Here is a 144,179-nt window from a genome sequence, read left to right on the forward strand (position 1 = left end):
CACAATGTTGGAGATCCATTCTGCATAATCAATTGGTCTAATGAAACCAACATCCAGGAGTTTCTTGAGTTCTATTTTGACTAGCACTGCAATCTGGGGATGCATCTTACGAAGTTTCTGCTTGACAGGTTTGGCTCCTTCTGCTACTGTGAGATGATGCATAAGTAAATCAGGATCAAGTCCAGGCATGTCTGCATATGACCATGCAAAGTTGATCTGACGCTGCTGGAAGAACTCTATAAATTGAGGTTGTTCCTCTGGAGTGAGAAGAGATGCCAAATGTATGATATGAGGTTTTCAGGAGTCCCCACATTGTATTCCTTGGTCTCCTCAATGAGGATCGTTGATCGTTCCTGTTGTGCATTAGCCGGGAGAATGTCAAACCCTTCATCCTCAGGCGCCTCAGAGAGGTTTTCACCGTTGGATACGCTCTTTCTTTTTACTTTTGTCAGATCAAACAGTGCCACAGTGTGGTTTTCACTGGAAGATCCATGTTTTAACGTTATATTTTTGCAGCTGAAGGGTTTGGCATTCGCCCCGAAGTATGTTGTGCTATTAAGTTCAATGGCGAATCTAGCTTTGTGATCCCCGCTTGGTAGATTATCCCTTAATTCCAAAAAGTCAATGATAGCCTCATCATTTTGGAAGAGGTCAAGACATGGGGGATTTGGTTGGTTCCATTCGATGAGTTCAGGGTAGATAATGGGCATTACTTCATCGATTAGGTTACGTGCGGGAGATGTATCAGTGAGGGTTAAGACAGTGTGGTGAAGGTCGTTGATGGTACTCTCCCTGTCAGAATCTGGCGTAGGATGAGACGTAGGGTCTGTGGAAGATATTTCCAGCTTAGGTACCCAAGTGGTCTTTATCTGTGCTTCTCCGTAAACAGGGATGTCTTTGCGTGGCAGAGGTGGTGATATGTCTTCCTCATCTGAAGTGTTAAGCTGTACAGAATCAAATTCCCACTCATGTGAGTCGGTCTCTGAATCACTTTCCAGCATCCGATTGCTATACCATACTGGGATGTCGCTGGAGTTGAATACTGCAGGCGTGATTGGTTTATGTACCTTTGTAGTGATCGGTGCTGTAGGAATTTTGATGGGGATTAAAGGATTTGTTACTGGAAGTATCGGTAGTGTTGACTTAGTGGCTTCTATTGGAATGGCTGGTGCCATAGATGCTGCTGTGGGTTCTGATACAGTTGTTGCTACAAATGGTGTTGCTGATGGGATTATTGGCTTGATTGGTGGGATGTTTGGCATTGGTGATGGTTGCGGTGGAGTTGTGAGCCTTGATGGGGCAATGGGGATAGTGCTTGATGGTGCTTTGATTATAAAAGGTGTCCTCTTGGTCGTAGGTGGGCAAAATGGTTTGCTGGGTTTTCCTTTGAATCTGAGTTTAGGAAGGATCTCTTTTTCAAAGCCTAGGCCGGTATTACCTTTGGGCTTGAATTCTGGTAACAGAGGTTCATGTCGTCCTTGTTTGCAGTATCCCAAAGCACTCTGACCGTCATACCCCATTCTTTGCATAATGAGGAGGCCTTTGCCATACTGTTCCGTAGGAAGTGTAACTCGCGGTATATCAGTGGTGATGGGATCTTTATAGATCCAGTCCGCTAGGTCCTCATCTTGTGTTTCTTCCTCTTGACTCTTTCCAAGGATGAAAGGCGTTAAGGCACATGCTGGCGTGATTAGTGGATGCTGGAGTAACTGTTGTGGTTTACCATGTGTTCTAGGAGAAGTGGGCATTTGTCCCACACAAAAGAGCTGACTTAAGTTGTATTCTCCAGGACCTTCCTCTGCTACTTTCATCTTAAGCTTTTCTTGCTTGGGTATAGTGGTGTTTGAACTGGCAAGAGATGTTGGACTTATATATGATGTGGAGGAAATGGCTTCTCTATTATTAGGAACAGTAATCTCCGGTTGATGGCTGATATTATGGCAAAATGCAAAGGGATTTGCATCGCCCAGGATTGTGATCTCTGCACCATTATGTGGGAACTTGATACATTGATGGTAGGTAGATGGAACGGCTTGCATGGCATGTATCCAAGGTCTCCCTAATAATAGATTATATGGCAGAGGAAGGTCCAGAACCTGACAAATTATGTGCTTTACCACAGGGCCAACCCGAATTGGTAGTACCACAGCTCCTTTGGATGAACGCTCTGCATCATCATAGGCTTTGATGGTGATCTTCTTGCGAGGATCCACTGATTCTATTGCATATCCCAATGCTGTGACCAACTGTAGTGTATAAATGTTTAGGCCTGCTCCATTATCTATCAAGACTCGCTTGATCCTGTGTTGGTTGATAAAGCCTTCAATGTGTAGCGAAGCATTATGAGGTTGTTGGAAAGAAGAGTTCTCACTTTTGGAAAAAGTGAGACAAGGTGATGACTTGAGACTTCCAACCATGGCTTGAAACTGGTCCGTATTAAGGTTTGCAGGGACTGACGCCTCTTGGAGTGCTTGATCCAAGATTATTTTATGAGACGGCGATAGGCGCAATAGTTCTAAAATGGATATGAGCGCAGGCGTTTTATCTAATTGTTCCACAAGGTTATATTGCTTCGGGACGGAGGTGGTGCCCTGTGGAGCTGCCTTGATGGTGACTTCGCCGCGACACGTAACAACATTGCAATTTGAGGTGGGGTTTTTGAAGGTTATAGTTGCAATTTGTTCACTGGCATCATACATGTGATTTACAGTATAGTTATACGCAGCCTGTGTATAATCAGTGGTATCAGTGCCTCGCCGAGAAGTGGAAGGACCCCTTTGATCTTGTGATGGAAGTGGATTCTTGAACATCTGATGATCATTATTTGTCATTTTTGGGTCATGTCCTTCAATCTCAATTTCTCCTCGATCAATAAGATCTTGAATGAGATCTTTCAATCGGTGACAATTACTTGTCTTGTGTCCTCTTCCTTGATGGAACTCACAGTGTTCAGTATCTCTCCACCATGCCGGTTTGACCTGAGGCTCATAGTTGGATAGTTTAGGTAGAGTGATCAAATTCTGAGAAATGAGTTGTCGCATCACTGTTTCAATGGGTTCCCCTAAGGGAGTGTATGTGCGTTTTTGTTTTTGTGGACGAGGGCTTGGTTCATCATGAGATGTGATGCGACCTTGATTAGGAGGAACATTTGTGTTATTTTGAGGTGGAGGATTTTGTCCTGCAAATCGAACCACAGGTTGTGCATTTTGGATAGTTCGAGCATCCACAACCCTATTGTTGACGATATTCTTATTCTTGTTCCAGAAGTTTGGTTTATCACTATTGAAGCGCGAGCAATGACCATCTTTTGGTTCATTAAAGATTTTGATGAGTCCTTTCTTGATGAGTGCCCTTTCACATTTTATACCTTTTGTGATCATATCGTTAAAGGAGTCTGTGTCTTTGACATCCAGGTGAAATTCCATTTCTTCGTTTAAGTTGGAAATGAAAATTTCCACTAGTTCTCATTCAGGTAACTGAAGAGAACGTCTGCTAGACATTTGGCGCCATCGTTGTAGGAATACTGAGAATAGTTCACCTGGTTTTTGTTTGGTATTGCACAGATCAGCCATGGTGATGTCGCGTTCAATGTTATAAGAGTAATGAGATAGGAACTTCTGGATGAGTTCCTCAAATGTTCTAATGCCACCTGGTAGTTGGGAAAACCATGATGTGGTGGTTCCTCCCAAGCTTTGGGGAAAGAGGCGCATTAGGTATGTGTCCTCATAAGCCACTTCAAGACAAGCAGAATGAAATTCTCGGACATGATCACGGGGATCCCCCTTTCCTCTATATTTTTCAAATTTGGGTGTTTCGAACCCGCGTGGAAAGGGTGGCATATAAAGATTCCTATCAAAAGGATAGGGACAGATGTCGTTAAGTGAGAATTGATTGGTCTTAACACCACTATGAAGTTGTTGGGCGAGATTCTCGACTTGTTGCCGCAACATCTCCATTTCATTTGGAGGAGGAGGTGGTGGGTTACCTCAAGGAATGTTATATCTGATGTGATTGCTACCTCTTTCCTCCTCATGGCGACTTTGTTTTTCTGATGCTTGTCTTAATTGGGCAAGATCAAAGTCAGAGGGGAGTTTGGCTCCTTCTTGAGCGAGTTTTAAGAAGTGAGCATCCGCATTGCTCCTAAGTATTTCATCAAACAATCTGTTAAAGTGAGGGTTATGCTGAACCCTTTCGATTGTTGAAGGAGTGGGAGTACTTGGGTTTTCATCATTTACATTTCCTCCAAGTGCTTCTTGAAATTCATTGAGGTTGTCCTCTTCTTCCTCAATTTCTATTTCTCGTTGCCTTGATCGTGATCGGGTTTGAGCCATTTTGTTTGCAAGTTTGTGTTGAAGTTGATTGAAGATGATGATGAGTTGTTTGATGAAAGATTGATGATTAGTGGATTGTTTTGTATGGGGATCTCTAGCACTTTAAGGTAGATGTAACCGAAATTCCTTCTTTGAATTGCTTGTTTGTTTTGAGGAGTTTGGATGTGATAAGGTGTAGAGAAATCTGAGATGTGTTACAGATTTTGACTACCTAGTAATGAGAGGATTCACTCATGAACTAGTTTTACCCTGCGTAGATGTGTCTCTTAGGATGAGCTTATCCTAGATGTAGAAACAATCTAAAAAGTGATGTGATGTGTTTGATTTCAAGCAATATCTAAAAAAGGAATCTTGGGACAAGAACCTCTTAATATTTTGAGAGTTTTGGGATGGATTGATGATGGAATAATGATGTATGAATGAGATGATGGATGTTTTTGTTTTCAACTTCAATAAAAACTTTGTGTTACAAATGGAACAAACTCTACTTCTTCCCTTTCAGGCATTGGTGGCACTTCTTGAGCTGTGTTGTAGGTGATACAGATGTTTGGAAAGAAGTTGGGATTAATCTTTCTTCCTTGATTTTTGTGATAACTCAGAGCTCTATATTGCATAAAAGCTCTATGATTCAATGATTCTGAATCAAACTCGTTTGTTTTACCTTGAAGGTAGAGACGCATGCGATGTAGAAAGACTCTGTGTGAGACAAAAATTTGTCTATTGAGATAGAAGAATTTCCTCCTTTTGATTAAAGCCTTTGAGCTTAGTGGTCTCCTTTTCAAGGTGATATTCTGATGACACTTCTTCTTTCGCAAGATGTGAAGAATGGTCATAAATTTTGACTCTTTGTTTGTTTGCACTTTGTTTTTGGTATTTTTTTTTTTTTTTTTTTTGAGAAATGTTGGATGAATACTTTGTTTTTGAGATTGATTTTCTGATTTTTCCTTGACAAGAAAACAAAGCAAGCACACAAACACAAGAATGTTGCCTCAAAGGCACAAATGAGTATGGGTCTAGATCAACCCAATTCTTGGACTTGTTTTTGACCCTTCCTTTAGATTTATTTTAAGGTGTAGTTCCAAAGCCTGAAGTCGGCTCAATTTGTACTAGGTCTATAAAATGAACACACTTCAAACACTTTTTATCCCTAAGGTCAAATGGCCAGTTGTGATAAATTTAGCCCACATCTTGATATTTCTTCGACTTTGGTACTACATACCTTATGAATCCCGCCGTGGCAGGTAAGGATGTGATATACTAAGTCTTGCACGAGCATAACAAATAGATGATCCCTATGATGGGGGAGTCACCACTTTTATCAAGCCACAAGTGACTTTTCAAAAAGCTATGTTTCTACTCAAGGAAATATGTATGGTGAGTATATTGGGAGCAAAACCTTCTATGCTCTTGCACTAAATTATACCTCAAATATCCTCAATCAATAGAACGGGTGGGTTACTACTTAAAGGTGTTTAGTCATGTTCGATGGCTTTGGACATAAGTTCATTCTGCAGTGACTCACTTAAGAGCCTTGTAACTGGTGGTGGGGCCCATTTGTCCTTTCGGCCAGTTACACTGTAGGAACAACTATACCCAAGGCTACAACTTTCTCTCTCACCTGATTTCTATAGCGGCTCGAAGGATTTACCGCTTGAGGTCGTTCCCAAGAGTATCGATCCCTTGGCAGGCCTCTCTTAAAAAGATAAAATTTGGAGTGTTACTAACACTTTTCTCTTGCACCTAGGACCACGAGAGCCAAGGGAGAGGATAGTGTGTGTTAGAAGTAGGTCCACTCGACTAACTTTTTGCACAAGCGTGCCAAATACGTAAAACACTTGTTCTTTTTAATCCAACATTTGCAAAGATGATTTAACTATTTGGAGATGTTGCTCCAACAGTCATGGTGTTTGTTTTAACTTCAATGGCAAAATGTGTTGTAATCTAAAAATTTGGAAATCCTGGTCAACTTAATGAAAAACACGTTTTGTTTGAAGTAAAATTTGTTTGCAAAAAAGATGAAAACAAGGGGATTGTGTATTTTATTTGCACCAAATTTTTGAAGTGTGGATTGTAAATTTTAGGTCCCATTTGATGCAAATGAAATCAAACTTGTGTTGTTAATTTTAAGCACCAAAAGAAAATGAGGCCTAACTAGAAAACAATGAATTTTTTTATTTTTTTTGTTGTTGTGTTTTTAAGTTCTTTTTAAGCACTAAATGAAAATTTTGTGATTTTTATGTTGGGTTGTTAACCTGCACGAACAAAAAAAAACAAAAAAACAAGTTAGTAAAACCAATGTTCAAGGGGGGCTTCCACAAGCCTAAGATACTCAATTTTTTGGTTACAAAGTGACTTGGACAACACTCTGTCGCAATAGCGCTAGTCTGCTTTTTAGATAGAAGCGCTAATTTATACAATAGCGCTAGTCTGCACTCTCAGAAGCGCTAATTTACACCGTAGCGCTGAAAGAATAGACAAATCCGAGAGGTCAAAAGCGCCAGAAGTGTTTCAATAGCACCAAAAAGATGACAGAAGCGCCAGAATAGAATCAGTAGCGCTAAAACGTTTTCAATAGCAATATTTTATGGACAATAGCGCTAAAAGGAATTGTTTCGATAGCGCTAAAACGTGTTCATTAGCGCCGAAGCGCGACCTGTGTGGCAGTTTCAACAAGCAAAAATGTTAGTTGTCAAAAAAAATATCAGAAGGTTGCGTGTTCGATTCACGTCGGGTTCACCAAATGATGCCCTCCTAAATGGCACAAGGTTAGTCTAAGATCAAAGAACACAAAAACACACAAAACATTAGTGTTAATCAATCGAAAACTAATCTAAAAAGGCATACCAAAAGAGAGACTACAAGCATGCAAGCATATTTAACTATCAAAACAAACATGATGAGGCATCTCCAAATACCTCCTAACATACTCCTAGTTCCTTCTCCCTTGTTCCTCTCCTCTCCAAGTTCCAAAATAGTGTAGCTCTCAACAGCTTTTTGCACTATGGATGCTTATGGAGGATTGAGATTTGTAGTATAGCTCCAAATATGAAATGAAAAGCTAATTTTATGCTAAAATGATGTATTTTAACCAAAAAGACAAGATTTAGTTATGCTATGCTAAATGCTCTCTAAAATGTCTATAGTCTAAATGCTTACAAGTTTTCAGGATCTGGTTTATGAAGGAATGGGCTCTATTTATAGAAAAAATGGAGCAATGGATGGCCAGGATTGAAAGGTTTAATCAAGGGTCAAGCTTGAAAGTTGGGGATCCATGTGCACAAATGGCACCAATGAAATGGTGACAAGTGTCAACATAGGGTTGGGTTGAAAGAAGAGGTTGGAGGCATTAAAGGCCTAAGAAGACCTCATGGTTATCTAAAGGCTAAGGGTCAAGCCTAAATTAAGATTATCCACTGGATTAAGAGTTAATCCAAGGATAAACCTTTGTGCAAATGTTTAAGAGATAATCATGGTCAAAGCATTAAAGGCTTGATGAGACCCTTGGGTTGGGTAGAGGTTGAGTCAAAACAAATGTTTTAACCATGTGGAAGGGTTTGGGTTAACCATTAATGGTTTTTGGAGACTTTGGGGATTAAGTGGTTGAAGGTTGAAAGCCTTTAATGGTTATCAAAGACTTTTAGACTTTGAGAAGTGACTCCATTTTGCTTAGGAATGTGACAATAATTAGGGAATGGATTAGGCTAATTAGAAATGATTAGAAGAATCTAGAAGGGGTTTAGGTATGCAAGTGAATTTGGTGGGTGAGGGAAAATAGGATTTTATTTAAAATAAAAATTCATTTATTTCAATAAATGTGTGCAAGTTGCATTTGTAGGAAAATGCAAGTGGGGTGGGGATAATGATTTAAATAAATGTTTTATTTAATTTATTAAAAGAGGAAAAGAGGATTTTAATTAAATAAATAGATTTTATTTATTTAATTGATTGGAATTGGATTTAATGAATTAATTAAAATAAATTGAATAATTTATTTAATTAATAGAAGAATGTTTGGAGATGAATTAATTAAATCTTAATTTAATTAATTGATGGCTAGTGGATTTTTAATCAAATAAATACGAAATATTCATTTAATTAAAATAGACAGATTTATGTGACTACAACTACGTCTATGGAAAACTATAAAATTTTGTAGGCTAGAGAAAGTGTAGATTATGTTATTGAAAGACTCATTCAAAAGAAATAATATTGAAGCTTGGGGGGCACAAATTAGTGTGTCCAATTGTGATCAAAGATAAGAAATGATTTTGTGTGTGTGTGTGTGCGTGTGTGTGATAGATTCCATTAGTTTTGATGTTAAACCATTTGTGCATATTTAGGATTAAGACTATATATGCTATATACACAAAAATGTGACTATACATAGACAATTAATGCATGAAGTTAACCAATATAGCTCACATAGACACACAATGAAGTCTCTCCTTGTCATCCTCTCTATCTCACTCTCCCCTTCTCTCGGGTGTATATCTCTCTTATTCTCTCTCTCTCTCTCTCCTCCCCCTCCCTCTCATATGGTGTCTTGGGACAACATAAGACACATAATGACACCATATGGTGTCCTAAGGGGTCATAGGACACCATATGACCCTTAGGACACAATATGACCCCTAACGACATCTAAGGGGTCATAGGGTGTCCTAAGGGGTCATAGGACACTATATGATCCCTTAGCACACCATAGGACCTATATGATCACTAGGCATGTGAAGATATTGCCTCAAAACTATGAGTTTCTCAAGCTACGAGTGACCTAAAATAAGGATGAACCTCCATATTATGGGATAGTTCCCTTGGAAAACCTCCTAAAATTATTGCACTTGATAAGAGAAAATGATAGAAAGATTGCTTTTGAATTGAAAACTACTAGCCCTAGGAGGTGATGCACTAAAATCATATTCTAACCCAAACCCTAACCCTCAATTACATATAATCCTTATTTAACCTTAACCCTAATGTAATTGAATCATAACCCTAATTTTAATGTTGATTGAACTCCAATACTAACCTCGACTATAGTTAAACACTTACCAGAACAAAATGCTAGCCTTGATAGTATCCCTAATCTAAATTAAATTGAATCCTAACCCTAATTGAACCTTTGGGTTAACATAACTAAACCGTATCTCTAACCTTAAAATCAACCTTTATTGAAGGAGCCTAATCCAAACATCATGCTTCATACTTAAACTCTGACTACATTTGAATCCTAACACTTACTCGAAGGGTAATAAAACCCTAATTAATTGAACCCTAACCATAAATGAAAAATTATGTGTATAACCTTATTGAATACTAATCCTAATCTTAACATTGATTCTAACTGATCACCCACCCTAACCCCACACATTAACCTAGAATATTAACCTTAATCATAACCTAACCTTAACACTAACCTCAATATAGCCTTATCTCTGGCCCTAATATAACCCTAATTGAACCCTAACCATAACTCAACCCTAAACTTATCCCTAATCTTAACCCTAACACTAATCATGATGTAAACCTAACCCTAAACACAATCATAACAATGACAATATCCCTAATCCTAATCCTAACCCTGACCTAATAGTAACCTTGAACCCTAGCCATAGAAACAATCCTCTGTCCTAACCCTAAAGATTAACCCTAACCCTAGCAATAATCCTTTGTCCAAAACCAAAAGCCTAACCCTAACCATAGCCCTAACCATAACCCAAAACCTATCCCTATCCCTAACCCTAAACCTATATCTTAACTCTAAACTAATATCTTAGCCCTAAACCCTAACCCGAACCCTGACAATAAAGTAAACCTAAGCCAACCATATACCTAAGCATAATCCTTAGCCTCAACCCTAGATGTTAACCCTAACCCTAACTACTATATTAAATCCTATCCTTAACCATAACCAAAATGCTAAATGTAACCCTAACCCCAACCATGATGTAAATGGTAACCATAACCCTAACTACTATGTAAACTATAAGCCTAAAATTAACTCTAACCCATACCCTAAACCATAATTCTAACCCTAAATGTGAGTGTAACCCAAACACTAAACATAACCCTAATCCTAACCATGATGTAAACCCTAACCATAATCCTAATCCTTGACCCTAAACATAATCCATAATCCATAAACCATAACCATAACCATAACCCTAAACCCTAACCCTCATCATAATCCTAACAATGACCGAAACCAACCAAAACCTAACTTTAACTCTTAAATTATTGCTAAATATGACATAAACCCTAACCCTAATCAAAACCATATTTCTAACTATGATCCTACCATGATCCTAACCTTGACCCCAACCCTAACCATGATGTAAATCCTGACCCTACCCATTATTTAAATCCTAACCATGACTTATCCCTAACCCTAACCTTTATCCTAACCATAATCATAACCCTAACCCTTAACCCTATCCCTATCCCTAACCCTATTATAATCCTAACCCTAAACTTCATCTTACTATAATTGAAACCTAACTATAACCTAACCTTAAATTCCACTCTAATCCTAGAATTAAACCCTATTAAACTATATTCCTAAACTTAACCCTAACCCTAATTGAAATGTAATTTTAATTAAACTCTAATCCTTGGCTAATATTAACCCTAATCTAGCCAAAAACCTAACTATAAACTTAACCCCAACCATAACCCTAACCATAATCCTAAACCTAAAGCAAAAGCGAACCTTGATGCTAACCCTACCCATTATCTTAACCCTAACCCTAGCCCTAATAATGATGTAAACCTTAACCCTAGCCATAATACTAACCTTAACCCTAACACTAAACCCTAACTCTACATTAAATAATCATAAATCAAGTCGTAATCCTAACCCAACCCTAGTTATAATCATAACTCTAACCCTAAATTTGATATAAACTCAAAACATAATCGAAACACTAACAATAAACCCTAACCCTAACCATAAAATTAACCCTAACATGGAAACATAACCATAACCATAACCATAACCATAACCATAACCATAATTGAAATCCTTAACTCTAACTCTAACCATAATCTGAAAGCTAAACAAAACCTTAACCTTCATCCCAACCCTAACCATTATCATCACCTTGACCTTGAAACCTAACCTTCATCACAACCCTAACCCTAACCCTAACCCTAACCGTAACAATGATGTAAACCATATCCTTGACCATAATAGTAACCTTAACCCTAACCCTGACCATAAACTTAACCCTAACACTAAGCCTAACCCTAATCCTAACCCTAAACACAATTATAAACCTACACCAAACCCTAGCCTCGATGTGAACCCTAACCACAACCCTAACAATTATGTAATCCTTAACTCTAACCACAATACTAACCTTAACCCTAACCCTATCTGTAACCATAATAGTGAGCATTAAATAATGTTTTAAACTATCATTAAATAAAAGTCTAATAAATATCTTACAATTTTGTATATCAGAGATATCAATTTTGTATATGCTTTAATCTTGTAACACATAAATATTTATTAAAAATAGTCTAAATGGATATATACAATTTCATATACCTCCACATAATAATATAATGATATAACAATATAATAATATTATAATACTATAATATAATTCAATTCAAGATGGTAAGTGATCGGTTCGAGTGGGAATTTGTTTGAATTGCAATGTTAATGACATAACTGTTTGGATGGGAACAACGACATCTGCGAACGGGAGCAGTGAGCCAAAAGGTTGACAGATTTCAGGGGGACCCACACCACCAACAGTACTGTCCTTTCCTGCCTTTCGGGTCCTAACCAAGCCCCTACCCGATGCAGTTTGCGGTCATCACTTTCCGACATCTGTCACCTCCATGCTATCCTAGAAATGGGCATGGGAGGGATGTATGCACATAGGGATCCAGATGCATGTCGTTCGTATGCCAGGTCCGTTTTGGAGCAAGAATAGCTGCGTCCGTCAAAGATCACCCACCCATCATTGTGTTTCTTATTACCATCCATATCAACTAGCTCTACACATGGGTTTGTTGGGCTAGAGAAATTAAACTCTTTGACATACTTGTTTAGACTCGAAGGTGGATTAGGTGGGGCATTATTTTCTTCCTTATTTTTCTTACACTCCATAGTGTTATGCAACGTATTTTGTATCTTGCTGAGCTATTCTCCACTTCCACTTTTTGTCTCCATATATTGATTTTGAATCTAATCTTTATTTCCTTCGAAAGAGGAGATCATAGGTTAATGCAAATGCATATTATTTCATACGTTCCAAAGTCTCCATCTTCCATTTGATTGTCCACCTCAATGAGAACCAATTATGCCACTAATCAATTTTAGAGTCTTTGAGCCCTAATATTTGAATGAAAGATTGTACACTTTGATTCATTGATGCTTTCTCAATTTATGATATATAATGTTGAATTTTGTGTTGGAGTAATTAAGACATTTTATCTAATTATTTATTAATTAGGTCTTTTAATTGGGTTTTCACTTAAGCTAAATTTAGGTGTTTTTTTCTTTTATTTAATTAAGCTAATAATAGCTTAACTTGTCTTATTCATTATGATTGTGACACTCAGTGCTACGTGATTCAATATTACATTAGGGTTTTGCATATAGAGTTTCATTCATCCTTTTATAAGGATTCATTTATTAATTGCAATCATATTCTTATGTGCAATCAATACAAAATTCTCAAGTGGTGTTGATCATATTAAGATCATTCTTGGCTCTTGTGGTTGTATCATCAACTTTTACAGTTTGGAACTTAGTTGGTCATGTAAAACCCTATCCCATCTATCATTAAAGGGCCCTAGTTTAGGACTTCCTATTTTCTTTCTCTTGAAGTTCACTCAACCAAAAAGAAGCCTCTAAGGAAAGATTTGATTTTGACCCCTTGACCCTAATTTTGTTCTTACCATTTTTGTATGTTTGCCCTCAACGACCATTATGCTGCCCACTTTATGAAAAGATGTAATTCCAGGGTTGATCACATAGTTAGTGAGATCAATAGAAAAGCACTTGAGGGCAATGCATTTGGTTAAGCACTTGAGGCCCACTAATATTTGGTTGGTTCGTGTTGTTGGGTTCATTCCTTCCTGTCTCCATACCTTCTAGTTTTTCTTCTACCTCCTTTATGCCAAAAATTTGGTCTTTTTCATCTTTGAGATCTCCATGCTCCCACTCTTCCCTTCTCTCTTTCCTCAATGGCATCTGAAGAGGTGTCATTCTACCATCTCTTCCCATTTCTTTGAGTGAACACCTCTCTATGGTTCTGCTTGTTCGAAGGAAGGGTCTTCTTCTATAAACCTTCAATTTTCCAATCTCTTTGAGCACCCCAATTAGATGAATGACAAAAATTCTATCGTTTTCCACTACCACTTTTTTAGTTGCGAGCCATTTTTTTAGTGACCAACTCATAATATTACGATATCTATAATAGTAATCATTATCATTCGAGACATTAATAGAATTGAAAATCTAACCAAAAAAAACAATGCATTGAAAATTTCTAAAGTAAAAATAAACAACAATTTTTATTTTACATTGTTTGAAGAATCAATCAATCTAAAAATACAAAAAAAATATTTTTGAAAATTATTAAATAAAAAAATAATTAAAAAACAGAGAATTCTTAACCCTTTTTAAAAATTCTATATGATGATTTCCATACCATTTTAAAAAATTCTATATGATGATTTCCATACCATTTTAAAAAATTCTATATGATGATTTCCATACCAATTAAGTAGTTGCATCCAACATATGCATCATATTCCTCCTTAACTAAAAGTTTAAAAGTAAAATATTTATATAAAAAATAAATCTATAATAGTTAATTAATAAATAAAAAAAGTCTAATCTAGATATCACAAAAAGTCTGCAGATTGCCACCTGCTTTTCCAATGACGAACCATTTTTTTAACGACCACTCGTAACATTATGATTTCTATAATAGTTAATTAATAATTAATAACAATATATATAATGAAGGTGTCCTTTGAGATTTCTTATTTGTCCTTATCCATTTTACAGCATATGACGAGGCAAACAGATATTTTTTTTTTGGGTTTGTGCTGCGTTGGCAGTGGACAAATCCTAATGACATATAAGTAAAACAGCCCGATCTTTCGACTTCATTAGCATGCTGCCACGTCTTCTGTGAGCTGTAAATACTCAACTAAACGTTTCATAGACGACAACTATATCCCATATGGAAATATCATAACGATGTGCTGTTATCTGCAGTGTGACTCATCAATGATGGAAACCCTTCTTGGATTCTATCCTCGAGAATAATTATAAACTTGGTTTTCGTTATAATCAGTCAAGGTGTGAAGGATCCACAGAAACATGGGGAAATTTGGCTATTTAGCAATGAAAACAGATGATGCAAGTACTGATGAGATCAAGTCCGATTTCAAGGAAATTGGGCTGGCTGTGAAAAAGCTTGGAACGCACACTGTGGGCTTACTAGGTGCAGGCCTTCTTACAAGCTTACTACAATGGCTGGCAACTATAGCTGCCATGTAAGTATAGGCATCTCCTTATTGACTAGTCTTATTTTCCGTTTCAGGAATTGTACAATGTGACCATAAATCGTGTAATATTCAATGTCCGATCAGCCATGTTTGTGTAGGGAATGAAACCTGAATTTTGTTGATTCTTTATAAAGTTATTTTTGCATTTGTACAGAGTTAAATGCTGAAAGCAGGAGGCATCAAAATAATTTGGGTTCAATTGTGGTTGTTTGAACCTTGTATAATGTTTGCAATGCGTTTTTTGATTTTGATGTTTTTGCTTTTTAAATTTGTCGGTTGTAATAGTCACTCCATGGTCAACTGAACAGGGGGAATGCACCCCGATTCTAAGAATGACCTTAAGCTCAGAAGTTAGATGGGAAATATAGGATGGATTTCGATTCCACCTAAATTTACCTGGAACTTGCACCTATTCTTTTTGAGGTTTGCTATTTTGGCACAGCAATTTTTAACACGGCGAAAGTGCCTAGCAGGCAGAACTGGAGTTATCATCAAATGATTGTAGATTATGAGTTGCTTCACTCATATGTGCAAAGCCAATATCGAGGAGAGCTATTTCATAATGGAAATATAAAATTTAATTCCGTTCTCTTGAGAATTCTTAGTTTGATCCCCAGCAGTTGCCTGTTTTTATTACGAGTACAATTAGCAATTGTAATGGAATACGAGAACCGACAAGCATGAAATAATCTTTTCTTATGCGAGATCACAAAAAGCACAAGCACTAAGATTGAGATATTAAAAAGAATGGGCGAGGGTTTCTGTCAAAGATGCAAGCTAGAGCCATGAGCTGTAGTCAAACAGCACAACGCAGAGAGGAGTTGGTAGCAGAGAATGCAACCTAGAGCCAAATGGTTGCTATCAGGAGTTAGGATATATACCAATCCAAATACAGATCTGTAACAGGCAAGTTGAATTGTAAAGTGCATCTGAATGGTACGATAAAGTACAATGAGAGATAAATTTATTTTTAGATTTTAATTTATATTTCTACATATTGGAACTGGTGGATTGTTTTTTACAGTTCTCTGCAGAATGCCTTTCAAATTGTGTGCTCAAGTTTTCTTGAAATTCCTTATGAATGCTCCGTGTCATAATAGCTCTATCTCATAGACAAGACATGCTTTACCTTTGATCAACACCCTCTACCCATACCAAGCAGTCTCAGCTATAGGATCAGTTTGGTCATCCATGGCTTCCTTAGCCTCTCTACAGTTGTGTCATGCCCCTTTTTTGCAATAATTCTATCATGTGTCAAATGCCTTGTTCTAGAATCTTTCCTCCTTTCTCAACAAGGAATTTTGTGTCTATGTGCTCCCTCTTTCCTCTTTTGTGTGATTCTTGGTTGCCAAAGTTTTTATGCATTTGGGTGAGTTAGGTGTTCTAATTGTTTTTTGGAATGCCAGTCTTCATTGTGTTGGCATACTTAATATTGTTTTCCACCTTCATCCTCTTAAGCTGCATATTGTTGTCCTCTTCATTCCCTTTTCACCTGTTGTTAGAGTTTTCCATCCCCAGGTCCCCCTTTCTTGTCATATTGCTGATAGTGACACTTGTCTCATTAGAGTTGAACTTCTCATCTACTTACCAGTTAGGTATGATTCCCTCATCATCCCTAAGCCCCATAGTTCAAAACTCCCACCTCTTTCAACTATTTATCACACCTACAACATGACCCATCAACACATTGTAATGTTTTTTCTTGACACATGGCTATACCTAGGATTTATTTTGCCGGTGACATTGTTTAATTAGTGGATGTGGTACCATGTGGTTTTGGCCTTTTGGTGGTTGATATTTGGGTTGGAAGCTTGTGAAGGGAAAAGGAACTTTTGAAAACTCACACCAACCCCTAATTGGACTATCTCGGGTGCTCATGTTTAGATGGATAGATTTGAGGTGAAGCCTTGCAAATCTATAATGATCAAAGGATGAAAATCCTACTAGGTTGTAAGTGGTCGAGGACAAGAGCCTTGTTGGCCCAAGAGGCAATTTTCACCCAGAGGTCATGATTGAGGTTTAATGGTGGTTGACATTGGTGATATCAAGATGAGGCAACACTTGGAGTTGTAGTAGAAGTGATTACTCTAGAGGTGTTCATGGTAGTTCTTACCCATAGGAATGAACTAGAGTAAAGTGTACAAGGTCGTCAATGTCAACGAGAGCCTCCCCTTGGTCCATGAAAGTTGTTCAAGTAATGTTTGTAATGTATTTCTTATTTTTTGTAATGTAAGAATGGTCCCATAACAATAATGTGAGTTGTGAATTGATGTAAAATATATATCAATGAATGCAAATTTATATTTGCAAGTTGGGTTACTTAAATTTGTTGATATATGGAGTTACGATTGGTCTTGCTTTTATTTTATTGATCGCATATTATGGGTTAGGATTATTGCGGGAATCAAAGAGGAAAATCTAGGTTTTATGGTTAAGCATTAATTTGAGCCCCAGATTTAGTGTCCATTCATCCATAAATTTATACAAAGTTGATTAATTGATTGATCTAGCATATTTAATGAGGGGTTATTGCCAATATCTTGTTTGGTTAAAAGGGAAGCCTCAGTTCAGTCCCTAGAAATATCCACGGATCAAAGTAGTTGCATTGAAATATTTAGGATTTATTAAGGTCTGATGATATGTATTTAAATCTGTTTAAAAACCATTTGTATTACATCTAAGTAGGGACATTACAATTTGCAAGCTCTAGTAGTCTCTACCAACTAGCATGCAACAACTTCGCTTCATTAGTCTATATGCGCTAACTCACAGGTCAATCTATTGATGCATGAACTAACTTTGTGCTTGTAATAGCATGATTTACTTCCCTTATCAGTCATTTGGCCTCTTAGTATGGTTCTCCTAGGCCAACATAAGAAGTAGCCATGTACTTGTAGTAAAATAGCTCCTTTTGTGTTGACACTTGTTGAACTAACTAACTAATGAATTCACAAGAATGGAACTGAATACAAACCCTACACAAGGTTACTTGAACCCTCTTTATGCTTCTTTGCCCTTGCAAAATGGGTGAATGGTCTTGGATATGGATGGTTGCCTTTCTAGGCAATGAGTGTCAATGTGATTGCCACTAATCTACCTCCTTGCAACGATGGAAGATGATATAACACTTGAATAGCAACAACTATACTTGCTACTATTCCACCATCCAATTGCCCCTACAAGATTTCCCAACTCTTTGCCTTCTAGTCTAAAGACTCTAGCAAAGGAAACAACACTATTATTTGCCTGCCCTACACACATACAACAACCTCGCTTGGAAACCAATGGAAACAAGTGTAATTGAACAACCACCAACAACATTTGGTGTTTTGTTGCCTTGTTACTGCCCTCATGGAGAATCTGGCACAGACTCTTCCAAGTCAATTCCTAATGACCAAAATGTGCACTTCAGTAACAATCATGCACTTTAGTAGCTTATAACTCACTTCAGCAACATCATGCTCACTACAACTGCCACATGCTCACTTCAATAGTCAGCTCCCATTACTTTGGCTACAACCTCATGACTTGGACACCGAGGGCCTGCTTTAGTAGCCATTGTCATCTTTGGCAACACTTGTGCATGTGAACAAAAATTGCACTTAGGTTTTGATCATTAATGGTCCAGTTCTCTAAAATAGATCCAAAACACCTAACTTATTTTGGATCCAGCATGAAATAAATGAGATTACTAGTGACATGATATAATGGCCTAATCATCCAATTATTTCATTCCATGTTTTGAATCTGTGAAGCTTTATGGACCTTTTTTGAGGCATTCAAATCAAAAGGATATAGTGGCCTATGATTGGTTGAAAAGAAGCTTCATTGACCCCCCATGAAATCTCAATATCAACAGCATGACAAATATGCTTGAAGATTTTGTGGCATCCATCATTTGTTAGTTGAAATAGAAAGATGTCTTCATTTGTGACAACAAAGAGGATACTCTTGAGGGCAATTAAGGGATTCAAACATTTTTCTCCTCTAGTTTCTAGTTTGAGGTGTGCAAGATATATTGACTAGATTCTTGAGTCATAGAGTAGTTTTGTTTGCATGTTGATTGTCACGTTTACATGAAGAGCATTTTTCCCAACCTGGGGTTTGCATAATTTAAAATTACAATATACATGGGTGGTTAGGAGTTTTTTCATGAAAGGGATATATCCATACGAAATAAGGCACCACACTTTGGTCCATGAAGAAATAAGGTATGCAAGAATGACTTTGAATAACAAGTGAATTGTGGGATTGATTCTAATCTTGTTTTAGATTAAGAAATAAAGGATAAAACAATTTGATGAGTCAAATCGAGTTACACATGAAATTGAGGAATTGAATAGTAAGCTAGGTAAGTACAAAAGTAGATTGTTAGATAGAATTATTGCTAGTTATCTAGAAGGATGGAATTGTCTTTTTGTAGATAAAGTGAAGAATATAGGTTTAGAGAGCTATTTCAGACAAGGACTTTGGCTTTGCCCGTCGGTGTCACCACTAGTTTCAGTCATTTGAGGCAAGGCTGTTTGGAAGATTATCATGGAGAGCCATTTTGGACAAGAGGAGGACTTTAGCTTTGCCCGTCACCACTAGTATCAGTCACACCTACAATATCTAATTGTTTGCTGAATTAGTAAAAGTTCAAACAATGTTTTAGCACTCACAACAAAGCAAATAAGGATTAAATATTAGTAATCATTTGAATAAAACAAAATTATTTTGGCCATATCTCTGGTAAAAGTCTATCAAGTAAATTAACAAGTCCACATACATTATAGAGAGATCTTGTGAAATGGTTTGGCTCAAAAATTCACTCAAGGTTAGATTGAGTTGCGTAATGTACCCATTGTTTGAAAGAAGAAAATCTTCTGTGATAAAACTGTTGGCATGAAAAAATGAATTCTCTCTTAAAAATGTGCAAAAAAGGAAAGTCAACATCTTTTGGAGGATGTAAACAATTCTCAAATTGTACCCAAATTTTCCTAATTTTTTTCTTCTTCTTTGTTAAAAGTTTATTGTGTACCTATGTGGAGTATGTAGTAATTTGCAGGAATGTTGTTGTGCATATTTGATTATGTTTGATTGTAGCTGGAGTATTGCCTTGTGGATAGTCAATACATTTTGATTCACATGCAGAGTTGCGTTTTTGTGGATAGTTGAGTATGTCTTGATTTACAAGAGGAATGGGGTACTTGTGAATATTTGAGTATGCAGGAATTGTTAGATAGTCAGGAAATCCACTAATATATTTGGTTCGGTATGTTATAGGTGATTTGGTGAGTTGTATGTATGCTCTAGTTCCTTGGATTTCCATATGGGCTCCTCTGTACAGTTCATGTAGTGTTCATTCATTTGTTCAGATTGATGTAATAAGGGGAGGAATGTTGTAATGAGTATTACATCATTAGGTTATAATATAAGTAAAAGCTGATAAGTTAGATTATAGGCTAGCAAAAAATTAAGTAGTTGGGAGTTATTTCTCATAAGAAGTTGAATAGGGTAGTTGTAGGGAATGTGGAAGTTGATAGTTTTAATAAAACCAATGCATTGCAAAGAAATATCATCCCAAAGAATAATATGTCATTTTATTATTGTCTGAACTATGGTGTAATCTGGAGTTTTGTTTGCTCTACCACTTTTCAATAGAAACTTAGAAAGTAGTGCAAATTTTGTAAAGACATCAGTTATAATTGAACACTAAGAAGTGAGGATTTGCCAAACAATCACTATCACTGGTTTGTCTAGCATTTGTCATGGAAGATAATGAATTGAAGATTTCACAAAGATTAAGAGGTTTAAAGAATGGCCTAGAAACAAAATGTTAAATGTTGTACTTAGCTTCATTGGAGCTGCTTGATATCTTAGAAATTTCATTTATCTTTTTTTACATAAATTATAGCATGTTGAATTCACCGTCAAAAGGAGAAAGGAAACTTTATGGGAGAAAGCCTAGGGATCAACCTTAGGTGCTTCAAAATAGAAATACTTTAGAGTTTGTTGTATCTGCAGGCACCTTCCAAATTTCACCAAGATGCTTTAGGTTTTACGCTAGGGTAGTTTAGGTGCAACAAGGCAGAGTCCGTTTTTTTTCTTTTCAAAATTATTTTCAAGATTAGTATTGATTTGTTGAACATGTTACAAGCAATTGTACTTGATAGTATATGTTGTCTAACCCTTGGGGCACTATATTGTTGGAAGGAAAGTCATCATTCAGGCTAAATGCAAGCCCTGCAAGTTTGCAAAGGCAGAGTGAACCCATTAGGTGAATGACTTTTTGGTAACAATGTAATCTTCTCATCAAATAAAAGACAATAAAGTGGTCAATATGTGGCCTATACTATACAAGGTGTTAACATTGGTCGTAACTATGTAATTGGAACCATTTCCCAATGAGGATTTCAAGGATTAGTATCTACTATTTAAGCTATAGACAATTTAGTACCATCTATTCTGATTTCAAACAAGACAAAAATCTGAATCAAGATGGACTGTTGCAAAATATGATAAATCTTTGTAATACTTACAGGAGAAACTTGAATAGTGTTGATTTGAGAAGCCAATACTTCCAGAGTTGCAGGACACTTTGAAGTAAGCAAGCCAACCAAGGATGGAAGAATGTCTGAAAATTGATAAGAGGTTGTGTCTTTTGCAGTACTAGTGATTATTCTATATTCCATTGCTGGCTTGAAAACATAAGAAAATGTTCTGATGTTTTTTCTGGGCAGTGCAAAAGATTGGGAATTTAGATGATTCTGTTTCAAAATGTTGATAGGCTCAGTAAAATGGCATTCTTCATTCTCTTCAAAAGAAGCTCAACAGGCATGAGCCTGCCTAGTTTAACTTGAACATGTTTTGGACCACTTGGAAGAGCTTCTAGAAAAATCTGTGTTAATTTCTTCATCAACATTGTGGATCACACTCTTCATCAGGATTTAACTTAAAACAATTTCCCCCCATTATGTGCATCAAATGTAAACATTAATTTTCACAGTCCAAGGGATGACTTAGAAGTTAGAAGACATCGTGGAAAAATAGTTCATTAATTTTGCATCAAGAACCCACTCAAGATCTGTAGTTCTGATTGGAATAGGTAGATCTGACGTTAGAATAGGTCCTCTTCCAGATAATGGGGCTCCTGGAAGTGTTGGAGTTGAGTGCTAACATGAAAATTTATTCTTTCACCCTCATGCTACTCTGTCCTGATATCAATGTTTTGGATCATCCCATATTTTCCATCATCACAAGTATGATCTGAAACTTTGATGCAAAAATAAGCACAGTTTTTCCAGAAGCTCTTCTAATTAATCTCAGGGACCATGAAAACTTGATGTTTATCATATGTTCTGGACTGCCAAAGTTCATCACATTAATAATACTTGATATCTCACTCGTTTCATGACAAAATTGTAGGGAATGATGTATACAAAATTAACAAGAGCTGCATTTTATTCTCAGATAAATGGACAGACAGAAGTGTTGATTTTAACACTTTCAGATTAATGTAAACTCAGAAAATCAGAATTTAATTACTAACTAAATTGATTAAATGAAGGGTTTGTAGATTTCCAGATTTAAGCATAACAAAGAAAGGAACAAAATAAGAACAAGACACAGTTACCCTGGGAAAACCTCCTAGGAGGAAAAACCCAGCCAGAAAGGATCCTCAGATCTGATTATGGATTATATTCATATGAAGATTACAACACTTATCTCAAGTACTTGAAGGTGATTGCACTTGGGACTGATAATGTCTTCCACAAGACTGCACTTTCACAAGCATCAAGTTGTCACATCTGCCCCCTTTAACACTTCCAACAGCAATCAGGTCCAAACCCGAGGTCTGCAACATTTGCATATGAAGTTTGCACTTTGATGGACTGCAACCTCAGTTCGCTCTCCTCATGGATGAATTTCGCACTTTTACTAGCAGATGTAGTTCGCTGATATAGCAGAGGTAATTCGCTGTAATAGTGGATGTAATATTGCTCCTTTAACTCGCATTAGGAAGATACATGTATTTCGCATGGAATAATAAAAGATGAATGTGTTTGATTGAGGTGAAAAGTATCTTTATTTATATGATGCAATATCCATTTATGTTGGCTTATACTAAGATCCATTTATGTCGGATTGACCTTTAATTTATTGTTTTCCCTTTAATCCAAAATGCATTGGATAGGGTTGGACCTTTGCATGTGGCGTGGAGTAGCGTGGGGTTCTTTAAGAGGTGCCGTGAGGTATAGGGCCCAGCCCTATACGTTGGAGAAGGGGGCTGGCCCCCTTGGGCGGATTCCAATGTTGCCCAAGGCAATTGGAATCCGCCATTTCCCTAATTACAATCAACACTCCCTCTTAATTAGGGAGAAAGATAATCTTACAACCAGGTTACAAGATGAGGGCCCAGCCCTAAGTAATACATACAATGTTTAAATTGTAATCCGAACTTAGTTGTCAACTTCAAATACTCCTGAGGGAGGATCACAACAAGCAGCCAAAAATAGTAGCCCATAGTATCCATCTTGTACTGCCTGTGGAGGGTGAAAAACTTTAACATGCACACTTGCAAGTCATGAATATATACACAATTATTCATGCACATCATGGAGTCATTCCATGCCATCGATCACTCATATCCATCATTCATTGTCTTTACCTCAGTCTTCTCCCAAAGAAGAATGTGACATCATAATCTTGCACCCAAGCATAGAGTGGAGTTACATAATCATGGTTCTCCATAGGTATAAAATGAAAACATAGTTCTCCATCTTGCACACAAGCATAAAATGGAATCTAATAAACATAATCCTCCATCTTGCACACAAGCAAGGAATGGAATAAACATAATCAGAATATTGTAGTCTTCCATCTTGCACACAAGCATAGAATGGAACTACATAACATAGTCTTCCAGTTCACACACAAGCATAGACTGGATCCACCTTACATTGCCTGCAGAGGGTGGAGAGAATCTTTTCTACCATCTTACATTGCCCGCAGAGGATGGTAACAATTACTCTTCTCCCTGAGAAGATTACACTACTAGCTTACATTGCCCGCAGAGGGTGGTTGATACAACACAATGTATCACTGAGGTTGAGACTCCCTCTCAACCAAGGCGGTGTTCTCCACAGCTCCAAGTCTATCTTTTGAAGTACTCAAGCTTCAAGAGACTTGTTGAGAACATCTGCAACACAGGATTGTCCTGCCATAAAACACTGAATTGTCAGGTATCTCTATACAATCCTGATAATAAATCAAAACAGCATAACAAGAATTTTGAGAAACCACACTGCTTCTCTTGATGCAACACTTGCAACAATGTATTTAGCTTCAGCAATACTCAATGCAACTGAGGACTGTCCCTGTAGGTCCAAGAGATCGAAGCGGGTGAATGCTTGAAGTGTTTTCCTTGTCCGTAACACTTCTTGACCAATGTGAACCTAAGCAACTTCAACTCATAATCAATTGTGTCTTGCAAATATCAAAATATGTTTGGCTGCAACAATATGCTTAGCTTTGATTAGCTGAAGCACACACCAATCAACCTACCTCTATTCAGATGAATTTGCAAGATCATAGTTGGCTGCAGACATACTCAACTTCTTCAAGTTGGTTTCCATATAAGTTTACAATTCATAATTCTAACATAACAATAGAAAACTTGACTTAGAATAATTTCATTAGATCCTTGCCACACTTCTGACCTAGAAGTAATGCATTTTAGGTTTAGATCTTCCATCTCAATTCTGAGCTAATTCTTTCTTATATTAAATCATGAGACTATCTTTATCAGTCAGAGTTAGGTCATCCACATAAGGAATCAAAATTAGCATTTCAAATGCTTTAAGGAACAAGTTAGAATCTTTACAAAACCCTAGGCTTATCAAGTACTCTTTCATACCAAAAGTTTTATTGAAGATCATAGGGCTCCCTCTTAATCGTCAATATTAGACTGATAGCCAGGCATCATAGATCATAAGTATTCATAAACAAGGATGAGAAATGCCAACTTCACCTTTTATGAATTGGACCCATGGCGCAATTATGATCAAGACATATCCTCAACTTCTTCTAATTGAGTGTGAAAATCCTTATGCCTTATTTCAAAGCTCCCTCTGAAGCCACATTAATCCAAGCTTATGGATTTCTGATGTCAGTATAGCCTTGGCCCTTGACATACATCACCTACTATATGAGGTTATATAAAAATGACCTTGGGTGAGGATCACAACATTCATGATAAGTTAGATGCATCCCTTTAACAATATAACCAATGATACATAGAATGTTGAGACAATAATTATGTGACACAAATTAAAGGAGCTTGCCAGTAACACACAACCTTGAAAACTTGTACATCACCCTATAGGTTATAACACAAATCTAATTTTCATAAAGAAACTCACAAGGGTTAAGTCATGATCATTTTCTGCCTCACCAGGGTTTCCACAGATTTGAGAGTACATGCATACAACCATTAGTATGACCTAATAGAGTCTACAATTAGCTCACAAAAGTACGATAGTTATTAACTAGAATAATTCTAATTCAGCAATTGAGGATATAGTGTATATTATTAATTTCCATAATACTTCACACTTCATGATAGCAAATACTCAATTGAAAAGTCAGTTTTATGTAACTATTATAGAATCATTCAATTGATAGTCAAAACTCAATCAGATCATAGGTGAGGAAGTACTACTAGAATGTTTACAAGGAGAGTGAAGTATACTTACCAATGAAGATACTAACCAAGCAATGATAGTGAGAGCCTATACTTCCATGAATCAATAGCAATTAGTAAGCTGCAGTATATATAATCAAAATAATTTTGATAAAGGATTTCGGATCAAACCTCTAGACATCCAACAACAAATACATCAAAGGAATTAATCTTCGGATCAAGCATTGTGAACAATAAATTCCTAGCTCACTTATTAATGACATTTATTTAATGAATACTTCATTTACTCAATTAGCAGCGATACTTATGTAACTGGTTTATTTTCCCTTACGCACATAGATAAAGACATACACAAATTAAACGAAGTTCAAAACAGAGAGGAAATATATAAGTTCGCAATGTCTTTACAAATATATGAAGTTCAACTTTTCTTCTTTGTTTTGATCTCACTCACTGGAACAATTAAGCACTAGATATTTAATGTGGGCATACATTCCATATTTAATTTTAGTATTTAATTGATCAGGCATGTACACAAAATTTCTCTTACTAGGTTTAGGCCTGTTTTAACCATAATTAATCTATTTCAAAATACTTATGTCTTCAACTAAATCGATTAGAAGACAAAATCTATCTTAACATGAATCAAATTTTTGATATTCCATAGTTCAATTAGTTTATCATCCATAATTCTTAATGCAAGTGTCAACCTACGTTACTACTTCAGTTCTAAGGAAGAAGGGGATGACTATGTTACCAAAGCGCTCAGAGACCAAAATACAATAGGCTCCCTCAAGGTTTACGGTTCCAAGCCCTTACCCTATCATGGGAATCATCCTATTGATTGGATTTAGACTGCCCCTCTTTGGAAACAACTCCATTCCCAACTTTCTTAAATACTGACAGTAGTAACAAGCATTAGGCTATAAGTATACTAACTTGTCATGTATTATGAAATTAAGTATAACTGTCATACATGATGCAGTCCATATTAATATTAAATTCTGCATAAGAACATTATCAGGAATCATATATTAAGCACATCCCCATGTATACCACCTAGAACAAAGATGTTACTGCCTGTAACTTAATAACAGTTCTGACCTGATCCGATCCGTGGTGATATCACTGGATGCTTTGATTCCTTTCCTTTATGTATCTCAATATGAGGGAGATGTCACACCTCCTCATCATGTATGCTCTTTGGCAAGAGACACCCCCTTTCACCATTAGCACCTTTTGAAAGAGTGCAACTCTTCATTATTTCTGCCCTTTGAAAGGGACACGACCTTTCACAATCAGATCTGCAACTCTTATTTAAATCAGATCTTAACCACTACGTAAGTATGCAGCCCAAAGGAAATAATAAGCCCTTAACAATAACCTTAATTAATCAAGAATCCTCTTATAATATTTGGTTTAACAAGGACTAAATAAAAGATTCATTCATTTAACATTTAATGTTTTCATTGTCATCAAAGTCGTCTTATTGAGAGATCCTTATATTTACTAACCTGTCACCAAAGGAAGGAAGGAACAAGAGACTGAAATTACATGATTAAATCTGATCACTGGTTAGTACGAACCTAGCTCTGATACCATGTTGATTTTAACACTTTCAGATTAATGTAAACTCAGAAAATCAGAATTTAATTACTAACTAAATCGATTAAATGAAGGGTTTGTAGATTTCCAGATTTAAGCATAACAAAGAAAGGAACAAAATAAGAACAAGACACGGTGACCCTGAGAAAACCTCCTAGGAGGAAAAACCTAGCCAGAAAGGATCCTTAGATCTGATTATGGATTATATTCATATGAAGGTTACAACACTTATCTCAAGTACTTGAAGGTGATTGCACTTAGGACTGATAATGTCTTCCACAAGACTGCACTTTCACAAGCATCAAGTTGTCACATCTGCCCCCTTTAACACTTCCAACAGCAATCAGGTCCAAACCCTAGGTCTGCAATATTTGCATATGAAGTCTGCACTTTGATGGACTGCAACCTCAGTTCGCTCTCCTCATGGATGAATTTCGCACTTTTACTAGCAGATGTAGTTCGCTGATATAGAAGAGTATTCGCTGTAATAGCAGATGTAATATTGCTCCTTTAACTTGCATTAGGCAGATACATGTATTTCGCATGGACTAATAAAAGATGAATGTGTTTGATTGAGGTGAAAAGTATCTTTATTTATATGATGCAATATCCATTTATGTTGGCTTATACTAAGATCCATTTATGTCGGCTTGACCTTTAATTTATTGTTTTCCCTTTAATCTGAAATGCATTGGATAGGGTTGGACCTTTGCATGTGGTGTGGAGTAGCGTGGGGTTCTTTAAGAGGTGTCGTGAGGTATAGGGCCCAGCCCTATACGTTGGAGAAGGGGGCTGGCCCCCTTGGGCGGATTCCAGTGTTGCCCAAGGCAATTGGAATCCGCCATTTCTCTAATTACAATCAACATGGTCAGTTGGATCCTACGATAACTTTACTACTAGTACTGAGCTCGGTCACGAGTTCAAATCTAGAAAGTATACAAATTTGAATATTATATGGTAATTGGAAAACCATCTCCTTGTTGTCTACTGCAAGAGGCCTGCTAAACACTAAATTTGTGTCTCATTTGGAGGTTAATTTAACTACCTTTACCTATTGAGATGATATAATTAGAATCTTCTTAGAACTTGGGATGAGAACCTTTCTTGACTTGAGTACTTTTGTAATTTTGCAGTTGAAGGATACACAAATTGATGGCATTTTGAAAAATATTTGGGTTATTTATTAAGTGGCATTCGATTTGATATTTCCAAAAATAATAAAGACCATCCAAATGCATCAGATGATGTTTTTTAAAGAAAAGGAACTCAGTATCTAAAGATGGCACTAGATGTATGAAACTATGAACAATTAATATGTAGAGCACTTTGAGCATAAATAATTCCCAACTCTTAATATGTATCCAAGACTAAGGTGTATAGCATTCGCCTTTACAATTTTACTGTAACAACTGCTCATGAATATCTTGTAGATTCATTGCATTTAGCATTTATCATGATTGTTAAACTTGTTAAGTTGCTCATTGTAGATTATTTTCTCCTAGGTCATTTATGCAGTTTAAATGAAGCAAATACATACCAGAAATTTCTGTATTAATTAACCTTGTCAGCTGAAAATAATGGATTGCAATTTGCATGGGCTACGGCATTTATATTGCTGAAATGAGAATAATGATGCATTGTTTTTATAATTTAATTTTCCATGCATATAAAATGCAGATACTTGTTAATATTGGACCGGACAAATTGGAGGACACACATGCTGACTTCACTTTTGGTGCCCTATATCTTCTTTAACTTGCCTTCAATAATCTTTAGCTTCTTACGGTGAGGAGTTGGTTTGTTTCAAAGACTTTTCTTCTTCATTTTATTTTCCTAAATGTCTTAAAATGCAATATCATGTAATTTCTTGTTCTCACCTGTTACAGTGGTGAAGTTGGAAAATGGATTGCTTTTATTGCTGTGATATTAAGACTGTTTTTTCCCAAACGTTTTCCAGGTATGGGACATTTACTTCTTTCAATTGCAGTAGTATTTGCTAAAACTTTGTTTTTCATTTTAAATGCTTGCTTTTGGAAAGAAAAATACATTTCAATTGAGGGATGGAAATATATGGCAAAGTGTGAATCAGTTACTTGAAAGTTTAAATATAGCAAAGGTAGTAGCAGTGCACTATACGTGTATGCAATGAAACCCAGTCCTTTATGTACCGTCCCTTTGTGGGATATTCCTGATTTGTTTAACTTAAACAATAATTCTTACTTCAAAATGATAATAACTTTACCAAACATGAGAAATTCAAGATAATAATTAGATCAACCAATTGTAGCACAATCTTCAAAATCAATCAAATCGCAAATTCTCTGGGAATCAACTTGCCTGGAGCATGAAAGGGGTCCCCATACCCTTCCAACTCCTGGCCCTAGAGCATAAAAACGCTTTTCATCCTTCCAATTCCTGGCCCCAGAGCATGAAAGAATCACATCCTTCCAACTCCTAGCCCCATAGCATGAAAGGATTATGTCCTCATTCCTTCCAACTCCTACAAGACATTTATTCAAATTCAAACTGATTGTTTGATGAATTTGCCTGATTAACACTGGTTGATATTTCTTGATGGATTGACAATCATTCCTTTGAATAATATTTGACTGTTATAACTTATTATGAATGATCCTTGAGTGAATTTTTGAATTTTCTAGTTGCTTTACTTGTAGTTGATGTTGAAATGATAGATGTTTTTATGTTTTTTTGATTGAAAGAATTGATAATTTATGATGATGTTGATTGATTGTTTGCTTGATTTGATAATTGAAGATCGCTTTTTATGGATTCATGAGTGATGACTGAGTAATTGCTGATTTGATCTTCTGGTGAGTGATGATTGATGAGTGATCCTTGAATTCTTGGAATTATTTCTCCTTTATACTTTATTGGTGAAAAGGTCAGCACCTTTCATAAGAATGGAGTCACACCCTCTGTTGCCGCCTTTGGAAATCCTCAAATGAAACCTTCTTCCCTTTATATCTTCCAATGTGAGGGAGAAGTCACACCTCTTCATCATGTCTGCCCTTTGCAAGAGTAACAACCTTTCACAATTACCACCCTTTGAAAGAGTACAACCTTTAATAATTTCTGTCCTTTGCAATAGTCACTTCCTTATTTTCTTCCCATTCCTTTTTATTAATCCGTCCTTGATTCATATGCTCAATTGTTTCTTCCTTGCTTTATGATCTCCTCCCAAGGAAATGATCTCCCTTTTATATCTTATTCTTGAGGGAGTCACATCCTTTCATGATTTCTACCCTTTGAAGGAGTCACAATTATTCATCCTTAATTGCCGTCTTTTGAAAATAATTACTTATTTCCAAAATGATTGATTGCTTCCTTCTCTGATTGATTATTAATTGATGGATGGATTTCCTTCTCAAATGAAATGATCTCCCTTTTATAACTCATGTTGGAGGGAGTCACAACTCTTCATTTCATGCCTTTTTGACCATTCTTTTAACTTATTAAATTTTAATTATATTATATTTTATTTTTATTATTTTTTAATTTTAATTTATTATTAAATCCTATTTCAAAAAGGGGACATTACACTTTACAGATGTTGTCACTTAAAAGGTTGACCATTTTTTAAAGCCAATTTTGCTAGCTTGGTACATATTTTTCTTCACTTTAAAATCGTACTTTGAAACATTAACTTTATGATTTCAATTACCTGCCACAAGCATCAGAGCTTCCTGAGCATTTGTTTATTTTAAAGGGGTCAGTCTAATATTTCAGTCATAGAAGCAAGTTCTTTGGTTAAACAAAATTACATTGTTCTTAGCTGTACAGTGTATATTTAATATTTACTCTCCATGATCAATTGGCGATCTTTCTAATAATATTCAGTAATCAACCAAAGCAAACATTGTAACCTGTAATCTGCAGATTTTGTGGCCTAATGTTTCTGACATACCTGACAAATGTAGCAGCTGATGAGAAGGAACATACTGGATACAGTTTTAAATAGACCAGAATATGAGGAGTACTGGGTTGATGTAGCATTTCCACACTAGATAATGGTGCTACCATGAAAACTGCATAATATTAAGCCTGCACATTGCCAGGAAAGCTGCTGAAAACATTTGAAATAGTGCAATAAATGGAAAGCTGGTTCCAAACTGATCCCAGGTGTTTTTATAAAGTTTAGAGTGTTATTTCATTTTTCTTTGCCTTATTATTTTTTCAGTCCTCAAGCTTGTTCCAATGTGCTTTAACTTTGCCTGCTGTTTTTAGGTACTACTGAGGTTGACTCCTTTGAGTATAATATCTATGCAACGTAACCAGTAATATTGTTAGACCTGATTTTGAACATGGCAGAGATCTTTTGTTACTATCACCTAGTGAAATGAAAGACATAGGTAAGGTATGGCCCTTTTTTACTAATCTGTATCACAAATCCTCTGCAACATATGCCCCATTCTTATCATGATCCTCTGAGAATTTAGAATTAAATAGAGTTAAGAGCTTTAGAATTAGTATTATTCAGCATTATCTGGTAGTAGCAAGGAAGTCTTTAGTTACAAGGAAATTCTATCTTAGGAACATGGACCACATCCTGCCCCTGTACTCACCTTTTTTGGCGGCTACATTTATATATGATACAACCATTTTTTAATCATATACTCACATACCATAATTTGATTGGCATCTCTGTCTTCTTACCAGTACCTGTGCCCACAGATCTTGAAGCAAATGTGCGTGGTGTCAGATGTTCCAACTAAAAGTATACAGAAATCAACCCAGAAAATGCTAACAGCATGAATATTTTATTTATTTCTTGACAGAAATAACTAACCTAATATGACTCACTCGAGTGGTCAGCACACAGATCTGATTTCTGGAGTGACCTTGGCACCTGCAGATTTCAAACAGATCGCCCTACTGATTATGGACATCCAGTACAGTTGTCACAAAGTTCATGTTCATGTTTGGTAAAGATAAGTTTCAGATCAAATTCTCAGCAAGGAAAAAAGTTGAAGACAAGAATTCATGATTAAATTTGCCTATATAAATTTGAATTTGTCTATATAATATATGTAATAAATCCACAAAATATATTTAATAAATTTTCAATAAGATATTAAAATGCATTTATAATTGGAGCTATTAGTATTTATTGTCTTATTATTTTTTTAATATAAATTATTTATTTATTTTGTCAAATTGCTAATCATCACTTATACACTATTGCTTATAGGCTCCCTGATAGATGAGTGACCTCAATCCGAAGAGTATTTCTTGCAATTTTTCTCTGTGCTGGTGTGAGAGGGTTGTCCTAATGAGCCAGAAAGAATGCATATGTTTCCATATTGTTCCTAGCCAAACCGTCTCTCAAAAGGGTGATTGCTTGTTGTAGGAGCTGATAGTGAGCTCACACACCCCAGGATCACCTGCAAAACAAAAATAACCTTCCACAAGAGAGTATGGCAATAAAATAGATTGCTTGATTATAGATGCAACCTGTATAATGGTCAATAATGAATCAATACCCTCTGATTAATACAAAATGTACAAGAGGCCTTGCTTATATAGGCAAGGTGAGAGATAGGATTAGACAAGATTGTGACAAGTGTCTTAATCCTATGACATGAGACAACAAAAAGTAAATGATAAGATAAGATAAGGTCACATGACAACTAAGACTTTTAGAAAGATTCCTAGAACCTTGAGTAAACTTAACATGTGAACATGTGTATGTAGAATCTACTAGGTGAACTAGTTAGCTAAAACACTCTGTTCATACCAACATCTCTCTTTAAGTGCAACTTAGGGAGAAGTAGACAAATGCAAGAATACAAAGATGCATGGATGGGTCCCGGGGACCAAGCCATGTTAGGTACCAATTTACAAAAGATCTCTCACAAATGGAGTAAAGAAGGAAAACCACATGGGAAAATTCAAAAATATCCTCTTCAAAAGAGAGAATTTAAGAAAACAATCATGTACAAGTGATGAAAGAAGTGATGAATGGAGGACTCAACATAACCCCCTAAAGATTACATCCATCACAAACATACAATAGATACCCCCCTTATAAAAGAGAGAGTGAGACTATATATCCCTGCCATATGAAGTATCGTCTATGCCAATGAAGAATGTTTGAATATAAAAGAGAATCCAATACCTACAAACATGTCTCCCCTTTGGAAGATACAAGTCCGATGGTGGATGTAGAAGAAACTCCAACTACAATAAGAGAGATGAGGGAAGAAGCCTCGTGATGCGTCTGTGAAAATTGATTAGGTGCCTCCATGCTGAAGTATGCCACAACAAAATTAGGGGATATCTCAATCAATGAATATGACAAATCAAGACAAACAATCTCCAAAGGCAATGATGGTTTGACAATAGTGTTGACGTGTCTAAAATTGCGTTGCTACGATTCTATCCGGCCAACGCAGAATAGAATGTTCTCGATGAGTATCGTATCCTCTCCTGTATAAGGAAGCTCTAATGCTGTTTTTAATTGATCAAAGGGGACAACCTCAAGGTTCTAGATGTCAGTTCATGACTGTGGGATAGCTCAGTGATTGATGTGTTTTGCTGGGAGCACAAGGGGACTTACGTTTTGCAACAAGTTGGTGTGATGCGATTCTCAGACTGCGAAATAAAAGCAAAAGAGAAGGGATAGGAGACCTAAAATTAACAAGACTGGTGTGTGGGTAGATGGATTCAACATAACCAATCCCTGCTCGGCCAGAATAACTCACAACCTCGCAAGAACGGTGCAATCTTCAAGGGGACTTAGAAGATTTTCAGACTGCAGGTGCATGGCTAAGCACCCAATTCTAGCGCAACTTAGACGGACATCTGCAATTGAACTAAACACAATTTTAAAGGGCTCAGGCTAACCATCCACAAGGATACAGAATCAATATATCCTCAATGGTATGAGCCTGAATCCATCAAATACCTGCACACCAAAAGGATTCATTTAATCTACTGAAGGAAAACAGACTAAAACCAAGATGATAAACACCAAAATCAATGTCCATTATATTGATTCTAGCTGCTATTACAACAATTTCTGCAGCATTTCTACTCTATTCCTTAACTATTAAATAAGCTCATCAATAAGCTTCTCCATGTAACTCATCAATAAGCTCATTGATCCTAGGAGCCAAGTATGTGTTCTTGATGGTCTTTTTGTTCAATGCTTTATAGTCTATGCACATCCTCATGTTTCCATTCTCCTTTACCATTGAACCATCAAAGGTGGGTATTGACAATTTACCCAACCGTTGCTGCAAATCTTGACTATTATAGTTTGTGTTTCTTTCCCTCCTTGGCTGATCTGTAATTTTTGAAGCTGCAAAAATCTTGTAGAGACATGGCTGCATGGAAAGACTGGTACTCATGTAGGTAATCCACTGACTTGTCTCCATTATTCTGAGTATTTTGATTTCCTCCCTTAGGTCCTATTTATTTTGTCAACAACTTGAGTTGGAGAGGTTTGTTTGTAGAAACAATCACTATTCTAATGTGGTTATTATTGTTATTTGTAGTTGCTTCACCATTTTGATTCTAATTAGCTCTAGAAGTATTCATGTTTTGAAATGTATGCATCATATGAGTCAACAGATTTGTTAACTATTGTTGACCTTGTATGATGGTGCTGAGCTATAAATTGGTCCTTTCTCTTTCATTAGGAGTTTTCCTTCTACATTTGCCATATCAATATTGTTTGCCACAAACTTTGCAAATGAAATCTGTCTCTGTATTCAACGGTTCAAGAGATTAAGCTTTCCTTTCTCTTTGATAGTATCTGAACTCTTTGTCAATGAGACAAATGTGGTTTGATCCTCTACTTCAAATGGTTAGCTTTTTGAACAATTTGGCAAGATCACCAGCTCTAATGCCACTGTAATGTCTCAAATGCAAATTTTTCTATTTTTTGCTAATTTAAAGTGGACAATGCATGCAACCTTAACATATATTGATCACTAAGATCCTGATGTGGGCAAGGTGAGAGCATATGGTGTAAGAGGTCAGATTTATTATTATAAAAAATGCTTGTTGATGGCAAGCTGGACATTGGAAATAATGTAATACTTTTTGGTGGCAAGCCTTAGGCTTAAGTTCAATTATTGAATCTAGCAGAGAACTACACAGATTATTGATAGAGATGCTAGAAAGTAATTGATTTTTCTAGTGTTGTGGTGACATAGCTTTCTAGACTTACAAAGCACGTCTTCTCTGGAATATTTGACCAATGGATAGCTAGGGTAGGTACATCAAAGTTTGTGCCATCTTTAATGAGTCAGGTACATTGTATCTGAACATGTTGAGGTGGACCAACCCGATTGGAGGAGTGATGACTGAAATGCCACCTTGTCTAACACTTGGTTGATGCTCAATTTGGTGATGCTTTCCTTCAAATGCTGGACTGGAAGATAGATGGAGAAGGTTGTCCTTAATGAAACTGGATTGGAGGAGATCGTCCTTAATGATGCTGGACTGAAGGAGATCGTCCTTGTCTTGGCTTGATCTTCTTTGATGAAAGTCTGCCAAATAGTTGATCATCCGGCTTTGGGGGTCATCATTTGATGCCTACACAAAAGATTAAAGTTAGTCTTTGAGTATAATATCTTAAAGCATAGGATCTAAGACCTTTCAAGGGAATAATTTAGACATCAATTTGAAAATGACATGATAAATCCAAGAATTATAAACTTTCAAATTGATTATGAGCTTGAAATCAGATTTTACAAGACTTGAATTTTAAAAGATTGCTATGAAATCTAAATAAGTCTTGAATGAGAACTTCAAAAATTTGATTCTTCATACCTTTTCTTTGAATGCTTAACTATCAACCTTGAAAAAAATGAAGAAAGAAGATCATATTTTGCTGGATAAGGATTGGATTTTGGTCTCCCATTGGATGAATTATGCCTCAATTAACCTTCAAAAGAACTTCGCCTTCCACTAGCCTCCAACCACTTAGCAAATTTTGGAAATTAGCCTCCAATTTAGTAAGAAATTTGCCTCCAATTTGATATAATTCGCTCCTCCAATCTGCTCTTGAAATTCGCATAAGAAGGAATGAATGAATGATTTGAAAATGCTACAATACTCCTCTCTTATATAGGGCGCTCACCCTAATTAACCATGAGGCCGACCTAGGTTTTTAGCAATAAAACAAATAAAATCCCCTTTAGAAGGAGGCCGACTTGCTTATAAAAGCAAAGACATGGATTTTGAGTGCTCCCCTTCATTTTTAAAATTTTAAAATTAATTTCAAGGCTTCCAAGGTGGATTTTATATTTATATTAAGGCTTAAAAATTAATTAATTAAATGGTAAAGGCATTAATTCATGCGAATTTGATCTAGCTTCCCCAAATGTCTTAATTTTGGCAAATTTAGTGAAAATTGAGGAATATTGAGGTTTGATTGAGGCTTAATGAAGTTTCCTTTTCTCCCTTGGGCATTGAAATATCCAAGATGATGAAGGTCTAAACCACTTCAAAGCTTGTTCATTTCATAAATTGAAACTTTCACAACCTATATTTGCAAGTTTCCATGTCTTTGTCTTCACAATCTTGCAATTTGTCCTCGACTCACCCTTAACAAAATTGAATAATAGGCCTTTTGATAATTTCGCCCTGGACCCTTTGGAAGGATCAGGAGCGATTTTTCCAATTAGGTCCTGAATACCTTATTCCCTTCACTCCAAAATCTCTCGGAAGGCGAGCTCATGTTTGTTTTGACCTAATCAAAGTCTTGCATTTCAAATTTTGGTATTTCACATGAGTAATTTAGGTGAAAATGTGAATTTCGCCCTGGACCCTTTGGAAGGGTCAGGAGCGATTTTTACTTTTTAGGTCAAAATTCACCTTAGTTTGATCATTAACCTCCTCCAAGGCAATCTCCAGGGTCTATTCATCTCAATCACTAAGTTGGCTTATCAATTTTTTGAAGGAAATATTGTTCTTTTGGGAATTTCGCTCTGGACCCTTTGGAAGGGTCAGGAGCGAAATTCTCTCCTGAGCTCAAAATTCTCATTTTTTGAAGGTCTAAATTTCTTCAAGGCATTCCAAATGGCTTCTTTTACTGTAGTCCAGTCCTAGTTTCACTTGAATTTTGGAGGAAAAGGTGTCTTTGATGTTTTTCGCCCTGGACCCTTTGGAAGGGTCAGGAGCGATTTTCCTTGCTTAGGTTTACTCCTCCATCATTCTGACTTCAATCCACCCCTCAAGGCTAGGCAATGGTCTTCTTCATTCACTCCACCCAAGCTTGGTTTGTTCTTGCAAGGCAAAATAGGGGATTTTGAGATTTTCGCCCTGGACCCTTTGGAAGGGTCAGGAGCGAAAATCCTTCTCTGACCTAGAATCATCATTTTTTTGAAACAAACATCCACTCAAAGGTGGTCTCAAGGACAATTTCTACCTTGGTCTAGTCTTGTCTTGGCATAAACTTGAAAGGAACATGTTGGTTTTAGGATTTTCGCTCTGGACCCTTTGAAGGGTCAGGAGCGAAAATTAGGTTTTAGGGCAATTTTCCAATCCTTTCATCTTCAAATCACTTCCAAGGCATAGAACATCATGCCTCACTTCCATCCAAGTCATGAAAAGCAAAACCTTGTCTTAAATTTGCAAGGAAAAAGGAGAATTTGGAAATTTCGCTCTGGACCCTTTGGAAGGGTCAGGAGCAAATTTCTCTCTTGGCTTCAAAACTGGCATTTTAGCAACCCAATTCCACTCTAAGGCAATCCAAATTCTCTTCTCACACCCTTGTCCAAGCTTAGTTTTGTCCAAAATTTGGAATAAAGGATAGTTTTTAGGATTTTCGCTCTGGACCCTTTGGAAGGGTCAGGAGCGAAAATCATGTTCTAGGCTCAATTGCTTCCTCTTTTCAACCTCAAACATCTTCAAAAGGCAAAAACACACTTCCTCACACCCATTCAAGCCATAAAAACCAAAAAGTTGTCTTGACCTTGCAAGGAAAATAGGTGTTATTAGGAATTTCGCTCTGGACCCTTTGGAAGGGTCAGGAGCGAAATTCACTATTTGGTTTAACTCCTTCACTTTTCAATGATTTCTTAGCACTTCAAGTCACTCCCAGGGGCAATTCCTTCTTGGTTTTACCTTATCCCACACTTGTCCTAGCAAAACTTGATAGTCAAAAGAAGCTTTGAGAAAATTCGCTCTGGACCCTTTGGAAGGGTTAGGAGCGAAATTCTCAATCTTGACCAAAAATCTTCATTTTTTTACCTTGAAACTTCTTGGCTAGGTGGGATTTCATATTTATTGTCCTAGGAACAAGGTTTCATGTCCAAGAAAGGCTAAAAAAATAGGTTTATAAGGAATTTCGCTCTGGACCCTTTGGAAGGGTCAGGAGCGAAATTGCCTTTCCTGGCCAGAATCCTTCATTTTCATGACTTCTAAACATGCCCAAGGGTTTCAACATGCTCATTCTTCCTTTCATCATGCCTTTGACACCTCAATTTGACCAAACAAGGCAAGAAATATCTCTTATAGAGATTTTTCACTCTGGACCCTTTGGAAGGGTCAGGGGCGAATTTCTTAATTTAGGCTTATTCCACCATCCTTTCAAGTTGAATTCACCTCTCAAGGGAAGAAGACACTACTCCTCTCTTATCCATGCCAGAAACTTGACCTTCTTCACTGCACAATGAGAGCTTTTTGAAATTTCGCTTTGGACCCTTTGAAAGGGTCAGGAGCGAAATTACCCTTCTTGTCCAAAATTCTTCATTTACTCATGCTTTCCAAATCTTCAAAGGTAACAATAATGTCCAATCCTCCCTCCAAGATACCCTGCACATCAAAAGTTGGCCAAAGTTAGAAAGAAATAAGCTCTAATAAGATTTTCGCTCTGGACCCTCTGGAAGGGTTAGGAGCGAAATCTCCATTCCAGGCCAAATTGCTCAGTTTTCAAGTTTCAAACCACCTCACAAGGCAAAGTTAGATCATTTTCCAAGCTGGGAACAAGGTTGCAAGTCTATCCAAGGCAAGAAATAGGGTTTAGGATGAAATTCGCTCTGGACCCTTTGGAAGGGTCAGGAGCGAAAATCCTATTTTAGGCTTGATTCTGGACATTTTGAACTCCAAATCTCCTTTAGAGGTAAACAAAGACCTTCCTTCACACATCCCCATCAAAATCCTGCTTTTCACTAGGCAAAAATGAGAGCTTTTCAAAATTTCGCTCTGGACCCTTTGGGAGGGTCAGGAGCGAAATTGACATCTCAGGCCAGATCTTACCTTGGTTCACTTCATTTTCCATCAAACTTGATCAAACTAACTTCCTTGCTTCACAATCAGGACAAATCTATCACTCAACTGGGTCCAGGCAGGGTTTAACTAGGTTTTCAGGGCCAAGAGAAGGCAAGAAGGAGAGATTTCGCTCTGGACCCTTTGGAAGGGTCAGGAGCGAAAATCTCGTCCTTGATTGGCTTTCATCACATCAAAGCTTAAAACTCTCTTTTAATGCAAAAGATGACTACTTTCTCCATCATGTCTCAAAAGTCAACAATTTTGGTCATACCCTTCTAAAACGCCTCCAGTCATCATCAGGGGCATTCGTTTATCATTCACCATTTCGACCTTCCTTTGATTACTGACTCTGCTCAACTGACTCAGACTGGGAAACAAACATGACTCCGACAGGAAAACCTTTAAACTAGACCTAACCTGACATGAGACCTATTCACCCTGTCCCCTGATCTAACCAACTTGACTTTCCTGAAAGGCATGCTTCACTATGGCAAACTTGAGGTTCCAGGGAGAAGACTAACAACCTCCCAAAACAAGACTAGACTTAGCTTGAAAGAAACCCTAAAACGAGCTTCCAAGGATTAGCCCTAATCTAGCCAGCCTAGGCAAATCACTCACTCACTCAAAAAACCTAGAAAGCAGAGAGAAAAACAAGCAAAGAGAAAGCAAAACCTAAAGCAAAAAGAGGGGGTCCCCATTCTAATGGGGCGATGTGTGAAATGGTCAGAACAATAACTTATTTGATCATAGAGAATTTTTTATATATTGCTGGTACTGCTGTTACAGAATTGAAATGCCCAAAAGTTATACACAGCAAATGAATTTCAATATTATGGGCCAAAATTCACTAACCTACAAATCACTGGCAATCCTTATTATCTTCTTTCCTTTCCGAAGAGCTGTACGACAGTCTGGTAGATGGTACAATAGCCATAAATAATATAATAGCAACCAAATATTGGTAGGACTGTACACGGGAGAGCTGTGACTACATTAAGAAGGGATCGTGCCAAACTTTGACTGAGTTTGAATTTTCAATGGTTCATGTCAACCTCCAACTCTTCCAAAACATGGTCTGACTCCTTTTTGCTTGGTACGACAACTCGAGTTTAGTGGCGTCTTCTTCTTTGCAACCATGTAGAAAATAATAATGTAATATTTCACTTTTTCATTCATAACACACACTGCACTTGGAATTTTTCTGAGTTACCTCCACCAATATCAAAAAGACAAATTTATTATTCTTTGCCTACAAATCTGAATACGTTTGTATCTGGATGCCTAAAACTTGCAGCTGACAATGAAACTCTCTGTTTTTTGCACAAATCGTGACCTTGAGTGAATCACGACTTACTGGCAAGGGAGGAATATTTTACCACTGAAACCAATCTTTGCTTGAGGGTTTTCGTCCTGCGGCAGTAGGAAACTACTCAACTCCACAATTGGGGTTTCAAGAAAATATTAAATACACAAAATGCCCCAATGAATCCCTTCACCCTCTTTTTATTATCTCCCCTAGAATTTTCCAGAAAAATATATTTAAAAGTCACTTTTATATAATAATTCATAATTCTTTTCCCTCCCAATTGTTTTATTTTTGGTCCCTAGCTAAAGTCAGTTTAATAAAATATTCATCTTAATAATTAAATAAACATAAGTTGCCTAAAAATATCAATTTAAGACAACTTTATTTAATTAATTAAATTATCTCCTTTCTGCTCACCGAGGCCGAAAAAAAGAGACATTATAGCATCACCCCATTAACCTATGAGAAATGGAATAATAGCGTAAGGGTCTTCATTGGACTCCTGTTTGAGAAGGAGACATGACAAATGCACAAGGTTCAAGGATCGCAAAGGTTGCCACTCCTATTGTAGTGTTGATGTGTCTTTTGTACACGACCAAACACAGAATAAAATACCTAAAGGTACCTTATCCTATCTTGAATAAAGCTTCCCCGAATGCTGAAGATCTCGCAGAAGGATCAATCGGAGTAGCTCCAAGGTTCTGATTGTAGGTTCTCTACGTGTGGATAAGCTCTTGCGCTATGATGTGATTTTCCTGGAATCACAAGGGGACTTACATTCGATGACCTGAGCTTCTGATTTGCTTTGGATATCCCTGGAACGTGGGTCTTTACCGATCCTTGATTTTTAAAAAAGGGAAAAGGATGAGGGTTGGAGAAGGATCTAATTCTAACACTAAGAATGTAGGAGCAATGGATGACCTTTGATGAAACTTTAACTAAGTCTTGCTTTGACATGCTAGGATCATCTCCACAAGGTTAGTGTGATCTTCTAAGGAAAGCTTTATGTTGTTCATATCACCGCTACAAGCATAGACACCGTCAGGTTGATGCATATCAATGAAGAAGCGATAATTGAAGTTAAGCTTAAGCTGAATGATTCTAGTTGACTACGCAAGGCAAGTTTGCAATCAACAAACTGCTAGTAGTATGGATATACAAATTTCACCATTGATCATACAAATTTTTTCCATTCATCTAATAACATGAAATTAAATTTGAGAAGTATAGAGACCATGCAAATTGTAGAATCGACAGATAGAATTCACCATTCCTTCAATGAAGTTTACATGTCTTTTGCAACAATCTCTTGGCAACAATCTTTGCCTTCTCTTTCTACTCTACTCTAAAATGCTATCTACTATTGAGATACTAATTATTGACTATCTCTCTTTTGCTAACTCCTAACTATTCTCTGACTATTAACCCTTACAAATGAGGAGCCAAGGCTTTATATAGAGAGCCCTTTACAAATTGACGGCTCTGATTGACTTAGAATCAATGGCTAGGATTAAAGGATAGAAACCCTAATTAGGGTTTGTTATAACAAACTTCCTTAGCCAATGAGAAAATTACATTCAAGGAGTGAGGACCAATAGGAAGCAGGGGTAGGTACACCGAAGTTAGTGCCTTCCCCGATAAATTAGGTACATTGAACTTGGACATGCTGAGGTGGACCAATCCGACTGGAGGAAAAATGATTGGGATGCCACCTTGTCTGCGGTCTGTGTCTTGGTTGACCTCTTTTCTGTCTTTTGACGCGATGAATGATGTACCTCCTTGACTCCCATATGCTTGATGAGGCTTCCTCATTGTCAAGTGTTCTTTCTCTGGTAGCATACCTCGCCTTGAAGTGTCATTCTTCTCTGTCATCATGTGGTTTCTTCATGTGGTAGAATGAGGTCTTGAGGCTAGCTTGCAACGCCTCGAACACTTGGAAGTCTTCCAACGCTTCAAAAGACCTTGAGTCCTCCTTTATGCATCTGGGACGTCCTTGATGGTGACGGGCTTAGAATAGGTCGTCCTTGTCCTGACCTGATTTTCTTCCACCTGCAAAACAAACCAAAAGATGATTAAGTACACATAATAAATTCATTCTAACATAGTATTTCCTTTCATATCTTTGACAGAAGGCATTAGAGTGAAATTTGCTCAAGATCCTCCCCAAGTTCCCCAAGGATAGGCCCTATAAGAATTTCATTCTGGACCCTTTGGAAGGGTCAGGAGCGAAATTTGCTATTTTGCTCAATTTAGACCTCATTTCATCATTTCATAATCTTAGGCCTATCCTTCAAACCTCTTCCAATTATAATCTCACAACTAGCCCTTTGCCTAGCTCAAGCAAGGTGAAAAAAAGGAGTTTCAAAGGATTTCGTTTTGGACCTTGGCCAAGGATAGGACCTATAAGGAATTTCGCTCTGGACCCTTTGGAAGGGTCAGGAGCGAAATTTGCATTCTTGGCTCAAATTCTTCTCATTTGGTGACCACAACTTGCTCAAATGCATGTCTAAGGATGCCTATAATCTCAATCAACACTAGGTTTGATGTAAAATTGGAGCAAAATAGAGGATTTAAGAATTTCGCTCTGGACCCTTTGGAAGGGTCAAGAGCGAAATTCACATTCTAGGACAAATTCTATCATTTCTCTACTCCAAAATGCCTTCCAAGACAAGCACATGCTAGCCTTCTCTCCACCAAGGCCTAGGAATCCATCTCTTAATCTCAATCTTGGGTAAACTAGTTGATTTTGGGAATTTCGCTCTGGACCCTTTGGAAGGGTCAGGAGTTAAATTCTTGATTTGCTTGTTTTCCTTCACCTAGATCCATCCTTTTCACTTTCTATACCTGGCCTCTCATCTTTGGATCCTTCTCCCATGTATGCAACACTTGTTTGACCCTCAAAATGGCTTGATAGGGGAAATTCGCTCAAAACCATGGCCAGGGACGGGACCTATTTAGGATTTAGCGAAATTCTAGTTTTAGCTCAAAATCTTCATCACTGGTGGCCACAAGCCCTTCAAAGGCATGCCTAGGGGTATCTCCAAGCTCATTTCACCCTGATCAAGGTTTGTCTTGACACAAAAGTTGGAAGAGAATAGGTTTTAGGAATTTCGCTCTGGACCCTTTGGAAGGGTCAGGAGCGAAATCCATGATCCTGAGCTCATTTCTTCATTTTTTAACTTCAATCCACCTCAAAAGGCAAGGACACATCAATCCACTCCCATCCACGCCATTAAAACCAAGGATTTGACTTTCTCCAAGGGGAAAATAGGTGCTCTCAATAATTTCGCTCTGGACCCTTTGGAAGGGTCAGGAGCGAAATTCTAGTTTTGGCTCAATTCCTTCACATTTGGTGATCAAACGCAACTCAAAGCCATGTTTAAGGACATCATCAATCTTAATTCACCCTTGATCCATACTTGGCTTGACACAAAATTGAGAGAAAAGGGTAGATTTTGGGAATTTCGCTCTGGACCCTTTGGAAGGGTCAGGGGAGAAATTCTAGTTTTAGGCTAAAATCCTTCACTTCTTTACATTCCATCACTTCAAAGGGAAAAGACATGTTAATCCACTTCCAAATACGTCCAAGGAACTAAAATGTTGGTCTAAACAAGGAAGAAAATGAGGTTTATGGAGAATTTCGCTTTGGACCCTTTGGAAGGGTCAGGAGCGAAATTTCCATTCTAGGTTGATTTTCACCATTTCATCACCTCAAACCTTCTTTCAAAGGCTAGAACACCTCAAGGTCACTCCAACCATGCTTTAGAAGTCCAAAACTTGGCCATGATAAGGAAGAAAATGAAGGTTATGTGAATTTCGCTTTGGACCCTTTGGAAGGGTCAGGAGCGAAATTCTTACTTGGGCTTATTTCTCACCTTTTTCCTCCCTTCCTTGGCTTGAATATAATTTATTAGGCCTCCTTCCATCATGATCAAGTGAATTTGCTCCTCAAGTTGGCATCTAGTTCAAGATTTTGTGAAGAAATAGGGTCTTATATGAATTTCGCTCTGGACCCTTTGGAAGGGTCAGGAGCGAAATTTGCATTTTGGGTTGATTTCTGACTCCATTTCCCACATTTCTTCATTCAAACAAGTGAATTGCCTTCAATAATACATGGGACATGGATTAGTTCAAAGCTTTGGGCAATGTAGAGTGTCTTATAGAGGAATTCGCTCTGGACCCTTTGGAAGGGTCAGGAGCAAAATTCCTATTCTAGGCTCAATTCACCTTCAAATTGACTTGAATTTGTCTTAGACTTGATCCTAGATCCATTTCCTTCCATATCCTTGCAAATTTGCTCAACCATTCAATGATTTAGGTGAAGAATTTAGGTCTTTTGTGAAATTTCGCCCCTGACCCTTTGGAAGGGTCGGAAGCGAAATTTGACATTTTAGCCTCTCCGTCAGGATCAAAGAAACGAGACTCGGACTTGGCTTGGACTCGGCAAGGCCGACTCGGACTCGGACTCGAGACTCGGCGTCAGACTCGGCTCCAGACTCGGCTGGACTCGGGAAAGTGAAAAACTCAAGAAATTTAGAGATTTTTAAAGATTTAAAACTTGTTTCAGACACCCTTTATTGAATACACCTTAAAGACACAAAACATCATTAAACTCGGCTCATTTGATTACATACACAAGTATACATCAATCACATAAGCATAAACGCAAATTGTAGCTGAAGAAAATAAGAAACATAGATATATAAATATTGTCAAATGTATACAATATTACAAAACTCATGGAATAAAAAATCCATGTCATCATATGATCATCATCAAATGTTTCATACAAATACCAAAGGTAAATAGTAAATACTAATTACAACTACAAGTGTACAAGCCTATGGCTGAGAGGGCCGTGCACCCTCTCTCCCTGGCCCCCTGCGAAGGTGTTTAAAGTAGGTCCTGGATGATTCAGCAGCCATAGTCGCTCCCCGTGACACCATGCCATGCTCACCAACATCAGGAACGGCTGTGTCATGCTCACCAACATCAGGAACAGGTGTGTCACTCTGAGTCTCAGTATTTCCTGTCTCTGCTCGTGCTCTCTGCTCCTCCTCTGCCATGGCTACAGCCTCAGCCTCTATATCTACCTGGTCGATCCAATCAATGTCATCATCACTAAATACAGCTGTAGGAGTCCCAGGAGTTGTCTGATTCTCATTGGCCCACTTTGCTTCAAGATCAACCTCATCTAGAATGATAGGAGACATGTCAACTGTTGCATTCTTTCTCATTCTCAGGCGGAGGTTGTAGTGAACAAAGACGAGATCATTCATCTTCTCCACAGATAATCTCTTGCGCCTCTTGGAGTGTATGTGCTCAAACATACTCCAATTGCGCTCACAACCTGATGCGCTGCATGGTTGGCTCAAGATACGAATGGCCAACTTCTGAACATTTGGTGTCTCTGGGCCAAAAAAGTTCCACCAATGATTTGAGTTTGAAATGAGAAAAATAAATAAAATCAGTCTCACTCATGAACTCATTTAACAAGTTACAATATAGTATTGAATAGAACTAAAATTAAGCCTAACAATTTATTTTTACCTGGCATCATAGTTGTCCTACCGTCTTTGGCGACAGGACGAGAGAAGGTCTCCCCTTGTGCATCTGAGAACATCTGTAGCTCTCGAAAAAGGTCTATCTGAGAAGTACCAACAGGTCCCATCTTCTCCATGATTGCATATAGCCCATTAAGGACCTCCGCATCAGCCTTGAAAGAAGGGATAAAACGGAATGCCGGATTCAGATAATAGGCTGCCGCATGGATGTGCCTATGTAGCTGATGATGCCATCTCCTATCAATGATCTCCCAAATGGGACCATACTTGCTCTCATCTGCTCCATAGACGAATCTGATGGCCTCCTTCGCCCTATCCATGCCCTCATATATATAGCCCATTGCGGGCTTATCTCCATCCGCAACTCGCAACAAAACCACCAAGGGCTTAACAAATTGCAAAATTGAAAATATTGTGTAATTTAGAAAAATGAGCAAATAAGAGAATACATATAAGTTATAAAACATGAAGCTAAATTGTAGAATTTATAAAAAAATTACCTTCACTATCTCATCACAAGGGACCCAAAAGCCTTGCTCATCAAAAATGCAGTCTGTCATCTCTATCCCTGCAGGGGTGGTAGCATAGGATGAGGAAGACCACTCCTCACCAACAATCATACGTCTCAAGGCAGGCTTAGACCTAAGCATGGACTGCAATGTGAGGAAGTTTGTGGCAAATCTTGTGATTCCTGGACGATGCAACTCCTTTTGCTCTGTGTATTGTCTCATAAGAGCCAACACCCATGAATGATTATATACAAATTTGCAGACATTTCTTGCCCTTTCTACACATGTCTTGACCCATGGGATTTTTCCAATATCCTCCAACATGAGGTCAATGCAATGAGCAGCACATGGAGTCCAAACTATAGATGGGTGCCTCTCCATCAATAGTCTACCTGCAGCAACATAATTTGTTGCATTGTAAATTTTAATTAATGGAGGTACAAACTACAAGATAGTAATTAATTTGCAAACAAAATTAGTTTGTAATCAAAAGTTTACCCGCAGCAACATAATTTGCTGCATTGTCGGTCACCACCTGTACCACGTTCTCCTCACCCACATCTTCAATCACCTCCTCTATCTGCTCACATAGGTAGGTGGCATTCTTGCAATGGGCGGAGGCATCAATGGACTTGATGAAAACGGTGCCCCCTGAAATAAAAAAATAAAGCTAGGTCAATGATCATTCAATAAACCATTAGATAAAAAATAAAAAATTAAAGACTATATGAAACTAAAATTAATCAATCACCTGCGGAAGAAACAAGAAAATTAAGGAGAGTTCTATTTCTCCTATCCGTCCAACCATCAGTCATGATGGTGCAACCTTTAGTGCTCCATATGTGGCGTTGTTCATCTAAATCCTTTTTCACATCATCCACCATTTGAGACAAAATGGGTCCCCTCAAATCACCCTCACTAGGGGCTTTGAACCCCGCCCCGTATATGGTAATGGCATCAACCATTTGTTGCCAATAAGGAGACCTGTCGCAAAGAAACTCAATGAGATAAGTTAAGTATAAAAATTCAATGAGATAAGTTAAGTATAAAAATTAAAACAATCAAAGTTATCAAACATAAAAGTTAGTAAAACATTCACCTGGCTACAAAGAATGGAATACAGCTGTAGCTCCAAAACCTGCCAATTGCCATTTTAGCAGCATCATGGACCTCCTTGTTCCAACCCATGCCCTCAAGCGACGGTTGGGACCCAGGAATAGTGCGAGGCACAAAGAAGGAATCCAACCTAGATTTACGAATCCTAGGTCCAATGGTAACATTCCCACTACAACTACTAGTGGTAGGAGCATGAGAAGTGGCGGTGGCACTGCCACTTATAGAAGCAGAAGTAGAAACGGAAGCACCAGCAGTAGCACACTGAGTGGGACGATATGGAGGTAAGGAAGAAGGGCCTCCAACACAACCTAACTGTGTCCCTCTTCCTAAAACTGTCTCTCTCCCAATGGCCGCTCGATCCTCCTTTTGTTTCTTTTTTCTTTCAATCTCCTCAACCATTACATAACAATCACGTATGGCCTCAGAGACTGCTTTTAGGCATGGTTCGGCATCATGTCCACGCACACCAGCAATATGGTATTTCAGCCTATATATACCTCCATGGAATATTGTTTTGCAAAACATACATTTTGTTTGCCCCTTTCCTTGCCCTGGAAAATCCTCATGATATTTCCAAGCAGGGTCCTTTCTCATGGGGGGTCTAGAAGCTGAAGTAGACATTTTAGGATAGTATTGTGAAAGTTGAAGTTGAGGCAAATAATAAAGTGAAGTTTGCTGCAATAACACATTACAAATACAAAATAAAATTAATACATACATTCAAAAAAACTAAAGTAGGGTTTGTAAATTTTTTTTAAAAAAAATTGTAGGGTTTGTCAAACCCTACAATTTAAAAAAAATAAAATTTACAAACCCTACATAAAACCCTACATAGTACAACTACATACTACATGCTACATACAAATTACAAACATACAAAAGATCTTGCATACAAGAAAATGTAAAACTTTCAAAATAAATGAATAGAAAATGGAATTTTTGCATATAAGAAACAAAATAATGTTTAAAAAAACAATCTTACCTCTTACAACAAGCTTGAAATGAGCTGCAAACTCTTCCTATCCAACTCTTGATGCACCAAATCGAAACACAATGCAGCTCCAATGTGAAAAATTGAAGAAAGCTTGAGCTTCCTCCTTGCTGGTTTTTCTTCTATGCACCCTTGTTTTTCTTCCCAACTCACTTTACTCTTCCTTTTTTTGCAAGTGAATGAAATGAAAGTCACTTTTAGGGCTAGAAGACAATTAACATTAAAAAACGGATTTAAAAAAACTTTCCAAACTATTTTTTTTTTTGACTTTTTAGTTGTGCCAACGCCGGCCGAGTCCAGGGCTCGGGACTCGCCGAGTTTGGCGATTTTGGGCCAAAATCGCCAACTCAGCGAGTCTGGCGAGTTTACTCTCCAGACTCAGCTGAGTCCGAGTCCGAGCCCCTGGGACTCGTTTGGCCTGACTCGGACTCGGACTCGCCGAGTTTGGGCGATTTCGGGCGAGTCTCGTTTCTCTGGTCAGGATTCATATATGGAATATGACATTTAAGTATGTCACTTATACTTTAAGTTATATTCCATATATACTGTCAGGATGTTTGAGAGTGGTTTTGGACCTCCAGGAGTTATAATGCAAAATCTAGTTTTTGGAGGATTCTTCAATTTTCCAGACTTAGTCAAATTTTAGGATCAGGATGACATTCCAGACTTAGTCAAATTTCAGGATCAGGATGACATTCCAGACTTCTCAAGGCGAATTCGCTCTGCCCTTGATGTAAGGGATGGGACCTAGGAGGACATTATGCATTCAACCAAGGTTTGATTTAGCAACTTGAAGTGCAACCAGATAGTACACAAAAAACACCCTAGGAATGATCTAAATTACTCCTAATCACTCAATTGACCTGACCTCTTGAGGAGATCCACCTGACTCAAGCAGAGCCTGCGACCCTAATGAGCCCCTTGGCGACCCTTCAAATGCAAAAGATCAATAGACAAGAACCTAAAAGATCTAAAAAGTAAACCCTAGAAAGCAGAAAATAGGGGTCCCCATTTGCAATGGGCCGATGTGTGAATACGTCACCACATGTAGTAAGGATGAAAATAATTTGCAGCCATCTAATTATCAGATTTCAAAAGTTAACTTGGGTAAATAAACAAGGCAATCTAAGATTGAAAACATGCAGAGAATGACTACCTCTATTGTGTCAAGGATGGATAAGGATTATAAGAGCAAGCAACTGTTGAAGGAGCAAGTTGATCAATTAACTTCTTATGTTATGCACTTAGCTAGGCTCCTTCAATCCTCTTAGGTACCATTTTTCCTACTTCAATTTCTCAAGAAGATGCTTCTATTATTGAGGAGATGAGGTGTATATGAGATTCAACCAAACAATGGAAGGCATGGTTAGCCAAAATCGAGGGAGAATTGGAAGTTCATAAAGCCAATCTTCCCCAAGTCAAGGAAATGATAAATGTTGATTTCGAAGTGCTTGTATTTGAAGGCATCTTCAATATAGATGGCAAACCTTTGTTATTGAATTGGTTGGAAACTACACAATTAAGAACTGATTTACTTGAAGCTAGGATAAAGCAATTAGAAGATAGTCATTTTTCTTTTGTTAATTTGATGATTGTTTGTTCATGGCCTCATTGACAAGACTCGGGGAATTTTTATAAGAAAGATCAAACAGTCAACTCTACTCTCAAGGATCATATTGCTGAAGTCATTAAGCATGGATTAACCCAACCATTCGATTTTGATTCTTCTGGGCACAAATTAATAAAGATAAGATTCATACTCATGGAGTTTGAATTCATTTTTTGATAAGAAATGTATAAAAGCACATAAGGAAAAATGCTTATATTACTTGTAAGTTTTCCTCTCTACGTTGACGGTCTAGGCCTAGAGGCAATCAAGGAAGCTTTGAATGCATTTGATGATTACTAAGGATGAGCTGATAAGAAAACAAAGGAAGATGCTATCAATGTTGAAGAAGGTGGCTTGAGCAAAGTTTTTAATGTGACTGGTGACACTGGCATTGGCACGACATGCCCTCTAACACCATGTGAAATGCTTTTGACCTAGAGCTATGAACTAGTGAGCTCACAAACGGGGGACCTCATCCCCATTTAACAATGCTGAGGCTCAAACCCACGAGCACATTGGATCACCAAAGGCACAAGCCTACGACCACAATGGCCTAGTGGGGGTTTGAACCTTGGTGGTCACAACAACATCACTACCACTTAACCAACACACTATGGGAAGAACCCGGTTTGAGCAAAGATTTAGTTGCATAGAGTCTAGACATTAATTGCTAGTCTTTTGAATTTTAACTTTAAGCTGGCAAGTACTATTTAAATATATGCCTAAACATATGAAGCATATTATTTTAAAGTATTGTTTTGTTGTTGGGATATTTTGAAATATTAGTTTATTTCCTTGTAACTACTCAAATAGTTACAAAATGAAGGCTATATATTGGAGATTTTGGTGAAATTTTGTAAGTTTGGAAGGGAAGAGAACGTATTTGCAACTTCTTATACTGAAAATAAGAAATATATATTAGAGCTTTGGATCTCATCTCACATTTGTGGTTGTCTATTTCTTATGTTTGATGCAATCGTATTTTTTGAATCTTCCCTTACAATCGACATATCAATATATAAGTTCTTACACATTTTTAGATATTATCTAATCATTGTGAGATCAATCAAATTTATTGAATCTACAAGTTGAATTTTCCATTTTGACTGTATTCTATATTTATTAATTTTTTTTTGCAAAAATACCCACAAAACCCCAAATCACAAGCTTGTATGACGTACTATCTAAGAGTAGTTCTCAGTTTTGGCTCTCAGTTTTGGTTTTCGATAATGGGCAGTCTCACCCATCTTGAGGAGGAGATTTTACCTGCATAACTATTGGGAACTGAAAATGCATCCAAGATTTAACCTCGACAATATATATTTATTGTTTTACAAGCCATAGGAGTCTTCCTAGAAGTTGGAAAGACAGAAAAATGAAGAGAACTCGAATCTAGAATGTCACAAGATGCCAAAATCAGTCATGATGAATTTACGTCTTTCAATAGAGCAGTGATTTTGAAAATAACCTTAAAATGAAGAGAATTGAATCTAGAAGTCACAAGATGCCAAAAATAGTCATGACGAAATCACGTCTTTCAATAGAGATTTTGAAAAATACCATAGTTCTCCATCTTCTAGAAGCCTTAATTTTTTGCATATGGGCTGGAAATGAGGTGAAATTGCATTATCATTTGGGATTCATATAAATATGCAAAAAATATTTAGGGTTTTATGTCATTAAAAACTTGTTTTTAGACTCACAATGGATCCCCTATGGGTCAGTGGTCAGTTGTGAATACCTAATAGTTATATGAGCTCTCCATGTTGGATGAAGTAGATGATTCGGTACTACCCTCGGGCCTCATTAAATAACTTGGTCAATGACAAGTAGATGATTCTCTTAGAGGATGTGGTGCTGCAATTGAGAATAAAGAGATACTAGAAGGAGATTCCATTAGTCTTGGTGAGTGGGAATCAAAGGACATAAACAAGTGCAACGCTACTCCAAGGTGAAAGTGGGGGAATTATTTCATTAATTAGTGGCTCATTGAGCTTTTGCAGGACCAAAATCCTCTTTATGAAAGGAGGTATGAGCCATAAGGATTTTAGAAGTTGTCGATAACTATAAGTTAACGTTTTTAGAAGTTTGAAATTGTCCAAGCACCTTTTGTCTTGCTGCAGTAAAAAATGTTGGTTATGGAGAGGTGGTGCTTGCCAAATTAGTTATCCTATAACCACCACAATGAAAGCATAGCTGTTGCGATGGTGTTGTAATTGCCTCACCAATTAAGTAACCATTAGAACAGGGAAAGCAAAAATTCCGTCTTGTTACAAGGAATGTGTTTTGACTTTGGGAAGCAAGCAATCATGATCTTGGGTATTCTAGATCACACAGAGGCTTCTAGTGCATGAGAAAGACTTCGAAGGCATTACTTAGGGGTGTGAAGAGGAAACAATTCCATCTTGTTACAATGAATGTGTTTGACTTTGGGAAGCAATCGATCATGATTTTGGGTATTCTAGATCACACAGAGGCATCTAGTGCACGGGAAGGAAGAGATAGGGAATGGTACCAGGCTATGAAGAGCTATATCATCCCTCCCTTATTTCCTGTTATCCACCCCGCTCTGATCAACAAGTTCTTCAGGGTTTATCAAGACTTCCAAGACATTACCTAGGGTTGTGAAGAGGATTTTGAGGAGGTTTGGAGGTTGAGAATTCAGTTGTGTGCATTTTGATATAGGGGAACTCAATTTTGTACAAGAAGAAACTTACAGTGAGCATAGAGCAGTTGAATTTTTGTAACCCCTCTCATAACTTTTTTGTAATCTAATTCATTCAGATAGACAAGTCATTTGGTTGCTACCAATTAGTTTTTCCTTCATTTGGGGTCTTCTAGGGTTTAGTGAGTATTATATGTGTGTTTGCTCATTTGGATGTTGTTTTTTTTGTTTGCACAATCATCTCACTTCTAGGAAAATGGTTTTAATAGTTATATCAAGAGTAGCTAGTAAAATTTAGTGATCCTTAGTTTCTACAAGCTGTTTGACGAATTACAAATCAATTGCCATTGTTGAGATAAGAACTTGCTCACCTAGACAACCATCATGCTGACTTGTGACTATCAAAATGCATTTCATGATTTTCACTCTCATCAGCCATCCTTGTGGGACATCTTCCACATAAATGTTGATTCAGCCCTTCGTCTTACCTTTACTAATCGTCTCCTTCCCATGGAAAATATAAAGGTTGAAAATAACTGTTGTTTGCATCGTTGCTTTTACGTTCCTCTTGACAGGTAGGATATTTCATCTTACCACTCTAACTAGCACCCAAATGTTTCTCCGTTCGAAAAAAGAGTATTGATTTAATGTTCTCTAACCTTTGTGATGGCAACTGACTTCATATACAAACAATTTTATTGTATTTCGGAATTTCAATTGATCAGCAACACTATCTGGCATCCTATTTCTCAACCTTCACCCTTCTTCTAACATTGAACTTATTTTTTGTATACACCTTATAATTGTGATATCATTTTTCATCTAGATTGCAAACTGCTTTTTAGATTGAATTTTGCATTTTGTGCTTTTGATAAAAATACTATGTTTAGTTCACTCCCAAATTTTTTGGGTTTATTTTTCGAAGTATAGCAGATATAATTCTGTTTCTGTTATATCTAAACCAATTATAAATTTGGCCTCCTCATCTTTAGGTTTCCATTCTTTTACTGTAGTTGGTTTCCTCTTAAATTATTACTTTCAATCAGTTCTTTTTACATTAAACTGTTAATCGTATCCTAACTTTTCGTGTATGAAATTTAATTTCATCCTTTCCTACAATTTTTACTTTCATTTCTTCAATCTGCATTTCTTATTATTTTTTATTCTAGTAAACTTATACTCACACTAAATAAACCAGTCATTCAAAAAAACTAAAAAAAACTACAGTAACTTCTCTATCTTTTTAGAGTTGAGCTTTTGTCCTGTTCAATCCACATTATTGAGAACTTCTGTTGTTGACGTCTTTTTCTATAAATAAACGTTATGTACTTAATGTAAAGAGATTAATGTTTTTTAAAAAAAAGTTTGGACCTGCTATAGAATTTAGCGTTACAATTGTAGCAATTGATCTTTAGTCAGATTTGCATCTGTTTTGTTTTCAACTATTTCTCTGTTCCATTACTTGAGATGATTCCTCTTTCTTTTTTGAGAGTTTGATACATATTCATTACCTGTTTTGCAGAATGGTTGGAGATGCCAGGATCACTGATTCTTCTATTGGTTGTAACACCAGACTTAATTGCAAATTTTAGAAATGGATTTGTCGGTGTTATTGCGAGTCTCCTTATTGGCGCTTATCTTCTTCAAGAGCACATCAGGAGCCGTGGAGGCTTCAGAAATTCTTTTGCAGAAAAACGAGGCTTCTTTAACACCATCGGCATAATTTTGTTATTTGTCTCGCCTTTATGGGAGTTAATAAAATTGATTTAGAGTTTGAGCTGTCTGGACTATCATTTGATTTCTGCTGCCATCAAGTTTGATAATTTCGGATTGCTTGTGAAAACTGAAACTATGAATATTTAAATAATTCATCTGTTCGCATGTAGTTATGACGTCCCAGAACCACATTGGTGTATTCTCATTATTAATTACTAAAGAAAGGTGTATTGTACGTAGCACGTGGACATTGCTAAGCTTGACATTCAATGATACTTTCTTATGCTATTCATAGTGTCTTACTTCTCTGATACCTAAGCATAACTGAGATATTATATGAACATTATGCTTGCTATGATTGAATATAAGGTGAGTGCACTTCGTAAGAGGTAAGCAATTTAGATGTTCGTAGTAGTGTAACCAACTAGAGTTTTTCTATGCAACTTTGTGATCGGTGATACGCACTTCTTTCGTCTTGGATCTTGCTTCTGAAAAAGGAGTATGTAAGTGCATATCAAAAGCACCCGTCTCGTAGCACAAATAGAAAATAATAGTTTAGAACTTTTCTGTTTATTTCTATATCATTGGAATTTGATTTTAGTTTCCTATGTTTGGTATAAGTTTTAGCCACTATAAATTCTTAGTTCCATCTTGAACTCTCACATAGTAGAGTCTAGAGACAATTGAGAAAATACTTGAATTTATTTGGTGTGGGAGTTGCTATAGGACCACATAAATCAGTATGAATAACTTCAAGGGGTTCTCGTGCCCTTTTAGACAAATCAATCAGAAAAGTATCTCTATATTATTTTACAAACAATCATTGTTCACAAGTTTTCTTGCAATCGTTATATTATTTTCCAAACAAACATTGTTCACAAGTTTTCTTGCAATCGTTCAACCATATGTTTTTTTTCTTAAGAAAAAGTACCTGTCATTTGTGCAGGTGCAACCACTGCATAGCTTTGTGGCTTATCTTTAATTATACATTCATTCCTATCAGAAAAGTGCTTAATTTTACAATTCTCATTTGCTACTTCACTGGTTTCTTTTCTTAGTCCCATGTGATTTATTGTCTCCCAACACAATAGTATACTATAATGTTTTTCATTCAAATTAATAAATAGATTTTCATGAAAAGTCATATGTGAGGAGAAACCAAAATCAATATACCATAAAGTCTTGTCATTAGAACTTGACAAGAACTTGTATTTAAACAAGAAAAACAGATTTTGTGTATCTTCTACACTACTCTGAGCAGATTACTTATGCTAACATTCAGATTCATAATGGCCAAATTTGTTACAATGAAAACAGTGAACATGTCTCTATCAGTATCGCTACTTCTACCTCTGTAATTGTTACTTCTTCCTTGAAAACTAGAACCTCTTCCATGATTATAGCCCATGCTTCTGTAGTTGTGACTAGACTCACCTCTATGCTCATATTTGGAATCATTGCCATATTCGGATTTGTGATAACCCATAGAAAATATATGTTTTTTAGCTCTTATGTTTGCCTTAGATGCAAATGATTGTTCTAAAGGTTCTTTGCTACTTTTCATTCGTTCTTCTGCTGTTAATAGAATGCCAGTTAACTCATCAATTTTTATAGATAGACAAACTTCTTAAACTTTTGTTAGAAATTCATTAATAGATTCATTTTGACTTTTGTTAATTATTCAATGCATTAATATCTTCAGATTCTTCATACCCTACGGATTTTAACAAAGTTTACATCTGAGTACTTCAATAAACAAAATTTACCCCATTAAATAGGAGTCAGTAGCCCCAATGCCCCCACCAGATTTGCCATCTCAAAAAATAAATGCCGCAAATTACTTTTGCAAATAATTAACCTTCCTTGGCAAATCAACCAAATTTGCTATTTTTTTATATACACTTGTTGTTACTGTTTGAAAGAAATATCAGAAAGTAAAATCTTTACTCAACAACGGTATATTAAAAAAAAATTTGTGCAAAACATGATTACTGCCTCAATTCTCATTCAATCCACATAAATCTTCAAATGGCGTTGACCTCACAGTTCTTTGCAAATTGCCACTCTTTCTTTAGATCTCTTTCCTTCACCTAATTTGCATCGGCTTTTCTTTTGACTGCAAACTGACTTCTATGTAGCAATTCCTCCAATCGGCTGTTAGGAATGTGAAGCCCAATGGTCATATGACTCTTCACTTTCACTTGACTCTTGGTTGATAGCTGAATGCTTGTATAAATAGCTGGGCATATACTATGTATTTAATAATGGTTAATATATAATATTTCCCTGCTTTCAGTGGATGTAGCCACGTTAAACTATTGTGTTATGCATTGTTATGTGCTTATGTCTGTTTTAGCTTCATTCCATTATGTTTTCTCTGCTTGTTTTTAGCTAACAATTGGTATCAGAGCCTAGGTTGGCTTGAGCAAAGATGGAGGAAGAAGGAGGTAAAATTTAGAAGTTGTATGATAGTTTTACGTTCCATGTTTCTCCGTGCTTCAAGCGTCGTGTACATTGGTGGGATGGCTGGATGAAAGAGGAGAATTCGGGCAAAGAGGAGAATTCAGTTGAAAAGGAGAATTCAGCTAAAGAGAAGGATGTTGGAATTCTTACTTACTCCTCTCTTGAGGCAGCTTTGGTGCTTATTGGTCAAATTGTTAATGACCAAGAAATTGTTGGCATTCGTGTGGTGAAGGTTGAACACCGTGATGCCTCGGTTGGAATTGATGATGGTCCCTGTATAGATGCTTGAATTTCTGGTCAAAAAGATGCTGGAAAAGAAGTCGTCGTTAAAGAGGAGGAACTCAGAAGATTGCGAGAGGAAAAGAGTATGCCATCGAAAACCCAAGTTGAATTTGAGGTTGATTTTGCCTCCTGGGGTGAGGAGGATGGAGATTGGAGTGAGGTAGCAGAGCAAGGGAGCCTGGGAGTAATTGTGGCTTCAAAGAGCTCTACAGATGGCATGGCCTTGGCAAAAATGAAGAGGCACTCCCATGATGATGAGGACAGCAATAGACTCAGGTATTCTTCTTCAATGGATGATAGTAAGGACAAGGCAGATGTCGAAGGCAAAAAGATCGAAGATGATGATGGGCCTTTGGATAATTCTGTGGAGCACATAAGTGGTAGTATGGTGGCTCTGCTCGACAATGGTAGAAGTGACTCCAAGAAATCGTCATCGTATGCAATGAAAGTGGGAATGGCTCAAATGCTTTGCAGCGATGCATTTGTGGAACAGGCCCGAATTGCAGAAGCAGCAGGAGCCATAGTGGTGGTCGTAGTCGAGGAGACACCAATGTGAGCAGGGGTTGAGGCGGCCATATTAGTGAAGACGAGGTTAATGAAAATTTATAAGATACTAATGATACAAGGTGATTTCAGTGGTTACACCAGGTGACAAAATTATTAGTCCTTTCAATAAAGATGCCACACAAAGGGTCTATCTTCCCTCTTATGGTTTGGATGGATATGATAGCCTGTATGAAGGAGAATTGGAAGGTTGTACATTTGATGAGGATAATGATGATATGCAAGGTTTTGGCGAGATAGATTCATCTTCTCAGGAATCAGTCGTGTGTAATGATGGAATCTTGAACATTGTTACACCATTCTTTGTTGATAATGCTCATAAACCAGAGAACTCCATGGTATGTTCCAATAAAGAAGATATGCTTCAACCTATGCTTATGCTATGTCAATTTATTCAAGGTGATGAGTGTGAAGAACTAGTCAGGGTAGATATGCTTGAAACAGGCAATGATATACTACCTATCCCATTACAAGTAACACTCTATGCAGTGGATCAAATTGTTCCAGAACTCTCTAATCATGAGGACACATGTGAACCAATAGATGCGATCGGAAAAGATGAAGAAAAGGGCCAGAGCAGTCATGATGATTTTGTTAAAACCTATGAGAGTTATAACACTGAATATTCTGATACTGAAGTTGTTATAGCTTAGATTATGATTACCTTGTGCCTAATAAGGATGAATGTGAATTTGAGGTAGGCAAAAGTTTCAATGAGGCTTTTAGTACATTGTTTGATGAGGATGTAGATATGGATTGGCCTCTGTTTTGCCTAAATATTTATGAGAAAGGTCTTTCTACGATTTCGAATCCTTTGTATGAAGAGATGGTTGAGAAACCAGAAATGGTGAAGATTGATCAAAATGTGAATGTTGACTTAAATTTCTGTGGTGAAGATCAGTTTTATCCCATGACTGGTTATGATAGCAATGTTGAAGGCGTTTCAGATGCATGTAAGCAGGGTTTATATGATAAAGAAAGGGCCATCCAAGGTGATCAAGGAATTTTATTTGTCCCTGCTGATAGCAGTGTGCAAGAATACAAGTCAGAGTTCTTAATCACATTCCAGTTGAGTGTCTTCTTAATCAGAAGGGACTTGGATGATGTCAAATGCAGGGTTGGTTTACAATTTGCAAATGTTTTTGAGTATTGTACAGGAAACAACTGTAATGAGTTTTCAGATAAAGGTTTTGATCTTCATATGGAATGCCAGGTAGGAAGGCAAAGGAAGGCATGGTAAGTTTGATGTCATCTGCTTAGGCCCATATTTGATTCAAAGCAAGTGGGGAGAGGATTTTCATTTCATATCTTCTCCAAGGAATGATAGATGTAGTCCTTGAACTGTCTGTTCATGAGCAGTTCTTGGAATATAGCTTCTTTTTGAAGTTTTTATTTTCCATGAGCAGTAGATTAGACCTTGTACATATTAGAGTAGATTTATTTTCTTCTTTGGGCTGTCCTGTCCAGGTAGTTCTCCTTTTGGTCTGCTCTGTATCTGGTTTGCTTAACCATAGATTCTGGATCCTCGTATCATCCCTGAATGATGATCGTTCCCAACTAGAGCCACTGATAGTCCTCAAAACGACTGTGCAAAATTTGGTGTCCTTGACAATGTTTTGTCATGAATTAATGTTGCTCTCTGTGTTACCCTCAGGTTTTAAGGTTCTTAGGTTTAGATGTTCCTGGGTGAGCCTTTTATTTTAAAACCTAAAGTCTTTTATGTTTCTTCATTACCTTTTTACTTAAACTCGAGGGTCTTTTCCATCGTCGAAGGGACTGTGTTCCTTTCCCTAGGCGTATTTTTTCTGCTGACCTTTTAATTTTTCCTAGAGACTATCTTTTCCATTATGGTCGGGTCCCCTTTTAATAATTCTGCAGGCATTTATTTTCCCTAAGTCCGACCTTAATGTTTCAGCTTATATCTCCATGTTTAAGTACCGAGCAACTAAAGGTTCCATGATTTTGCATGTGCATCAAATGGACGACGATGTTTTAACTCAAGCAGGAAGATGCTCGAAGGATAGCGACAAGTATTGAGTGGACATTATAACCTGCACGTAATGAACGAGCAGATCGGACGACCCTCGTACTCCCGTGAAGGAAAATGTAGGGAAGTTAAGGACCGTGACATTGCGAGATGATGCCACGTGTCCCAGGAAGACCAAGAAGGTGTGAAGGTGGGGCCACTAACAGAATTGAGCTGGAAGATGACTGGATGATGTGCGGTCAGACCTTTGTAGACCCATCTTGCTACGTTGGAAGGTCAATATCAATATTGACCGATGGTGATCGCGCGATGTGCCATGCTGGACAAATCTACGACGGATATAGAGCGTTTTCAAAAGGAGTGTTTGGGGCTTTTCATTGTTATTCACGTGGGAAAATTGAAGGCAGAATTAGATAAGCTTGTTGACATGGAATAAACAAAGATGTGTCGAGGCACATGGATGCCAACTGATTCTCAAAAGACCGATTTAGGAGTTGTTTTGTTGGGTTGAATCGTATTAGTGGACAAAGCTGCAGTAGCAGAGGTGGCAATATCAACAAGTTTTCATTGCCACCACAAAGAGAAGTTGAGATCTTCAGAAGGATTAAAGGGACAAGGATGATTCATGAGTTGGAAGCGAAGTGATCAAGGATCTGTCAATAAAATCATAGGATGTGTACTATCAGAGATTCTCACAGTAAGGTAGAAAATCAAGAAGCTATTGTCGAGAAACTTTGAAAAGATAAGGACTTAGTATCCAAAAAAGGGAGATTCTGATGCAGAAATTCTGCAGTCAAGAAATAAAAAAATCAGGAACAAAATCGTTCACATAAGGTGAACTTGGTCATAAGGGTAGTGAATTGGCAGTTTGAGTCATGTTTTGATTCGATGGATATGATTTTTTGAATCTATTTGCTGGAAGGATGAGTATAAAAGCATTGGAATGATGAGTTTTCCATGCATGAACACCGCCAAGAAAGGTATTTTCATTATAAATACAGCTGGGTGGTGTCTTCAATTGGTAGAAAGAACAAGAAAATTCATTATCTTCTCAGAAAGTTTTGAAATGGTGAAAATGATTTTTGAGCAGTATCATGCTAGAAGTTACACTGAGCTTTGTGATACCAGATGGATTTCCTTTGGGAGTGAGTATTCTTATAGTCGACGAAGTCTTGAAAATGAGGAGGATAGTCGATGGAGGCTTGAAATCAGTTTCTTATCAGAACAAGCCCTGCAGGACTCATCCACCGTCTTTCTTCCGTCACTCGTTGGCAGAGGGTTAAAGGAGATTTACAAAGGAAAAGGAGCAAAACAAGGTTGGGATTGGGGCGGCAGTCGATCATCTCAGCATAGGCATGGAAGTTGCAACGCCTTCCCTTCACTTTATGTTCCTTTGTGAGCTCCTCTTTCCATTTTCTCTGATCTTGGGCATGAAGGTTGAAGCTCCTCCTCTAGTTTAGGGGCGACTATACTTCTTGTCAGGATATAATTCCCTTCCCGAAGGGAAATTCTTTGCAGAACAAAGATGATGCATCTCACGGTCCATTTGGAAGCATCTGTAGTGATAGTGCCATGGCTCAAAAGGTTTTGTTTCTATTAAAATGCAGTTAGAAATTTTGGTTCTACTTCATAATGAATGCTAGCATGGACAGTCTTTTGAGAGATTGTGAGGAATATTTATGTAACGAAGTTACAAGCGGTCTTAGGTTTTGTTTCTATTAAAATGCAGTTAGAAATTTTGGTTCTACTTTATCATGAACGCTAGCACAGACAGTCTTTTGAGAGATTGTGAGGAATATTTCTGTAACAAAGTTACAAGCGGTCTTATGAGCTTGTGACAGGTGTCTCCTCTGGCCTGAAGCTTGTTTTCTCCCTTGTTTCTATAAAAAGGAATTCAGGGCCATGAGACAAAGGTTGAGAAATTTGGTCACAAATCTTGGGGGTCGAGAAATTTGGTCCACAAGTTTGGATCCAAACACTTGGTCATGTATAGTAGGTCTAGGTGAAATGAGTAGGCTGTAATAGGAATTTGTAGAGCAAATGAAATGGGTCTTGTGTCTTATTTTGTTTCAGGTTCATGAAGGAGTTAAATGTAAGATAATTTGTAACTAAAAATAGCTTATTAAATGAATGCAAGCATAGTTCAAATTCATTTTCTCCAGTGTGTAACTTTGTTATGTTTTGAATGAGTAAGATCAAGGCTTTTTCTTATTCGTTGCATTGTTGTGATGTATGCGTTTTCTATTTTATGCTCTGATCTAAGGGGTCGGTTAAATTGCTAGGATAGGATCTGCAGATCGATGGGGCTTATACATGGATTCTGATAAGTATTTGGGTTGGGACAGATAGACGAGATGCATTGTAAGGTGGTGTTATCTTAAGATCTCCAACTATTAGATTAATATTCTATTCTATTATATTTCATCTTATGTTTTACAATTTCATTTGCCCAATGGATAAGACACTGGTCGTGGCTTTAGTCGTTTCCAGTAACAGTTCTTTACTCATAGTTCATCGACAACTTGCTGTAAATAGATAATATCAGAATATCTTTTTATTAATGTATATGCCACTGCTTGTCAAAAGTTGTCTCACGCTCCAAAGTAGGTCGAGGATCACTGAGAGCTAGCCACTCTGTTTGACCTTGGTTAGTTTATAATAATATAATGATTATAGTCAAATGTTTTGATTTAGTGCATAGCTGTTAATGTAGTTTTTGCACCAATTTGTATGCAGGATAGTAATTCTCCTATTTCGTGTTATTATCTCGAGCCAACACTTTCATTAAGTTTATATATGTATGCATGTATGACTCTTGGTTGCAGGAGATTTCAGGTATAGTACCGCATGAGTGCGAGGTTCGTCTTCACCTGGATTCGCAGGTTTGAGTGTACCTCTTTAATCCTTAGAGTGGATTAGGTGGTCGTGATATCCTCGTTTGACCATAGTCGTGCTCAAGTGAGCGTCGTCAGTCGTCGTTGGTATTCCCTTTGGTTGGGTTTGCGGGTCGTCTGTCCGTTTGGCGTCTTGGGTTGCGTGTTTGGTGTGTATGATTAAATTGAGCAATTAGTCCTTAGTATTTAATTTGATTAAATTTGTGTTTGTGCATTAAAGATTAATGGACTAAATTAAACAGGATTTCTTTATGTGATTTATCGTTAATTTGAATTGCTTGATTTAAATTGGGAGCAAGTTCAATTAAATGGTTAAATTTAAATATTAAATGTAATATGTCTATGCCTATGAAAAGAAACATTTAATTTTAATTGAAATAGAATTAATTTTATCTTCTTGGCATTTTGGAAATGGAAAGGTTAAATTTCAGTTAAGTGAGAAAATCAATTTTAAATTGGAAAAGCAAGTTAAATTATTGATATAGTTTCAAAGAATTATTTTATGATTTATTTTAAATAAAAATTTTAATTCCAAAAATAAAATTTTTGGTCAAACTTTTCCCATATAACCTGACTTTTGGAAAATATTGGGGATTGAAATTTTTTTTGGGAAAAATATTTTTGGATGGAAAATTTGGGGATTTTGGAAGGAGAAGGATTTCTTGAGCTGGAGGTTGGGGCTCTTCATCAGATCCTTTCCAGGGATGCTTATTGAGGTAGGAATTCTAGTTACCAATTAGTTATTGTTTAAATTTTTTTAAAAAAATGGGCTTGAATGTTCTTCATGCAATTTTTGGTTTCAAATCCTCCATTGATTGCCCAAAGATTAAGAATTATAGTGGAAATTAATTAAGATTGGCTTATTGCTTGTATCTTGTTTGAAAAATGAGTTCTATTATGCCAAAAAGATTATTTATTTGGATGGTATTTCCACAAATTCTTTCAATTATAGAAACCTCTTCTTGCTGGAAATTTTTATTTTAAGTCTCATTATGAGACTGTTTAAAAAAAGAAAAAGAAATGGGGTTTGTCTTTTTGAAAAGAAAATATATTTAAATCGAAATTATATATCATAAAATCGATTTGTTTTGTTTAAAAATCAAATTGAATGTTAAAAAAAAATAAAATTATGGTTTGGGGTTGGAGGGTGGGGAGCAGAGCTTTACCCGCCGCCTCCTCCCCCTGCGCAAGCTGCAGCCGACGATGGCCACAACAAGGTGCGACCCCCGCGGTGGCCGCAGGGAACTGCGACCCCCGCGGTGGCCACATAGGCGTCGAGGGACCTGCATCCACCGCGGTGGCGCCGCCCGCGGTTAGGGCACGACAGTGGCTGCCCAACCCCCGCGTAAGGGAGGTGGGCCCGACCCTTGCCGCCCCCTTTGAATCTTTTTATTATTATTATTTTTTTTAGTTTTAAAAAAAAAAAAGTTTATTAATTTAAAAATATTTTTCTTTTTTAATAAAGTTTTAATTAATATTTAATGTGAAAGTTGTACATTATTAAATTATTAATAATATATATTTTATTAATGAAATATATATATATATATATATATATATATATATATATATATATATATATAAACATTTAATTGGATTATTATGCATTATTAATTATTAATTGAGTATATTTTAATTAACCGTAGGTTAATAAATATATATGAATTAATATTTAATCCTTTTGGACTTGTAATATTAGGGAAGCATTTTTTTGGAAAAAAGATAGAATATTATTTAAATTGGATAAATTTTCGAGATAAAATGTACATTATTCAGGAGTATATACTATTTGAAGATTTGAATGTTATAGGCCATCTGGAAATGTTAGAAATGAATATTTTATCATTGGACATTATGAATTTAAACGATATGCTTTTGGAAATTTAATTATCATTTGAAATTTTTTTGTTAAGTTACTGATATTCTCAATTAGTAAAAATAATGGTTTAATTATAATTTTCCTTTGTTTGAGAAATAGACAATGGTACTATTGCAAATTGTGGTAATGTATTCACCTTGCAATGATGTTTTCATGTTAGTGTATTTTGGAAACTTAGACCATTTAGAAAAGTTGATCGACTTTCTTTGTTTAAATCAATATGGGAAAATATTGTCCCTTCTGGTTATTGCCTATGCGAGTTTAATTTTTGTATTCGCCTTTGCTTAAGTAATGACAAGCCTTGCTTTGTTTGATTGGACCCTGTCGTATGGATTGATTTGGGTACCTATTTCTGTCCTCGGTCTCGAGTTGACTGTTATGTTGTTGTGGTGGTGTCATAGTTGGTCATATCCTTTATGTGGGTGTCGAATGATGATTCGTGGTTGTCCATAGTTGGTCAGGTCTTTGGTTAGAGTACCGTCAATAAGTGTACCTCTTTTGAGTCGTGTTTGACCAGATGGATGTTCCCTCCTTTTTGAACTCTGTTTGCTTGACCATGTGTGTTCCTTGGTTTCTGAGGTCGCTTGAGTATAGTCTAGTGTCGTATGGGAAAGTGGCTTTCGATTAAGGGCCGCGCCCAAAGTGGCTGGTAGGTAACCCATCGAAAGTGAGTCTAATAAGTGATAACCTAACAGTAGATTAGAATGTTAATCTCTAAGTAAGATAATTGTGCCTCACACATGGGACGAGTGCTAACACAGATTCGACATGCTGTGAGAAGACCTGAAATGGAAAACCATCATTATTGTCTTCACGAAAGGACGTGTGGGTCCACATGAGGCTTGGATGGGCAGGAGGTTCGGATTAGGTTGCCAGGGTAACCCAGTGTATGGGGTCGGAACCTATGAAGACCTGCCATGGTAACCATACCAGGTCTTGTGATGACACTTGTCCCTACGCTTGCTAGTGTGTTGTTGTATTGTCCTGATAGGAGCATGTTTGTGAGTCGTCCTATTGTCTATGCCCTTGTGAGTACTGGTTTTATGTTAGACCTTGGGTTGCGATGACTCAGTTTTGTGGATGTCCACATGGACCTTTGTATTAGCTTCGATTATGTTCGGCTGGATCCTTTCCTTTTCAGGGATCATTTATGTATTTGTTGACCGAAGTGGTTGTTTGTATATTTGATTATGTTTCGCCTTGATGGTAGGATTGTAAATAATGAGAACCTCATGTATTCTTAACTTTATTATTTATCAGAGGGGTCTTGCAGTTGAGCAGACCCGAAGATGTAGCCCTCTAGGGGTGAACTCCAAGATCATTTTGGTGTTATGGGATGCTTATTCTCTTATGTTTCCTTTTTCAGTTTTATCGTGTGTGAATGACATATGTTAGAATGTATAAGTGGATAAGATGGAATTAATTGTAAATGCATGTATGCAATCGTCTTTTAAAATGCAGTAAATTGGATCGTGAAAGAATGTAGCTTAAAGTAATGGAATATATTCAGTTGTTGTTAAGGAAATTAAGTATGCATGGAAAGATCTCATAAGTTTATGATGAAATTCTTGTGTGTTAGAATATTAGATGCATGACTTATATTTTAATGAAAAGTTTGAATGAAGAGTATAGATAAATCTTAATGGATGAACCTTATGTTGTGATCTATATTTTCATCTTCTGAAAGAAATTATCCTTGTTTAAGAATTATCTCGTTATAAGATAATCAACTTATTGGATTGATTAGTGTGAGTTAAGTTAAATGTGTAATTAAGTAATCACGTTGGGAAACTCTGTAGGTGTTAGTTGATGTCTTCCGCTATGTAATCTGAATTTTGATAACTCGTTGTATCTTAATGTTGTGTTTATCTTTAAAAAAAAATTATTGCACTCTATTCTTGTGTTTTAGCTTTATCCCTGCGGGGCATTATATTTGGTATCAGAGCACATGTTGCAAACACTGGGATCTCTGGTGTCACGTGTGCCCTTAGTTGGTGTGAGGTGTATCGACCTTATGTGCATGCTTGTCATCCTTTTTGTATGTGAGTGATTGAGCAGACCTTAACTTGTGTGCAACATGTGTGTTCATACCTTGTTTTCACCTTCTTGATGTTGGTGTTTTGAGTGTTTATATGTGCATTATGTACTTATCGATGTCTTGGTCTACGATTACTCAGATTCTGAAAGAGAGTCATATGTACCTTCTTATTGATTGTTGTACTCTTTAGATTAATCCATTTGGGTTGGTCAGTGTTTGTCTTGAATCTGAAAGTACGAAAGGTGCTTGTTTAAGATTATGATCTAGCTTAGTGTTGTCCACTTGAAGGACTAGTATGGCAAATATTGAATGCTTATTTTGTAGCAAATTGAATGAGTATGACCATTCCTCTCTCTCTCTAGAAATTTAAATGTTTGGGATATGTGTAATTATCTCTAATTTGAGTTTTCTTTTTTTGCAAGAGAAAAGGTTGTGACTTCTTGAACCCTTGTGTGAGCCTTATGATGCTTATGTGTTTAGATAAAAAGGGGGCTTTGGGTTTGAAAGTTCATATTGGTAATTGGGAGAAAATTGTATGTTTTCATTAAAGAATTCTTCGTGTATTTTGTAGGAGTAACATAATTAAATTCTATCTTATGTAATGTGCATTAATATGCGGATACTTGTTATGTGAAATTGCTTTGTTTGTAAAAGAAGTATTAAAGGGAACATGTTATAATAGCTTCGAGAGTGTATGAATGCGTTCCACGAAAGATTGTCTTATGTGTTTCATTAAACCAGTTTGATTGAGGATTTATTTTAGGAATGCTCCATTGAACTTGCTTTTGGATATATGTAATTACATTATTATGTTTAGGAAGTGCAAATGAAAAGCTTGTTTGATGTGCATACATTAATATGTATTATTGGTAACTCCTCTCTTACTTGTTGATCATAATTTGATTTTCTATGATAGGTTGCAAATTATGACACGTGTCTACATTGTATTGAGAATAAGTGAGTGTTCTCAAGAGGTCTGGTATTATCGAAAAGATTGCCTGTTTTGATCTCTGTTGTTTGGAAAACTAGAACATTCTGTTGCAACCATAATAATTGGAAATGTCATGTTAGGCTGTTCGGCATCCTTCTAAAATGGTAGCGAAATGAAAACCGTGCAATTAAAATGATAGGCTTATAGTGAGAAATTTTATATCATAGTGTGATCTTGTTGATCTTGTGTCTTTGTAGGAAATAGTTGGATTATCAAACCCTCTTTCCCTTCTCTTTGCTTGGGTTATAAGATTTTTAGAAATGCTACTAGAATGCATTGATTTAAATAGAATGTTTATAAAACATGTGAAATTGTACTGTTGTATTTTGGCTTCATATTGAAAGATGAAAGTCCTCTTTGGAAAAGAAATTTGCATAGTTAGTAATGTGGTTACGAATGCTTAGTGAAATTCGAGAAATATATAGGAATGATGTTATTTACTTTTGTAATTGTGAATCGTGAATAATTTCAGTACCTAATTCTAGATTAAGCTTGATTCAGTTATTCATGTGGGAAGCATTATTTAAAACCTTCCTTGAGTAGATGATAGCGTATTGGAATGTACTCCTCGTAAATGTGACTAAACTAGTATTGGTGTACTCGTGTGTATTGTAAGAAACCAGTACTTATTATATGTGCCCATGGATTGGAGAAGTAATCAAGCATGGAGGATATGTTGCTTATGAGTATGGGAAACCATACTATTTATGTGATGTTGCTTATTTGTTTCCCTACTGAGTACCAACCCTTGGGTTGTGGGTAATTCAATATGTTAAGGGGTAGTATTCGAAGTCACCATTCCTTGAATAGTATGGATTGGCGTACGAGTAATGTCGACGCGAAGTGACTTTAGTTTCTCTATTTCGAGGAATGATATAGTTATACTATAAAACTGTATCAAAGGTGTACTCAATACTTTCCCTTTTGATGAATCTATTTATAGGTTTATGTGTGGCAACCTATTCCTTCCTTTATTTGAGCATTTTGATGGCATTTCTTGAGCATAGTGCTGGTGTATTTTGGAGGATCCTTTGCCTTGTCCTCATGAAAGGTAGGTTTATCCACATGAGCTTCCAGTTAGTATGTGTTGGTGGGCATGTGGGTGGACCTTAGTCATGTATACCTCTGACTTACAACGAGTATTTTTTTACATACGTCGCTATGCGGGACGTGACCTGCGCGTGCTTGTTTTCGCGAGGTGCACTACCATGTGGGATACGTCCATTGCGTGCCTTCTCCACTTGTGGTATTGCCATGCCGCGTGACAACATGATGGGGGGTGATGTCGAGGTGCACACCACCATGCCATGTGGGTAGTGTGACTATGTCTCACCACATGAAGAGCTACTGCAATAGCTAGACGATTGTTCCTTCCTTCCTCATTGGTGGCTAGATGCTAGTTACATAGTGATGTTATGTGCAGTTGTGATATTCTTTATATTTCTTTGGGGACTAGCAATTTATTTTACTTTGATTTTGAAGGTTTAGCCATGATCTTTTGATCTTTTGCATTCTTGATTTGATGTTGCAAATTTTGGATTATTTTCTTGCCTTACTATTGGAATTGATGATTTATTATCTTTATTTATCTGTACTTTGGTGGCTAAACCGATTTATCCTTATTGTTTTCATATGCTGGTCTTGTGTTGAAATGTGAAATTCCTCTCCAAGGACATATGAGATGGTCTTGGTAGAGTGTGTACGAGGAAGTAAACGTAAGGAACCTTGAGGATGGGGGTATGTGAGGCTGTGATGCAGCTAGGATCCACTACCTACCTATGTGCGGGGACTATCTCTTGGAGGCTAACCACCTTACTCAACAAGGGATGTTCACGAAGGTCTTGTATGGAAGGTAGCACCGCTATGGTGTGCCTAGCACCATCGAGCCTTGAGTGAGATATTGGATATTTATGATCATATTGTTGTTATGAGATCAGGCATAGAGATGTTGATCGTGCATGTTATCTTTGACCGAGCATTAGACATGCTCACATGTGGCCTTTTGAGTTATGCATTCCAGTTATGTGGATGGTTATTACGTGTAATCATGGAGTAAATGGTGTTAACTTGTCACTATGTTATGGGACATAGTCATTGGAAAGGTTTTTGTGTGCCTGACAAGTGTAAACAATTGAGTTATTTACACTGCTCTTATTTCATGGAAGTTAAATTGGTGGTAGAAATTGAAATTTTGAAGCTAGTTCTATGCGATAAAGTTTTATGAAAAAGATGGATTGGTAAAAGAAATTGATCATGATGGCATGTTTTCTTGTCATGTTTGATAGATGAGTATGGTAATCGTTGTTTACCTCTTTGTAATGCATTAACTTGGTGTAATGTAAGGGAGAAAATTCTTGTTCCTCTACTATGATTATTGATGATTCCTGGAATATTTTAAGAAGTGTATGGTTTTAAGATGTATCTTGCCACTGGGTAATGGCATTTGTAGAGGAATTAGCAATAATGTTTCAATTATTTATGGAAAGATTCCTATGTGCAATTTGATATTTGTTGAATGAGTTTCAGGGCTTATGTGTGCGACATGTTCTCCATCTAGCCTTATGACTTCCAGGAGTAAGTCGGAACCTAGGGGGGGAGAATGTAGTACCCCTACCCTAATCAATTTCTAATCTCGGTTTGACTTTGGTTAGTTTATCATAATATAATGATTATAGTTAGATGTTTTGATTTAGTACATAGCTGTTAATGTGGTTTTTTCACCAATTTGTATGCAGGATAGTAATTCTCCTATTTCGTGTTATTATCTCGAGCTAACACTTTCATTAAGTTTATATATGTATGCATGTATGACTCTTGGTTGCAGGAGATTTCAGGTATAGTAACGCATGAGTGCGAGGTTCGTCTTCACCTGGATTCGCAGGTTTGAGTGTACCTCTTTAATCCTTAGAGTGGATTAGGTGGTTGTGATATCCTCATTTGACCATAGTTGTGCTCAAGGGAGCGTCGCCAATCATCGTTGGTATTCCCTTTGGTTGGGTTTGCGGGTCGTCTGTCCGTTTGGCTTCTTGGGTTGCGTGTTTGGTGTGTATGATTAAATTGAGCAATTAGTCCTTAGTATTTAATTTGATTAAATATGTGTTTGTGCATTAAAGATTAATGGACTAAATTAAACAGGATTTCTTTATGTGATTTATCGTTAATTTGAATTGCTCGATTTAAATTGGGAGCAAGTTCAATTAAATGGTTAAATTTAAATATTAAATGTATTATGTCTATGCCTATGAAAAGAAACATTTAATTTTAATTGAAATAGAATTAATTTTATCTTCTTGACATTTTGGAAATAGAAAGGTTAAATTTCAGTTAAGTGAGAAAATCAATTTTAAATTGGAAAAGCAAGTTAAATTATTGATATAGTTTAAAAGAATTATTTTAAATAAAAATTTTAATTCCAAAAATAAAATTTTTGGTCAAACTTTTCCCATATAACCTAGACTTTTGGAAAATATTGGGAATTGAATTTTTTTTTGGGAAAAATATTTTTGGTTGGAAAATTTGGGGATTTTGGAAGGAGAAGGATTTCTTGAGCTGCAGGTTGGGGCTCTTCATCAGATCCTTTCCAAGAATGCTTATTGAGGTAGGAATTCTGGTTATCAATTAGTTATTGTTTAAATTTAAAAAAAAAATGGGCTTGAATGTTCTTCATGCAATTTTTGGTTAAAAATCCTCCATTGATTGCCCAAAGATTAAGAATTATAGTGGAAATTAATTAAGATTGGCTTATTGCTTGTATCTTGTTTGAAAAATGAGTTCTATTATGCCAAAAAGATTATTTATTTGGATGGTATTTCCACAAATTCTTTCAATTATAGAAAACCTCTTCTTGCTGGAAATTTTTATTTTAAGTCTCATTATGAGACTGTTTAAAAAAAAGAAAAGAAATGGGGTTTGTCTTTTTGAAAAGAAAAATATATTTATTCGAAATTATATATCATAAAATCGATTTGTTTTGTTTAAAAATTGAATTGAATGTTAAAAAAAATTAAATTTATGGTTTGGGGTTGGAGGGCGGGGAGCGAAGCTCTACCTGCTGCCTCCTCCCCCTGCGCAAGCCACAGCTGGCGGTGGCCACAGGGAACTGCGACCCCCGCGGTGGTCGCGTAGGCGCCACGGGACCTGCATCCACCGCGGTGGCGCTGCTCGCGGTTAGGGCACGACAGTGGCCGCCCAACCCCTGCGTAAGGGAGGTGGGCCCGACCCTCGCCACCCCCTTTGAATTTTTTTTATTATTATTATTTTTTTTAGTTAAAAAAAAAAATAAGTTTATTAATTTAAAAGTATTTTTCTTTTTTAATAAAGTTTTAATTAATATTTAATGTGAAAGTTGTACATTATTAAATTATTAATAATATATATTTTATTAATGAAAATTTATATATATATATATATTAATTAACAATTAATTGGATTATTATGCATTATTAATTATTAATTGAGTATATTTTAATTAATCGCAGGTTAATAAATATATATGAATTAATATTTAATCCTTTTGGACCTGTAATATTAGGGAAGCATCTTTTTGGAAAAAGATAGAATATTATTTAAATTGGATAAATTTTCGAGATAAAATGTACATTATTCAGGAGTATATATTATTTGAAGATTTGAATGTTATAGGCCATCTGGAAAAAATGAATATTTTATCATTGGACATTATGAATTTAAACAATATGCTTTTGGAAATTTAATTAAGTATCATTTGAATTTTTTTTGTTAAGTTACTGATATTCTTAATTAGTAAAATTAATGGTTTAATTATATTTTTCCTCTGTTTGAGAAATAGACAATGGTACTATTGCAAATTGTGGTAATGTATTCACCTTGCAATGATGTTTTCTTGTTAGTGTATTTTGGAAACTTAGATCATTTAGAAAAGTTGATCGACTTTCTTTGTTTAAATCAATATGGTAAAATATTGTCCCTTCTGGTTATTGCCTATGTGAGTTTAATTTTTGTATTCGCTTTTGCTTAAGTAATGGCAAGCCTTGCTTTGTTTGATTGGACCCTGTCGTATGGATTGATTTGGGTACCTGTTTCTGTCCTCGGTCTCGAGTTGACTGTTATGTTGTTGTGGTGGTGTCATAGTTGGTCATATCCTTTATGTGGGTGTCGAATGATGATTCGTGGTTGTCCATAGTTGGTCAGGTCTCTGGTTAGAGTACCGTCAGTAAGTGTACCTCTTTTGAGTCGTGTTTGACCAGATGGATGTTCCCTCCTTTTTGAACTCCATTTGCTTGACCATGTGTGTTCCTTGGTTTCTGAGGTCGCTTGAGTATAGTCTAGTGTCATATGGGAAAGTGACTTTCGATTGGGGGCCGCACCCAAAGTGGCTGCTGGGTAACCCATCGAAAGTGAGTCTAATAAGTGATAACCTAATAGTAGATTAGAATGTTAATCTCTAAGTAAGATAATTGTGCCTCACGCATGGGACGAGTGCTAACACAGATTCAACATGCTGTGAGAAGGCCTAAAATGGCAAACCATCATTCTTGTCTTCACGAAAGGATGTGTGGGTCCACATGAGGCTTGGATGGGCCGGAGGTTCGGATTAGGTTGCCAGGGTAACCCAGTGTATGGGGCCGAAACCTATGAAGACCTGCCATGGTAACCATACCAGGTCGTGTGATGACACTTGTCCCTATGTTCGCTAGTGTGTTGTTGTATTGTCCTGATAGGAGCACGTTTGTGGGTTGTCCTATTGTCTATGCCCTTGTGAGTACCAACACTAATACATTTGGACTAGATTTTTGACTGAGGTTTCCGACGGAGAAGGTATATTGTGGCCAAATTTGATTTTTTTTTTGATAAAATGCCCACATTCGTCGTAATTCCGACGAAAATTTCCCATTTGGTTTCGACAAAGAAGGCATTAGCAATGAGAATTTTCTTTTTTTCCAAAAAAGTGCTCGAGTTCATCGTAATTCCGACGACAATGACCATTATAAGTTAAAAAAAAAGAACAGGGGAATTCATTTGTATTGCAAATTTCCCGCGTAGGCGTCTGTGGCGACTTCAACCCCCAAGAACATCAAACCCGCGTCGAAGGCATTTGTGGCATTGCTTGCAATCCCGCGCAGGAGGTAGATTCAAATTGCCCAATTTTTTAATTTCATGTTGCAAAAAATATACATGTGGTGGTTAATTGTCCTAGTTTAATCTCGTAAAACCATAGAACTGTGATTGAGGAGTGAGCGTTCAATTTTGTAGCAGCAATCCCTTCCTCCCGTATACACACGTGTTGATTGTTCACATGAGATAACATCTCTTTGCAGCATCGTATCAAACAATTCACGAGCCTTGTCCATGTTTCCACATTTTGCATTCATGTCAAGCAGGGCATTTGCAAGTACAACACCTAACAAAATTCCTCTATCCGTTATGCTTTGATGGACGTCCATACCCTATTCCAAAGTTCCCATTTTTGCACACATAGGGAGGATGTTGGCAAAGGTTGTGGAATTTGGCTTTATGCCTTCCAATTTCATTTGCTTGAAAGTGTCTAAAGCCTTTTCGACAAAACCATTTTGTGCATATCCAACAATCGTTGCAGTCCACAAGACAACATTTCTTTCAGGCATTCTATCAAACAATTCACGTGCCTTGTCTATGCTTCCACATTTTGCATACATGTCTACTAGGGCAGTTGCAACTACATCTGACAAAATTCCTCTATCCTTTATGCTTCGATGAATGTCCATACCCTTTTCCAAATCTCCCATTTTGGCACAGGCAGGGAGGATAGTAGCAAAGGTCATGGAATTTGTCTTTACACCTGCCGATTGCATTTGCTTGAAAGTTTCTAAAGCCTTCTCAACAAATCCATTTTGTGCATATCCGGCAATCATTGCAGTCCAGGAAACCACATTTCTTTGAGGCATACAAATAAGTGAATTTGATATTCAAAACTATCTACAATGAATTCAATTCTTGTCCATTAGTCACTTATGTTTCAATAAGAATCTTTTTTTTTTTTTCTTAATCTTTATTCATAGTTATGTGCATATTTCACATTCTATAATTAGGATATCAATTGTTGTGGCTGAACACTAGCATGATGTTTGTGTTGTGGTATAGATGCGTGGAGACATAATTATGGGATTGTTATATTATAGAGATCATAAATCTAGATATCCCATATTAGTTCTAGCTCTTCTTGGATTTAGTCTAAAGTTGAGAATGGACATACAGTCATAAAGCCATTATTAGCCGATCTATCCATTTCTAGTAAAGACAATTGAGAAAGTCATTTTGATATTGAGAGTTTCTTATCTGTTTACCTATTGATCATTATTAAGCCATAATATTTAGGTCTATTTATCTCTCTTGCAAAACCTCTGTAAGTGTCCTAGATTGTCCCTACTACTCACTCTTCAATGAAATAGTGGAGTTCTAAAGATTTGTTGCACAAGATGGTGTTGAACGTATCAACAAGGCTAGTATGGAAGGCATGTTCAAGTATCCACTTGTACAACTTACAACAAATGATTTGTTGATAGAAGAAATTCTTGAAATAGGGATACAATCGAAAGACAAGTAAGTACATACAAACCTCCTCAGTTGAAAGTAAAATCTGTGTATAAAAAGAGTACATTGAATCCCAATCCATAAACACAATAGAGATATCGATGGAGACTTAATTGGATGTAGCATGCCACACCAAAGTTGTTAGAGTATGCTAAGCTAGTACATAATGTTTCCTAAAGCCACATTAGTATTTTACCCAGATCATTATCTACCAAAACTAACTATAGTAATCCTTTTGAGGATTCATTTCATGGTGCTAGATCTTCATTTAGTTCCACTTCTTGTTGGAGAAAAGAACAGTTATTTCTTGAGGTAGATGAATATCCCATCAACAAAGGACAAGACCCTTTCTAGAATATAACAAATTCTACTCCAACAAAAGATCATGGGGGTTTCACTAGAGATATTGAATAAGAGATAGACTTCTACTGTTGCATTACAAGCATTGGCATGTTCTTCATTTATTGATGTAAACTCTCTGTGACGCCACCACAACCAACAAAGGTGTAAAAAGTTGTTTGCAATGCATGGATTTTTTAGGATTGTCCTTTGAGAAAACAGAATTAAAGTATGGAAGCAGGATCTGCCAGCTCCTGAGGGAATCTTGATGAAAAATAACTGTAAAATATTTGGGTGAGCTTATATGCAAAAACTCATGCTTCCTAATGGATTTATGTACAGAAATAAGCACGAATTAAGTGGTAAAGGGGCTTCTGGAAATAAGAGGGATAGAGAGGCAGTGGAAGTGAAAACTTCTGGTGTTGTGTTTGCTCCATCTCAGAATGGGAATGGTGAAGGTGCTGCAAGAGGAGCTGAGAAGGGTGTTGGAAGAAGTGGGGGTGTTCACATTCCCCCATTTAAGCTGGCTCAAATGATGAAAGATGTGGAAGACAAGAGCAGTGTGGAATACTAGTGCATGACTTGGGATGCCCTTCGGAACAATATCAATGGGTTAGTAAACAAGGTAAATGCATCTAACATCAAGAACATCATTCTAGAGTTGTTTGCAGAGAATCTCATCCATGGGAGGGGTCTATTTTGTAGGTCTTGTATGAAATCCCAAATGGTATCCCCTAGATTTACAGATGTTTTTACTGCGTTGGTTGCTGTGGTAAATACAAAATTTCCTGAAGTTGGCAATCTGCTTTTGTGAAGAATCATTTTGCAGCTTAAGAGGGCATACAAATGCAATGACAAGCACATGTTGATAGCAACAACCAAATTCATAGCTCATTTAGTGAATCAACAAGTTGCACATGAGATCATTTCTTTGGTACTTCTCACCCTTTTACTAGAGAACCCCACAGATGATAGTGTAGAGGTTGCTATTGGGTTCATGAAAGAATGTGGTTCTTTGTTGCAAGACCTTTCACCCAAAGGTCTCTATGGGATTTTTGAAAGATTTAGAGGTATTCTCCATGAGGGGGAAATTGACAAATGAGTATAATTTTTAATCGAATGCCTTTTTGCATTTCGCAAAGCTAAGTTTGAGGGTCATCCAGCTGTGCATCTAGATTAGTTAACACATGAAGTTTTCCTAGAAGATGAACTTGATCAAGAGGCTGGTTTGGATGTTTTCAAGCCAGGTCCTGATTTCTTAGAGTATGAGGCAACCTATGAAAAACTAAAGAAAGATATCCTTGGAGATGCTTCTTCAGATGAAGTAGAAGGGGAGAATGATTCACGTGATGATTCAGATGATGATGATGATGATGAAGAGGAAGGTGAGGAAGCACTGGGAATATAGGATGAGACAAAGACAAACTTGTTCAATTTAAGACGTACAATTTATTTGACAATCATGTCAAGTGTTGATTTTGAGGAAGCTGGTCATAAGCTACTAAAGGTCAAGCTTGAACCTGGTCAAGAGAGAACATACCTTCGTTATTATGGTATTATTGGGAAAAGATTCTGTATGATAAATAAAATATATGAGGAATTTTTTGATAAGTGTTTTGTACAACAGTATTCTATGATACACAGACTGGAAACAAATAAACTGCGTAATGTTGCAAAGTTTTTTGCCCACTTACTTGGCACAGATGCTCTTCCATGGCATTGTCTTGCTTATATACATGAGACAGAGGAAGATACTACTTCCTCTTCCCATATTTTTATAAATATTCTCTTGCAGGAGCTGGCAGAGCAACTTGGTATATTGTTGCTTGATGAAAGGTTGAACGATCCAACAATGCAGGAATCTTTTGATTTAATTTCTCCAAAGGACAATCCCAAAAATTCACAGTTTGCTATCAATTTCTTTACTTCTATTGGTCTTGGTGATATCACTGAGAGTTTATGTGAGTATTTGAAGAATATGCCAAGGCTTGTAATGCAGCAGTAAAAGTCTATTCCCGAGTCAGATGAATCTACCTCTAATGACGATTCGTCTAGTTCATCAGGTTCGTCAGATTCTGATACATCAGACTCAGATTTTGAGAGTGAAACTGACAGTGAGAGCAGTAAGGAGTCACCAAGAAAGAAAAATAATTCAAAGCATGACAATGAGTATGAAAAAACAAGAAGAAAAGGGCATGTTGTCTTATGTATTTTAATAATTTCTATTTTCTTGCCTGTGAAGAAAGACCATGTCACTCAATATCAACGAACAACAAAATAAGGAGACAATTGTTAGATTGTGGTCTAACTTGAAAAGAAAAGGTGATGGAAAATGTTATTGTCCGTGCAAAATTTGTAAGGAGTTAAAGACTAGAAGACTTCTAATCAAAACAATGAAGAAACATTGTAGGCTGCACGGTCACATTGAAGGTGGACATGATTATCATCCATTGGTAAGTTTTTCATTATATCGTTTTGACAATTTATATACATAATAAATCACATGATGATGAGATCACGATCATAGTTTATTTATGTATATCAATTTTATATAGGTCGAGCACCCTAGAGCACATGGTATGGATCAACACAACCCTGAGAATATGGTTTTCGAAGTGGATGAACATGGAGGTGTGAATATCAAAGCTGAAGATAACAATCCCATGGAAGATGACGATCATGAGCCAGAAAACACAATTGAAGATGAATGTACAAATACATTGATCCATGACTCATTTAGTACTCGCGTAGTTGATCATGATGATGAAGATGACCTTGATGTTGTTCATGATGTCCCTCTACTTGAGAAGGCATCTGAGGTCCTTTATGAAGGCTCGCAGGCAACTCTTCTCTTCGCTGTATTGTTGTTGGTGAACTTGAAGGTTATGAATGGTTTATCCAACATAACAATGTCACGTATGTTAAGGCATGTGATATATGTCATAATAAATTGTGAATTATGCTGTACCATTAATATTCTTTATTATAACAAATTATATTTTGTTGTTGTAGATTGATAGGTGAGTTTTTGTTACCACCATCAAATATTCTACCTCACTCATACCGAGAATAATCTGTCATTATGAAAGATATTGGAATGGAGTATCAAGCAATAGATGCTTGTCCCAATGATCATATCATATATAACAAACAACATGAATTTTGAACTGAATGCCTTGAATGTCATATCAGTAGATATCAAATAGATCAAATAACAAAAAGGGTTCCTTGCAAGGTTCTTTGCTATATTCCCATTATTCCACGTATGCAACAATTATTCAAGTGCACTAGCTTGGCACAATTTATGGATTACCATGCACGTAATAGAAGTCAAGATGACATTATTCGAATGCCTACAGATGGTTCAACATTTATGGACATAAAGGAAAAGTGGCCACACTTTAAAGAAGAACCTCGTAATCTCAGGCTTTCATTGGCAGCAGATGGTGTCAATCCATTTGGAGAGATGAGATCTGTTTACTCAGTGTGGCCTGTTTTTGTTATCAACAATAACATTCCTCCATGGATGTCAATAAAGAGGGAGCACATTATGTTGGCAATGATTGTTCCAGGTATTTTATCATTTAAATATAGTCGTCTAAATTTAATTATAAATATTGCAGTAAAATGGTCATAATAATTATGTAATGTTTTTGTTCATTCGATTAGGTAAGTACCAAGTTAAAGATATGAATGTATATATCGAGCCTCTTATCGACGAGTTGCTGGAGTTATGGAATGGTGTCACTATGTATGACGTCTCTAGACCAGTAGGACAAAGACAATTTCAATTCCATGCGATGCTTCTATGGACAATACACGATGCCCCGAGGCTAACACATTTTTGTGGTATGTTATAGTGTTTAAGTTGTGTATGAACATTATAATTCAAAAAATTATCATATTTAATCCAATTATACATTATCTTGTAGGTCTTCAAACAAAGGGAAAATTTGCATGTCCTATTTGTGGTCCAAAGATGAAATCTCGTCATTCAAAAAGTTTAGGAAAGAGGTGTTTGATGAGTATAGGCACTTTCTCCACAAAAATCATAAGTATCGAAATACTGAAAAATGTCTTTTCAATGGGAAAGAAGAGAATACATCAAAGCCATGAAGAATGACACCTCACCTGTGGAAGTTGGACTATAATAGAATTAATCGTCAAGGTAATGCCAATCCATCTATTGGTTTGTCATAAAACATCTTTTCTATTTTGTTTTGTTTACTGATGATGTGATTGATGATCATGAAGGTCGTGAAGGCATAAATGACCACCTTCCTAAGGGAATAAAAAGTTATCCCCGACAATTTAGTAGGTTGCCCTACTACGAGCAGTTACAAATTGTTCATTTGTTTGATAGTATGCATATTGGAAAGAATATAACAGAGACATTATGGAAAATATTGGATGGAAGGCATGACAAAGAAAAAATTGTCAAAATATGTAGTGACATTAAGGATTCCAATCATGCAATGATAAATGTCATTCAATCAAATAGCCATGGAGACCAGATTAATATAAGTGAGCTTCCTTGGTTATTAATAGACCATCAAAGCAATGCTATAAAAGAAGTCATATGAAAAATTTGATTTCCCACAGGATTTGCTGCGAACATAAACAATCTCATATCAAAGAAAAGTGAATTTGGGCCAGGGATGAAAACGCATGATTGGCATACCTTCATTAAGGTAATTCATGTTCTTGTGTTTTTAGTATGTATTTAAGTACTGCGCGTATGTGTACTTTTCATTATGTTACAAAAAAATGAAAAGATAATTTTATAATTGTTGCAGTATGTCCTACCTCTATCTCTCCCAGACGACTTCGACAATAATGTCAAGCAAGTCATATATGATCTTGGAAAATACATGAGATAAGTAGTGATATTTGTTTAGTTCGTTGTATATATATTATATTTGCGATTTGTTTTACTTCTTATGTAATATATTTTTTTGCGTCTTGAATACCCTGTAGGTGGTTGTCATGTAAAGAAATCCATAAAGACGATATTAAATATTGGAAGAGAAAAATTCCTCATTTAATGTGTGAAATGCAAAAGTGTCTACCTCCAGCTTTTTTCAATGCACAAGAACACTACCTCATACACCAAGTTGAGGAGATTGAATTGTGTGGACCTATACACACTAGGTCAATGTGGATGGTTGAGAGGCACTTGAAATTTTTGAAGGCTTTGGTTCGACAAAGAGCACATCCTGAGGGTTGTATGGCGAAGGGATATATGGTATACCAGACTATGGTGTACATTTCTGAATATCTTCCTAAGTTTGCAACAAAGATCCACGTGGATCGCATTTGGGATCCCAACACCATTAGCAAATTCGAAGGGGAGTACTTGATGGGGAAAGGTAGATTGAGGAAAGTGAGAGGTAATTATAAGATGTTATTTTAGTTAATTAATTCTTAATCTTCAAAATAAATCGATTGTAAGACGTCTATTTATTTTTTGTACAGTTGGTCGAGAGTGGGATGCACTACATTTGTATATTGCAAACAATCTTGATTGGATGACGGTATGGATTGAACGTTGTCAACATTCTGGACGCACGTTAACATGGGAAGGTGTGACTTCATTGGTTAAAGAAGCACATCGTAATGGAGATTCCAATGTTACGCAAAGGGAAATTGATTTAGCATATGGTTTAAGAGATAAACATGTACGTATAAATTTATTAATCACCCATATGTTTATCAACTCACAATGCAATAAATTTTACATGTTTGACATATCGCAGGTCAAACACCACAACGCTATGTGCTGCAATGGTCATAAATTTCGCATAAAAAAGTTGGATGACACAAAGAAAACTTGTGATTCTGGCATCACTGTAGTCTTTGAGGTGACAAATATTTCATCGAGAAATGACATTCATCTTCAACAATCTCAAAATCGATACTATGGCATTTTGGATGATATACTTGAGTGTGACTTTAATTCCTTCAAATTAGTTTTGTTCATCGTCAAATGGTACAGGCTACGATTGAATAAAAATGATCCTGATAGAACTGTTATTGAATATGATAATGGTTTTATAATGCTAAATACAATGTCATTTGAACCAGTTGGGGATGAGCCCTATGTTCTTCCAAGCCAATGTGAGCAAGTATTTTACTCAGAGGTTCCACATAAACCGGGTTGGTCATTTGTTGTTAGACATGATCCAAGAGGAAGGCCGATAAAGTATAATGTGATGGAAGAAGAAGATACCAAAGAAGAAGATACCGAAGAAGTAGAAGATGAAGTGGATGATGATCACGATCGACAGTTTCACAATGACGATGAAGAAGAAGAAGAAGAAGAAAATGAAGAAGAAGAAGAAGAAGAAGAAGAAGATGATGATGATGATGGCGAAGACGTTGATGATGATGATGATGACGATGACGACGATGATGATAATGATGATGATGATGATGATGATGATGATGATGATGATGATGATGACGATGATGGTGATGATGATGACCTTGATGTTCATGATGATGAGGAATGAAATGTATGAGGAATGCGATTAGTATATTATCTATTGAATATTGACTTCTTGATAGAATTTTTTTTACATAATTAATTCATTCTATTTTGAATTCTAATGCCATTACATAATTAATTCATGATGCACCTTTTAATATGGAGATTGGATTGTTTATTAGCTATGTGACTATTTATGTGACCATTTATTTGAGGATCCTGCATAGTCTACATAAAGTAAAGGTAAGGAATTACAAAATGTACAATGATTTTGATGACAACATCTTTTTATTATTTAATACTCTTTTTGTCTACAAAGTTCATGTTGTTCATGTTGTGTATGATGTAATTTCGCTAACGTTTTTTATATATATTTTTTGTCATAGGCCGACATGGATCCATCACATATCACAGACAAAGATGTACCTTGCGACACTTCTACTAAGCAGGTAAACCTCATTGTAATTGTACAAATTAGGTAGAAGCAAACTGTTACATTATTATGTTCTTTTTTTTAGTGATTTATACTAATTTTGTAATTGTTAATGATATTCTTGACACAGACGGATATTCGGGGAAAGGGAAAGGGAGTTGCAGTACCTGAGCACCTTTCTATGGATGTGGAATCATTAGGGTTAAGCAATGATGACCCTGAAGATCCCACAGACCTTGTGAAATTCTTTAAAACGCCTCTTATAAAAATTAGAAAAGAGATTGTTGCTTTGGTAGCCGTGCATCCTACCACTGACGAGATACGATAGAGGGTGGAATTATTGTATAAGACAACAGAAAACTTGCAAGTAAGCAGTAATGAAGGCTTTAATTATAACAAAAGTTCAATAATGGTTTATATTTTATTCTCTTTTTATGTCATTAACTAAAATATGTACGTATTGTTTTTACAACAATTTATTTGCCCTCATGAAACTCGTTCCTACGATCAAGGTGTTGCAGGATCAGGTGATGACGATTTTCTTGTATTATCACTTGCTTGGCTTATCACTCTGATTACCCAAAACACATCATACTTGATACTATCAATTTTCAAAATAAAGGTTCATCCTTGTTTACAATTCTTGCACTTTTCATATATTTAATGTTTGATATATTTAATGTATTATTCTTTAGGTGCTGTCAATGTTACTATGCAAATGCCGACGCCGCCTCATCAGAGGTCACCCTCACCTATATTGCTGACTACAATGTCGGCAACACGTAGCATGCAGACATCCTCTAGTGCACATCATATGGGCCCGCCCACTGTTGGTAGATCCCTCTTTTGCTCTATCTTCTGTCATGTGTTTATTTCCCTTCAAGCGTTCTTTCTTGAATTCTAATGCCATTTCATAGTGGATTCATTTTTTGCAGGAGGAGATGCACATGAGGATGTGCCACATGCGACTACTACTGATAACATAGCATCGTTTCCTAGATCTTCTCGTATTGCTAGTATGGGAACATTGCAGGCCACATTCATGGTGAGCGACGAATAAATGCTTCCCTTAAAGATACAAAAGGTTCCAAGCACTTTAAAATTATTATTATATATACTCTAATTGTAATTTACTTTATGATCACTCATTTTGGACTAATATTGATCCCATGAATTTTTTGCAGGCAATGATATTTTCTATAAACATCTAAGTGACATTGCATTGCAGATATTTGGGCCCACCATACGTAAAAGGTGGTACATCATATGTGAACTAACCCTTATCCACTTTTGATTTCATATCATTGCTAGAATACTTTTCCTTTGATCCATTTCTTGAAGTGTAATAAATGTAGCTTCAGTTCATTTCTAAATCTAACAGGTTTGTTTTTGCTTTAAAAGGTGGAATGACCAAGAAAAAAGGTTAAAAGATGAATTGACAAACCAAATGGTTGAGTGGTTTGGAAATGAAACCTTTGACAAAACCAAGCTCCTTGAAAAAGCTGGCACATATCTAGAGTATGTGAGGGACCAATACAGGGCCCATTTGGAGAGGAACCTAAAGTACGAGCATCCCCCCATGATTTCAGAGAGGGAGTGGAAGGACCTGATTTTGGATGCCAAGGAGAGAATTGAAAGGAAAAAAGGAAATACACTAGTAGATGCCAGAAGAAGGTACGGGATACTATTAAGAATGTAATTATGTACTAATTAACTACTCTTTATATTTATATAATCTAACATATTTCAAACTTTTTATAGACTGAGTGACACATCAAAGGCAACCAAGGCAAGGCAAGAAAAGCACGGGCAACACAAACTCGACTCTGGTGGTTACATGAAACTTGCTGCACGAATTGTAAGTATCTCATGTAAACTCCCATATTGTCTAAAAATATTAATAAATTGCAAACGTTTTTTTTATTTATCAAACAATGCAAGCAAAATTCACGGTATCAAGCAAAAATGCAGGGCTCTGAATTCAATAGAGCGCCCACAGAAGATGACAAGAGAATTGCCTACTAGCAGGGTTATTCAGTCGTGGCTGATCGACTACGAGAATTGAGTGGGCATACACAACATTCGAGTGCATCCGTCACACAAGTAAATATGCTAAATGGAATTTGTTTCAAATTGAATACTTTACCAATAATCTAATTGATGTTGAGTTCCAACATAAAGTGACTATATTTGTTTTAAATAAGCAAGCAATGATAACAACGTGCATGTCATTGGAATGCAGCCTGCTAATTGTGAAACACCACCTGCACATGAAGGTCCGGATGTGCATCCCAGTAGTGGAGGTATTCAATTGCTATTCAAATTTATTTATTTAGCTATTAATACAATTAAACATCTTAATTTGTAATTAGAGTAGTAATTAATGTAACCTTTCTTGTTAATATTTTAGAGCATGTAGTCGGTGGTGAGCAAGTGGAGCATGATCTGGGTACACAACCTAAAGAACGCGATGTTCCCCACTCAGGTAAAGAGGACCGTGGTGTTCAACATGTTGAGGTTGAGGCTACACAAAATGATGTGGCCCCATCAGGTAAAGAGCACAACAATTATGTTCTCTAAATTAATGAAATACTTGTAACAATAATATTTTTTTTTTTGAATTTAACCCATTTCTTTGTTATTGCAGAGGACCCCCCTTCACTTCAGTGTCCTCATCCTTAGTATAGGACTAGGTATACATTGAGATCACGAGCAGTTGGCAGAACATCTGCAGAGGGGGGAAATGATGAAGACATCGATGTTCCACTTAGTCTTTTCATAGCTTCAAAGAAAAAACAAAGAAAGAAATGATTGTAATCTAACTTATTTGATAATGACTGATTTTTATGTGTTAGTGAATGTAATTATGTGCTAATTAATGGTTATGGATGATATGTGTTAATTAATATTGATGAATGTTGCGTGTTAATTAATGTTAATCAATGTTATGTGTTAATGAACGTTATGTGATATTAATGAATGAATGCCATATTTTATTAATGGTAGAAAGAATTAATGAATGAATGTTATAAGATGTTAACAGGGAATTTAGAGTGATGTTGGGGGGGGGGAGGGGCCAAATGAGCTTCCACCTTCACATGGTTGGCCCTGTTAAGTAGAGAATATTAAACTATTCTTGAAACCAAGCGAAGCTCAACAAGGTAACACACTTTTCAATATTTCATTATGTTGCACAGTTAATCTTATTGAATAATGTATATTGAATCTTAATTGAAGGGTCCAACAGAGCAAACACGAACAACAACACCACGAGTTGCTGGGTATAATGAACTCCCATATTGTCTTGTCTGTACACGAACAATATGAGTTGCTTCTAGTGTTGATATCCAAGGTGGGACTGCAAAAGTTATGAATATGCCTCATCCTTGTAAGTTTTTTTATTACAAATCCTAATTCTTGAGACTAAACTTTTTGTTCTTGATGTTTTTCACTAGTTGTCATAACCTCTGACTTTGATGCTTGTGCCTTAATAGAACTAGATGTCTCTTGTATGCATACTTGGTCAAGGACTGCATTATGATGCTATAGGGCTACAAACTAAGATTATTTATTGTATTGAGTTGCACATTTGACATGAGTTTCCCTATGACTGCTATGCACATTTATGTATATACACTATTTATAGTTTGTATATTGATATTAATTTTGAGAAAATATTACAAAACTCAGAGTATTCTCCATAAGACTAGAAAATAGCTCAGATAAATTTCTACAGCGTTTTCTTACAATTACTTGCGATTGTTTTTTTAGGAGTCGTGATATCCATTCATAATAGTATGGATGCATACAAGCTTTGGACCCTTCAAAATAAAGTTTGTTACAAACAATCGGTCGTTTTCAAGAAGCGGTTTTAAGTCATTTTTAACATCTGCGGCTTCCTCTTGTTGTTGTTTAGTTACAACCTCCTGTAACTGCTCCTGAACATCTTCTTTCTGTCCCATATACTTATCTTTCCACTCCTGATACACATCATCACTAGGCCAAGTAAAACTAGCAATCTTCTGTTTCATATCTTCTAGCTGCTTCCGAGTGACTCATACATGCCCAATCTCTGTTTCTATGAAACCATAATGAGATTTCACTTTTTCAATTTCCTTAATTGTTTGGACAAATAAGGATGTGTCATCAATACTAATAATCTGATTGATCCTTAGGGACAAATTGTGGTCCACCTCCTTTAACCAAGTCTTCTCTTCCTTTAGTTGGACAAGACCAATGAAACCTCCTGGAAACATTTCAAATTTATGATTTGAATATTCTTTCCTATAAAGTTGGGCTTTTCTTTTTATACCTGCTCCTTCCACTGAAAGAATATTCATCTCTTTTATAAACTCACATGTGGACCTTAGATTGTCATTCTCTTCTACATCTGCATGGGAAGAACACATGAGCTCTAACTCTTTACCTCTAGGCACCCACTTATTCAGGATTGGTTCCAAAGTGGCTTCTTCTTCTCTCAATTTGATCAAAATCTCAAGAATCCTCTTCATATTTATGTATACATTGGAGGTTTTGACCGAGTCAACAAACTTCAAGATGGTGGCTTTCACATTCTCCTCATATTTGTTTGCATACAATGTCTGAGCTTGTTTCAATTTTTCCTACTCATGTTGGACATTTTCAGGTAATTGGGAACTAGAAGGCATAGGAGAAGGGAGATATTCAATGATGGGACTAGTAGGAGGGGGTCTTGCTAGAGAGGAGGCTATCATGAGTGTAGAAGATTCACTGGGATGATATTGACCTGCTAGTTGACTTTGGAGTCTAGCAATTATGCTGTCTCTATTGGCTATTCCTTCTTTAGCATCATCGTAAGCTTTTAAAATAGTCTCCAACTTCAATTGGAGATTAGCCTTTTCTTGTGCCTCTTTCTCTACCACCACAACACTTAATTTTGCAGTCTCTAGGACTGTGCTTGCAGCTTCCACTACCCCTGTGTCTTGGACTCTTTTAACTATCATGCCTCCTAAGAGGCTAGAATCTGATGCATCCTTCCTTCTTTTGTTTTCATCCTTCTTTAAAGACCACATGACAAGAGCAACATTATCTTTGCTGAATGTCACTCCTTCCATAGGCTTTGCTTCTTTCCTCACTGCATCAAGCACTAAGGCATCAACTATATCCCATTCAGGGAGAATCAACACACCAGCCTTTGCTACCATTTCTCTTCCTTTCTCAGGGGTGATTGCTTTGAACTCCTCCATCATTTCTTGCTTAACCTCTTCTTCTACCTGAGTTGTATTTTTAAGAGGCTGTTCACTTTTCCTCTGTTCACATCTAGTCTTGAATTGATCAATATTTTGCTTCCATAGAAACTGTATAAAAACTCCTGATGTGACAAAATTACTGTTAGCTAGGAATTCTTCACTAGCTTGCTTAACAGTAAGGTCCATTTCTTGGCCCTTTAACTCACCATCAGTCAAATCCATTTTGGCATTAGGTGGCTCTTCGGGCATCCCCTCTTGGGTCTCCTCATAGGTATAGGCAATCTCACCGAGACTCCCTAGCTGCAATAATTGTTCAGCCACAACTTGTTCATCTCCAATATGGATAGGAGACTGAGATGGAGAATATTGAGGCTCATCAGTTTCAATTTCCTTTCCCACTCTCTGCCTCTTAGGGGAATCCTGGATGTCAATGACATCTTCAATTTTCCTCTTCCCTTTTGAAGTGGAAGGCTCACCCGTCACTGGCATTATCACAGTGTACTTTGACATTTTGTGCATTACATAGTCACCACGTGGGATATCTCTAGCAAAGGTAGGCTTAGCCAATACCATCTTAGCCTTATCAGGCTCATTTTGCATTATGGCCTCCCTCTTTTCTTTTAAGGTGTGCATGAGATCTTCAAAATAAAGAATTGGGAATTTTATTTTCTCCTCAAATGGATTGAAGCTAGAAAGGGGGTCATAGCCAGTGTCAAATTGATGGATAAAGTCAAGGGCTTTCTTATATACCACCCACTTCTCCTTCCTCAGTTCTTGCTCATCTAAGATGAATTCATTTTTAATCAGATCTTCTGGGAACTGAAATTGATGTGGCCTACCTCTCCACACTACTCTTTTTCTGAACATGCCATTGAAAAAATCCTCGGGGTTTGCACATCTTGACACTGCAATAGACAACCTATATGGCTTAAAGAATTCTTCAAAAAATCTCCATCCACCCTTAGTGATCACAAAATGGTGAGCCATGGTAATAGTTGGGAAAATAGTCCCTTTACCTATATTGGTTAGCTCTGCTTCTTGTACTCCCCCAATTTGTCTCAGGACTTCTGCAATCCCTATCTTCAATGGGACCTGATAGGGTAGTAAAAAGGGGGTGCCTTTAAATCCAAACACTCTAAAAACAGTAGACACAAGGTACAAATATGTCTCCCCAATTGTGAACAATCTTGATATCCTCTGCAAACTCCTTTGGTCTAAGAAACTCTAAAAGAGCCTTAGGAATTCTAGGGTTTTCTTTGCATAGAAGAATCCTAATTTTAGATGCAAAGCATCTATCAAACTTTAAATAACTTGCATCTTCTCTATCCCAAGATAGAACAATACTCCACAATTGCACTGGCATCTCCTCTTTATCCTTGACCTTAATCAGGTCCATCTCCTTTCCAAAATAATCAGCCCTTTGAACAGAAACATATGCATTAACATCGAGTACCATCCAAATGGCCTATCCACCTTACCATTTTTGATTCCTACTAGCCCTTTATGAATTGCATCAACAAGGTATGAGGCATAATCAAATGTTATTGCTAGGGAGGGGTTTAGAATTTGTGCAATCATTAACATATAATGGGTTGGCATATTCTTTTCAGCATCCTCTCCAAAAATCTGGCATAATGCCCAATACATACCCTTAGCTCTCAGAGTGAATAGGTTGAGAGAGAATGGTTCCATTGTGCTGGGGCCTACAATTGTTAACCCCCCTATCTTTACAAATAATTCTTTCTATGGGCCACTTCTAAGATGATCCCTTTGTGTGTTGTAAACCTGGGCTAACGACTCAAAGTCAATAGGTTCTAACAAATTGGACTCACTGAGTTTAAACACTTTCCTAAATTCATCTTCATTTATCTCAATCAAGACTGATCCCTTTATGTTCCTGATGCATCTTGCCATAGAGTCATAATTCTGTGCAATCAGGGCTAATAGATCTACATCCATAAAAACACCTGGGACCACAAGCTTTTCTACATCCTGCTCCCATATGCCATTCAAAGGACCTAGGGAATTCCTCTGCCCAAAACCAACTTTGAAGAGTCCTAAGCCTGACAATCCTATTTTAGGGTCCCTCGACCAATTACCCTTATCATAAGGGCCATCTCCAATTTTTAGACGAGGGTTCTTAGGTACTAGCTCTTTGGCCTTAGCCCCAGCATTGGTGGACATGGTTAATTGCTCTAAAAAATCATCACAGATATTTCGGTCCTGGTAATTCACTTTCCCAGTAAATTCACTTCTGGGTGCCATTCTGGTCAAACAATTATACCACTAGAAGCTAGCACAAACCTCTAATGAAGTAATTCACATAGCAGTATTTGAGAACAAACCAAGAGTTATCAAGAAAAGCACAAGAAACCTGATTATTCGCCTGAAGAAAATCGCTCTGCAACAATTTGCTCTGCAACAAACTTCGATGAAACAATACTTAGCAATCAAGTTGATGCGGACTCAAAAGGGCAAGTTGGGATTTAAGTTTTTAGAAATTAACTTCGCATGCTTCAGCTTTCTTTTCAGAATTGAATTCGCCAAATCAAATTCAAAACTGGCTCCAACGGGTCATAATTTCTCTAAGTCTTTCCTCTGTTTCGCTCTTTCGCTACTTCGCAAAACATAAAACCCGTGCTCTTTTCTTTCGCAAAACAATGCTGGTCGTTGGATCTCGAGAACTTACATCACCTTTATCTTCGTTTAATCTCTTTGCTTTAGTGTCGGGCCCTACCTCCTTTTTGCCACTTCGCGGAGTTTAACAGTCATGCACTTTTCCTTCGTGAGGCCATGCCAAGCATTAGATCAAACTCAAATCACCCGACCTTTAACTCCAACCAGGACCGTCAATCCTTTTAACTAACCGTGCCTCATCTTGATGGCTAACGGTTTTCGCCATTTCGCCGAGGTTAAGCTGCGGGCATCTTCGGGTCACGAAATAATGAGAAGCATTGGATCAATCTTGAGATGAATGCCTTTTAAGTGGGCCCTTTATCTGGGAATTACTTACCCCACTTGTTCTCTAGTTAATAAATGCCACATGGCAGTCGGCCATTAGCCCTGTAAACTCCTTTTGGTTCCACCCTTAATCCACCACATGTTCCCTTTTACTATTCCCACATAACTGCCGGTTACACCTAGGTGGCCCCTCAACACTTTTTTAAACCACGTGTCACTCGACACATTACTATCAAGCTCTACAAAAAGTGGCAGCTATTATGCCACGTCACTCCTCTGTATGATTTCCACCTATCTTTCGTGACTTCGCAAACATTATTCTTTGTTTGGCTTGCAGCCACGAAACCACGAGAATCGTTAGATCAAAACAGACCTGATCTGCTTTTAACTTCATGCCATGCCTGTCCCTTGGGCCCATCGGCCTTTTCGCTACTTCGTAATGACTAACTTTCTAGCATCTTATCTTCGCGAATTAACGCGAGTCGTTAGATCTCAAGAACTTGCTCGTTGTTTACTCTTTTTATGACAACCTTGCCCGAACCCACTGCATACCGCCAACTTAGTGCCTTGTCACCACCAACTTGGGTTACCACATTTACTACCACTCTTAGCGGGACCCTCCACCTTTTCGCTATTTCACTGAAGGTATAGCTCGTGCATCTCCCGGCCACGAAACAATGAGAAGCCATTGATCTTTTTCCAACCTGCTCATTCTTTAACCAAAGAAGACTGCTTATCTCTGGGACCCGCCAAATCCTTTTGCCACTTTGCGAAGGTTAAAACACGTTTAGCTTGATCTCATGAAACGACGCTATCCGTCCGATCGGATGAAACTTGATCAGTGTTTAGCTTTGGTCCAAACCTATATGCTGGGTCCACCTTCGCCTTTCGCTACTTCGCGGAAACTAAGTTTCGAGTACTTTTTGGTCGCGAATCAACGCAAACCGTCAGATCAATAGAAAATCGCATGATACTTATAAGGCCCGATGGACATTAGAAAAGGCAAATTAAAAGAGAACAAGAATAAAATATTTAAAGGGACCGCCTAGGTAAATGACAAGGGGAGAACACTTTTATGAAAAATGGACCCATCGCTTAAGTGAGTAAAGTAATGCCAAATTAGAAACCAAAAGGGCTTTTCTCAGGTATTGAAGTGACTTAAAACCTAAACCCTGAACCCCTTAGGATTTAAAACAAATTGAAAGAACACAGGCGTACCAGACACAAAATTTTCAAAAGACCTAGCCATTTATGGACTGAGAACATCCATTTTTAAAACAGTGATAACATGAACATCCCTTTCGGTGAGTCTTTTTGCACTGATAGTGTTATATCCTTGAAGACCTTTTCTTGTCGATGAGAACCATCTCCACTTTCCTTGATATATTTTATCGATGGAGTTACTATCTTCGATGAGTCCTTTCTGAAGTTCATCGGCGTTTGCTTTCTTCGATGCCCTTTTTATATCAATGAGACATCGCTGGGTCTCATCGATATTGTTCAAATCTTAGATATTTCGATAGAAGGCTTTTAGACTTGTTCGATAACTTATGGGTTATTATGGTATAAATGAAAATGATGATTTCTTCTAAAGAGAGATGGCTTCTATCGATGAAACCATGTGTATCGGAGACATGCCTTTTAGTCTCCTCGAATCTCATTCTCATCGAAATCTTTTTGCTGTCCACCGGGTTTCATGTCGAAGAGACTTTGGACTTCGGTGACTTCTTTTGTCCTCCCATCAAAACTCATATCCTTATCGATATCATTCATCGATGTAGTTTTCTTCTGTTTTATCGATCACTTTTTCTTTGAGAGTGCTTCTTTTGGTGAATCTTCTTTATCTTGCATCGATGATATTGTTTCTTCAGAAGCCTTTTCTCATCGGTGGGGGCCACCTCTACTTTCTTCGATACCTTTTGTTGGTGGGACCATCCCTTTCGGTGAATCTTTTTGCACCGATTGTGTTATATCCTCGAAGACCTTTTCTTGTCGATGAGAACCATCTCCACTTTCCTTGATATCTTTTATCGATGGAGTTACTGTCTTCGATGAGTCCTTTCTGAAGTTCATCAACATTTGCTTTCTTTGATGCCCCTTTTATATCGATGAGACATCGCTGGGTCTCATCGATACTATTTGAATCTTAGATACTTCGATAGAATTATTTTAGCCAAGAAAGAAGTCCTTATCACTAGGTCCCGCCAAACCTTTTCGCTACTATGCGATAGGTAACTTTCAGGCATGTTGAGTTCGCAAATCCATGCTGGCCATCCGATTGACTGAGAGTTGCATGACAATTACAAGGCTCGACGGTCATTAGAAAAGGTAATTTAAAGGCGAATAAAAATTAAAACATTTAAAAGGACCACCTAGGTAAAAAACAATGGGGGGAACACTTTGCATGACAAAAGGACCCTTTACTTAAGTGAATAAAGTAACACGGAAATAGAATTATAAGGGTTTTTTCTCAGACATTTTGAAAGTGATTAAACCTAAACCCTAAACCCTCTTTAGGACCCAAAGCAATAGAAGTCACAAGGCCATACCAGACCCAAGAATTTCATAGACTTAGCCAATTATGGAAAAGAATACCCATTTTTTAAACAGTGATAATAGTAACCTCTGAACCTTTATCTCTTCCCTCAAAAATGAAACTTGCCATTTGAATTCCTTTCTCATATTGATTAGCTTAATAATATTTGTTCAATGTTTTTAATCATTAAAAGATTACCTTCCTTTTAGATAAATTAGTTAGATTCTTATTATGTTGAAGAACATTTAGTTAGTTTTCTCCTTCAACTGAAGTAGTTATGTTTTATTTTGAAATGCTCATTTTTTAATCTTAATATAGATCACAATTTATTTTCTTTAAGTATAGAATTAATGGAATATTACATATGGTATCAGAGCAACCAAGTTTGACATTAAACCTCAGGCTTTCCACCTATAAACAAAACTATATACATATGCAGGCACACCATGGTTGAGATAATATATATGCATGCGCACTATATACAAAACTATATTCACAAGTAAATATTTTATTCAAATCCACAATATGAAACACAGAGTTTTACTGGAAGAACACAAGTAACCTTATCTCCTTTACATAATATCACAAGCAACTGCCTACAGAAAGATGCAGTAATCCACAACATATACACAAAGGAAAGACGACTGATTATATTATGTATGTTCGCAAAATGGTACAATAGTAAGCCTGAGGCTATATTCTACTTCTTCTCTAATGATCCTTATTGTTACAAAAATTCCCTCATTTATATGAGGGTATACATTGTCACCAAGCATCGTGGCTTTTCAGCACATAACTATTAATTAGCACTTTTGTTAACAAATTGGAAGATAAACAAGTTCAACATTCCTATGTGTTCAATGTACTTATCATCTTTATACATTAGAACGTCATTGTTTAGTGTCCTCATGTTGCTTTTTGTCTGGAAATGATTGAATAGAATATTGTTAACACAAAGTGACAAATCTTTGTCCTGATCCAACTATGCTACTACTCGATTCTTCTCATCACTGAACTCTTGTTTCCACTGTTCCAATGATACTAACTCACCATTACTGTAAAATGAGGGCACCCTAGGGGTATTCCCATCGTCCAGCCTCTGATTCTCTTTCCTTAATTGATTTGCCAATTCATCATGGGACTTCAAGTGAGCCTCAGCTTCAATTTTCTCACCTGGATTCATCAGACTATTGTCATTCATCAAGCCTTCCAACCAAGACCTAAGCCTTTCATGCTCTTTCACAGCTTTGACTATTCCAATGTATGTCTTCCAATAGATTTCTGCAACCTGCATCATACTTTTGAATCTATGGTCAACGACCTCGAGAACTAACTTATCCATCTTTTGCTGTTCCTTTTTTAGTTGCCGAGATGTCTTTTAGGCCTTGTTCCTCCAATACATAGCGTCTGTCAAGGCATCCATGGCATCTCTGTTAACACTGTATGTCATCCCTATTTGACTGGTACCTATATCAATTTGAAGCAATCTTGCTTGCAGCCTCTGTTTTTCATCATCGGTTTTCTCATATAGGCTTTTGTATGCACAATTTTCTCGGACCAGAAACTCTATCTGATCTTGGTTCAGTTTAGCGACATCCAAATTTAGTTTGGCAGTTGTTCTAGGGTTAGTCTTTCCAACCTGTTGCACCATCAAATGTCCAAAAGCTTCTTCTGTATCAACCAATATAGGTCTTTTATCTTTGGGATAGATAGCCCACTGTAGAAGAGCTTTTTGATCTGGATCATATCATGATCTTCTAAAGAGTTTATCAATCTCTTTTGGCATCATTTACCTACTTGGGTCCTATTTCTTGAGGAATCCATCAAACAACAAGACAGAGTTCATGTCCCATCCAGAGTATAATAGCACACCAACTTCCTTAAGCAACTGTCTTCCCTTCTCAGGTGTCATTTCTCTCATCACAAGATCCATCTCCTCTTGTAACTTTTGAAGCTGCTGCTCTTCTTCACTATTTCTCATGTTATTCCTAATTTGAGATCCTTTATGTTAATAGAGGAATGCGGTGAACTCCTTGGAAGCAATGAAGTCACTATCAGCAATGAAATCCTCATGCTCTAGGAATCTGATGTCAGTCACTTCTCAAACATTCAGTTGTCCCATTGCCAAGTCTATCGGTGTATCCTCTGCATAACTAGGGGGGTAATCCTCTTGAGGAGTGAATGGAATGATGTCAGATGTGGAAGAAGGAGACATATGAGCCAAAGGCTCTATATTCCTAATAGTATCAATGTAATCCCTAAAAACATGAGGCGGGACTCCCTCAAGTATTTCCAATTCATGCTCCACAAGTTTGTTGGCCAACTCCAAGGGGTCTTCAATCTTTTGTAGCACGTTCTCATCCATTTTCCTTCTATAAAGCTTCCATTTATAAGCCTAAATTGCTTTCTCAAACTTTATTCGCTTCACTCTGGCCTCTTCTCTGCCAATGTTCTTAATGATGTCATCTGGTAGGTAAGATTTATGCTCTCCAGCCTTCAGCTTTTGTGATGATCGGGCTATCCTTATGTATCCTTCAGGATCGAAATTGGGCCTTGGATCCCCCATAACCATGCCATAATAATCCAATTTTGTCTGCAGCAGGCCATAACTCTTTGAACTTTTCACAATAAAATCTGAAAATACTAACAACCCAGGTACAATTGATTGTTTTCCATGGCTTGTCAGATGTTCTGTACTCACTATTGACAGCTGCCTCACAATTTCCAGACAAGCCACTCTATTAGGGACTGTAAGTGGTAGTAAGTATGGTCTCCCTTCGAACCCGTATACCCTGACTTGTGTGCAATCTGAAAAACAATACCAATCTCCCCAATTGTGTTCAATTGATGGATCTTTAGCAAAATCTTTTGGTCTTAGGAATCTTTGAACCTCTAGTGCAAGGGCATGATCACACGGGCATCCCAATAGTGTATATAATGGCTTGACAAAGAACTCCTCAAAATGCCAATATTGATTATTCACATACCTCTGGTCCCATGAAGAAACCCATAGTTGCACTGGTTTTCTCATTCCAACATTGTCATATGTCCTGACACATAACTCTTCTGGCCATAACCCTTCATCTTGTCCCACATACAATAGCATATGCATAAGTAAGGAATAATGCTTGAAATGAACATTGATGACATCCCCCTTTAACTTTTCTAACCCATGAATCAAAACCTCAACCAAATAAGCAGAAAAATCAAAGAAGCGGGGGTCCTTAGACTGCAAATCGGCATAAATGACAATGGCTGCAATATCCATCAAAGGATGGGCTTTTATCCCCAGCACTTGGGCAACACAGTAATAGGTATACTTGAAATATGGATGGAAAGAGTTGACATCATAGGGAGCTTTGTCATCCTGACCTAGTGGCACTAAGGACCCTGCATTCCTAGGTCTATGTATAGGGAGTCTCCACGTTTTGTAAATGTGCTCTAGGTTAAAATATTCACTTGTTAACTTCTTGAGATCAATCAATTCTTCAAATCCCCAATCCAACTCGAACACGGTGTCAATAACCTCCTTTGTGATTGCAAGAATTGGCTCACACATGTAGTTATATATGGTCCTGGTTTTAGGGTCATAATTGTTTGCCAATTCCTTCATGAGCTCCACATTCATGAATACATTAGCCATAGCTAACCTTCCTAAGTTCAATCACCATAAATTGTTGATAGGTTGAGGGGAAACTCTTCTGTTGTACCCATATATGAATAATTCATACCCTCTCAACTCTGTCCATATGTCTCCAAGATCCTCAAGCCGGTCCTCCAGGCCTTCCTCATCAGCTCTAATCTTCTTGGACCTCAAACTGGATGATGGGCACTGGTCAATCAGGTCCTGGGCCAAAGAACGCCCTTCCCTTTTCCATCTTTAAGGTTTTTCTTCTGCAGCGATAGGTTCTTTTCCCTTTCTGGTCTTATTAGTTTTAGATGATGATTCCATTTGAATTTTGTAAAAGAGGTTTGTGTGCAAACAACTTACTTGGAATTACTGAGCTTTATCTGTGAATTCACCCAATTCCTGCTTTCAGTTCGTCGCCTGTGAATTCCTTAATGCTATGCCCTTTGATGGTTGATCCACTACTTATGGCGTATTTAATCAGTTAGTAATGGTGCTTTGGACAATGGTCACTCGGGTACACATTTGAATTTAATGGCAATGTGACCTTCCCTGGGATTTGTTTATGATTTTTGCGGCAATCAATAATCATTTTGATGAGGATATGTCTTTCGATCATTTGTTTCTTTAGTCCATCGATCTCTTTGTTTCTATCGACAATACTTTTGTTTCGAATATTACTTCGATCAAGTATTTTTTCCCTTCACTGAAATACTGTATTCGGTCAGTATGGCTGTCTCCTCATTGAAACATATCTGATATCCATTGGGTCTTATGTCGAAGAAACCTTGGGCTTCGGTGTCCTCCTTTATTTTTCCATCAAAATACATCTTTCATCGATATCACTATGCCCCGTCGATGAATGAGTCTATTATCTCACCGAAGCTTTTCTTTATTTTCCCTTATCGTTCTTCATCGATAAAGTTACATCGGCAAAACCACGCATATTGAGAACATGCCTTTTAACCTCCTCGAAACCTATATCCTCATCGATATCTTTTATCGATGTAGCTTCCTTTTGTCTGATCGATATTATTCTTTTGATGAAAACGCTCCTTTCGGTGGGTCCTTTTTATGTTGCACTGATAGTATTATTTCCTTGAGAACTTTTCCGGTCGATGAAGACCCTCTCTGCTTTCTTTGATATCTTTTGTCGATGAAGTTTAACCTCCTCAAAACCTATATCCTCATCAATATCTTTTATCGATGTAGCTTCTTTTTGTCTGATCGATATTATTCTTTCAATGAAAACGCTCCTTTCGGTGGGTCCTTTTTATGTTGCACCGATAGAATTATTTCCTTGAGAACTTTTCCCGTCGATGAAGACCCTCTCTACTTTCTTCGATATCTTTTTTTGATGAAGTTATTATCTTCGGTGAGTCCTTTCGGCGTTTCCTTCCTTCGATGGCTCTTTTATATTGATGAATTTTTTTTTTTAAAAAAAAAAATGATCATAGTCGAAATTACGACGAATACCAAGTTTTCGATCGATGACTTCTTTGACCATTGGCAGAGTCCATTGGATTGTCGAATTTCCGATGGGCAAGGCATCATCGACTAATCTGACACCAAGTTTTTGACGGTGGATTTTATCGACACTCCGACAAAAATTCATCGAAAATCCAACAAACGGCCGTCGAAAATCAGCTCCAAATGTACTAGTGCGGTTTTATGTTAGACCTTGGGTTGCGATGAATCAGTTTTGTGGATGTCCAAATGGACCTTTTTATTAGCTTCGATTATGTTCAGCTGGATCCTTTCCTTTTCAGGGATCGTTTATGTATTTATTGACCGAAGTGGTCGTTTGTATATTGATTATGTTTCGCCTTGATGGAAGGATTGTAAATAATGAGAACCTCATGCATTCTTAACTTTATTATTTACAGAGGGGTCTTGCAGTTGAGTAGACCCGGAGATGTAGCCCTCTAGGGGTGAACTCCGAGATCATTTTGGTGTTATGGGATGCTTATTCTCTTATGTTTCCTTTTTCAGTTTTATCATGTATTAATGGCATATGTTGGAATGTATAAGTGGATAAGATGGAATTAATTGTAAATGCATGTATGCAATCGTCTTTTAAAATGCAGTAAATTGGATCGTGAAAGAATGTAGCTTAGAGTAATGGAATATATTCAGTTGTTGTTAAGGAAATTAAGTATGCATGGAAAGATCTCATAAGTTTATGATGAAATTCTTGTGTGTTAGAATATTAGATGCATGGCTTATATTTTAATGAAAAGTTTGAATGAAGAGTATAGATAAATCTTAATGGATGAACCTTATGTTGTGATCTATATTTTCATCTTCTGAAAGAAATTATCCTCGTTTAAGAATTATCTCGTTATAAGATAATCAACTTATTGGATTTATTAGTGTGAGTTAAGTTAAATGTGTAATTAAGTAATCACGCTGGGAAACTCTGTAGGTGTTAGTTGATGTCTTCCGCTATGTAATCTAAATTTTGATAACTCGTTGTATCTTAATGTTGTGTTTATCTTTAAAAAAAAATTATTGCACTCTATTCTTGTGTTTTAGCTTTATCCCTTCGGGGTTTCCTGGCAGGGCATTACATTTGGTATCAGAGCACATGTTGCAAACACTGAGATCTCTGGTGTCACGTGCCCTTAGTTGGTGTGAGGTGTATTGAACTTATGTGCATGCTTGTCTTGGCAGGGCATTACAACCCTCCTGGGTTTTGCAGAGCTCGAAGTGAAAAAGGGTTGGAATAATGCTTGTCATATGTTGGTCCAAGTCCCTGAGTATCTCTAAAATAGTCTGGAGTTGGCCTCTCCATACATGATTCGAGGGCTCAATTTAGTTCCTACCCCGCGACAATGTAAAACCCTCACCATGTGCAATCTGGGGAACCAACAAGCCATCCTAAAGATCTAGAGGAACCAAGAAGCAAAAATCCGAGGTAGACGAAGCCTCGTAGTCCGGTAAGGTTAATATTATTCCTCCCAAGTCTTTAGAAGATATAAAGAATGAAATCATTAAGGATATAAATTTGAATGATATTGCTGTGTATTATGAGAATGCAGATGATAAGGAGCAGAGAGAAATTGAAGAAGCAATTGTTCAATATATGAACAACTTCAACAGGTCTCTAATTGAATTATCATCTAAGTTACCTAAAGAGTTGTATGATATTCTTGATATCTGGAGAAATATCGTCTACCAAAAAGATAAAGAAATGTAGGAATATGTATTGGTTAATACTTGTTCAGTTATATCCAGGGATGAAGTTGGCCAAAGAGAAATTTAGAAGAAAGAGGAGAATTAACATAATTATGCTTGAAAAAATTGATGAAGTTGCAAATGAGACTGAGAAAATAATGAAAGACTTTTTGCTAGAGCAGATATATGAGGTAAATCAACCTCAGGATGCCACCCATTCAGAAGGACAATATCTTGAAGACACTTCCATTCCGGAAGTAAATGCAGAAGTCTCTGGTGATAATGAGGATCAACCATTTGTTGATCCGGTTGAGCAAGAAGAAGCTGAAGATGCATCTAGTGAGAGTCTAACAACAAATATCTTCGGCGAAGCTACTTAGGACCCTCCTAAGATAGAAGGAATTTTTAGAGATGATAGAGGAGGAGATTGCAAAAGTTGAAAAGAGTGTGAGTGCAGAGGAGAAGGGTGATGAGCCAATAGAGAAACCTCTGGTAACCATGTCTGTGGCCAATGTCTTTGACAAAGGTAAGGAGATTGATGTAGATGATGATTTTTCTCATGGTTTGGTGGATTTAGGCACTCTTTCCCCTCTTCAATCATTGAAATTTTCTACTCAAGCTCAGATCAAGGCAAGTGAAGACTTGTTGAAATCTCAGTCTGAAGATAAATAAATCATCTCTCTTGTAACTGAGGTTTTGGAAAAACTTTTACCAAGTTTCAGTCAGGATTCCGGTGCTTCTCCCTCTAGAAAGCTTAAGAACTTGTTAAATGTTGTTAACTCCACTTTTGTATCATTAGAGAAGGCTGCAAATGAATCTGTATAGAAAATATTTAATGAGATGAGATTACAGAATAAATTGAAAGAAGTTGAGAGAGATACATCGAGCCTAAAGACTGCTATGAAGAGTGTAGAAGAGGCATTGGATGAAGGCAGGAAAAAATTCAAATCATGTCTATTTTTGTCCAAATTTATTGTAGACATTGATTGACAAATAAGAGATCTTGAGGGTAAGTTTGCCAGTATTGGTCACTCTTTTGCACCTCAATCGGTCTTCCCGTGTACCCTTGAAGCAAATTTTTTGGAACTCTCTGATAAAATAAAGGGCTTGAACCAAGACAAGGAGAAAATGTTGAGCAGAGTAGGAGAACTAAGGAGTTTGATAACTCCCCGGATGGATACCTTGCTGGGAGCACAACAGGATGCAATAAGTGCCTTAGGTAAGCCGATGCCATCTGATCTTCAGAGTGTTGAGGTTCATGCATTCATGCACAATGCTCTAATAAGTTTTTTGGAGTGTTTCTAGAGAGGATGGAACCAATATTTGGAATCCCTGAAGGTGACTTACTTTGACATCTTTAAGTTCATGTAAACAATTTCATTCATTCATTCTTTTGTACATAAGTTTTGGCAGATTCCCACCCTTTGCCATTGATGTCAAATGGGGAGAGAGAGAGCAGTGAAAAATGGAGAAAGTAGTTCAGTGGGATTCAGTCAAATTGAGTGTACAAAATTCAATTTTTTTGGTGTTTTGTAGATTTTGGGATGCTTATCATTTTTCACCTATGTTGCCATCAATGCCAAAGGGGGAGATTGTTGGCATTTGATGATCCAGTGATACTTCGATGAAGATTGGTGGTTCCCGATGCTTTCAGATTCTTAGGAGTTGTCATTGATGGCAACTCAACCTTTTGCTCTAATCCGATATGAAGTTTTGGCTAACTAGATGTCTTGGACAAAGTATTTCTGGATTAAGGACTGTCAATGCAGCTTAGTGCACAGTTTTGTGGGCATTTCTCATTTCAAGTGAAGTAGATTTTGGTTTCAGTGATCAGTGGTTAGTTGGTTGGGTATATGAAGCAGAATATCACGACAATCCACCCTTCGGTGTTAATTCCTATGCCTGTTTGAAGATCCGATATCCGGTAGAGTAGTAAAGAAGAGTATTCTTCATGTTTGGTGGTGTATTGTGTGTCTGGATTCTTTAAGTTGATTCTGGTGATTGGAAACGTGTTTGGGGCGATATGTAAGACCTAAAGGAAGCGTGTGATCTTATATTTTGGGTCTGAAATATGGTTTGGTAATAGATCTAAGCCATCTTGCAGCTACACGTTTCACATTTTGATAATTGGTGAAGCTGACTTGTGGAAGATTAATCTTTGTATGTGCGGATATATAAGAGCATTTTGGATGATGCATTTGGTGTGATATGTGATGTCGTAGACTATTTTGAAGTGATTAAGCGTATTTTCACGTGCACTTCTTGATCTTGGTTGATCCGATAAGCAATTGCAGAGCATATAAGAAGATCAGATACATCAGATCATTTTGCACTTAATCGGGACTGATTTTTGGCATAATTAGATGTTATTTTCACGTTCACTACTTATTGTAATCATTTTGTAATCTCTTGTAAGGTAGTGAGCCTTCCTCTAGGGTTGTTGTCCTATTTTTTTATTTGAGCAGTGAACTCTAGGGAGTGTGCCTGAATGAAAGAGCATTCCCCTTATGTAATATTGTTTTGCTACTGGCCATGGTGAAATAATATTGTGGGTTCAAATCCCATCATGGTTTTCCCTTTTGGGTTTCCATGTAAAAATATTGATGTTATGGTTGCATGGTTATTTGTTTTGTGTTGCTGTAGTTTACTTTCTTTCTTTTGCATCCGATGGTTAAAGAATTAGCATAAGAAGTTTAAAATTTGTAGAACACTGATTCACCCCCCCTCTCAGTGTTCTTTGATTCAAACAAGTTCTTCTTCTGAATTTGAAGGAAAAATACAAGCTTGTCTTTCTGAAGAAGAGGAGATGAAATTTCTTTCTGGTTTGGTATTCAGTTTTTGACATTGTGTATATACTCTATTTTTCTTTCTTTTTCTTTTTCATGAAAGACGTCCTTTGTCCTTGATGTCAAAGGGGGAGAAAGAATTGAGGTTTTTGGAATTAAGGAGATGTATGAGTTAGGGGGAGTTGAGTTATATGCAGATATGTTTTGGATATGTTTTGCCATCAATGACAAAGGGGGAGATTGTTAGACTTGTGTGAATATTATTGTCATTGATGTCAAACCAGTCATCCAATTTGGACCAGACAACATATGAAGTTCATTATTGTCAATCTTGTTATCCGGTTTGGTCCGAATGTTGTATGCAGTCAGTATGTGTAGTTTTTGTTATGAGCAGGTGTTGTGCCTTTTGGTATTTCTATAAGATGTGATGCAGTAAGATGGAGTGGTTTCTAGAAGATCCATATCTCTGGAATTCTGAGTTGTGCTTACATTGGTCCTGATATCAGGTATGTGTTTTGGTATTAGCTATTTGGTTATGTCAGGTGTATCTCGTCATGTCTCATGGTTCAGTATCCTTGGTATGTGCAGAGTCTGTATTTTAGAGTTGTGGAGAAATTATGCTTGAGTTTTGTGGTATTGGATCAATATCTATGGGTTTGAATGACCCTGTCCCATTTTGGTAATTAAGGTATATGTATCGGTAAAAGAATTATGTAAAAGGAAGTATGTAAAGATCATGCAAAGGCCAACTCAATTGTCATGTTTGTTTTCAAGGCTTTATTGGGTAACATGTTGTGCTAGGTTAACACATTATCCCAGTGTATGAGTCCTCCGACATGTATATATACAAAAGCATGTGATATGGGATGTGTGGAAAGTGCATGGAGAGATTGTGTGTGTGTGTGTGTGAGTATCATGTGGAAGCAACGTAGATAACAAAGAAGCAAGTGTGAAGTATAAGTTATAGACAATGAAGGTAGTTGGTGATAATATTGCAGTAGTCCTTTACCGGCCTTGCTGCAAGTGCTTGATGAAAGTAGTACATAGATCTTTCATCGGATTTGCTATAAGGTTTGTGAATTGTGATATGAGCTTAATATTGGAACTGATCTCATGCATTTGGAGATGTAATCCTTTTCAATTCATTCATACCTATTGCAGTAAGCATTCCAATAGTAAGCTGATTTGGTATCTTTGTAGTGAGCATTCCGGTAGTGAGCCATTTTTATAATCTGGTAGTGAGCCACCCTTTTGTAAAACACCATATAACTAGTTATATTCTCTTGAGAGTTAACACTCTTTGTGGTTTTTCCCATTTGGTTTTCCACGTATAATTTCTAGTGTTTCTCTTGTGGCTGTGCTTTCATGTTTATTCCACATTTGTTGTTTTATGTGTGTTAAGTATAATTGATGAATTTTATATTTCGGCAAAGATTTAAGTTTGGAGAAAGTTTCAGAATCTATGGGAATACTGATTCATCCCCCCTTTCAGTATTCCGGTTCTTTCAACCAATTCAACAAATCGATGTTGGAATGAACCACCACTCATGAGTATGTATGCTTTCCATTTGATTCTAAATTATGATGTTATCATAGGAACACTTCATTTGGTGCTTTAAAATGAACTTAGAAAAGTAATGTAATGAGTAGAAGAATAGTTGAGTTATCTCTTAATCGACTATGAGGCTGTGAACCATGTTTAAATGCATTACGAAGGTAACAACATTAGGGAACCCTTAGAGGAGCTTATTAGAGTTAAATGCCGAGTCTTCCACAATGCATATTTGTAACTAGTTAGTTAACCTATATTGAGGTGTGAGTTTAGTTCGTGTGTATGATTTCACATAATATTATTTTTAAAAATATTTCCATGTCCTTTCTTGTTTTTTTGCTCATATCCTCTAGGGTTCCTAGGCGGGGCATTACATGTTGGCTTGTGCAGGTAGTCTTAGAGATATGATTTAGTGGTGTCAAGGTTGATCCCTCCATAGTTGGGTGAGATCATCAACCCTACACCCCATATGACCCATTGCAAACTAAATTGTTTATCATATCCAATGGCTAAATATGTATCAAATTAAAAAATAAAACCCATGGTACACCAAATCAAATAATGAGAAATAATTTTTAGTTGGTTTTTCCAATCATCTATGAAGGATAGAATTCTTTTCATCAAAATATTTTAACCCTTTTATTTCACAACCAATTTTTATACTACACTAGTCAATAGAATAAAAGTTAATAATTTTTATTTTTATTTTTCTGTTTCTATGTTAAAATTATTTGCCAAATTTATTTTGTGTAGGTGCCAAAATTTCATGTAGGATTTTTGGATTGATGTATGGATCTATACAATCATATATAATTTGTATGAATTCATACATTAATATAAATTTTAATGATAAATTCTCATGGTAACCAAAAAATATATTCTTGGTTTAAAAAAAAAATCATTTCAATGTTTTATGGATGAAATGATGATGTCTATTTTTATCTAGGATACACCATTTAAAATCTTAAGGATGGGTGTCTAAAGTTATAGAAAGAGAAATATAGATCTAGAGCTCTAATACGTGTTGGAGTTAATGAACTCCCACAACACCCCAAGAATGACCTACAAGTAAAATATCCTATCATATAAGAAAAATGTAATTGATTTATTATCAAGTATGCAATATTATTTGATGTAAAATGATAATGAGTACAATATACAATGTTAAATCTCTAATATAAGGATAAATTTGAGATCCTATTTAAAATCCTAGTTGATGAATATAATTGGATGATGACATGCATCCTTAGAATGTGACTTGCCTAGTTCGTATTATTGGAAAAAAAATCATTGTAGCTCTAGCACTTGAGACAAAAAATCATATATATGACCCAGGTAAGCTTAAAAACGTTTGTGTGAATAGGTCATAATAATAAAAAATAATTAGGCTATTCACTTTTATCACTCTAATAATTTTATTATTTAATAAGTTTGTAAATTTCATTTATCTTCTTATTAGTTCATTTTTAACAATTAGTGCATACATGAAATTATTATTTAATTATATCACATTTTCAATTTCTTAAATTCTCGTGATGAAATTTCAACTATATCAATAATGAAAGTCTTATTCAAACATTAATTCAAGGCTCATAGTTGAACTCATTTAATGTTTTGATGTTGTTTGGATGACATTAAACACTATTATAGCCATCTTAATAGTCCTTTTGTATGTGAGGTGGTAGGATGAATTAACATATAAAAACAATTACACCTCAAATAAAATCCTTCTATAAAATTAATGTAGACACCTAAAATTAATATTTAATTAATTTAAGCTTGTCAACATAATTAATTGATTTAATTGTGTTATCTTATTCTTCTCAGTGTTAATTAAATCTAATTTAATTAATCCTGTCACTATTGTCCAATAATTAATTTTTCAAATAAATTAGTTATTCCCCTCTTCTTCTAAAGTCCCCCCAGTAATTATTTCCTCTAAAACCCACTCAGTTAATTAATTTTAATGAATTAACCTATTCATGTGATTCCTACAAATCACTTTTTCCTAATCCCACTCAACCTAATTAATCCTTCTAGAATATCTCATAATCATGCTTATCATTATCCTTCAATTTTATATTCCCACTCATGTCACAGCAACATTGAGTCTCTCAAAGGAATTCAAATTTCTTTGAATCCTTCCATTCATCCTTATTTTGGAATTTTTAATTCCTCATTTTGAAATTCAAATTTCCCCTTTCTCAAGGAATTTTATATTCCTATTTATTTTCCCAAGGCACCCTTGATCCATGCCTTCCATCTTGAATCAATCTCAACCCTCCATAACCAAATCAATCTTGGCCCTTCATTGGTGTCCTCCAATCTATAAATTGGAGGATCATCTCCTCACAAAAGGATCCACTTCCTCTATAGCATTCTCATGCTGCCCATTTCTCTATCTTCTTCCTTCAATCTTCCAATCCAAATCCATCCAAAATCTTATAAAATCCTATCAAATCCAATCCCTCTTGTTGAGAAAATGAGAGCAATCCACATCCCCATCAAGGAGCAATCCGATCAAGTGAGGAAGGGCCACATTCTTCACTTCACTAAAGGTCTAATTTGAAGGAGAAGGCAAGATAGCAAGGCATAAGTGGTTTATTATATGTTTGAATGTTTTATTTGAATACTAACCACATCAATCCTACATTTGCTCATTTCCCCCTCTTCAATTACATTATTGTTGTTTAAAATATTATCTTTTACCGAAAAAACACTAAATATATTTATGCATTAAATATACTTAATTATATGTTTTCAAAAATTGGTTTACATTTATTGAAACAGTGTGCTATTATCTAATATCATTTTAATGTTTTAGTGCTCCATGATTAATGTATTTTTTTTGATCGGTAATATTTGTATTTTATTTATTTAGAGTTAAACATTACAACTTCAACAAGATAATAAACTATGAAGAAGTTCCTTAAAACCACCCACAAAAAACGTCCAAACCACCCACCCAAAAAACTGGAATTTCAGAACTAGTAACCAATGCCCACACTATGCCCACACCCCATGCTATGAGTATGAAAACCGACATATTACATCTTGCCATTCAAAATTCAGGCAGATTCTGCTTAAAATGTACTAAATGGAAACCAAAAAATTTAAATTTTCCAACTAAAAATTTAACCTGAAACAAACAAAAAGCAGAGGAATTTGACACCTAGAGGTACCATGGCCTGATGTGACCAGTTCATCGCTCTTCCTTCACATCTCTTGCAGCTGAGGCACTCGATTCACCAGCCACCCTAAGTCGGCGAGAGCCTCCTCTTCCCGCGTTTGGACCTCCTATCCTTCCTTCTGCATCCTTGCCTGCAACCCCTCGTGAGACTGGTTTTACCAACTCGTCACCACGTCTGCCCTTTGCATCACCCCCCGCATGTTTTGCCAATTCTGCAGATAATCTCCTCGTTATCAGCCTCTTAAGGCTCAATTCCTCCACCACTCTCTCTCCACCCTCCTGCATAATCTCATCTTCTATGTCCATAATCTAGACAAAAATTAACAGCCCTTCCCACCCTCGCTTCACATCATCCTTGAAGTGTGCTCTGGCTTCTTCCTGATGGCGAAGAAACTAAATACACAAGTGTTTTGCACTCAATTATTCATTCTCCTTCGAGATACCTTCTGTGAGATTAAAATCCCACCTTGGCACCGCCCATTCCAGCAGGGAGTCCAAATTTAAAAGGTACTCTCTTGGAATTATTCTCTGCAAGACTATCTTCACTTCTTCACAATTGTGTCCCATCTCTAACCCCCACGCCATGAGGAGCGAGTAGATGTTTGCTCTACATCTATAACAGTGGCTGATAACAACCACTTCTTCTCCTAAAACCAACTGAATTGTTTTCAAGAGTAGAGGGTCCTTAGCTAGAAACATTTTCTCAAGATTCTTGGGAGGAATAGGTCCTTGAAAAGTCGTAATAAGCTTGGATGATTCCAAAGTAAAATTTGCTTCCATTTTTGAGCTTGCTAAAAGTTGTAGAAGTGTCCGATGAAATCAGATTTAAATTTGGTTTCACCAACTTGCCAAGCCTATTCATTACCTGTGCAGGTATTACGAAATTTGCATTTAATGCATAACACTCCACCATCACCGCCAATTCAGAGCATGTCGCAATAACTGTTCATTAACTCAACCTTGCATAGGAAAAAGCCAACCTCTGACAGGAAATTTGAAATGTTTGTCGTACCAACTTGGCAAGCGATCTTAGTTCCATTTAACGGTTTCTTTTCCAGCTATTCTGCCACCTCACCTCCCCAGGTGGAAGACCACACACGTCATTTGACAACCCATCCACAATAATGTTTGCATCTCTTTTCATATGTGAGATGCAGTAATTATTGAACACTTTTAGTTTTTCACTTATATTATATACATATTTGTTCAATTTCCAGCACGGTGTATGACCTCTAACTAGAGCCTGGACAACAATTTGGGAATCACCCTCCAGGTGTAATCTCATCACCTTCATATTTGTTGCTAAATCAACTGCTAGTAAAGCCACCTGAACTTCCACCTCATTATTAGTGCCATCTTGAAGCCTTCTAGCACTCTTACATAGGATCTTTCCTTCATCATCACAAGCCACACATCCTGCACCTAAAATCCCTGGATTGCCTTTTGAAGCTCCATCAAAATTTATTTTCACCCACCCCTTCTTTGGTTTTGACCACTTTACCGTCTCTCCTTCCAAAGGGTCAATTAAAGGATTAACCCTAGGGAACCCATGAACAGGTTCCATGATTAATGTCTTACAATCACTACAATAATGCATTATTTCACAATCATATAGCCACTAACCTTCATTCCAAGTAGAGTTTCAATTGTATAATCACTGGTATGACCACATACAATGTGGTCAAGCTACATATTGTTGATAAAAATATATTTTCCCATGACTTCAATTTATAGCTATTTAAGTTCATAGTTAAACATATTTTGGCATCTCTATTGTAGTTCTTGACAAAAAAAATTACTATTTTATGATGATTATCTCTACTAAATTTACAAACTAATCAATAATAAGAACCAAATCCAATGCATCTTTTCTTTAACTTCTTTTTTAATTTTTATTTTTATGAATAAGTGTTAATGCTATCATTTATAAAGATATAATAGTAAGCACATTGCCCAAAAAAAAAAAAACAAACAAAAAAAAAAACGTCCTAATAGTCTACACAAATTAGGCCCGTATCAAGAAAACATAAAGCAAACAAGTGCTAGGCAAGGAGAACAGTAACGAAAAGAGAAGACAAAGGTTTTGATCTTCCAACTTAGAAAATGAGCACGTTAGGGGAAGAGCACCAATAGATAACATAGTTCCAATAACCATCACCTTATTGTCATGTTGACCCCCCAATAGCCGTCATAGTGAAAACACCATTAATAAATTTGTTTTGTACCAATAGCTGATCATTTTTTGTAATTGATTGGCCCATTTGTGCACAACTATTGGAACATTTGTCCCATTTGTGTACCACTATTGGAACATTTGTGCACCACTATTGGGACATTTGTCAACAAGTACTAGCAATTTTGAGTTGACGGTTCCTGGAAGATCTTTAGTTAGGTATCAGGTGACACTTTGAAGTGTGTACTTTTTGACCTTTGTGTGCATAATTGATTCCACAACGTACATCATTACTACCTAGAAGCTAGATTAATAGCTATAAGCAGTTAAGTCGCATATGAAGACAACTAAAAAAAAATTCAAAATCCAATGTACCGTTTAGGATCTATGGATGCGTGAAGTTAGCTATGATGGCTACTGGTGCTCTTCCCCTATAGTGGAGTAGAAGATAAAAGTAAGTGAACACGGTATAGTGGAGTAGAAGATAAAAGAAAAGATAGCGAATAGTCCTTTTAACTAAGAAAAAATAAAGATTATAGTTTCTGATTTACCTTTACTGCAACAAACCAATTAAGATCTCAAAGATGTGAAACTAACCAAATAATTCTTAAAGGGAGGAAATATATTAGAAGAAAGATATGACATATTTTATTCTATTTGTAGATCATATAATTTACTAATTGTATTAAAGAAATAATTGTATTTATCTTGTCCTGCTTAGATGTGGTGCCCACTCAATGTACAAAAATGAACTATAGAAAATATACAATGTAATTAAGCTCATCAAATTATCGTATTTGTTTTTGTAAGAAAATATATCATATTTTGGATTGAATTCAACTAAGTTTAATATACATGCAGAGTGGAGCATATACTCTTTAAAGAGGAGAAATGGTTGCATTTTGATTTTCCATGTATGATAATTATGAGTAATTAGCTCAAATAAACTTGGATCTAGCATAAGAGCAACAAGCACCAAGACATAAAGATTAATATATTACAATAATATGGTATGAAACATACTAGATAGGAATCAACGCTAAAAATGAAGCTCCCAAAAAATATAGAACTTCTCTATGTCTTGATCTATATAAGAAATTAACTAGTGTGAAAAACCAACAAACCAAATAAATATATCTAAGGTTGAATCTAGAAAATATGCACATATAGATCTAAAGATCCAATCAATACCTTTCCAATCTCACAAGAATGCAAAAAATTAGATAAAAATGATGAAAGTTATGATTTCAAAAGTCAAAAAGAGAATTTAGACTTTAATCAATAAATATAGGCTCCTCCAAAAAAAATAAAAAAATGGAAGATTAATCTATACCACTACAAATCACTTCAACCAAATTACTAATGATTACAAAAAGTTGAAAATACAAAATCCCATGGAAATGTTATAGATCCCCAAAATAGCTTCTTTTATAAGAAAAAATGGGGTTGGCTGTTATTAAATATAACAGTGATGATTTGGTAATGTTGTTGTTCCTCAATGACAAATATAGGCAACAAGATGACCACATTTATATAGATAGGTGGTAGAAGGTGGTGGTGGTGTTGGAAAAGTAGTAGCAAGTGTTCTATAATATAAAATCATGGAGTTGTTAAAAGCCAGCCATAGAATAAGGGTTGAACAATTTAAAAAATAAATTAATAAATTTTGATAGCCATACCTTTGACAAATTGATGTAGAATTTATAAGTGAGGAGAATATATAGAATATTTCATCAAAATATAATTTATATAGATCAACTAGGACTTGAACATAAGTCATTTCATTTCCTATTGAGGTGCTCTACCAACTAAGTTGTTGGATCGTTTGTGGCTAGTCCATAAGTTGTTGGATCGTTTGTGGCTAGTCCATCATTGGTTCCAGTGTAGCTTATTTCTAGCAAGAACCATTAAATTAAACTATAACTTCTTATATGTATTAAAACAATCTCATGTCACTATTTTTAAAGAGATTGCATTTTTTGATTTGCTATTTTAAGTTGGAGCTCTTTATATCTTGTGTTTTTTTTAATATTTTCTATTTTTAGTGTAAGGAGTCCATATTATTTTTGGAATTAACTATTTATTGTATGAAATCAACTAGTTTTAGATCTCTTATCATGTAATACAATATATGAAAATTAGTTCATAGTTTGTAACCATTATAGTTTAAAATTTAATTAGAGTTTGCATGATTTTAATTTTAACATTAGAGAATTTGATTTTGTAATAAAAATTATATTTCATGTAACAGGTTATGTTTATTTTTTTTGATTGGTAAAAATTATTTAATTTATAATAAGCTAGGTTTTAAATCTAGTCCGACCAGGTGGGGCTATAACCACGGAGCCACCTCCCCAAATTACAAAGTATCAAAGATCCAAGACCCATCAATAGGTCAAAAACACCAAATCATCCACTAACTCCATAAGAAACAAGGGGACAAATTGATTGAATGAGAGAATCATACTTCATTTCTCTCTTGTTCCTCTTCCCCAACACCTCTATCCACCCATCCTCCTCCTCAATAACATCCTGAGGCACCTTGATAAATTTGCAAGAAGAGGCCACTTTTCCCTTCCTCTCAAAAAGTGAAACACCATGACTACCACCCTCAATAGAAACACCTATAGGTTCATTGTTTTTAATTATAGGCATCGAATCTCTTGGAACCTTATCCATCCTACACGACTTTTTCTTCTGAGGTTTATTAGCTACTATCCTGGCCGTAGCCTAGCTCGACTTATCCTTAACTCTTTTTCTAGCTTCCTTCCCGAAACCCCCTTTCTGAATGATGACATCTTCCTACTCTATAAAATAATGGTGGGGGAAGGCTTGCCTCCACGAGGAAGCCACATCCTTTGATTTCTGCTTGGCACAATTAACTGCCATATGACCAGTTTGGTAACACCTTCTACATCTAAATGGGATATTCTCATAATCTACTGACTACACCCATATCCCATTTGCAAGCTTCAAAGATAGCTCAGAAGGAAGAGCATTTGAAAAATCCATCTCAACTAAAATGCGTACATAAGTGGCATGTAAATAATCCAAAGAGCCTTCATCCACCCCACAAAACTTACCTACAATATTACCTATAGCTTTAAAACAAGCTTCAAACCAAAATTGTGAAGGCAAATTAGGTAGCCTTACCCAAACTGGGATTTTATTGAAAGACTCTATCGTAGGGTTAAAGGAAAGATACTAGGGTTTTAATAACAACATATGCTTCTCATCCCAACACCATAACTGCTCACAAAGAATTTTCTTCCTGTCCAACTCATTGTCAAAAACCACCACAAAAGGACCCGAGCACCAGGGTAAATCTACACATCTCCTTTGAAAATGGGCTTCCAACATTCTGTAATCCATTTGTGTAGTTCAACCAAACTTGGCCAAACAACTTGAAAATGCCCAATCAACCCCATCTCCATGAAATAAACTTCATTCTCCTTCACTTCCTCAGAGATTTTGACATCAAAGCCCACCATTGGCCTGTTAGGAGCCAGACCATCCTGAAAAAGGGGCAACATAGAAACCCCTCTATCACTACTTCTTGAACTAACCAAATCCTTGCTCACCCCATTAATCTGTGTTGATTGTATGTCCTCTTGAGACAACAAACTCCCACTTTGATTACTCTCCTTAAATAAATAAGCAAAATTTGCAGTGCCTCCAAACGAATTGCTACTATCAACAAGGAAAGCTCTGACCGAACCTTTGGAAGTACTCCCCGAATCATGCCTAGCACCATTAACCTCCACGGGGAAGACGAAAGCAGTGCCAATAGAAACCCTATAGGACGACCAAAAACCCTGCGGCTGCATCGCATCGATCAAATTGGGCTAAAATTCCATGTAGTAGGTTATTTTTAATATAGTAGTAGTTAGCTAAATTAATTTATTTTCATGGAATAGTTTTGTAAAATAATAAAACTAAGTGTTATTTTGCAGTATATTGCTAATGGTAATTTTTATTCTCGCATATTGTTAGAGTTGTTATTCACTTAATATTTAGTGTTATTTTTATTTGGAATTTGTTAATCACTCAATGAATTTTATTACAAATATCATTCTTTTAAATGTATTTGTGTGAAAGGTCCAAATGCTTTTAAAAAATAACTTAAACATATAGAACATGGCTTTGTATCAAGTTCCACATTTAATTTACTTATATGTACTAATATTCCATCCAATTTATGTACACTTGCATTGTTTAGTCTCTAGTTTTTAACCAAACAATGCAAACATCTATTCTCAAGATTTAATTTGAATCTTTAAATATTTTGTTCAAAGAGTCTATAAAAATTATGTTATGAGTTATAGGGAAACCCAAAAAGATATGTCCTAATATTCATTCAATGTGGACATGAAATAGAAAAATATTATAAATATTGCAAATTATACTTGTATATATTGCTCATAGTATCTTGATTTCACCAGGTGCTTCTCCTTTTAATTTGAAGAATAAAAATCAAACTACTTGTAGGTTTTGGGACTTTATTGGGGAATGAGATAAGACTATTATCTTATCCATCAAACTATTCAATTTGGCATAGAGATTCTAGAGTTCATATAAATAATTTTTTACTTTAAAATAAGAATCACTTTAAGAAGTGGAAGTCAAAAGGGTAATTGCATCAAAACCAATCATTCATCTTTATTGTTTCCTTATAGAAATCATATTAGTGCATTGACATTGACATAAAACCTTGAGCTTCTTCTTGGATTAAAAAATAATATTTCTAAAATAACAAGTATCATTTTGATGAGCATATTTCAGTACTCAATATTGTGTGTGTGAAGATAGAGATATTGTAGTTTAGTTGCTTTCGAAAATATTACAAAGTTTAACAACTAAATTGTATCACCATATTCCTATTAATTTGATAAAATGTTTGAAATTAATGAAATTAAGTTTCTTTCAGAGTCAAAACTTGTAGAAGATAACCTTATCTTATTTGCACAACTCTCAAATTTCAAGAAAGATAAAATTGAATTCATGAGAGTTCATTACAATATTTAATTATTTGGTTACTAATGCTGCCAAAAATATGAATATTTTTTTTGTGATTCTTTTAAATTTCTTTATCAATGCTATATCTTTAGAAGTTTCTTTCTTTGTAAAGGAACTAAAAGCTACAACATTGGAGAATGATCAAGAATATGTCATTGAGTCAAGGATGATATGATCATTTCAAGAAATATACAATGATTTAGTGAGGTCTTTAGTTCCTTTGAACATTCCACCTGCAATAATATCTAAAAAAATAATTATTTTATCAATTATGTTAGTGATATTTTTCATGTATCTACTTCACAAACAAGACAAGTGATAGCGGTACATTCTCTTACAGATAGATATTGCTAGTTCCATGGAATGAGTGGACCTGATGGAGAAATTTGTCTTGAGAGGCATAGATTCCAAAAAGTATTGGTAGATTCAATAAAAAATAAATTATTTTAAAGTAATTTTGAATGCTTTTTAGATGAATCCGATAATAATTCTATTATGGGCTAATATAGTTTATGAACTTGAAAATGTAATAGATAAATTATATAGTCATATGATGAATGATGTTATGTGTTCACATGTAATACCCATGATAAAATTTGAAACACAAAAGTGAATTTTAATGTCTAGATATAAAATGTGTTGGAATTTAAAAAACTAATTTTTATTAAAACTAAAATTACATTAAAGTCCACTTAAAAATTGAACACATATTGCTAGGACACAAACACTTGATTTTAAAAAAAATATGATTTTATGATCAAATAAAGTATATTGTAAGCCACCTATAACATAGTCTAATAATTTTTTAATAGTCAAGATACTACGAGGATTGGGTGAGGGTATACGATGAGAAAAAAATGAATAAACTACACAAATTTTACTATAACAACTACAATATGATAAATAAACCTCACACATTTGATATTAAAATTGTATTGATCAAACTACTAATTCTACTTTATAATGTTGGAATGGATTGTATTGACAATGATATAAATAACTCAATGCTCTCCAAATTCAAAGTAGCCACAAACTTACTCTCACACTCAAAGATGTTGAGGGGCTTCAACTAAATGCATAAAGTATCAATTGAAGGTATGTAAAATTAAATGTCTTCATAGAATGTTTAAATTTTATTCTATATATATATTTAAAGTATATCATCTGATGGTTCATTTCATCAATTTTAAGTTTCTAAATCACTTAGAATGATTTTTTTTTGATCTAAAGTAAGATTTGAAAGTGATTTTTTTTTTTTTATAATATCTTATCCTAAGAGAGAGGTGTGTGAAAGAATTAAGCATAAATTATAATTTGTTTTCAAAATCACACAATGATTTGTAATCACATGCCTGCACATAGAAAATGACAATGAAGTTTTGAAGGGGGCAGATGCACAATGATAGAAAGCTTTAGCTTAGCTTTACAAGAGAACCCCCAAGTTGGCATAAGACTTGTTTGCAAGAGGTTGAAGAAAATATCCACAAGAAGGGGTTAACACCATCACTAATTTATGTTATAATTTTTTATTCCCAAGGTATTTCTCTAGTCAATAAATTTATTAGAAGAAAACTTGTTATGGTGTTTAAGAATCTTAAAGAAATCCAAATTTTAGGTTGATTTTAGTTGATTTTTTAGGTAAAGAATATATTCTTTTGAAGTGGTGGTTGTTTTGACTAGATAAAACTGGGAGAGGCTTGAACCTTTACACAACCACCATTCAGGTGCACAAAGATAGGGAATCACAAGAAGTGAAACCATCATAAACATAAAACCAAAAAAGGTAGATTTTTTTTTAAAGGAGACAATGATCGATCAAACCGGCCAACCCAGAGAGCTTTTGATTGGAGCAACAAACCAATAGGAACAAAGGTCTTGAACCCACAAAAACTACCTAATCAAAATAGAGGGGAAAACAACATCCTAAAAAAAACCCTTGTGCTAAAAACAAAACAACCAAGGAACTAGAAAATTAATAGTGGGTTTTGAAAGGCTTCTCGAAACCTTTTCTAGTAAGAACACCTTGAAACTCCAATAAGGAGGGAGACCAAAAAAATCTAGACACTCAATAAACTTGTGACATAAGAATAACCTAGCTAAATAAAAAAATATTAAATAGAGTAACCATAGTATTGATTAGCACAAAGAAACTCTAAGGCTTTTGAAGGGAATCCTTGAACCTTTGTCTGATGAATAACCTTGCAAACAATACATCATGGACCACCTCAATAGGTACTCTATCAATAGTACCTTTGGGGACTGAAAGTCCTGAAGCAAATAACATAGGAGAGGAAACCCCCTCCAACAAATTAGGATGAAGAAGATGTTGGATATTGTTGGTCATTGTTGCTGCTAGGATATGTTATTGTCATTGGTGTCAATATATTCCTATGATTTGCTTTGGTGTTTGTGGATTGGGAAGATCTTATGATCCAATTTTGTAGTTTTGTTTTGCTGATCACTATTTTGTAGAGTTCAATATTTCCTCTAGTATATTTCGGTGTTATCAGATCTTGAGATGATAATTTGGGATATTATTTGGGATGGTCTTGTGTATCTTCATTTCAGATGGTTCGTGATTTGGTGCTCCACAAGTTATCTTTCTTCATGACTGTTGCTGTTGTTTGAGTTTTCTTGAGTTTCAGATGTTGATTGATGAATATTTGATAAGTGGTGTTGGTGCAACTATTGCTGATGATTCTAACATTCTTGTCAGTGTTTCCTAATTGTGTCCTATTTGTTTTGATGAGCTGCATTGATCGCTGTGTGAGTTTTTGGTGTTTTGTTGAACCGGTGATGATTTTCGTGTTATGTAGTTTTCCTGGTGATGTAGCACGTTGTGGTTGGTTTTGGTACGATTAACGATGGAGTTGAGTGTTTGGGAATTTGAATTAGGTCCATGTTATGTCATGTAAATCATTATATTGGTCCGGTGGTTGATCTTTGTGATCGTGTGATGTAATTTTTTGATTGAGGGTTTAGCCGACCTTGTTGTCAAGGTTGATGAATTGTATAAATAGGTGATGTTGTCATATAATTATGGCGTCGATGTTGTGTCTGCATTATCAGAGAGTGGTGTATGTGTGAGCAAGTGATTTATCCTTCGGTGATGTGATAGAGGAGAGATTGGTGTTGCTAAGAAGACAACTGTGCTTAATCAGAACTGTAATCAGACATTTGGAGATGCTATTCTTTCAGTTCACTTCTTCTAGATTGTAGTCCAAATATTGTTGTAAGTCAATGAGACTTCCCTAAGGGTTGTAGCCTTCTGGGTCATTATCTTTTGAGCAGTGAGCTCTAGGTAGTGTTCCTGAATGCATGTGAATTCCTCATTGTAATATTTCACATACTACTGTAGAGTATCATCTTACTATGGGTAGGTTCCCACCGTGGTTTTTCCCTTAACCAGGTTTTCCATGTCAAAATATTGGTGTCGTATGTTGTGATTTCAATTTTCTTATTTGTCTTATTGTTGCAGTTTATCAGATCTATGTTTTGTGATTAAATTTGTCAATTCGGTGAAAACTGATCCCCCCCCCCTTAGTGTTCCTCCTCTTTGCTGCTAACAAAAGATCCCACCCAAATCTTCAAATAGGAGGTCTTGAGAGAGTTACCCCAAAAGGGCACACCTGATGATTATGTAAGTAAGGTCATGGGTAGAGACTCACAAAAGAAGCATCATCCGACAAAGGAAACCAAAGTTCACCATAGAAACAAGCACAAAGGAGGCAAATCCCTCTCTAGTTAAACTCTTTTAGGGTAACCAACCCTCAACACACATCCAAAGACAACCCACTGTTAATAGTTGAGAACCATCTCCAATACAAAACATCATCTTTCACTAGAAAAATGCATAGAAAAACCCCAACAATACTTGTCACAAACAAGAAGCCCTAGGGATGAAGCCCTAGCTCCCAAAACATCAAAGAAAAAAACCCTTACAAGGCCAAGTTTTCTACTAGTCCCAATCAAACAAGCAATCCATGATCATCTACATAAAGGGGACTTCACCCAATCCACCCACCTCAAGGACCGAGAGAGCCCACAAGGCTTGACAACCCATAAAAACCCCAAACTATAGTAGATAGGGGAACTCGTAAACAACAACCCATACTTGCAACAGGGGAGACGTAAAAAAAACAAAGGGAAAGGCCGAAAACTATATCCCACACCAGGAGGAGGCTCATTGACCACAAAAAATCTCCCACATAACCCAAACTAAAGGAGATGCCTAGATGGTGCAGGAGCACCTAGTCAATTTTTGTAAATATGGTCATAAGTTGGGTTCTTGGGTGTTTTGAGTTTTGTTTGATGCAATAAGGTATATTTAGACCATTTTCAATGTAATAAGTCTCATGGGATTGGTTTAGACAATTTTTGTCATGTTTTGTTAATAATTGCAAAAAATGCTTGGCCATTCTTGAAATTATTGTCATATTTGGAAGACCAACGGTCATGTAGTTCAAATGGAAGTTGGAACCATTGGTAGTTGTTGGAAAAGGTATATATATGCTTGAGAACCCTGAAACAGGGGTTGGAGACTTTGTTTTTGAAGAAAATCAATAAAATACATTCTATTCTTTGTAATTTTTATAGTTTTTTGCTTCTCTAGAGGCCAATTTGGTCACGTACGGTCTAATATTGATGCGAGACAAAGTTTAATTGATTGAGATCCAAGTCTTATTTCATTTTGTGGTGGTTTGAGATTTTTTTTTTTTTTTTTTGGTAAAAAGGCCTTAGCCGTATTTTATTGATAGAAAATGTTACAATCTCTGCTCAGTGCAGGCGCCTATAGGAAAGAGCGGAGAGGAGAAAACCTTTGGCCTTGCCCGGGACCATTGGTCCAATTAATCTAATAAACTATAAATTACAAATGAACTTTTATAGGTTTTACAATCAGGCTTGTACAAAAAATCCCTTCACATATAGAAACTGTGCTTGGTATGGAATGTTGTCTTTCTGTCCATTTCTCTCAGTTCCCTTTTATCATCCTAGTCCCCTTTGCTTATCCTGCAAAACAAAAGAAACCTGCTCCTGCAAAATAGATTTTAATACTTTCCTCTACCTATCCATTATATTAACTATTAGATTCAAATGATAAATAAATGCAATATTATTTTAGTACCCTCTTCCCTGGTAATATTCTAGCCTAGGTATCTTTCAAACTAGGTCAACATCAGAGCTTGTTGTTCCTACTTTGAAAGATTACCCAGTCTACAATACTTCTCAGAAATGAAAACACTAGACAAAAAAGGATTGATGCTACCGCAACCTTTCTAGTCTGAACATTAATAACTTTTCATAGTAATCATGATATTTGTCTATCGAAGTATAGATAAAATAACATTTTATATTGTCATACAGTAAATACCTTACCCTTCGCTATGCTTATACAGGAATAAACAGTATACTATGTCATTTGATATAACTATTGCTTCTAACAGTCTATGCTGAAGATTCATTATAATAATACTATCAAAAAACAATTATGTGACTGAGATTTAATCCTCTTCCCTATCATTCGAAATTTCCATACCAGAGGCCTGTGCTTCAGTGGGATTCTCTGCTTAGAATGGTGTCCATCCTTCTTCGACCATGTAACTCACCCACCATTCTCCTTTCAGTTCTTTGACCACTCCCAACCATTGCTTGAGAAATTCAATGCTTCTGGCTATCTCTGTTTGTCCTTGGTTGCAGAGACTCTGATCCTTGTTACTAAGGATGGGCCTTTTGAACTATACATTGGGCACCTCCCCCTTATCAATGGCTTCCGCCACTTGGGAGTAGTCCTCAGATATGGTGTTTGTAGATTCTCATCCACGCATTTTATCGCCAATTCCAGGTTGTCCAAATATTCCTCTTTGAAAATCAACTTGCATAATGTGATTGTTGTTGGTTTCCTTTCACCCATTGTAAGTAATATCGCTGCAAACCCTGCTGGAATGCTACTATTGACTCTTTGTCTATGCTCTACAAGTATTATCTCGTCACCCAGAATCCTCTTGGTCGCATGTATAACCAAATCATCCTTCATTTTCAGGATGGCCGACCATCTCTTATTTGAAATTTCTCCTTTGAAGGACATTTCCCTTTTCTCAGGGTAGAGAACAATCTCAGAATCCATTTTTGGCAGAGTTTAAGGTCGAGTCCTAATGTAGATATATACTAGTAATGGCAACCGATGGAGCTGGTGCTACAATAAGTGACCCTGGTTGAGTCACATGAAGTTAGCGTCTCTGTCAATCACTCTGTTAAATGATTGTTTTTTGATAGATTTGACATATTCCTTTCTCCAAGTGAACGTAGGTTGTTGATTATTGATTCATTTTACACTTGGCCATACTAGTGTATGATTGCTCTGACACTCGAGCAATATATTATGATGCCTTTTGGATTTTCATCATTTTTATATGCTACATCGAGACACAGATATATGTCCACACAATTCTATATATATATATATATATATGTATGTGGTTTGAGAATTTTTCATTGGGTGAGGACCAAGTTATTGAATTTTTATTGAAAACTGCCAATTAACCTAGGGTTTTGAGGGTTTGTTCACAAAAATCATGAAACTTGACCCATTCCACCATTGAAAGTTTTGAAACTTGGTGGAATGGATGGTTTTCATGTGATTTCAATGTTGTGTGAGTTTTCAGAGGCATGGGATGGAGTTTGGGAGGTTTTGTTGAAGATCTAGCCTAATATCCTCATGTATTAGGCATAGAAGTGATAGGTTGAAGGAGACTTTTGTGAAAAGGTAAATTAGTGGACGATCCAATGGTTAGAATAAGTTTTTTTAGACCCCATTTGATGTTCCTAGAGCCCTAGAATAGATATTGGTGTTTGGGAGAAATATTTGTGCACACTTGCTTTGTAAAGGTAGCCTAATTAAGCCTAATTGTAGTGTTATAAATCAATTATTGAGGGTTATGTTTCAAAAAAAACCTATCCCATTTTGAGATATGTTTTATAAGGGAAAAAAGGGCACCAAAAAATGGCTTTACATCTTTAATATCAGTTCTGTATCAAAATTTATGGCAAAAAAGGTCGATTTGCTGCACTTTAAGGCCTAGTGGTTAAAGGGGCCAGTCACATTTTTAAGGCATTTTGTACAAATAAACCCATATCCATTTTAACATATGTTATAAAATGGAAAAATGGGTATCTAAAATTTCTCTCAGATCTGAAGGAAGTTGTCAACACTAAAAGTTATGTTTTGTCAGTCCCTTTTGAAGGGCTACTGGGTTATAGTTCTAATTGTGAAGGACGTATCAATGATCTTTGTCTAAATTCACTTGTAAGTGTTGGTTGAGGAGTGAGAATCCCTACTATGCATAAATTGGTATCAGAGTATAGATATGATTAGTAGGAACTATGTTTGGTTGTTGTATTGAAGATAGAGCAAAATGCCTCCGAAGGGAAATGCCATTGCAAGAGAAGTGAGTTGAAGCAAACACATGTTAAGGAGATGAAAGAGTTAGAAGAGAGATTGGTTGTAAAACTAGAATCCCTAGAATCCATTTAGAGAAGAGGTGAGGTCACGAGAGATGTAAGTGACCAAAGGGAAGATGAAGATTCCCAAGAAGCGTCATAAGAAGAGATGGAACCTAAAGACTTGAGGATGGAAATGATTTTGAAAGTAGTCAAAGGAGATGCTAACAAGACCAAAATGGATTTGCCCATGTATGGAGGAAAATTAGATGGCGAGGAGCTCTTAGATTGGATAGGAGCATTGGACAATCATTTTGAGTGTGAAGATGTGGAAGAGGATCAAAAGGTGAAGGTGGCAAAATCAAAGTTGAAAGGACATTGCTTTTCTTTGGTGGGATTTTGTGTAGACTGAAAGAAGGAAGAAGAGGAAGTCTAAGATAAAATCTTGGGATAGGATGATGGGAAAACTCAAGGGGAATTTCCTACCAAATGATCACAACATTTAGTTGTATAAGAGGCTCCAAAATCTGAAACAAAAAGAGATGGATGTGCAATCATACAAAGACGAATTTTACAAGTCAAGTATAAGGATAGGGCATGAAGAGGATGAAGAAGAGATGGTGGGAATATACCTCAATGGGTTGGGGTATAACATACAAGATGAGTTGAGTCTCACCACATCTAGGATGGTGGAAGAATGCTACAAGATAGCAATCAAGGCCAAGGAAAAAATAAAAAGGAAAAAAGAACAACAAGGTAGAGGTAGAGGGAAGAATTTCAGAGGCAGAGGCAATTTTGGAGGAAGAGGACAGTCCACAAAACCACAATAAGAGGCAAGTATCAACCAAGAAAAAATTATAAGAAAAAGAGGGAACTTTAGAGGGAGAAGGCCAAATGGTAGGGGTAGATTTGGTGGAAAAGGGAGAGGGTCAAACACCTTCTTAGGTAGATTCTATCAATGCAACCAATTTGGTCATCAAGCATGGATGTTCCTAGAGAAACAATTGTCTACACCACATGGAGGTGAAAGGAGAACATAATTAGTGCATGAAGAAGACAATGAAAGTGTAATTTCACCATCTCAACATGCTTCTCTTGAGGTAGGTGAATATTTGATGTTGAAAAGGATATTGATCAAAGTGCCTACAACAAGAGAGCCTCCACAAAGGAAATCTTTGTTCATAACCACTTGCAAGTCTCAAGACAAGGTATGTAAGGTTATTATTGATTTTGGGTCTACTGATAATTTGGTTTCTTTGGAGATGGTATAAAAGTTGAACATGAAGAAAGTCCCACATCCCACTCCTTACAAGGTCTCTTGGTTGAACAAAAGCCAACAAGTCTTGGTTGATGAGAAAACATGGCTAGAATTCAACATTGGGGGGTATAAATACAAAATCTTGTGTGACATTGTTCCAATGGATGTGTGTCATTTTCTATTAGGGAGGCCATGGCAATATGATAGTTGGGTCAAACATGATGGGCACAAGAACACATATATGATAAATAAGGATGGGACTTCATTCACACTCACTCCATTGCAAGATGAAGGCATAGACAAGTAAATTTGATCTAGTGTAACATTGGTTGGAGAAAAAGAATTTTTGAAAACCATGAAAGAAGAAAAGAATTTTTGAAAACCATGAAAGAAGAAGGAGGACAACAATATGCCATTTTAATCAGACCAAAATTAGTTATGACAACAACTAGAGAGGAAGAGATACCTATTGAGGTTCAATCTTTTTTGAATGTAAGTACAAAGACATTGTAGTGGATGAGCTTCCTAACCCGTTGCCACCCATGAGATATGTGATCCATCATATAGACCTCATACCGGGTGCAACCTTACCCAACAAGGCTACATATAAGATGACCCCTTAGTAGAATGAAGAGATAAGTAGGCAGATCCAAGAGTTGTTAGATAAAGGCCTAATAAGGGAGAGTCTAAGCCCATGTGTTGTCCCACGATTTTGGCACCTAAAAAGGGAGGAGATTGGAGAATGTGCACTGTTTCAAGGACAATCAACAAGATCACAATAAGCGTAGAATGGAAGACTTGATGGATTTTCTTGGAGGGGCATGTTACTTTTCAAAGATAGACCTCAAAAGTGGCTACCATCAGATTAGGATCATAGAAGGGGATGAATGGAAGACAACCTTCAAGACAAATGAAGGATTGCATGAATGGATTTTTATGCCATTTAGACTCTCACATGCACAAAGTACCTTTGTTAGGATAACCAGTGGACAAATGAGGGGGGGGGGGGGTGAATCAGTTGTCAACAAATTATGCAACTTTAAGCACATAAAACCTTTTATCGAAATGCATAAACCAAATATCAGAATAGAAGATATAACAATTAAGCACAAACATAAATCATAGAACAATTACCAACCATCCACACCACATAACACCGATATTTGTACGTGGAAAACCTAGTAAAGGGAAAAACCACGGTGGGAGGCCTACCCACAATCAGATAATACTTCTACAATAAGTATGTGATTACAATAAGAGGGGCTTGCACATGTAGGAAGGCCAACAACGTAGAGCGCACTGCTCATCACAAAAGGAGCCTCACTGACTACAAAAGAAATCCAGACTACAATCCAGAAAGATGAATGAACTGCAAGAATATAATCTCTTTTGCCTAAGTACAATTCTGGTTAGGATTAATCCCAGAGGTCTTAAACCTCTTACACAAACCCAATTCGATCACCTATGATCAAACAAAACCTCTGCATATGATTACAACTTTATTCGCACACAGATAATCCCATAACCTTCATCCCATGATCTACAAAGAGATCTTACATCATATTTATACCAACCCGGGACCTAAACAATTAGGTCAGCCACCTAAAAGATAATACAATAAATCCATTACATAATCCCACAAACCAATGATAAACCTAGTCGACCTAAGGCTGAAACAATATAAACCAAACAATAAATCCAACAAGTAACGCATCAGGAGCATCAACCAACATGTTAAAAAAACTGGTCCATAACCTAACAGAATAACCACTGGACCTAAAATAGGTCGCCATAAGACAAATGAAACACCATCGATCAATTGGAACATGAACATGATAACCATCAACATCCTGATAACCTTCTAGAAGCTGCACCAACACCACTTATCGGTTTCATCAAAAGATATTCAACAAAGCTCTGCTGGTAAAACCCTTACCGGTAACCAAAAGACTTACTAGAACAAATGATAGCTTCAGATCATGAAATATCGAACCAATTGAATGTGATACACATCAAGAACACATGAATAACCAATCCAAACCAATTCCAACAACTTGAACATACCAAAAAAGATCTCCAAATCAACATAATAATCCAACCACTCTACTGAAACCCGGTAGATAGAAAAAATTCTAGTGTTGACATCAATGAAAACATCAATGCAACACAAAATCAATTCCTCCAAATTGCCAACAATCTCCCCCTTTGGCATTGATGACAACACTAGATGTGAAAAACATTCAAGTGCCAAGAAATGCCAAACAAGTCTCCCCCAAAGGAAGACATCCAACAATTTCCCAAAAATGATATGACAATGAAGTTCTAAACTAACATACCAAACTCCCTCTATGATGATATCCTTGTTAAGCTCTATTTTTCACATAAATATCTCTCCCCCTTTGACATCAATGCCAAAAATATGACATAAACATCAAAGAAAAATCATAAAACCTATGAACCACACAACTGACTACTCCCCCTGAGTAGTAGCACCAACTCATCAATCTGGAATGAATGATAGTTCTAATAATGCATGCCAGATTGATGCCAATCAGCATCACTCAAGTCTCTATCGGAGGGGCAGATACTCCCAATTTGTCTCTGAAGTACTCAAATGATTCCTTAGAAAAAGGTTTAGTGAAGATATCTACAATCTGTTCTTTAGTCTTCACATAAACCAGTTTGACTTCATTTGATTTTACCTTCTCCTTCATAAAGTTATACTTGATAGAAATGTGCTTTGTCTTAGAATGAAATACCGGATTCTTTGATATGTCAATAGCAACAGAGTTATCACAGTGAATAACCACTGGTCCTAAAATAGGTCACCATAAGCCAAATGAAACACCACCGATCAACTGGAACACAAACATGATAACCATAAACATCCTGATAACCTTCTACAACCCACACCAACACTACTTATCGGATTCATCAAAATATCTTCAACAAAGCTCTGCTGGTAAAACCCTTACCGGTAATCAAAATGCTTACTAGAACAAATGATAGCTTCTGATCATCAAATCTTGAACCAACTGAATGTGATACGCATTAGGAACACATGAATAACCAATCCAAACTAGTTCCAATAACCAGAACATACCGGAGAAGATCTTCAGATCAACATCATAATCCAACCACTCTACCGAAATCCGGTAGACAACAAAACAACTAGTGTTGACATCAATGAAAAAAATCAATGCAACACATAATCAATTCCTCAAAATTGCCAACAACCTTTATGCGGTTAATGAGTGAGGTCTTGAAGCCCTTCATAGGTAAATTTGAGGTTGTTTGCTTGGATGACATACTTGTTTTTATCAAGTCTAAAGAGGAACACTTGTAACACCTTGACATGGTCTTGAAGAGGCTACATGAGGAGAAGTTGATGATAAACCTCAAGAAGTGTGAATTCATGAAGGATGAACTAGTATACCTTGGTTTTGTGATCTCAAAATTCTCTTTGAAGATGGATCCCAACAAAGTATAAGCCATTCTCAGTTGGCCTACCCCAAAATTAGTAGGAGAGGTAAGAAGTTTCCATGGATTGGCTAGTTTCTATAGAAAATTTATAAATTTTTTTTGTCACATTTGCTCACCTATTATTGATACTGATGGGCTGCTAAATGGACAAGGTTAGCAAATGACAAACAACACAAGACACAAGAAAATCGTTAGTGTTAGTCAATCAAAAACTAATCTAAACAGGCATATCAAAAGAGATACTAAAATCATGCTAATATATCTAACAAATGAAACAAAGATAATAAGGCATCTCCAAATGCCTCTTAGCATGCTCTTAGCTCCTTCTCCATTGTTCCTCTCCTGTCCAAGTTCCAAAATAGTGTAGCTCTTAGCAGCTTTTTGCACTATGGATGCTTATGGAGGATTGAGATTTGAGTATTTGCTCCAAATGTAAAATGAAAAGCTAAAATACTAGATGCTATTAAAATGATTGATTTTAACCAAAATAACAAGATTTTAGTTTGCTATGCTAAATGCTCTCTAAAATGCCTATAGGTTAAATGCATACAAGTTTTTAGGATTTGGATTATGAAGAAATGGGCTCTATTTATAGGAAAAATGGAGCAATGGATGGTTGAGATTGAGTAATCTCAACAAGGGTCAGGATTGAATGATTTCAAATCCATGTGAGGGCTTTCAACCCAATCCCATGTTGACAATTGTCACCATGAGGAGGCTTGAGAGAAGAGATAAGGAGCATTAAATGCTTGAGGGGACATGATGGTTACCCTAGTCAAAGAAATAAATGCTTTGAAGAGACACATGGGTTACATGAGGGTTAAGTTAGGGGTCAAAGTCCTTAACCATGGGTGCAAGTGAAATTAACCATTAATGGTCATGTAGGAGCCATAAGTGGTTTGGAAGACTTTAGAGGTTAATTTGTTGAACACACAAAGCATTAATTGCTTTTCAAAGACTTTGGAGTCTTTGAGAAGTGACTCCAATTTGCTTAGGAATGTGACAATATTTAGGGGATGGATTAGGTTAATTAGGAAGGGTTTAGAAGAATCTAGAAGGGGTTTAGGCATGCAAGTGGATTTTGTAGGAAAATGCAAGTGGGAGGAATTTTGGTATTTTCAATTAAAATAAAATCATTTATTTCAATTAAATGGTGTAAGTTGCATTTGGATAAATATTTAAATAAATATTAATTTATTTACATGAGAAAAAGAAGATAAAACATTAAATGCTTGAAGACTTTAAGGGAAACCATTAAAGGCTTAAGAAGATTCTAGAAGGAAGCCATTAAGTTTGAAGAGTTTAAGGGAAACCATTAAAGGCTTAAGAAGACTCTAGAAGGAAGCCATTAAGTTTGAAGACTTTAAGGGAAACCATTAAAGGCTTAAGAAGACTCTAGAAGGAAGCCATTAAGTTTGAAGACTTTAAGGGAAACCATTAAAGGTTTCAAGTGGGTGAGGATAAATAGGATTTTAAATAAATAATTTATTTAAAATAGTTGTGCAACTTGCATTAGTAGGAAAATACAAGTGGGTAGAGGATAAAGGTGATTTAAATAAATGTTAATTTATTTAAATGTGAGAGGTGGGATTTTGGGGGAATTTAAATAAATATTAATTTATTTAAATGTGAGAGAAAATTTAATTAAATAAATATGATTTATTTATTTATTTAATGGTCTGAATTTGGTTAAGTGAATTAAATCAAATAAATTGAATAATTTATTTAATTAATAGGAGAAGAGGGTTAAGATGAATTAATTAAATATATTAATTTAATTAATTATTGATTGATGGTTAAATAATCAAATAAATACTAAATATTCATTTAGTTAAGTGGACAGATTTATGTGACTACAGATACTATCAAAGGAGATAAGAGAAAAATATTTATGTGGAATTGTACAATAGAGAAAAGCTTCCAATACCTGAAACAAAGAGTAGCACAACAACCCATTTTGGCCCTACCCGATTTCAACAAGGTGTTCACAATTGAGTGTGATGCAAGTGGATATGCCATTGGGGAAGTTTTGAGTCAAGAGGATAGACTTGTGGCCTTCTTCCATGAGAAAATTAATGAGTCAAAGAAGAAGCACCCTCCTTATGACTTGGAGATGTATGCTATGGTCCAAGCATGTAAGAAATGGAGACACTATCTCCTTCCTAGAGAATTCATTGTTTTCACTGACAATCATGCTTTGCAATTTCTTAACAGCTAGGATAAGCTCAATCATAGACACATGAAATGGGTGGAGTACCTACAAAGATTCACATTCACAATCAAGCATAAAAAAGGGAAAGCCAACAATGTGGTAGATGCACTAAGTAGGAGAAGGCTGATGGTTCAAGAAATACAAGTCCAAAGTGTAGGCGTTGATTCCTTGAAAGGTATGTATGCAGAAGATGATGAATTTAAGGACACATATGTTGTTTCTAATCAGTTTTATGTTTCTTTTCATGAGGAGTATTTTAATTTTCTGTTGCAAGATCAATTTTTGTTCAAAGGGGCTCAATTATGCATTCCCAAGTGCTCAATGAGGGGAAATTTGATTAAGGAAAAGCGTTGTGGTAGTTTGAGTGGTCATTTTGGTGTAGATAAAATATTGGACCAGGTAAGAAGGTTCTACTATTGGCCCAAAATGCAAAGTGATATCATAAAGTTTGTTGAAAGTTGTGTAGTTTACCAAAGAGCCAAAGGTTATAGCACTAATGCAGGTGTTTATCAACCTTTGCCCATTTCTAACCCACCATGGGAACACATAAGCATGGATTTTGTGTTGGGACTGCCCAAAACTCAAAGAGGGCATGCTTGTGTGTTTGTTGTTGTTGATAGATTTAATAAAATGGCTCATTTTATATCATGCAAATGTACAAATGATGTATCCAATATTGCAGGCTTGTTTTTTAAAGATGTGGTCAAAATTAATGGTTTGCCATTGTCTGTTGTTTTAGATAGAGACATAAAGTTTGTAGGTCACTTTTGGAGAACTCTTTGGAAGAAGTTAGGCACTAACTTACCTTTAGTTCTACCTATCATCCACAAATTGATGGGTAAATTGAATTAGTCAATAGGTCCATTGGAAAATTTTTTAGATGTCTCACAAAAGAACATGCACAACAATGGGATTTGGTTCTTCCACAAGCTGAGTATGCATATAATGATTCCATCAATAAAAGCATTGTTTAAAGTCCATTTGAGGTGGTTTATGGCATGAAACCTAGAGGTGTGTTTGAACTCAGAGATTTGAATGCCATGGAGAGAAGAAGTGCAGAAGGAGAAGAGTTTTCCATAGCCATGAAGGACATACATGATTAGGTTAGAGAGAATCTCAAAAAGAGTGGAGAAATATAAGAGGCATACTGATTTAAAGAGAAGAGATGTTCAATTCAAAGTGGGGGATTTGGTATTGGCTCATCTACGAAAGGAAAGAATCCCAAAAGAAAAGTATACAAAGCTTCAGATGAAGAAGATTGGACCTTATAGGGTGGTTCTTAAGTTTGGTGCAAATACCTATGAGATAGAACTCCCTCCTTGAGTGGCCACCTCACCCATTTTTAATGTTACTGACCTTTATCCTTTTAAAGGATCTATGATTGCAGGTAAATATGCAAGTTTATCAGAAGATCCAGATGAGGATTGGGTCAAGGATCTACCCCCAAGTGAACCATTGAAACTTGAAGCCATCTTAGACACTAAGAGGTCAAGCAAACAAGGCATAAGGTGTAGAATGAGTACCTTGTGAAGTGACAAGGCCTTTCTCATGAAGATTCCACATGGATGATAGAGGAGGACATCAAGAAAAATGGAGCCACAGTTCAAGATCTGATCTCAGGTGGGGCTTGAGATTATTTTCTCCCCGAGTGTATGGTGCAGGAGCACCTAGTCAATTTTTGTAAATATGGTTGAATAAGCTGGGTTCTTGGGTGTTTTGAGTTTTTTTTGATATAATAAGGTCTATTTAGACCATTTTAAATTTAATAAGTCTCATGGGATTGGTTTGGACAAATTTTGTCATGTTTTGTTAATAGTTGCAAAAGTTGGTTTGCAACTTTTGAAATTATTATCATATTTGGAAGACCAACGATCATGTGGTTCAAATGGAAGTTGGAACCATTGGTAGTTGTTGGAAAAGATATATATATGCTTGAAAACCCTAAAATAGGGGTTGGAGACTTTGTTTTTGAAGAAAATCAATAAAATACATTCTATTCTATGTAATTTTCATGGTTTTTTGCTGCTCTAGAGGCTTGTACGGTCACATACAATCTGATATTGATGTGAGACCAAGTTTAATTGTTGGATATCTAAGTATCCTTTCATTTGGTGGTGGTTTGAGAATTTTTTATTGAGTGAGGACCGAGTTATTGTATTTTTACTGAAAACTATCAGTTAACCTATGGTTTTGAGGGTTTGTTCACTAAAATCATGAAACTTGACCCATTCCACCGTTGAAAGTTCTGAAAATCAGTGGAATGGATGGTTTTTCATGTTTTTTAAATGTTGTGCAAGTTTGCAGAGGCAGGGGATGGAGTTTGGGAGGTTTTTCTGAAGATCTAGCCTAATATCCTCGTGTATTAGGCTTAGAAGTGATAGGTTGAAGGAGGGTTTTGTGAAAAGGTGAATTGGTGTATGCTCTAGTGGATGGAATTAGTTATTTTAGACCCCATTAGATGTTACTAGAGACCTGTAATAGATATTGGTTTTTGGGAGAAAGATTTGTGCACACTTGCTTTGTAAAGGTAGCCTAATTAGGCCTAATTGCAACGTTATCACTCAATTTTTGAGTGTTATGTTCCAAACCAACCCTACCCCATTTTGAGGTATGTATTATAAGGGAAAAAAGGGTACCCAAAACTGACTTTATATATTGAATATAAGTTAAAGGGGCCAATCACATTTATCAAAAAGATCGATTGTTGCACTTTTAGGCCCAGTGGTTAAAGGGGCCAATCACATTTTTAAGGCATTCTATATAAAGAAACCCCTATCCATTTTAACATATGTTATAAAATGGAAAACTGGGTATCTCAAACTTCTCTCATATCCAAAGAAATATTTCTACCCTAAAAGTTATGTTCTGTCAGTCCATTTTGAAGGGCTATTAGGTTATAGTCCTAATTATGAAGGACCTATCAATTATATTTGCCCAAATTCACTTGTAAGTGTTGGTTTGTGCTGGTTGGGGAGTAATAAGATATTATTTTCATCACTATATGTCGTAGAGGCAAGACCTGGGCCATCAAACAATGACCAAACATAATGTCGCACTGCAAAAAGCACAAATTCACTAGCCAAGAGGGGGATAAACCATTTAAATTGACCCTCCTGGAAAGCGGAAAATAAATTCAAAGTTCATAAAACTAAAAATATACCAATGATCCTCCCAGGGAAGACCATAAAGAATAGGGTAAGACCGCCCACTCTCCAACTGCAAAAAAAGGGCAAATCACCATACACTAAGCGAAAAGTAGGATCCATAAAAGGAGGGCCCACCCTCCTCATCCACCTCACTGTCATCATCCTTTGTATCCTTCCCATCACCTCCCTCACTTTCCAACACCCTAGATCTTGCTTCTCTCCCGCCTATCACCATGAGAGGTTGAAGTGGTGGTTGTAACTTGTACATGTGACAAATGTCATTTTAAAAAGACAGTTTTGATTTTGGAAGTAACCTTAAAATAATTTTTGAAGAAATAATAATATTATTTTAAAGGTACCTTATTGGTGTAAATTGATACCATTATGATAATTTTTAGTTTCATTATGTCACAAAATACTTGTTTTCTCAAAGCTATCCATGTTACATATAAGAATACCTTCAATGTTTTGAATTCTACATATGGAAGTTAAACTATCATAACCTTCACATTTGGAGGCTAGTGGCATTGGAGGATGGAGGAATTTCCATCATCTCAAGCTAGCTTATCACTTTGAGATGGTGGTTTACATAAGAAGCATTTTTTGCTTTATTGTATTCCTTTTAGATGTTGATGGATTTGAAGAATACATATATTATGAAGTTTTATTTTTTCAAGATAGGTAATGGATTTGGTGAATTCAATATGTTTGTTGGGTAGTTATTTCACATAATTGTGACAAAAAATTATACCCTTCTAAGGGTGAAAAGACAGTTTAATAGAGCTTTATGAGTGAAGCTCACTATATATTATTGTTCAATAATTTGATAATTATAGTTTTAAAGTTTAAGGAATAGAGAATTTGGGAATTTAGCTTGAAGATACACCCTTATGAGGTGTTGAATATATGGGCAACTGAGAGGGGCGGGGGGGGGGGGGGGGGGAGGGGGGTGAATCAGTTAAAAATAAAATTCCCTTTTCTAACTTTATTCACAAATCTGGAACAACTAGGAGAATTAATAAAAATAGATAAGCATGACATTATATGCACAACAGATTAGACACAAGAAACATCAGAATTTATGCGGAAAACCCAAGAAGGGAAAAGCCATAGAGAATGCTAAATCACAATATAGAAACACTGGTTAAGGTGATTTTTTACAAAGGATGGCTTATTGCCAAGATGCTCACTGCAAGTGGGTTCACTACCCAGAAAGAGGCTCACTGCTGAAGAGAGAAAGATAAAAGATAATCCACCATCAAAACACAATCTGCATTGCTGGAACTGCTTTTGGTAACAATCCGCAACATCAACTCTCACACATCAACTAGTTTCTTTCAATCTCGCATGTCTTCAACACAAATAGCCATACACCAACTTATCCAGATAATACTCTTACATATACTGTCTTCAAAAAAACATAATCCTCATTGTCAGCCAAGACAAAGATCTAAAATAGGTCTCCACTAAACATTCCAGTGGTGGGAAGGAATGAGAAGTAGACTGCATTATAATGTTCTTCATCGAACACATCAACACGCTACGTACATCGCCAAACCTAGACCTAAAACATTATCCATATGCTATACAACTGCCATTACACAACCTCAACTTCCAGACCAATCTAGACCCAAGGATAGCACTGAATAATATTAGCAAGACATCTTTTGAAAGGCTAGGACATCCGAGAAATATGGGAAACCTTCAAACGCTTAACAATAACTCATACATATGCTGATGCTCAATATACCACATCCGGACCCAATTTGGACCATAGGATTTGAAATCAATGACAACATATAACATAATACTAACAATCTCCCCCTTTGTCATTGGTGGCAACATCCATCAACAACATGCATCAAGATAATAAACAAACATTATACTCTCTCCCCCTTTGACAACAATGACAAATACTAAGCATAAAGAGGGAGTATGACAATACATGGATAGAGAATTGAAATAAATTTTGGATATGAGCTTAAACAAAGAAACAATAGATAAAACCATTCCAAGTGTTGATGAACCTCGATGCATAATGTAGAGGAAAATAATATAATGGAAAGGATCTTTTTGGAAACAAAATATAAAGGAGCAAATCAAGTTGCTAAAAGAAACTCGTTAGATAAGAGATGATATTTTTAAAGAAGTCTCAATAATTAGAGCACATATGAAGTAGTATGATATTGATGAGGCAATGGCTGAAACATTAAAAGAGGAATTCAAGAAAAAAATAGAAGAATTGTTTGATGAACAAGCTCTATATAAAGAAAATATGTAGAAATCAGCAGTGATTAATGCACCATTGGAACAATTTGAAGATGAGATGACAACTATCACAACCAGACTAGATGCCATCCAAAGCAACAAGACATTGTGAAAGTTAAAAACAAGGAACATCATCATTCCCCAACATGTAGTGATGCCAATGGTCACACTGTTGGAGATTGTTGGTAAATGCTGCTACTAGGATATGTTGTTATCATTGATGTCAACATATTCCTGTGTATTGCTTCGGTGATTGCAGATTGGGAAGATCTTATGATCTGGTTTGCAGTGTTGTTTTGCTGATCATTGTTTTGCAAAGTCAGTATATCCTCTAGTATATTTCAGTGATCAAATCTTGTGCTAGTTTTTGGGATATTGTTTAGGATGGTCTTGTGTATCTTGATTTCATATGGATCATGATTTGGTGCTCCACAAGTTATCTTTCTTTGTGACAACTGTTGATTGGTTATGTTCTTGAGCTTTCAAACGTTGACAGATGAAGATTTGATAAGTGGTGTTGGTGTAGCTCTTACTAATGATTCTAACGTGCTTGTTGGTGTTTCCTAGTTGTGTCCTATTTGCTTTGTCGATCCGCATTGATCATTGTGTGAATTTTTGATGGTTTCTATGAACTGGTGATGATTTTCATATTATGCGGTTTTCTTGGTGGTGTAGCACGTTGCGGTAGATCTTGGCGTGATTTCCAGTGGAGTTGTGCGTTTGGGAATTTGAATTATTCTCTTGATAATTTTCCCAATTATTGTTAATAGTTATTTATCTTTTTTTAATTGGACATATAATAGAGTAAAAAAATATTCATCTTTATATAAGACAAAACTATTAACCAACAAATGTCCATACCTTATGTACTACATCTCGGAGGGGTTTTTGATGACCATATTGAATATTCCCTATTATGGTACTATTATACTCCATGTGTTTAGGAGTAGATACAAATTTTACTAATAAATTAGTTTGTATTTGCAGAAAAAATGTTATTTATCATTTCAACTACCGCAATATTTTTCTTGCTTATTTCTTTTGTCAAAGATGATACATTTTCTATTTATCATCAATGCTTTGTAACCTTTTTGAACTAACTATCCAACACTTAAGATGTTATATTTTATGTTTGATCATAATAAATATTCTTTATTCATTTTGTAATCATGATTAATGTAGATCATAACATATCTTTTATAACTACTTAAAATATTTTAAAATATTTTTCATTTTGATCTTAGACTAGACATTCCAAGTGATGAAAGAAAAAAGATTCCACTTCCACTCATATGGTTGTTGCATCCACTATGTAGGTACCGAAATTTAGTATTGCCTTTCTTTATAATGTTGCACATGATAAATAATATTTACGAATAGGGTTCAACCTCACGATCCTTATCCACATTTACACTTTGGTTTGATTGGTCACATTGGCTTCTACATTTACTTGTAAAATAATCATACTTGAGGAAAGAATAATGTTGAACATTACTTTTTACTATACTTTTTGATTTGAACTATTACAATTTTTATTTGATGGATCATTAGCACCTTGTATTAGAATGTGTACATGGTCAAATCTTATTTATGGAATCTTAAATATTTTTACAATGATTTTAAAATCTTTAATATCTTCACCATTAATTTAAAGTCGATTTACTAAATTAAGTTATCTTATATCGAATTATAAAATAGATCCACTATAATTCATGTGAAAGATTTTATTAAATTTTCTTCCAAGCAATCATAAATTGAATTTACTTTGTCACTCCCTTAGTTTTGAAGAATATATTTTTTACCTCCTTTGAGTAGTTAGTTGTTGCAATTCTAGGGAAGGCCACTTACTATTACTACATTAATAATGCTCAAGAATTTAGCATTCTTTCTCCTAGTTTCTTTTAGTTGGTTCTTTTGTGTATTTGTTAGGGATAAATATGTTTCTAGGCTCACTACATTAGTGAATCCATTAACAACTAGTTTCCATAAATCATTAGCTATTAATATAGTTTTAATTTCTTTGACCATATATCATAATTTCTCTCATAAAATATGGGTGGTTACTATCAACTCTTAATATGCATTTCAAACATGCTAAAAACTGACCTAGAAATCTAATGCTCAATACAATTAATCTCTTATTGTTTTCTATAATTATATCATGCGCTTCACAAAAAAGTCTTCTATTTTATTTGAATGATTGAATGGAAAGGTAGCATTTTTGAGTAATCTTGCACACTATATTTATACAATTTATAACCTTTAGATTTGATAAATTTAACATGGAGAAAATATTATATAGTTATACAATAAAGAACTTTTACAAAATATTTATAATTATAATTACAAAAAATTCCACAAATAAATTTTCTTATTGTTGTGCATGCTCTCTTTGGAGTTGTTATGTTTCTCTCTAAATATTTCACTATGTATACTCTCTTTGGAGCTAATAGGTGTAATAAACTTTGTCAAGCTATTATAGTTGTGTATACTTTTTTGAGATATTATTGTGCTCTTCCCTACAATTATTTTTTGTGATTCAACTCGCTTATGTTCTTATATTCCACATTGATTTTTTTATTTTCTATCAATTTTGGTTTCCACCTACTAGTAATTAATTTTATCCCAAAATTCTTATTGTTAAAAAATGACCCAAGTGAAGGAATAAGAAATTGATCCTTCAAAAATAAATAAAATTTGGTAGATGCTACAAGATGGGATGTATCCAACTTTTTCAGAAAAAAAGAAGAAAAGATGGCTCTCAACCTACGAAAAATTGTAGAAAATCAGAGAAAGGCTTTCAATCAAGTTCAGTCGAGAGATCCTTCTCGAATTGGTGTTTGACACTCTGCAAATAGATTTGAGGTTTTGGGCCGTCATCCTCCCTTTGCCCTGTGGGTAAATTTTAAGAAGAAAAATCATGGGAACCTCCATTCTGCGTTGAATAACTCTGGGAGGGAACAACGGCCTCAGAATTTGCATTCTAGACTTAGCTATAGAGGGAAAAATATCCAAGGATGGCAGGATGTTAAGAGAAGAAAAACACAAATGGCAATGCTCGCTCAAGCTAGGGTTGATCAAAATGGTAGGGATGGAAATTTAATGAGGAGAAATTTGGGCGACTGAGTGTGGGTTTCTCCCATCACTTCAGTGATCCCTAGATGTGCTTCTAGAGTCAATTTGATTCCCCTAGGAGAGAAGCGAAGCCCTGGTGTTGCTTCTTCCTCAAACCTAACCTTTCCATACACTCGACTCAGGAATGAAATATGGAGAGGGTTAGGTCAACAGAATCTCGATAGAAATCATATATTAGGGTACCATGAAAGTCAAGCAGACCAAATTTGGGGAAATGCAATTCCTATATTACATGGAAAATTCAGGAATCATGAGCCCTGGAATATGTTTAATCACCAGATGAGGCAATTCAATAGGAAATCTATGCCTAAAGTACAAATTTGGAAGAATAGAACAAAAGAAGAAAACCCTAGGCCTTTGGGCAATAGAAATAATTCCAATCGGGTAATCAGAGATGAAAATATATGCGAAGGGTTTGATGCAGGAACATCCCCAGTTTGTGGTAATCTTGCATCAACCAAAAATATTTCCTTTCTATTTTGCAGTTTCAACATTTCATTCTGCATTTTATGGCATTGGCTCATCGGATCTCAAGGAGTTGGATTTTTGCTTGAAGAATTGATCATCTACCTTATTCCCTAACCGTGGAGCATTTGGATCATTTTCTGGCAAGTTATCACTACCGGTTTCCGAGACAGTTTTCTGGTACCAGTTGCCTGGACCTATTTCCATTTATAATCTACTGGAATCTAAAGGATCTCTTTCATAGCTTGTAGAGCCTTGAGCCTTGATTATGATGTTCCTTGGCGTGTGGCTGACCTTCCCCTTGATTCAAACTTCATCCTTCAGATTTTTCAGAGGAATTTATCTGGTGGAGGCCGACCTTGTTGTTTTTACATGTTAGGTCTTGTTCTTCAACATTTGATCCCTTTTTGGGCCGACCGGATCCCCTTGGATCATATAAATCATTAGAATTGAGAATTAGAATGAAGATCAGTTAAGATATAAAACATAGAAGATAGATCCTAAGATTTGATGTCCCAGTTGCGACCTGTTCTGTAATTAAGCATGTTTTAGCAGACCAATGAGCTAATTTCTGTAACCCAGATGTTACCGGTTCATTGTAATCAATTTTCATGATATAGTTCATTCAATTCTGCATTGCCTCCATCACATCCTTGTGTTTCCATTGTGTTTACTCTTGCTGACCGGTCTGGATTGATCTCTTTGAGGTCCCTCCTAACTGGTGACTGTACCAAGTGGTATCATAGCGAGATTTTGTTCTAGAGATTGTGTTGTCATGAAGAACTTTTTTGTAGGGTGGCGGACTGTGGATCCGACCTACAATTGCAGAGGACTAGCGTGAAGATGGCACGAAGAGGAAATAGGGGAACACGTGAGAATGCTGACCCTGCTGTGATGGAAATGTTGGGAGGAATTGTAGCCCATTTGGAAGCCATTGAGATAGCCTAGAGAAGAGGCCGACATATTGAAGGTGTGAGTGAAGATGAAGGAGAAGAAGCCCCAACAGAACAAGTAAACCCACTGACGATTGATCCAGACGAAGAAAGGTTTTTGAAGGTTTTGAGTAGGGAAAATACTAAACCTCATTTTACCCCACCGGAATATGATGGAAAGTTGGATTCAGATCAATTGATGAATTGGTTCTCGGAGGTGGATAAATATTTTGATTTTGAGAACACATCAGAAGAAAGAAAGGTGAAACATGCCTATACCCGGTTGAAAGGTCATGCATCTCTTTGGTGGGAGCATTTGTAGGTTGATAGATAGAGAAGAGGTAAAGAGAAGATCAAGACATGGGATCGGATGGTTGCTAAGTTGAAATCAAAATTTATGCCAGCTGATTATCAAGTGAATTTGTTCCAGAAGTTGCAAAATTTGAGGCAGAAGGAATCTAGTGTGAAGGAGTACACCGAAACATTTTACAAGTTGAATATCAGATCCAGACATATTAATGATGAAGTGGAACAAGTTGCAATATATTTGAATGGATTGCAGATGTCTATACAAGATGAACTCAGTTTGATCAAATTGCAAAGTGTTCAAGAAGCTTATCAATATGCCTTGAAAGCAGATGAGAAACTGAACAAAAGACATGAGCAAAGATAGAGAGGTAGAGGTGGAAGGTTTTCCAGAGGAAGATTTCAAGGAGGAAGAGGAACGTGTACAGATCAAAACAAGGATAAGGAAGTAAGCAAAGAAGGAAATTCATATCAGAAAGATGATATAAATTTCTACCGAAGGAGAAAACCGGATGGCTATCAGAATGAGAATTTTGGAAAATATGACAAAAGACAAGACAAGAGAGTGTTTAGAGGAACTTGCTATAAGTGCAGAGGACAAGGACATCATTCTTTCAAGTTTAAGAAGACAAAGAATACTAGAAGAACATCAGTGGAAGAAGAAAACCCCACTGGATCAGCTAATAAATCAGAAGATGGATAACTCTTGATGATGCGAAGAGCTTTGTGTCATACCAGAGGATATGAAAAGCCTTTGCAGAGGAAGAATTTGGTCAAGACCAGATGTAAGGTATCCGGTAAGTGCTGTAAAGTTGTTATTGATAGTGGTAGTTTAGATAATCTTCTTTCAGAAGAGATGGTGAATAAGTTGAATTTAGAAAGATTGAAACACCCTAAGCCTTATCAGATAGCATGGATTCAGGATGATCATAAGTTGTTAGTAAGTGAGCAATGTTTGGTGAAATCAAAAATTGGGAATTATCATGATGAAGTCTTGTGTAATATTATGCCTATGGATATTTGTCACCTTTAGTTGGGTAGACCTTGGAAGTTTGATAGATAGGCAATACATGACGGGAGGAAGAATACATACACTATTGTCGCCAATGGGATGAAGAAAACCTTGTTGACCTTAGAGGAGCCTTTGAAGAGTTAAGTCTGTACGAATGCTAGAATCTGTTTGGTGGATGGAATGAGACATGAGAATGTGTGTTTTGCCTTAGTTCCTTTGGTGTTGATAAAATAGTAGCAGTGGTGAGTGAACATTACTTTTGGTCCCAAATTCATCAGGATGTTAGGAAATATATGCAAATTTGTAGAGTTTGTCAAGTTGCAAAGGGTAGTAGTCAGAATGTGGGATTGTATAAACCTTTGACATTACCAGAGAAACCTTGGGAAGATATAAGAATGGATTTCATACTTGGATTGCCTAAAACACAGAGAGGGAATGATTCTATATTTGTGGTAGTGGCTATATTATCGAAGATGGCTCATTTCATACCTTGTAAGAAGACATCAGATGCAGTGCATATAGCTCACCTATTTTTCAAGGAAGTGGTGAGATTGCATGGATTACCTAAGAGCATAGTTCCAGACAGAGATACTAATATTGTTGGTTATTTTTGGAGAATACTTTGGAAGAAGATGAAGACAAATTTGACGTTCAGTTCTACTTTTCACCCACAGACTAATGGACAGACAAAAGTAGTTAACCAGAGCTTGGGAAATTGGTTAAGATTCTTAGTTGGAGACAAAACCGGAAGTTGGGATTTGATTCTTGCACAAGCAGAGTTTGCCTACAATAATTAGTAAATAGGAGTACCAGAAGGACACCTTTTGAGATTGTTACCGGAGCACACCCTAGAGGTATATCATAATTAAGAGATATTAGCAGTGAAGATCGAAGAAGTTTACGAGCAGAAGAATTTGCAATAAAGGAATTACACATTCAAGTTAAGCAACATTAGGAGGACTTGAACAAGTATAGGGAGAAAGCAGATGAGAAGAGGAGACATAAGGAATTTGAATTTAGAGATGAAGTGATGGTGTATCTAAGAAAAGAAAGATTCTCGATTGGAACTTATAACAAGTTGCAGATGAGGAAGTTTGGACCTTGCAAGATTTTGAGAAAGTTCAGTTCCAGAAATGCATATGAAGTGGAGTTACCGAATAGTCTAAGTATTTCACCTATATTTAACATTGCAGATATACATCAGTATCATGAACCAGAATTTAGTGAGGATAATATTGTAGAATTGGAGAAACAGTTACCTTAGAAGGAACTGGGTCAGATTGAAGACATTTTGGACAGTAGGATTGGGCGTAGTACCCGAAGCAGTCAGTATAAGGAGTATCTAGTAAAGTGGAAGGACATACTAGTTGAAGATTCATCTTGGATTTCTCAGGCAGAGGTAGACTACCTTGGTTTTCCTTTGAACCCAACAGAGTGAGAGAGTCACTTTTTCAACAACCCTAGATGTTTGATGTAGGAGCATCCCCGGTTTGTGGCAATCTTGCATCAACCAAAAATATTTCCTTTCTGTTTTGCAGTTTCAACATTTCAATCTACATTTTTTGGCACTGGCTCACCAGATCTCGAGGAGTTGAATTTTTTCTTGAGGACTTTATCATCTACCTTATTCCCAAACCACTGAGGATTTGGATCATTTTTTGGCAAGTTATCACTACCAGTTTTCGAGATAGTTTTCTGGTATCGGTTGCCTGGACCTATTTGTATTTGTAATCTATCAAAATCTACTAGATCCCTTTCATAGCTTGTAGAGCCCTGAGCGTTGATTCCAATGTTCCTTGGTGTGTGAACGACCTTCCCCTTGATCCGCACTTCATCCTTTTGATTTTTCACAGGAATTTCTTTGGCGGAGGCCAACCTTGTTGTTTTTACATGTCCCTTTTTGGGCCGACCAGATCTCCTTGGATCATATAAATCATTGTAATTGAGCATTAGAATGGAGATCAGTTAAGATATAGAACATAGAAGATAGATCTTAAGATTTGAGGTCGCAGTTGTGACCTGTTCTGTAATTAAGCATGTTTTAGCAAGCTAGTGAGTCGGTTTCTATAACCCAGATGTTATCGATTGATTGTAATCAGTTTTCATGATATAATTCATTCAGTTCTGCATTGCCTCCATCATATCCTTGTGGTTCTATTGTGTTTACTCTTGCTGGCCAGTCCGGATTGATCTCTTTGAGGTCCCTCTTAACCAGTGATTGCACCAGGGTTTGAGGGACCATTGCAAGAAATTTGGTCTTTTTGACAAGTGGTGCGGGAATGGATAACTTGTTTAAACAATTACAAGTTGGTTGGAACAAACATACGTGGGCCAGGTAAGTATTACTATTCTCCCTAATGATTTTCTTTTCATTGATTGCAGAAAGGAGACCTTAAAACATGAATTGCTAGTTGGGGATTATGTTTTTTATTAGAGCTATAACTTCATATTCTTTGATTTGCTGTCAAATTTTAACCCTATCTCACATAAATTTAAGAAGATGCCAAAATAGATAAGATTAAAGAACCATAGAGTTTGTTACAGAAAATTTTAGATACCACATTGACCCTGGATTTTTTATTGGTCCTGTGTCTGATAACATTGCATATAGACTAAGAAACCCCTTTGTCAATAAAAGTAAGAGCCCAACCTATGTGTCGCTCATAAAGGAAAGTGGTGTCAATAGTAGCTTTAACATGGTGATGGGAAGCTCTAATGTAAATGATCACCAATCTAAGTAGGAAGTTGCTAGCAATCCTCCCTGTAGACCAATTAAGATTGAAGAAGGGGAGATTGTGAGTGAATGTTTGCAAAACAAACCTTCTATACTATTGACCCTTGCAGAAGGCAATGCGATAATCATTAACAATGAGGTCTTGCAAGTGACTGAAGCAAGTGAAGAGAAAATGGAGATGTCTCTTTCTTTGGAAAACAAAATCCTGCTGCCAATAGAAGATGTAGCAAGAACTAAAGAATGAAATGACTAAGGGATGCTATAGGCTCTTGAGAAGTCAGAGAATGTATTGGATGGGGACACAACTATTAAAGAGATACCCATCATGTTTAATAACCAGATGCCTACAGAAGAATGGGATAAGGTTAAAGAGAGGGTTTCACTAGACAAGATAGTTAAGGAATCTATGCCTAAGGAAGGTCGGAAGGATGAGAATAACATTAATATGATAATGAACCAGATATGCAATGAGGTAGTCAGTAAACTTATGGATAGGTTTGTGGAGGAAATTGCTAAGGAAGATGAAATGGCTCTACAAAAATAGTTGCTAATTGCAAAAAATATGGAACTAGGGAATGATGATCAAGAAAAGATAGATGAAGTAGAAATGATGTTAGAACTAAATAATAAGGAGAATGAAGTAATTGATGAAACCCTAGGAATTGCACAAATTGAATCAGGGAAAGCAACCCCTGACTATGCCAAGCAACAAAAGAAGAAAGGGAGAAAATCCATATTTGAACTGAGAATTATAGATGGGTCAA

General features: G+C 36.4%; 1 protein-coding gene and 1 pseudogene across 1 annotated transcript; both read left to right on the forward strand.

Annotated features, from left to right (window-relative positions):
• The first annotated feature begins 14,556 nt into the window (after positions 1-14,556).
• On the forward strand, positions 14,557-55,163 carry LOC131061799 (cold-regulated 413 plasma membrane protein 2). Its single transcript, XM_057995643.2, has 4 exons — positions 14,557-14,855; positions 28,834-28,941; positions 29,043-29,113; positions 54,682-55,163. Exons 1-4 carry the CDS (start codon positions 14,680-14,682, stop codon positions 54,927-54,929), a joined length of 603 nt encoding a protein of 200 aa, XP_057851626.1. The 5' UTR covers positions 14,557-14,679; the 3' UTR covers positions 54,930-55,163.
• A 3,772-nt stretch (positions 55,164-58,935) lies between these two features.
• LOC131875301 (uncharacterized) lies at positions 58,936-100,690 on the forward strand (annotated as a pseudogene).
• Positions 100,691-144,179: the final 43,489 nt, after the last annotated feature.

The sequence above is a fragment of the Cryptomeria japonica genome, chromosome 4 (genome assembly GCF_030272615.1).
Source record: "Cryptomeria japonica chromosome 4, Sugi_1.0, whole genome shotgun sequence".
Classification (NCBI taxonomy): domain Eukaryota; kingdom Viridiplantae; phylum Streptophyta; class Pinopsida; order Cupressales; family Cupressaceae; genus Cryptomeria; species Cryptomeria japonica.

Excerpts from the sequence above, each read along its gene's own strand:
- LOC131061799 (XM_057995643.2), top strand. The coding sequence starts at position 14,680 with ATGGGGAAATTTGGCTATTTAGCAATGAAAACAGATGATGCAAGTACT. Across the intron at positions 14,856-28,833 it reads CTGGCAACTATAGCTGCCAT|ATACTTGTTAATATTGGACC; the intron begins GTAAGTATAGGC and ends TATAAAATGCAG. Across the intron at positions 29,114-54,681 it reads TTTTCCCAAACGTTTTCCAG|AATGGTTGGAGATGCCAGGA; the intron begins GTATGGGACATT and ends CCTGTTTTGCAG.